The following is a 144,179-nucleotide window of genomic DNA, read 5'->3' on the forward strand; positions in this document are numbered from 1 at the left end:
ATGTGATAGAAGGGAGTAGAGTATAGTAGAGTAAAGATGAGTAGAGTTGAGTAGAGTAGAGTGGGGTGGCTTATAGTGGAGTGATGCTGAATGAAGTAAAGTGGTATGGAATACACTGCCATAGAGTAAAGTGTCAGAATGGAGTGGTGTAGAGTAGAGTAGAGTAGAGTAGAGTGGAGTTGAGTGGCATAGAGTGGTGCAGAGTGGCATTGAGTAGAGAGACATATAGCGGTCTAGCATTTAGTGGTGTGGGGTGGAGTGGCATAGAATGAAGCAGAGTTACAAAGAATGGAGTGGTATAGAGTGAAGTATTGTGACATGGAGTCATGTAGAGTGTAGTAGAGTGTCAGAGAGTGGAGTGGCATAGCGTGGAGCTGAATAGCATGTCATAGAGTGGAGTGGCATACAGTGGAGTAGATTGTTATTGTTATTGTTATTGTTATTGCTGGTTTATATAGCGCCAAGTCACCTGCAGGTCTCAGGGCGCTTATACCACATGTCATAACAACCAAGGGACTGAGAAGGGTAGAGGAAAAGACAGGAATTACACTGAGTTGTATGCTGTTCTGAAAAGGTTGGTTTTCAGGGCTTTCCTGAAACAGAGCAGATTACCCTCCTTACGGAGTGCCTCGGGCAGGGCGTTCCATAGGTTCGGTAGTACGACCGAGAAAGATCTCCCTCCCATTGTAGCCAGTTTGAAACGTGGGCAAACAAGGAGTTGGGCGTCTGAAGACCTGAGGTTTCTTTCCGGTCTATATATCTCAATCCGTTCCTTAATGTAGGCCGGGGCCTGCCCATAGATGGCTTTATGGGCTATACAGAGGCTTTTAAAGATGGACCTCTGCCCGATTGGCAGCCAGTGTAGACTCTTTAGTAATGGGGAGGCATGCGCTCTCCTCAGGAGATTAAAAATGAGCCTGGCGGCATCATTTAGGACTACTTGAAGTCTGTTAATTAGCGTCTTTGGCAGGCCTAAGTAGAGCGCATTTCCATAGTCGAGTCTTGATACTATGGTGGCAGAAACCACTGTGCGAAGCATCGGCTCGGAGAGGAGAGGGACTAGTTTGCGCAGCTGTCTTAAAAGACCAGTGCAGGTACCAACCACAGTGGAAACCTGGTTGGTCATCGAAAGAGCACTGTCTAACTTAATGCCAAGACTTTTGACTGTGGTAACTGGCTGTGGAGTTGGGTGGAGTATTGTAGAGTGGAGTATCATAGAACGGAGTAGAGTGTTGTTGAGTGGAGTAGAGTTTCAGAGTGGAGTAAGGTGTCATAGAGTGGAGTGGCATAGAGTGTAATAGAGTGGAGTGTCGTAGATTGGAGTGTCATTGAGGGTAGTGCCATTGAGTGGTGTGGAGGGATGTAGAGTAGAGTGGCATAGAATGGAGAGGTGTAGAGTGACACAGTGTGGGGTGGTGTGGAATGGCATAGAGTGTTGTGCAGTGGAGTGTCATAGAGTATCCTAGGGTGACATACAGTGGAGTGGCATGAAGTATCAGAGTGGAGTAGAGTGTCATAGAATGGAGTAGAGTGGAGTGGTGTAGAGTTGAGGGTGCAGAGTGGAGTGGCATAGAGTGTTAGAGTGGAGTAGCATGGAATGGCAGGGAGTGGCGCAGAGTGGAGTAGAGTGTTGTAATGTGGCATGGAGTGGAGTAGAGTGTCATAAAATGGAGAAGACTGTCATAGAGTTGAGTGGCGTAAAGGTGAGTGGTGCAGAGAGGAGTGGTACACAGTGTTGTAGAGTGGAGTGGCATGGAATGGCAGGGAGTGGCGCAGAGTGGAGTAGAGTGTTGTAGAGTGGCCTGGAGTGGAGTAGAGTGAAGAAGAGTGTTATAGAGTGGAGCCTTGTATAGTGGAGTAGAGTGTCAGAGAGTGGAGAAGACAATGGCAAAGTGGAGTAGGGTGCCAAAGAGCAGAGTGGTGTGGAGTGGCATAGAATAGCATAGAGTGAAGCACAGTGGAGTGGCATAAAGGGTTATATGGTGGAGTGGCATAGAGTAAAGTGCAGGGACCTAGAGTGGAGTAGAGTCTCATAGAATGTCGTAGAGTGGAGTAGTGCTGTAGAGTAGAGTTTCGTAGAGTGGCATAGAGTGTCATAGAGTAGAATGGCTTGAAGTGTCATAGAGTGGAGTGATGTATAGGAAGTGGTGTACAGTGGAGAGTCAGAGTATTTCAGAGTGGAGTGGCGTAGAGTGTCATAAAGTGGAGTGGCATGCAATGAAATTATGCAGAGTGGAGTGGCACAGAGGGTGATTGGGTAGAGTAGAGTGTTGTAGAGTTGAGTGGTATAGAGTGACATAGAGTGGAGTAGAGTGTTTTAGATTGGAGTATTGTAGAGTGGAGTAGAGCGTCATAGAGTGAAGTAGAGTGACATAGAGTGGAGTGGCGTAGAGTGTCATACAATGGAGTGTCAGAGTTTATTAGAGAGACCTTAGAGTGGAGTGTTGTGGAATGTTATAGAAGGGAGTAGAGTATAGTATAGTAAAGTTGAGTAGAGTTGAGTAGAGTAGAGTGGGGTGGCTTATAGTGGAGTGATGCTGAATGAAGTAAATTGGTGTGGAGTGGGATAGAGTGGAGTGAAATACAGTGCCATAGAGTAAAGTGTCAGAATGGAGTTGTGTAGAGAAGACTAGAGTGGAGTTGAATGGCATAGAGTGGTGCAGAGTGGCATTGAGTAGACAGGCATATAGCGGACTAGCATTTAGTGGTGTGGGGTGGAGTGGCATAGAGTGAAGCAGAGTGTCATAGAATGGAGTGGTGTAAAGTGAAATAATGTGACATGGAGTGGTGCAGAGTGAAGTAGAGTGTCAGAGAGTGGAGTGGCATAGTGTGGAGTAGAATAGCATGTCATAGAGTGGAGTGGCATAGAGTGAAGTAGATTGGGGTGGAGTATTGTGGAGTGGAATGACATACAGTGGAGTAGAGTGTCTTAGAGTGGAGTATCTTAGAACAGAGTGAGTGTTGTAGAGTGGAGTAGAGTTTCAGAGTGGAGTAGGGTGTCATAGAGTGGAGTGGCATAGAGTGGCATAGAGTGTAATAGAATGGAGCGTCGTAGATTGAGTGTCATTGAGAATAGTGTCATACAGTGGCGTGGAGTGATGTAGAGTAGAGTGGCATAGAGTGGAGAGGTGTAGAGTGACACAGTGTGGGGTGGGGTGGAATGGCATAGAGTGTTGTACAGTCGAGTGTCATAGAGTGTCCTAGGTTGACCTACAGTGGAGTGGCGTGAAGTGTCCTAGAGTGGAGTAGAGTGCCATAGAATGGAGTAGAGTGGAGTGTTGTAGACTGCCATAGTGTGTAGTGGCGTAGAGTTGAGTGGTGCAGAGTGGAGTGGTGCACAGTGGAGTGGCATGGAATGGCAGGGAGTGGCGCAGAGTGGAGTAGAGTGTTGTAGAGTGGCTTGGAGTGGAGTAGAGTGAAGTAGAGTGTCATAGAGTGGAGCCTTGTATAGTGGAGTAGAGTGTCAGAGAGTGGAGAAGACAATGGTAGAGTGGAGTAGGGTGCCAAAGAGTAGAGTGGTGTGGAGTGGCATCGAGTAGCATAGAGTGGAGTGTCATTGAGTAGAGTGGCATAGAGTAAAGTGGCATAAAGTGAAGCACAGAACGAGTGGCATAGAGTCTTATACAGTGGAGTGGCATAGAGTGGAGTACAGCGACCTAGAGTGGAGTAGAGTGTCATAGAATGTCGTAGAGTGGAATAGTTCTGTAGAGTGGAGTTTCGTAGAGTGGCGTAGAGTGTCATAGAGTAGAATGGCATTAAGTGTCATAGACTGGAGTGATGGAGAGTGCAGTGGTGTAGTGTGGAGAGTCAGAGTATCTCAGAGTTGAGTGGCGTAGAGTGTCATAAAGTGGAGTGGCATACAATGAAGTGATGCAGAGTGGAGTGGCACAGAGTGTGATTGGGTGGAGTAGAGTGTTGTAGAGTTGAGTGGCATGGAGTGACATAAAGTGGAGTACAGTGTCTTAGATTGGAGTATTGTAGAGTGGAGTAGAGCATCATAGAGTGAAGTAGAGTGTCGTAGAGTGGAGTAAGGTGTCATAGAGTGGAGTGGTGTGGAGTGATTTAGAGTGTCATAAAGTGCAGTCATAGTGTGTAGAGTGGAGTGAAAGAGGATGTCATACATTGGAGTGTCGTACAGTGGAGTAGAGTGAACTAGAGTAGAGTGTCGTGGAATGCCATAGAGTGGGTGGAGTAGAGTAGAGTAAAGTCAAGTAGAGTAGTGCTGAGTAGAGTAGAGTAGAGTAAAGTAGAGTGGCGTATAGTGGAGTGACACTGATTGAAGTAAAGTGGTGCGTAGTGGGATAGAGTGGAATGGAATACAGTGCCATAGAGTAAAGTGTCAGAATTGAGTGGTGTAGAGTAGAGTGGAATTGAGGGGGCGCAGAGTAGTGCAGAGTGGCATTGAGTAGTGAGGCTTAGAGTGGACTAGCATATAATGGTGTAGGGTGGAGTGGCATAGAGTGAAGCAGAGTGTCATAGAATGAATAGGTGTAACATGGAGTGGTGTAGAGTGAAGTAACATGACATGGAGTGGTGTACAGTGAAGTAGAGTGTCAGAGAGTGGAGTAGACTGGGGTGGAGTATTGTAGAAGGGAATGACAGACAGTGGAGTAGAGTGTCTTAAAGTCCAATATCTTAAAGTGGAGTAGAGTGTTGTAGAGTGTAGTATTGTGTCTTAGAGTGGAGTAGAGTGTCATAGAGTGGAGTGGTGTGGAGTGGCATAGAGTGGCATAGAGTGTCATAGAGAGAAGTGTCGTAGAGTTGAGTGTCTTTGAGGATAGTGCTGTAGAGTGGAGTTGAGTAGACTAGAGTGGTATAGTGTGAAGAGGTGTAGAGGTGTGTAGTGACACAGTGTGGGGTGGTGTCGAATGGCATGGAGTGTTGTAAAGTGGAGTGTCACAGAGTGTCCTAGGGTGACCTATAGTGGAGTGGCTTGAAGTGTCATAGAGTGGAGTAGAGTGTCATAGAGTGGAGTGGCGCAGAGTTGAGTGTCATTGAGGATAGAACTGTAGAGTGGAGTGGTGTAGAGTAGACTGGCATAGTATGGAGAGGTGTAGAGTGACACAGCGTGCGGGGGTGAAATGGAATAGAGTATTGTACAGTGGAGTGTCATAGAGTGTCCTAGGGTGACCTACAGTGGAGTGTCATGAAGTGTCATAGAGTGGCGTAGAGTGTCATAGAATGGAGTGGCGTAGAGTTGAGTGGCGCAGAGTGGAGTGGCGCACAGTGTTGTAGAGTAGAGTGGCATGGAATGGCAGGAAGTGGGGCAGAGTGGAGTAGAGTGTTGTAGAGTGACGTGGAGTGGAGTAGAGTGTCATTGAGTGAAGCCTTGTATAGTGGAGTAGAGTGTCATAGAGTGGAGAAGACTATGGTAGAGTGGAGTAGGGTGCCAAAGAGCAGAGTGGTGTGTAGTGGCATAAAGTGTAGTAGATTGGAGTGTCATAGAGTAGAGTGGCATAGAGTGAAGGTGCATAGAGTGATGCAGAGTGGAGTAGAGTGTTGTACAGTGGAGTGGCATAGAGTGGAGTCGAGTGACCTAGAGTGGAGTAGAGTGTCATAGAATGTCGTAGAGTGGAGTATTGTTGTAGAGTGGAGTTTTGTATAGTGGCATAGAGTGTCATAGACTGGAATGGTGGGGAGTGGCATAGAGTGAAGTACAGTGTCGTGGAGTGACGCAGAATGGAGTCGAGTGGCGTAGTGTGTCGTTTTGCAGAGTAGAGTGTTGTAGAGTGGAGTGGCATAGAGTGGCATAGAGTGTAGTAGAGTGTCTTAGATTTGAGTATCGTAGAGCGGAGTAGAGCATCAGAGAGTGAAGTAGAGTGTTGTAAAGTGGAGTAGGGTGTTGTAGGGTGGAGTGGGGTGAAGTGGTGTAGTGTGTCATAAAATCAGCCATCGAGTGGAGGTTCATAGAGTGGAGTGTCATAGAGTGGAATGGCATAGAGGTGTAGAGTGCAGTGGCATAGAGTGGAGTTGCTTGGATTGTCATACAGTGGAGTAGAGTGTTGTAGAGTGTTGTAGAGTGGAGTGGCATACAGTGGAGTGATGAAAAATGAAGTAAAGTGCTGTAGAGTGGCATAGAGCAGAATGGAGTACAGTGTCTAGAGTGAAGTGTCAGAATGGAGTGACGTAGAGTGTAGTAGAGAGTAGTGGCGTAGAGTGGCATAGAGGGTCATAGAGTAGAGTGGCGTAGAGTAAAGTAGCATACAGTGGCATAAAGTGGAGAGGTGTAGAGTGCAGTAGAGTGTTGTAGAATGGAGTGCTATAAATTGAAGTGGTGTAGAGTAGGGTGGTGTAGAGGAAGTAACGTGGAATAGAGTAGTGTAGAGTAAAGTAGAATGTCAGAGAGCAGAGTGGTGTAGAGTTTTGTAGAGTAGCATTAGTGGAGCAGCATAGTGTGCCTGTGGCATAGAGTGGGCCGGTATACAGTGGCATGGAATGGAGTGGCATACAGTGGAGTCGAGTGTTGTCATCAAACTGGAGTATAGGGCGTAGAGTGGAGTAGAGTAAAGTGTCATGACGGAAGCATATATTGTGTTGTAGAGTGGAGTGTTGTAGAGCAGAGTGTCATAGAGTGCAGTGGCGTAAAGTGGAGCAGAGTGGAGTGGTGTGAAGTGTAGTGCGTAGAGTTGAGTAGAGTTGAGTAGCGTAGACTTGAGTAGTCTTGTGGAGTGGCGTAGAATGTCATAGAGTGTAGTGTCATGGAATGGCTTAGAGTGGAGTAGTGTTGTTGAGTGGAGTGGCATAGCGCGTCGTACAGTCTTGTAGAGTAGAGTGGAGTGGTGTAGATTAGAGTAGGATATCACGGAGTGGTCTAGAGTGAAGTAGAGTGTTGTAGAGTTGAGTGGTGTGGAGTGGCGTGGCAGAGAGTGGAGCAGAGCGAGAGTATCATAGAGTGGAGTAGAGTGTCATAGAGAGGAGGGGCTTAGAGTGTCGTAGAGTGGAGTGTCATTGAGTGGATTGTTGTAGAGTGGTGTGGTAGAGTGTCATAGAGTGGAGTAGAGTGTTGTGGAGTGGAGTGGTGTAGAGTGGAGTAGAGTGCTATAGACACAAAGATAAGTCAAGTCAAGTCAAGGACACTTGTATCGCGCACAAATCACATCCGAAGAGTCTCATGGTGCTTGCAGATGGCCCTGACAGGAGGCTCAGGGTGGTTTAATTTCCAAAAAACTAGGTCTTCAGCTTCTTGCGAAAGCGGCTATGTTCAGGGATAATGCGAAGCTGAAGAGGCATTTTATTCCATGTGGCGGGAGCAAGTAAGGAAAAAGCTCGACCACCATTTCTGGAAGTATGCATTCTAAAAGGGGTCAGCAAAGTTCCGTTACTGGATCTGAGTTCTCTATGCGGCTGATACCATCTTAGCTTTTGAGACCAGTATTTCGGACCATTTCCATGCATGTGGTTGTGAACCAGGCATAGATTTTTAAAAAGGATTTGCTTTTTTACTGGGAGCCAATGCAGGTGATGGAGCAAGAATTTGCACGAGAAGCGACTTGCTTGTAATCATGAACCTCGAATAACCCTAATTATGTAATCAACACTGTTTGTCTTACTAATTTACCCCTTTTATGTCATTATTGGGTGTCCGAGTGAAGCTTGCTTATGTGTTTTCTAATCCTAATACGCTTGCAATTAAAATGGCTACTGATATGCGGGAATTTCTACTGCGCATGCGTCTGTCATAACCACGTGACATGACGTACTCGCAGCTTTGAAAGGGGAGTCTGTTACATCTGTGCATTAGTGTTAAGATGGCTCCTCAGTGTTCTCACATGCGAGAGGCTTGCACTGCTGCTTTTGCTAAGCTGTTCGTTCTGCCTAATCCTCATGCTATAGTTTATTATAAAGTAATGGGGATAGTGTAGAAATTCATGGTATACAGTGTATTCATTTATTCTGTGTTCTAAAACTGTTTCTTTTCCATTTCATGTTACACTTTGAAAATTGGCCTGTCTCGTAACGCTGTACTCCATCTGGTTGAAACTGCAACTGCGCGAGAATCGCAAATCTCCGGAGCAAGTGACCTTTGGACTATTGCCAAGGAGCTGACTGACTAGAAGATGCTCCTGAGAAAGTCACCCGATGAACTCTAAATTATATACATTGTAATCGACAATAGAACATCCATTGTTAGGTGTAAGGAGTCGGCATGAGAACCTGAACTGATGGGCGTGGACATAAATTTGAATAAGGAGACGACAAAAGTCTAAAATTTAGGTGGTGTGATGACCTGTCCTCCTCCTTTGTCCAATCGAAATTGGGAATCCTTACGCTTGCAACATTTGGGGGGTGGTACACTGACCTGGAAAACAGTCTAACTAGCGTAGGCTTAGCTAGAGAATTTGTCCGACTTGTCCGAATAGCTGACCTGTCATTGACCCAACGCACTCAATAGGTGATAAAGAGCACAGGGCTGCAGCGCACTATGTCGGGAGGTTCGAGAACCTAATCGGGGTTCTAGGAAGCTGAAGTGCTGGCGAAGCACTTTGCTGGTGAATGCTGTAACCCAATCGGGGTTTTGGCTGATTCCTTGCAGAGAGGGAGTAGCGCAGGCGTTGCAACTGAACTGCGGGTGCTGGTCTTAACCTTTGGTGGTCGGGTCCTGATCCAAATTCTGGGTTTCCTGTCCTGATTTCTGAAATGCACCTGCTGGCCTACTGGCACCGCAACCTTTGGGTTTCTACTGTCTTTTCCAACTGACCGGTGGCCAGGGTTGGTCTTCACACCATTCTAGGTATATATAAATCTGTGTGGGTAATTGTAAGTATGATTGGCATCCTTTTCTTTGCCCTCCCTAATGTGCTAAAGCTTTGATTGCATATGTTCCTTTTTTTACCCTCCCTTTGGTAAATTATAAATTCATGGTTTTGCTGTTTAATAGCGTGTTCCATTTTTTTACCTTCCTTGTAGTTGAATGCAAAACGTTTCCATGATTGCATAAATGTTCCTTTTCTTTACCCTCCCTTTGAAGTAATTAAACGTGGTTATTTGATTTATAGTATGTTCCAATTCTTACCTTCCATATAGTTATATGCTAAAATTGAGTTTCATTAGTGCACATGGTGTTCTTTCCCAAACCACTAATAATTGCAAAACTGTTGGTTTAGTATGTTCCTTTCCTTTACCCGCCTTTAGTCAAAATTGCGAAAGTCTGTATCTGAAAATAGTATTTTCCTTGTTTTACCTTCCCTTTATTCTGAACTTTGTTAAATGGTTGACATAATCTATCTTTTGCATAGCAATACACTGTTTCTGATCTTGGTTATTGATAGTTTAATTACTTTTAATCTGTGGCTCATGACTTTTGATGATGATTAGATAAAGAGTTTAAAACTTCCCTGAGTCTGTGGTTATTATATGAGTGCAAATGTTATGGTATTTTGATTGTCTGTCTTTTACAACTAACTCCTTGATCCATGTGGTCATAGGTACCAGTGAGAAGGATTGGTAAGTCAATGGTATCAGAATTAGTGGAAATAAAATAAACTGGTAGTAGAGTGTGGGTTACCTGACTGAATAAAATGTGTATTTTGAATTATGGGCCCTGGTGAGTATTTGTAAAATTTATAGTCGGGTGACCTGTGCCCTCTATCAGTATATTTCTTTGGTAGCAGTAGTATGGTTAGGGATTAGTTAAAGATAGGTAACTAGTTAATTGGTTATAGTTCATGTTTTAATGATCGATCAAATGTGATATTATTTGAAATGTTTTCTTATTGAATTTGATGCTGCTATATTGAATTTATGTATTAACCAAAATTGTTCATACCTGTTATATGTTTTGTCTGGAATCCCCGGGGGCAGAATAGCGGGTGGTAAATAGAAGCCACATCGCGGCGAGGTCACTTACCAGCAGGAAGTTAGTGCATGGTTGGGCAGAACCGGAAGCACTTTTTAGAGTTTTTCTGTATGAATCTGTGAATAAGTGATAGCAAAGAGTTCGCTGGCAAAACTTTTGTTGTGATATCACCTAGTAAGGGTCACACGGAAGGAGTAGCAGGTTCTTCTAAGCTCGATTGATAGCAAAGGGGTTCGCTGGTGAAACTTTGGTCTTAGTATATATCCTGGAGTGGATAAAGTCTAAAGGAGTAGCAGGTTCTCCAATGCTTGTCTGAAGGGTAGGCGGAAGGGATCTACTCGTAGTGTATGAAAAGTAAACGGAAGGGATTTACTTGCAGTGAAGCATATCTTTCCTTTCTAGTCACTCGGGTACAGTGGCGAATGTTTTTACATTGTTGAATAATAAAATCAGCACTTTAAAACAAAAAATTGAGTTTCGCATTTCCTTGAGAAGGAGGGAGTCAGTTGCGGAGCTGCGCTGACGTCACTCAGAGCCGCGCTGGTATTGGTCGAAACAGCGGGCTTGTAAGCTGAGATAGCATTGTAATGGAGGGGTGAGCGCAGGAGCGTGGGAACTCGTCTCACGAGGAAGGCCGCGCAATCATTGGTTGAAATTATTTGAAATCGCATTGTTGATTGGTTGGAGAAGAATAAAAGACGCACAAGTATTGGAAGCATTTAGTAAACAGAAATAAGTATTGTTGTACGATTTGAATTCTTGGAAAATATATGTGGTATCCAAGTCATTCAGAAACTCGACCTGATCCAAGATACCAAGGGTTTGCTAGGGATCAGATGATAAGAGGCAGACCTCGCAATATGTACGGAAGTAAGAGAAAATTGTCACTTGTAGACAGAGTTAAGATTTACTTTAAAAAAGACAAGCCTATTTAAACTAGAGAAGGAGTCATTATTCCACCACCGAATACTCCCGCATCATTTATGATGTTCAACAGGGGTTACCACTCTTGTGTATGGTATTGGGTGGAATACACAAAAGATGATGGGATTTTAGCATTTCCCTTAGAAGGCACATTCAATTGAAGAATTTTCTTCAATTTAAGGACTCAAATGAATGATTTACATCCTAGACCTAGATTAACGCAATATGAGGCACTAGAAGAATGGGAGATTGAGGCTTTCGAAGGAGACGGACCTGGAATTGACAAAGGACTGAATAAATTCTACCCTAAAGTTCAAAGAGATTCTAAAGATAAACAATTGAAATAATGGAGACAGAACATGTTAGTAGAAGGACTATATCCAGTACTAACTTTAGGAGAGCCCATGGGAGATAAAAGGACTGAGAAAACCAAACATTTAATGACTAGTGGTGATTCAGACGATGATTATATGGAGGATTTGTTAATGAAGAATCCACTGCCTTATAATGAGGAACCAAGTACAGTAAATCCGAATGCCCCGTTTTTAAAACCGCCTTCAATTCCACAAGTGGTACATGAGACCTCCATTGAAAGGGTATTACAAGATAGAGAAAGAGAAGCTTTAAATAAACAGAGAAGTGAATTGATCCAGAAAATTTCCCAATTAAATACAAGTCCTGAAGCTTTGACAATTCCAGTAACTATTAGCCCAGTTGTTCCTTTGTACGGAGATAAGTAAGCTAGTCCAAAAGCTCCGGTTATAACTACATCAGTAGTACAGCCAAGAAAGGAACCATTGATAATAGATGATCAGGCAAGGACATGTGAGTCCGTAATCTCCTTAATGGATTTACCAATAAGAGAACCAGAAGGTAGTTCAATGAGAAAGGCCACTCCTTCAAACTCGAGAGAAGTCCAGATAGAGACATCCTCAGGTACGAGAAGTGCTACTGTAGTAACTCCTGAAGAGATAGATAGATGGACACGAGAAATAGAAAAACCAAAGACACAGCCAAAGCCATTAGATATATATAAATTAAGAATCGAAATAGAGGAATTGATGTCTGGAAATGTGGGAATGAACAGGTTAAATACCCTTAGTGAGGATGAATTACTATTCATCTGTAAAAGTATTACTAGGAATACACAGGTGTTTCATGAGAAATTAATGGACACTGCATCTAGAATGGGAATCGACATTGGGAAATCTAAAGTATTGCAGAAACCCTATCGAGCAGAATTTTTTGACAAAGATTTAGAAAACATGAATGTATCAGGGAAAAATGTGCAGATAAGAGAACTGTTGATACTGTTGCAAAAATGGGGAGAACTAGAAAAATGGAAAGCCAGGTGGGCAAAGAAGAAGGAGGAGGTTCGATCAAGACAAATGACATCAGAATATGTTTTAAAAGAAGCAGAAAAGGTAGAAAAATTATGTCCTATGCGAGAGGTACCAGGTGGAGGCTATGTGAATGTTCCATGGTCCCGACAGGATATTTTGTCATTTACGAATGATTTCCCAAAACTACGTGAAAAACTTGTAGAATGGTACAGACAAGTCGAGAGATTTGTAAAGGTTTCAAAGTGTCCTTTGAAAGACTTAGATGGACTATTTGACATTGTAGTCCCCGTAGATTTGTAGACAGAATGCAAAATTGCTGTTGAATGGCCTAGTGATGAGTACCCTAGAGACCCAAAGACAGGGGCACCTTCTGAGGATGTCATGAAGAAATATAACCAGGTAATACTTTACCTTAAAGGGAAGGTGCCTGCAAAAGAAACAGACTGGAGGAAAATAGATAGAACCACTCAGAATAAAGACCAGTCAGTGCATTCATATTATGAACATCTATTACAGAAATTTAAACAATACAGGGAATTAGACAGCATTGATATGAAGGATATGACACATTTTATTTACCGATTTGTGTTAGGATTAAGACCAGAAATTTCACAATAGATTAAAGACAATAACATTTGTTGGCAGGCTAAGCCCATAGACGAAGTCCTTAAATATGCTAAATGTTGTGAAGATGAGCTAGAAAATAAACGAAAAGAGTTAAAGGAATAAGTCATGTGAGTGGGGTGGACGAGGAGTGCGTGCTTGCGCCTCCTTGCCGGTAGACCAGTCAGGGCCATACATTGAAGGAAAGGTTGAAGGAAATGATGTCACTTTTCTGTTGGACACTGGTGCTACCCGTTCTACTGTGAGAACAGCAGACGTTCCAAACCTACCCCTCTCGGGAGAAGCAATCCAAGTAGTGGGCGTTTTTTAATAAGCAAATTAGTACCCCAGTTACAGAACCCATGGAAGTTAGAATAGGTAATTTTAAAGAAATGCATAGATTTGTTGTCTGTGATTCAAGTCCTGTAAACCTGCTAGGACGAGATTTGTTGTGCAAAATGAATTGCACCATCTTTTGCACTCCAAATGGTGTTGAAATTCAAACCCCAGACGAAGACGGAATTTACAAATTAATGTTAGCAAGACCAGAGACAGAAATTAAAAGAATGACAATAAAGGACTTACCAGGAGAACTGCAACAGACAGTAAACCCAGAGGTATGGGACTTTACTGGAAAGGATGTAGAATTAATGACCAATTTTGACCCAATAAAAGTGACCATAAAAGAGGGTGCAATTTACCCAAATACACGACAGTATAAAATGAATGCAGAAATAAAAGCAGGTGTTGCAGTAGAAATAAAGCGTTTGGTGAAAGCAGGCATTTTGCAAGAAGTAATGAGCAGTCCATGTAACTCACCCATACTTGGTATAAAGAAACCGAGTGGTAAGTACAGAGTAGTACAAGACCTTCGAAAGGTTAATAAGATTATTGTACCTTGCTGTCTAGTCGTGCCAAATCCTGCAGTGATTTTGTATCAGATACCGTGGGAGGCTGGATGGTTTACTGTCATTGACCTATGTCACACATTTTTCTCGATTCCATTGCACCCAGATAGCAAATTTCTTTTCTCATTTGAATTCGACAGTCATGTCTATGTTTGGAATCGTGTCCCTCAGGGGTACACAGAAAGCCCCTCGATTTTTAATCAGATTTTGAAAAAGTGCCTTGAGTCAGTAGTACTACCTGGACAGTTAGTCTTGGTTCAGTATATAGACGAACTTTTGGTGGCGTCTTAAACATGTAAAGACTGTGTTGTTGATACCATTGCTTTACTGAATCATCTGGGTGAAGGAGGACATAAAGTGTTTCCAGAGAAATAGCAATTTTGTGCTACCACAGTGAAATATCTGGGGCATCAGATAGAGAGAGGTGTCAGGAAAGTTACCTCAGAAAGAATCAGAATCATTAAAAACATGAATTTGCCACAAAACAAAAAGAGATCAGAATGTTCTTGGAGTTGTAGGAAATTGTAGGCAATGGATTGGTGTTCTTTCCCAAACCACTAATAATTGCAAAACTGTTGGTTTAGTATGTTCCTTTCCTTTACTCGCCTTTAGTCAAAATTGCAAAAGTCTGTGTCTGAAAATAGTATGTTCCTTGTTTTACATTCCCTTTATTTCGAACTTTGTTAAATGGTTGGCATAATCTATCTTTTGCATAGCTATACACTGTTTCTGATCTTGGTTATTGATAGTTTAATTACTTTTAATCTGTGGCTCATGACTTTTGATGATGATTAGATAAAGAGTTTAAAACTTCCCCGAGTCTGTGGTTATTATATGAGTGCAAATGTTATGGTATTTTGATGGTCTATCTTTTACAACTAACTCCCTGATCCATGTGGTCATAGGTAAGAGTGACAAGGATTAGTAAATCAATGGTATAGGAATTAGGGGAAATAAAATAAACTGGTATTAGAGTGTGGGTTACCTGACTGAATAAAATGTGTATTTTTATTTATGGGCCCAGGTGAGAATTTGTAAAATTTATAGTCTGGTGACCTGCTCGCTCTATCACAGGCTTTTTAGACAAGGGCAGAGGAAGATCTTCGCGGGAGGTTGAGAACCAGCTGAGCTGCAGTGTTCTTAAGAACTTGGACCCTGTTCAGATGGTTTTCATTTATTGAGAGTAGCAACGTGCTCCCCTAGTCCATTCTATTTATAATTAATCCCTGCACTAGGGGTTTCCGGCCTTCCTCAAGCTGCGCATTACTCCAAAACAGGTGCCCACAATATGATTGATTTGATTTTTCATGGATAGTTGATTATCCATGTAAAAACCCAAGTTCTGGACTGATTCCTTAGGCGTTGGACAGATACCTAGATTGGGTGGCCACCATTCGTGTGTCCAGTGTTCCGCAGCTTTGCCAGAGAGCATAATCTCTGATTTGCTGCCGTTTAGCTGAAGGTGGTTTGCACTCATCCATTTCTCGACATGAGTCAAGCAATTTTTGAAATGCTGTTTGGTTTCATTCGGGTCAGGACCCAGTGTAATTAAAATCTGTGTATCGTTGGCATAGGACAGAACATCAAAGCCATAGGCTCCGATCACCCTAGCCAATGGTGTCATATATATATTAAAAAGCATAGTGTTCAGAATGGAGCCCTGCAGCACACCCATCTTAACAGGTCTCTCACATGCAATATTTTTGCCAATCTGAACAGCTGTTACACGGTCGGATAAGTAACTGGTTAGCCATTTTAGGGCATTTCCTCTGACACCAATCTCTCAAAGCCATTGTATTAAAATGCAATGGGAGATGGTGTCAAAAGCACCAGACAGGTAGAGCAGGACAAGGATGACTGATTGATGTTTGTCTAGGGCCAGTCTGATATTATCGGCCACCTCGACCAGTGCTTTCTCCGTGTTGTGTGATGCCCGAAAGCCAGATTGTGAAGAATCTAGGAGTCCATGGCTTTCAAGATGGTCCACAAGCTGTTTATTGACAAAGGATTCAAGCATTTTCCTAAAGTATGGGAGTAAAGAGATGGGCCTGTAGTTTAGAAGGATATTAGGATCGACCATAGGCTTCTTTAAGATTGGTCTAACTCTAGCTACTTTCCATGTTATGGGGAAATCTGCCTCCGAGAGCGACTTGTTAAAAAGACTGGTCAGACCCTCCACCAATACCGGAGCAAGTGTAGAAAAAAGTTTGGGGGAAATAGGGTCAGTGGGAGAACCAGACTTTATTTTCAGCCTGACTGAAACAGTCGACTTACTGTCGCATTTTATAAAATCGTTCAAGATATGTGGCGGGTCAGATGGCGAGTTTGGCAGAACTTCAAAATGTGTGGTATTTTGTGGAAAGGAATGATGGATAGCTGTAATTTTTCCTAAAAAAATTCAGAAAGAGCGTCAGTCCACTCTTGAGAAATAGGTATTACTGACTGATTACTAGAGGTGGTAAATTCCTTCAGAATTTGGTAAAGTTCTTTAGAGGAGTTTTCTGCTTTGTTTATTCGCTCTGTAAGGAATTTTTTTTTGTCGCCTTTATGTCGCTCATATAACTGGAATGCAGTATTTTATATGCTTTGCGGTCAGCTTGATCTTTGCTTTTACGCCATTTTTTCTCTGCGTTTCTACATAAGCATTTTGTAATTTTTAGTTGCTCTGTAAATCAGGGGGCTGTTCTGATCCTACGCTTAACTTTTCTCAGAGGGGCGATTTTGCCCAGTGCTGTCTCTATGGCATTATCAAGGTATTGCGCTGCTGTACTTGCACTTATAGTGGGAGTTACCAAGTCAAGATGGAAGTGTTTTGAAAAAAAGGGGTAATGTAATTTTACGCCAAGACCTACGTAATGTACATTCGCTTGTCAAGACCGCTTTGGCTGTGTTGATGGGAATAGTACATTTTAATAGGTAGTGATATGTCCAAAGTAATGGAATGGGGGGCTCCACCGTTAAGCTGGGGGAGTTGGAGAAAAGGAGGTCTAAAGTATGACCGGCCCGATGAGTAGGGCCTACAACCATCTGGACAAGGCCGAGGATGTTCATATTAGAAATCAATTTCTGTTATGTTATGGTATTAAAATCTTATAAAGCGCACACACCCAGAGGTTTCATGGCGCTGAATCTAGCAGGTACTGGGCTAACACTGATTATACATAGACCTGTGCGAATAGCCACGTTTTAAGCAGCCTCCTAAAGTATAGTAGATCGTTACAGGACCGTATCTCCAGAGGGAGGGTAGTTCCAAAGCTTGGGGGCAAGGGTCGCAAACCTGCGTCCGCCCTGGCGATGTAGCCTGAAGGATGGTATGGCCAGAAGATGGAGGTTGGCGGAACGGAGGTTGCAAGATGGAGTGTACCGGGGTAAGAGGTTATTGATGAACTGGGGACTGCGTCCATGGAGGGACTTAAAAATGATGCAGGCCGTTTTGAAGATGACCCGCTGGGGAATTGGGAGCCAATGGAGTTTTTTTAACAATTGTCTGGCTGACTGCCAACGCTGTTGTTGATGGATGAGTCTGGCAGCCTGATTTTGGACCAATTGGAGGCGTTTGCCAAGAAAGAGTGGGAGGCCTAGATAAATAGAGTTGGCATAGTCCAAGTGCGACAGTACCAAAGCCATCACCACCTGGACCAGGGCCGAGTAGGTGAGCATCCGGCTGATCTTCCTGATTTTACGAAGCTGGAAAAAACAGGAAGATACAACCGTGCCCACCTGAGTTTTGAGGGAGAGATCACCGTCAATGATCACTCCCAAGCTTCTTGCCGACAAGGTGGGTGTAGGAGGGGGGCCGAGTTCTGGAGGCCAGTAATGCGGGCCCCAGAGTGTTTGACTCTTGCCATTGAGAGCTAGCTCGGTCTTCCCGGGGTTTAATTTCAGGTGGTTGAGGTCCATCCATTGGCGAATGTGAAGCAAGGTATTTTGAGACTCTCAGCGTCTGAGTTGGATTGTATTTCAGCATGATAATTAAAATCACCAATTAGGAGAAATTTGTCGGAAGCTAGAACGTGTGGGGCTATGATCTCAAGCAGTTCGTTCATAAAATCTCCTTTGGCACCCGGGGGTCGGTATACTAGAGCTCCTCTCCAGACGTTGTTAGAGGATCCCTTGATCTTAAAGACACTGATTTTGGTATGATTAAAGACACAATTTTCCAAACTAGTAATATTTAAATAATGTGTGGTGGCAATTAGTAGTCCACCCTCTATGGTGTCCTTCCTATCGAATCAAGTTATTTTATACTCTGGAGAGAAGGCAGTATATACATCGGGAGAAGCATTCTCATTCAGCCAGGTCTCGGAAACAAAGCAAATGTCCGGAGCTACTGAATCGAGAAGGCTCCAAATTGACCGGGCATTAAAATATATGGCATTAAGTTGTTTAGAAGCCTTACATTTGCTGGACTGATTTGGACTGAGAGGTATAAAAGTATTGTTCTGGTCAAATGGTTGGACTGAATGAGAGATTTCAGGAAACCTGTCTATTTCTGCTACCAAGGCCTCCGTAGTTTCAGTCAGGGGCGTATTTTTTATTTTTTTATTTCTTCACTGGAATATCTAAGACACTTCATGTTTTCTGGTTTGCTGGATATTTTGATTGAGAAAGGATTACCAGTAAAAATAAATGCAGGGGTCCTGGCGTCTGGCGGCGATCGGGCGCGGACGGGCTTGCCATTGGCGTGCCGCTGCGCCCTAATTTACAACATCCGGTAGTGCAGCCGGAACTGAGTGATGCCTAGACCCGACCCTCCGTTCAAGCGGCACAAGCCGTGACGGACTGGGGTCGGTGGCGGTGACTAATGGCTGAACATGAAGGTAAACAACAAGTTTACACGGCACAGGGTTAACAACAGTTTAAAAGTGAGTAGAACAGAGTTTCAAGTTAATTCTATCTGTATCATGCAGGCATTTCAGTTTTTTAAAAACTGAAAACACAGCGAGGACCTCAAAATCAGAGGCGCCGCTGCGCGCGTCCGCGCCCTTCTCATGATTAAGTAGGAGATGGGTGAGAAAGACTGGAGCGCTAATTTACAAATCTGGTAGTGCAGCCGGAAGTGAGTGATGCCGGGGCCAGACCCTCCGTTCAAGCAGCACAAGCCGTGACGGACAATGGTTGTCGGTGGCGGTGACTAATGGCTGACCATGAAGGTAAACAACAAGTTTATACGGCGCAGGGTTCAAAACAGTTTAAAAGTGAGTAGAACAGAGTTTTAAATTAATTCTATCTGTATCATGCAGGCATTACCGTTTTTTAAAAACTGAAAACAGAGCAAGGACCTCAAAATCAGAGGCGCCGCTGCGCGTGTCCGCGCCCTTCTCCTTATTAAGTAGGAGATGGGCGAGAAAGACTGGAGCGCTAATTTACAACATCCGGTAGTGCAGCCGGAGTGAGTGATGCCTGGGCCCGACCCTCTGTTCAAGCGACACAAGCCGCGACGGACCGGGGTCGGTGGCGGTGACTAATGGCTGAACATGAAGGTAAACATTACAGCGCTAAGAAACTCACCATGGAAGAACCCCAACAGAGGCATGTGGGCAACCCTGGACAAATTCCTAGACCCCTAAGAACCCGCATGAAGGGAAAAAAATAAAACAGTCGGTACTAACCAGTGTCTCCACCTACAACAAGAGCGGCGATAGCAGGTCAGAGTAGTTGACTCGACAGTGGGCTGGACAGACATCAGACTTGATCACTCTCAGCAGGCAGACAGTCAACCCTAGACTAAAAGCCAGTACCTATATGATTTGTGTTAAATGTTACACCTCTTAAACCTAGAACAAGCGCCATTACCTATATGTTTTATGTTAAATATGGAAAATCAGAGAGGCAAGGAAGCTCAGGCATATGAACCTTCCCAAAGTCCTACGAAACCCAGCGGCCAAACCTAATAGGCTGGGGTCCTTGCAAGAACGTACGCAACGAAGCTTATATGTTAAATGTCATATGTGGTAAATGTGAAAAATACCAATAAAAATATATTTAAAAAAATAAATAACTTAGGAGTTTAAGCCTTGCCCTTAATTACATAGGCAACGCCTCTTTCAGAGACTCCTCCCCTTTTTACATCCTACTTAGAACCCTGCATATATACAATGTCCAAGGAAAGTACTAGACTTTAAAACAACATTCGGAATCACAGTCCGTTAACTTAAAAGAGGCATGAATCGTGGGAGTTCGTTGGCATATATAGTCTCAAAATGCCATGAACATCTTGGAAAATCATGAAAACTGCAATGAGAGTTTTGGCTGATCGTTCCAGTGGTCAGACACTCCCCTTCATACTAAGAGCGCAGGCATACTGATGAGCTCTCTATAAGAGAGGTACATGCACAGAGACAGCTGGAAAACAGTCCTTGGATTAGTCCATAAAACAAGAAAGTATCACGATGACAGGGGCACATTTTTTCTGAATGCTGCAATTAATCCTTTTATTCATAATTTGTGCAACACAGCCATCGCGTTTCAGCCTTTGAGGGCTTCTTCAGGGCTGCAAACAAAATGAGACAACACTGCCCCAAACTTTATACATAGACGACTATTTACAAAACAAACATAATCGTACACTGACACATATATAAAACATGTGAAAAACGTATAAAAAGCACACATCTTATTTGTAAAAATAGATCTCAAATCACATCAATAATTGACAAGGCATTTAATAAGTATCTGAGTATAGCAAGTCAAAGAAACTTCACATACAGACACATATAGTGCCATACCACCTAAAGTCAAGAAATGGGAAGTAAAGTACTTCCCTTGTCTTTTCTGTCGCTGTCCTCCTCTCTTTTCTCGACTTTTTCGTACCACTGGCCATTGCCAACATAGGCCTTTTGCTTCCCAAACTCAGTGTTGTCTAAGGGAGAGACGTTAAAGAGGGTGGGCTTTTGCTTATGGGTAGTGGGTAGGGTTCTGGAGGAGGCACAGGGGAAAGGAGAGACAGAGAGAATAAAAGGGAGTCCAGGGGTTACTTCATTTAATAGAGCACAAAGCTCCATCTGCCATATTGAAATAGAGTTGAAATAGAGTATCACAGTGGTGATTGTTGAAGGGATCCTCATTGCCTGGTGTGTGATTTTTAACAGCCACTGGCCTGTCTATTTCTCCCGAGGGCAAGACTGAGGAAGAGAAAGAAGAAAAGACGGGGAGAAGAGGAGCAAATATACTGCGACAGCCCCACAAGTGAAAAAGAACTCTAGAGGAGTATCAGAAGAGTAGGAAACGTGCAGTAAATGACTGAGAAAAATAAAACTCCTTTTATTCTTAAATACATGATTGCATTTCCTTCTTGTCCTATCACATTGACTTTTGGTGCAGATATATTCAGTAAAAGCCCTAGAGATATTGACACCGATGAGATTCCCACTGGCTCAATGAAGAGGTGATTTAACAAACTTGTTGCTATTAATGAAACAAAAATGTATCTTTTTGGGATAGGAATTTCCCCTGCATGGTGCACAGACATGTTTGCCTGAGCGAACTTCTCAACTGTACGTGTATCTAGAACTGTGGCATCACTCCAATCCAGCAAGTGTGCAAACTCCCACGCCTGTCCCTGACTAAGGACTTGTTCTGTGATCTGGAGGGGTAGTGTGCCCTTATCGTGGGCAGAGAACTACTGTGTCTGTCCTCGGTGTGATACATTAACTGGTAGTGGCAGAGTAACCTATTTTTAAATTCTCTCATGTAAATTTCCACTGTTATGTGAATATACATAACATTGTGCTGAAATCCTGTTTGCATAATGAGTGTGTATGGGCATAGCTTGCATGTAGTACTTGTGTAATAGTGGGACCCTATGTGTACTGGAGCTAATGGGATCCATTTGGGATGCCCTGGTTTAGCATGGCACAATATGGATGATGAGGACAACTCCCCTGACAGTGGAAGTATATTCCCTGTACTTCTGTGGCTGGAGGGCTGAGATCAAGATACTGAAATGAGAAGACGTAAAACAGGGCTATCTTTAGAAATTCCATGAAGTCTTTGTTAGCAATGAGCTGCTTATTAATTCTTCCTCAGCTCTGCCATTTGGTTGATGGTAGGGGTGAAGGATATGACTGCAGTTTCTATTGCTCAAGGTTGGAAAGTTTATTGGTCGACTCTCCTTTAGTCTACTCCTGATTACTGTTTCAGAGAGGCTGATGACAGCCAGATGCAGGAACTTCACACTTCATTGTACTCTTGTTTTTGTGCTCCAGTGTTCGGACAGTCGAAGTGCTAAGTAAAACATCTCATACACAAAGTAGCTTGAGAAGGACACTTGAAAGAGAATCGCCCCAATCTGATTCTTAAGGTTGCAACAGTGGACCCAATTCAGAGCCAGTTGGTTTAAATTCCAAGGTCTTCATGAGCAAGGCTGAGACTGATCCAAACTCTACACAAAGGACGGCTGTGTGACCAGTGCTTCTGTTTTTCTGATAGCCAGTCTCTCAGGGGAATATTGGTATATAAGGACTCCACAACCACAGTGTCAAGAATGTATTTTTAGTTGTCAAATTCTACTCTTTCAATTAGAGAGATAAATTGCTTACTATCACTCGTGTTTGATGGCATCATAGCAACATCATTTTTGGTGTAGGTATCAACAATTTGCAAAGGGGTTCTAATACTGACTCACAATTCAAGACAAAAGGATGGCAGGTGATTATCTTTAGGTTTTTGTGAACCTTGAGAATGGTATAAATCACAGGAGTTCTTGGATGTGATTCTTCCTCACTGATCCAGACAGAATGCAAACCAATCTCAGTAACCCTGCATAACTCTGCCTTGATCTCTTGTTGTGGATTACCATCAGTTTCTTGTAATGATCACTGTTGCTCTATTGTCTGATAATTTCTGCTTCATACATATTACATTAAGGGCTGTCTTTCATATTTATTCTATGTGCTTAAGACACATGACAATGTTCTGCTAATTCCTGACAAATAATCTTTCGGATCCAAAACGTTGACATTGGACTGAAAGCGTATCTATGATCTCTTATATTAACATCATTTGTTTTCTTGATTACAGGATGGGCTTTGTTTAGAAGCAGGATAGTTGCCAAGGGTGAATTTCCAGTGTTTTAATGTATTTTTGTGTAATATATCTTCAATATCCAAACACTCTATGGCGAACGAAGGCGCGCGCACTCAGGATAGTAATAAAATATGGTTCAAGTGACTTCACCAGCTCATGCAACGCTATCCTGAGTATGCATGCCTTTGTTCGTCTTGGAGCATTTGGACTCACTTATTAGGTCCCTACACTTCACTGACACCTCCTGCACCGACACATAGCCTTTTGTCATAACAATATCAGTGCTCCCGCGTAGTTCGTAGGTCGCAGCACGCCCCACCCCGTTAGAGGGACGGGAAGACCCCCATTATGAAGCATGACACTAAAGGACTTTTTAGTGTGTGAGGGGTATTTTAAAAAGCACATAGTGCTCTCGTCTTTTCAGATCTAAGAGAGAGCCTAGTATTTCACTAGACACAGAAAATATAAATCTACAAAAATAATCACTACCACACATTGATAGAATCGAATTGTTTATTAAGCATTTGGATAGTGAACATTTTTTGAGGCGGGGTACTCCGCCCAGCACCACGCAACACCTCCGCAGGATGGTGAAGCCAAAAGTAGACTCTGTTTTCATATATATATATGTATGCGAGTGTGTGTGTGTGCATATGTATATTATGTATGTGCGTGTGTGTGTGTGTGTGTGTGTTTGACTTCCCTGAGCACTGTATCATCTGCTCATAAGTTACTTTCCCCTAAACCTATTTGGGAATTCATATAAATATTGATTTCATATATATGATCTGTGGAGGCCTTGGGTGTTTAGTTGAATTGTTGTTTGTATAATTGGAAGATTACTGACATTAAGTGAACTGTGGTTTCTTTTCGCCGATATGGTCTTTCTTTAATTACCTTTTTTCTTCTGCCTGCACCATCCTTAACACTTCATGTGCACTCCACAGCTTGAGCACCTTTCACTTTACATATATTTGTGATGCTCCCTTATATTAATTGTTATACCCTCCAAGCCCTTCATTCATGTGGTGTGAGAGAGGTTACAAAGTCCCGATACCTGCTATGAAGGGACTTATGAAGCTGGAGGATGACTAATAGTCTCGAATTGCAGGTGGACCTGACTAGAAGCTGGTACTACTGACAATCTCCATACCAGTAAAAGTATGGTATTCATTTATTGTTAATATTTATTTTCGCACAACTAGAGCAGAGTGACATAGAGAATGGTCCTCAGGTATGCCAAGAACCTTTTGGTCAATGGAGGCAGAAACATGTTGAACGGATTCAAATAGGAAATATCCATAACCCTATTTTCCCTTAGCTTATTTTAACCTATCCACTGGTGGTATCACAAAAGATTAATCTTTCCCACCAGGAGATAGTTTTAACTCACACTTAGCTACATTTTGTTTTGCACTCTGCCCCTCACTCACAGCCCTAGATTGGATGACATAAAAACACCTTGTGCTTCTCTCCTACCGGGGAGTTTTAGCCCACACTAGGTACCTTGTGGGCCTAGTGTGAAGAGGGGACCCAATGATGAAGCATGTCACCCTAGGGTGAGTGAGGGTTCTTGTCTTAACACATGAGTACTTCTTCCCTCCCTCCACTTTTGGTTGTGTTTTTCACAATACACCACCCGGGTACCTGTTTGTGAGATATACCTAATTAAATTTTAAAAAATTCATTTTTTACGACAATTTTTGTCCATATCTATTCTCATCCTATTTTCATTGAGTTGTTGTGATTAACTATACGTTTTTCAGTATTGTACTATTCTTAAATTCATGTATGAATTACATTTGTAGGACATTGGTTTTTTTTTATAATTCTTTTTATTTCAGGCATCAAACAGAAAGACACAATACAGATGAATCACATTATGGTCCGCAATACAATAGAAAAATGGGAGGAAGCGAAATGTGGGGGGGAGACAAAACACAAAATATATATACATTAGGAGCATCACGGGGAAGAAGGAACATCACACACTAACTCTGTAGGTGGAGTACAAATCTCCCCCTGTACTGATTCTATTGAGTCCAGATTGCAGCCCATTTTTTAGGACGCCCTCTTGCAATAAAGACAGTTTTTTCTCTGAACATACTCCAGTCTAGATCCCTCTCCCAGTTCTCGATGGTGGGAGGAAGCTCAGAACCCCACTTTTGGGCGAAATTTCTTTTTGCAATCGTATAGCTCAGTGTGATCCACTTTATTTGCTTTTTAGTAAATTTGGTGGGATCCCATATATTGAGAAGGCACCTTCGTGCCTCCGGTAACAGTAATACACCAGTTACCTCCTGAATAATATTATGGATCCTACCCCAATACTCAGTCATATGTTGGCACTCCCAGCAAATATGTAAAAAGGTACCCATCAATCCACACTTACGTCTACATAGTCCATCCTCCAACAGTCCCATCTGTACAGGCAAGGGCCGGTGTCACATACCCTATGTAGTATTTTTAACTGTTCAAGCCGCAATCTTGCCAGAATCGGTACCACCTTTCGGGAGGAAACCGCTATTTGCCAATCTTCATCATCTAGTTCTATTCCATCTCGTGTCCATTTAACCCTAAGTTCCTCAAGCAAATTAGCCCTATTATTGATAAGTTTCTTATAAATCAGGGAGATTGTTTTATCAGGGAGATGGCCATTAAGAATCTTGTCCTCCAGTTGTGAGGCCTCCGGTAGCTCTTCATCTGCAGGCAGGGCAGCCGCCAAAGCATGTCAGATTTGCATATAGCGGAAACATTCAGAGTCCGAAAGCTCAAACTCTACTTGCATTTCTCTGAATGATTTTATCCGCCCCTTACTCCACACGTCCCCTATAGTTGATATCCCTATCAGTTCCCATTTCTAAAATCCCTTAGTGTTCCATAGCTTGCCCAATCTTTCCGCTTCAAACAGTGGGGTGGCTAGCGTCAATTTGTCTTTCCATCCCAGTGAGCTCAAGGCATCATGCCAGATTTTAACTGCATGTTTTGTTGGTCCCGTGAGGTCGTATATCAACGGTTTAGAGTACAGTGCCCTGCTGTAGACAGTCCCCGGGAGGAGCCATTTATCCATGGCATATCCGGGACCCTCGTTGGGTCCATATATTCCATTACATTTGTAAGTGCGCTACATACCCGTGAGGGTCTCAAGGCACTGGGGGGGGGGGGGAGAGGGGGTTGGGAGAGGGGGGGGCTGCTACTGATCAAAAAGCCGGGTCTTGAGAAGTTTTCTGAAGGCCAGCAGGTCCTGGGTCTGTCGTAGGCTGGGAGAGTGTTCCAGGTCTTGGCGGCGAGGTAGGAAAAGGATCTGCTGCCGGCGGTGGTTTTCCGGATACGTGGAACTGTGGTGAGGGCGAGGTTGGTAGAGCGGAAGCTGCGTGTGGGGGTGTGGAAGCTGAGTCGGTTGTTGAGGTATGCTGGTCCAGCGTTGTGTAGGGTGTTGTGTGCGTGGATGAGGAGTTTGAAGGTGTCCTGTTGTTGACGGGGAGCCAATGCAGGCCTCTCAGGTGTGGTGTGATGTGGCTTCGGGGGACGTCGAGGATCAGTCATGCCGAGGCGTTCTGGATGCGTTGGAGCCATCTCAGGAGCTTGGCTGTTGTTCCTGCGTAGAGGGCGTCTGCTGGTGACGAGGGCCTGGGTGACGGTTTTTCTCGTGTCTGAGGGGATCCATTTGAAGATCCTGTGGAGCATTCGGAGGGTGTTGAAGAAGGAAGCGGAGACGGCGTTGACCTGCTTGGTCATGGAGAGGGCAGAGTCAAGGATGACCCCCAGGTTGCGTGCGTGCTCGGTGGGTTTTGGGGCTGTTCCTAGTGATGTTGGCCACCAGGAGTTGTCCCATGCTGAGGGGTGGGGCCGAGGATGAGTACCTCCGTCTTGTCAGAATTCAGCTTCAGCCTGCTGTCCATCATTCATTCGGCGACGGCCTTCATTCCTCTGTGAAGGTTGGCTTTGGTGGTGTGGGGGTCTTTGGTGAGGGATATGATAAGCTGGGTGTCGTCGGCATAGGAGATGATGTTGAGGCTATGTTGTCGTGCGACGTGGGCGAGCGGTGCCATGTAGATATTGAACAGCGTCGGGCTGAGGGATGATCCCTGTGGAACGCCGCAGATGATCTCTGGGGTCTTGGAGCGGAAGGGTGGGAGGCGGACGCTCTGGGTTCTGCCAGAGAGGAAGGATGTGGGCCAGGCCAGATCCTTCTCCTGGATTCCGGCGTCATGGAGGCGTGGGGTTAGGGTGCGGTGGCAGACCGTGTCGAAGGCTGCTGATAGGTCCAGAAGAATGAGGGCGGCTGTTTCTCCTTTGTCCATAACGATCCTGATGTCGTCGGTGGCGGCGATGAGGGCGGTCTCGGTGCTGTGGTTGTTGCGGAAGCCGGATTGGGAAGGGTCCAGGATGTTGTAGTCTTCGAGGTAGCGGGTCAGCTGTCTGTTGACTATCTTCTCCGTGACTTTCGCCGGAAAGGGGAGCAGGGAGATAGGTCGGAAGTTCTTGAGGTTGTTGGGGTCTGCCTTGGGTTTCTTCAGTAGGGCGTTGATCTCAGCGTGCTTCCAGCTCTCTGGGAAGGTTGCTGTCTCGAAGGAGATGTTGATTGTTTTCTGGAGATGGGGTGCGATGGCTGTGCTGGCTTTGTTGAAAACATGGTGAGGGCATGGGTCAAATGGGGATCCGGAGTGGATGGAGTTCATGGTCTTGATGGTGTCTTCGTTGCTGACGTTGGACCAGGCGGTCAGGCGACTGGTGTGGGTGGTGGTTGTAGTGGTGGTGGTCTTTGCGGTGGGTATGGGGGTGGTGGTGTTGAAGCGGTCGTGGATGTCGGTGATCTTGCGGTGGAAGAAGGTGGCCAGTGAGTCGCACAGGTCTTGTGATGGTGGAATGTCGTTGGTGTTGGAGCTGGAGTTGGAGAGTTCTTTCACGATGTTGAAGAGCTCTTTGCTGTTGTGTGCGTTGCTGTCTAGGCGGTCCTTGAAGGCGGTCCTCTTGGCGGTCCTGATGAGTTGGTGGTGTCTGCGGGTGGCGTTCTTGTGGGCTGTGTAGCTGTCTGGTGTTCGGTCATGGAGCCATTTCTTCTCCAGCTTTTGACAGGTGCGCTTGGAGGTCCGAAGGTCTTCAGTGAACCATGCAGCTTTCTTGTTGGTGTGATTGGTGGTGGTCTTGAGTGGGGCGAAGGTGTCGGTGCAGTCGTTGATCCACTGTTTGAGGTTGATGGCGGCGGTGTCAGGGTTGGTGGGGTCGGGGGTGGTTCCATGATTAATAGCAGCCAGCTGAGAGGCTCAGTAATAGCGCTTAATATCTGAGAGGGCGATACCACCATCGTACCACGGGAGCGTAAGTTTAGCCAGGGCCACACGGGGTCTCCCCTACCGGAGCAGACTACGTTGCAGCCCCTCAACCTCCCGAAAATAACTGGTGGGCACTGCATCCAATGAATTCTGAAGGGCGTATAAAAACCGCGGCAAAGACATCATCTTGAATAATGCCGCCCGGCCCAACAAAGAAATCGGAAGCCTCCGCCAATGAAGCCTACTCAGAGGAAGTAAAAGAATTTCAGCATATATAGCCGACGGGTCCAAGGAGATAAAAATACCGAGATATTTAAATCCATATTCGTAGTAATCTGGATGGGACAGTTCCGCGGAGGAACCGGAGTCTCTCCACTAAGGACATATAATAACAACTTCCCCAAATTAATCGGAAGTCCTGAGTTTTTTCCAAAGGAGGCCAGGACATCACAGACCACCATATGGGACTTTCGAGGGGAGGTCAAATAGAGCAGAATGTCATCCGCGTATAGTGAAATTCAATCCTCCCACTCCGGGGACCACCGAATTCCTCGAATAGAAGGTTCCCAGCGGATCCATGCCGCCAGGGGTTCCAAAGCCAGGGAAAAAAGGAGAGGAGATAGAGGGCAGCCCTGCTGCGTGCCCCGTTCCAACTGGAACGGCACCGATACTCGTCCATTAACCACTACCTGGGCGAGCGGTTCAGTATATAATAATTTCAACCAACCAATAAACTCAGGTCCAAATCCAAATTTAGCCAGGACCGCCCATAAATAGGGTCACTCAATTGTATCAAAGGCCATGGTAGCATCAAGGGAAGTGACAACAGCTTGCTCTCGCAGAGTATGAGCTCTAGATATCACACCATGTAATCTCCTCAGATTCAAAGCAGTATTTCTGTGGGGGTAAACCCTGATTGATCCGGGTGAATCAATCCACTGATCACCTTTACCAGTCTATTTGAAAGGATATTGACCAATATTTTAGGCTCCGGATTTAATAACGAGATAGGTCTATACAAGGAACATCTATTTTTGGACTTACCCTCCTTATGGATCACTACCACCAATGCTACTCTCTGTTCTCTGTGTAAACATCCTCCCTCCCGGGCCTCAACAAACATACCCTTTAGGTAATGAGTCAATCTATCCGGTCTGAGTTTGTATAATTCAATTGGGAGTCCATTAGGCCCCAATGCCTTGCCAGAGTTCAGTGATCGGACAGCCCTAGCTATTTCGTCAACAGTTAAGGGACTATCCATAAATTCAAAATCCTCCTTATTTAAACAAAGGAGGCATATATCCCAACGTAAATGATGTGGCTGATCCAAAACCGAGGTATAAATCATTTGGAAATGCTGTGCAAAGCTATCCACAACACTCTGCGAGTCTGTGAGCACCTCTCCGTCATCTGTAAGCAGCTCTGGGACCACACGCCCAGCCCGTTCTTTTTTGTCAAGCCATGCGATTAGTTTCCCTGCCTTATCCCCAAGATCGTATAATCTTCCCTTCTGCTCCTTATCAAGAGCTCTGGCTCTATCAGTGACCAACGAGTTGTATTCAGGTTGTTTCAGGCTCAAAACATATAGGCGAGCCCGTGTCACCTCCTTCCCCAATCTACGAATCTCGGACTCTGCCTTGACTATTCCTTTGTTCTTTTCCTTTTTAGTTCCGGCTATCAACGCCAAAGCATGGCACCTAACCACCATTTTAAAAGCTTCCCAAAGTGATACCATAGAGGCCACTGATCCTTCATTTTCTACAAAATAATTATCTATAGCCTTCACAAGGTCCCCACGGGTCTTGGGATTTCGGAAATACCATGGGTTGATAGGGGCAATTCTACCTGCCGAACAGGGTGTGATTCGAAACCTAAGCCAGAGTGGAGAGTGGTCAGAGATGCCCCTATCTAAATGAACCGTCTTACAAATATAGGACACCTGACCCGCTGGAACAAGATAATAATCTAACCGGGAAAGACTACTGTGCGCCCCCGAGTTTAAGGTGTACTGCCTATCATCTGGGTGAAATATTCTCCAACCATCAACTAACCCCATCGCATCCATAAAATCAGGCAACCATCTCTGGGCAGGCCTTATATCTCATGGAGGATATCTATCCAATAATCCAGAGACTACAGCATTGAAATCACCACCTAAAAACAAAAATCCTCCTGGCAGCTCAATCAGCAACTTCCCCAAATCAAAAAAGGTAGTAGATTGCAGACCCGGGGGGACATAAACTGACAGGATGGTCAGGACTTGCCCTTCCCATCTACCTGAGATCCCAACGTATCGTCCCCTATCATCTGCCCACGTGGAATCTATTACTAAGGGAAGTGTCTTCCGAATCAGGATACCCATCCCCCTAGATCCAGACGTAAACCCCGCATGGGCGATCAACTTATATCCCATTGTGTGCATAGCCATGCATGAATTACCAACTAAATGCGTTTCCTGAAGGAGGACAACATCTGGTGCATGGCGCCTCAAGTATTGAAGGACTACGGTGCGTTTAATCTTGTCCCCCAAACCATTTACATTTCAACTTATAACCTTAAGTTCACTACCCCCCATCATCATAGGAAAAAGCAAAGTGTTCATCTGGTGTCAGTTGCATATAAATCAAAATCAACACATTGATGCCAACAACAATACAACACATACCTAAAAAACAAACAAATACTAATGGTGTGTCATACAATACTGCAAGATACTCTTCAACCCTTCTTCCACAACCCCCACGCTGCACCCCTGCATTTCGCTTACGCCCATCCCCAACTAGCAGTGTGTCTGTCGCCCCTAGCAATCAAATACTAATCTACAACTAAATAGAGGTCCACCTCACCCCGCTCCCAACTCCGGCCCCTTCGCTCCGCTTTCAAATCAATATATTCAACACTTTTTTGAACATCACGAGTCAATGAAGAATTATGTACGTCCCTCTTTTTTCCCCTCCCCCGAATCGCACTTCGTCACTGTTAAGGCATAATACTTTCGTTATACATTATTCTTGATCTCCCATCTCTCCCCGGTCCTGGCCTTCTCTTTCAGAAGCTATTACACTGTCTAACCAGTCCGTCGCCACCTCAGGATTGTTGAAAAACCAGGTCTTTCCATTAAGATCAACTCAGAGCCGGGCCGGGAACATCATTGCATATTTTAGCCCCTTATCCCTCAGTCTTTTCTTCACGGAGAGGAAGCTCTGCCATTGTCTCTGAACAAGCGGGGTAAAGTCCGGAAAAAAGGGAAGGGTCACATTCTCATACTGCAATGGGGGACCATTCCGTGCGGCCTGCAAAATCACATCTCAACTCGTGCAATCATAGGGTGAGGGGGCGCCCCCGGTCTCGGTCTCCCTCCAGGGACTCTGTGCGCACGCTCCACTGTGAACAAGTTACTAAGACCTTTAGGATTGAGATGTTTGAGAACAAGAGTTTCAACAAACAGATCCAGTGTTTGGCACTCTGATTTCTAAGGAACCCCAAGAATACGGATGTTATTGCGTCTGACTCTCCCTTCATATTCGTCCAGCTTGCGATCCATAAGAATTCTCGATTTCTTGAGGTCCTGCACCTCTTGTTGCAACTGGCTTACGTCATCCATTAGGCCGTTTGTTTTGAGTTCAAGTGATTTGACTTTCTCATTAGTCTTTGAGAGGTCTGTGCAGATTAACCCCATCTCAATGGTGACAGTGTCTAATTTGGCATCAAGAGCTTCCATCTTCTGGCCCAGGGACGCCTGTACATCATTGATAGCCGCCATAAGATCCGTTAATGTAGGTTCAGCTGGATCCGTCGATACCTCTTCTCTAATTAATGGCGTTTTTTTTATCTCCCCCGGGGGCCCCTTAGGGATAGTATATCGATCAAGTTTATTAACTTGGATTGTTTTGGACCCCTTGGAGGAGCGCGACGAGGGCTTGTCTGAATCCAGTCATGCAGCCATGTTGCCACCTATCAAGGGATCCAGTCAGAATGAACATATAACCGACACAGGGTCTTCTACCACTTTGCTTCCTTAACAATAGCCGATGACAACACTCAGGGCTGTCTCTACCTTTCACCCGTTAGGTCAGAACAGTTCTTCCATAGAGTGAAAAGGCACCCGAACAACAACAGAAGTGCTTAAATCTCTTACATAATAGTCAAATGAGGTGCTGCACCGAAGGACACAGACAGGGAACCGGGCTCTCCAGTCTACAATCCTCCTGTCCCCTTCCGCTCAATATGCACCAAGCACGCCTTCCAGTACCTCACGTTCCCCCAGAGCAACACCTCTGCAAACAGTCCCTCGACGGTGCACGGGCCAGCAGAGCAATCACTGCACGTCCTGCTCACAGTTGAATCGCAGTCAGTCCACCGCGTTCCAGTCCATCAAAGATTACCTGGTCCACAGCGGACGGCCGATCAATATTCCTGAGGCAGCTCGGCGTCATCTCAGACCACTCCAAGCGGATGCCCCATTGATTTGGATCGAAGACCGCATATAGCGAGTCCGCAGCACTCTTGCCAGTTTAACATCCCCCAGATCTCAATTCTGCTGCCTGCTACCATCTCCCTCGGGGTCCCAGGGTCATATCGCAATCCTAACGTCGCCCGATCACAGCCCTCATGAGCCGCTGTTGCGCCATCAGAGACTCATCCATCTCCATGGGTTATTGAAGCACCTTTAATTCTGCACCTGGGGGGGGGGCCTTCACCGCCTTTGTTCTATGTCGTTCCAGCCCCTCCGCCTACCCCGCTAGGCAGCAGACTAAGCAGGCGGCCAACCGTGGCGCAGCAGTCCTTCCAGAATATCAGGCAAAGGGGTTTCCTCCTCCGAGCTCCTCCACCATCCGCCGCACAGTCTCGGCAGAGGCAGTAAAACAGAGTCCCGAAAGGCACCACTACACACTCTGAGACGGGCGAAAGTTCTGTGTTAACAAAATGTTATGCCATATGCCAGAATCCACGAGGCAGGGGGCGTTAGCTCCAGCGGCTATGCCACTGAGCAAACACGGACCTCGGGTCGGGACGGCACTTCTCGCGGCCCCGTTGTTGTTAACTTTGAAGCCGGCCTCCAACGTCATGCGAGGCCCCGGCTTCCAGTCGGGACCAGGCCCCGATCTTCCAGGCGAGCTATCTCGGAATTCAGGACTCGTGGACGGATCGGGAGAACGGGCAAAGGCGTCGCTCACCAATACCGAGCAGAGGGTGGCAATTTTAAACAGGATACATTACAAGATATTAATTTTGGGAGCAGAGATCGGCGGAGCCGAGCTTTCACACGACCATCATGGTCGCAAGCTTGGCTAATCCATTGTATGACATTGTTGATGATAACAGTTATAGCCATGTCCTTTTAAGGTTTACAAGTAACGCCTGTTCTGTATACTGAAAGTCTAGGAACATGACGCAGCTTTATTGTTTTTAGGTAATTTATCGGTTCCAATTAGATACACCTCCAGATTCATCAGTGGTACCGGTCCAGTATTTTCCAAGAGGAGGTTTGTTACTCTACTCCAATACTGTTCAATGGAAGGGAACCCACTACATCTAAATAATGTCTTCAGTGTGTTCACAACATCTCGAGCATGAGGGAAGGGCGTTCGGATAGATCTTGCTAATTTTAACAGGGGTGAGATAGGTCCTGTGTATGATGCAAAATTGTAGTGTTTACATTTCAGTTTATGTGACAATTTACTCTGGTAGTGAATGATCTTTTCTCACTCAGTGACATTAAAAGTCCTACCTTTGTCATTTCCCATTGTTCTCCGAGCAGTGGTAAAGCAGAACATTTCTGTTGCAGCTGTGGCCTCTATAGCCACCCAATCAGTTTTCTTCCTTTTCTCATAGTGTGCGGGACTTATAATAAGAGTGTTTGCAGTTTGTTCTGATGTATGTACCAGTGTTCTCGAAATACGGAAATCAACTGGCCATGTCGTTGACCCTGGGGGTATCCTCTTCAGAAATCATGAGGCCAGTCGTTGCTGGTCTCGGGGTGCTTTGTGTAGCCTTCAAAGCCACCTGGGGTATTTCTTCGGTACCATTTAGTCAAAGGATTTTTTTAAAGCAATAGACTGCCCGGCATGATGAAAATTCTGACGTTAAAATCGTTTTTTGAACTAAAGAGGGAAGAAAGATAAAGAGAACATTTACTCGAATCCAGTAGGGTGCATCACAAATTTCCATGGTGTGAATGTTCAGGAATAATGAACCAGTATACATTTCGATGCCAACAATAATCACACACACATAAACTACAGTTCGAATGGAAACCACTACAAAGTTGCCAATCCAAAGAAAACGGTGAAGTGTTCCAGGAAGGATAACTTGTTCTCTCTCTAAAAAGAATGCAAATGCCTTTGATGGCTGAAACCTGTCTGCAATGTCTTGGCGCATCAGTGTAAGTGTGAGCTGTGTTGAGAATGATCTGTGTTGAGAATCAGCAGAATGCTGAATGGGCTAAGAGAAAGTGGTGAAGAACTGAGCCGTGGTATGTGCCTTCTTGGAGAAGCCAGGCAGTTACAGCTGATGGCAAAATAAAGCACTGGCAAGAGCTGTAGAGCTGATGCTTTACCTAAGGGCCAAACCTGCAATGAAGAAGTTTCTGCCTTCCACCAAAGTGAACTCTGGGGACAAGGTGGGGATGTATATATACTGGACCGCCTAATGCTCCTTATTAATGAGATGTAACTCTCTGCACTCGATGGAACCGTTTCCTGCAAACGAAAATGTAAAAATACATGTTTATGCCCATTGTCTTCATATTTGTAGGTGTGGAATAGCAGAGTGCATAATTTCCTGCAGGAAATGTAAAAAGGAAAATTAGACACATTGTTGGTGAAGGGAAGTTGTGGACTCTGGTGATGTCTAATCTATTTTTGTAAAGTATGCATTTTATTTTGATACTAATTGTGCAGAGAATTTATTAGTATGCCAGGTGGTGGTTGTGCGTACTTCTTCAGTTAGGAAATGAGTCCAATATTGTCAAATATATCACCATTTGCAGTAGATGTGCCTAGCCCCACGCTCTTCAACATCTACATGCCCCCCTCGCCACCATCGTCAAACATCACAGACTCAGCATAGTATTCTACGCCAAAGACACCCAGTTCATCCTCTCCCTCACCAAGGACCCGGTCACCACCCGACTCAACTTCCAGGAAGGAATGAAGGATGTCGCATACTGGATGAGCAGCAGCTGTCTGAAGCTCATGTCAGAGAAGATAGAGGTCATCATCCTCGTACCCTCCCCCTCTGCATGGGACAACACCTGATGGCCCACTGCCCTCGGCAGCCCTTCCACCCCCACGGACCACACCTAAAACCTCGGCATCGTCCTCGATTCCTCTTTCTCCATGATCCGAGATGTCAATGCCGTCGCCTCCAGCTATTTCAACACCCTCCGCATCCTCCGAAAGACCTTCAATTGGATCGCCCCCGAATCAAGGAAAACCATCAACCACGCACTGATAACCAGCAGACTATACTATGGAAACACTCTCTATGCCGGGATCAATAAGTCGCTGCTCCACAAACTCCAGACCCTACAAAATACTGCAGCCAGACTTCTCCTCCCTTGACACAAACACATCACACAACACCTGCGTAACCTCCACTGGCTCCCTGTTGAGAAGAAAGTCACCTTCAAGATACTCACCCACACCTACAAATGCCTCCACAACACCGGACCCCAATACCAGACCCCAATACCATGTACCTAAGAGAAACCTCTGACCCGCTGACCTCGCCCTTGACGAAACCCCATGAACCCCCATGAATCCGCAAAGCCAAAACAGGTGGAAGAGCCTTCTCCTACATTGCGGCAAAACCTGGAACGAGCTCCCGATCAGCATCAGACCAGCCCTCTCCCTGAACAGCTTCAGGAAGACACTCAAGACCTGGCTCTTCAACTGAAGGAGCTGCCTACTCCGCCCCACCCCCTAGCGCCTTAAGACCCTCACTGGTGAGTAGTGCGCTTACAGTTCCCCTGATAGATGATTGATTCATAGAGTGTTTAGGGTGCACTGGGCCTTACATGGATTTGTGAGGTCTTGTTCAATGAGGTTTGCGAGTTGCTCAGTAAGGTTATGACAGGGCTTTAAATAGACAGGTACTATCTGATACTGAGTACCTAAACCCCTTTTCTTTGAAAGGGGCAGTACCTGCACCTGTCAGCACTGATACAATACTTTTAATGGGAGAGTCCCTACACTTCTCAGAAGCAAGCAGGTAGTCTGCAGAGTGAGTATCAGCACTTCTGTATCCCACTTTAAAGCGCTGGGTTAAAGGAAGGTCAGAACCCTCTTGCATGATGTCTTTTTCTGCAGAGTGTGCATGCTTGTCTGATGATGTGAGTTTGGGGAGGGCCACTAACTTTTTTTGTAGTATGTTCATGGGACTGAGTACTGCATTGTTTAATAAGTGTAAGACTGTCTGACTTGTCAGGGGAAGGACAGTATACAATGTCTTAGTGTTGTACGTTTGTGGGGTGTGTTGTTGTTAGCATGATTGTACCTATTTGTGGAATATTCATATGAACTAAGAACACATTAATATGAAACACCTGCACTCCCATATGTTTTGTTTGTAGAAAGATAGACCCCTTTAGCATTGAGATGATGTTCAATCATGTGCTATTTATTTGTATGTACAGTTGCCCCTTGTTTTGTGAGTACTCTTTGTATTTCTGTCTGTGTGTACTAGCCACAGTCACTGGGTACCAATAAGAATGTTTGATGGTTGCGTATTCTGAGCACTAAGGACACAGGAATCGGATTTTTATGTATATGTTTCAGTCCATAGAAATGAGAGCGTTTGAGGAAGGTGTGTATGGGCTTCAGCAGGTGAAGTGCAAGATGTGGTTCACGGTTTCTTCCTTAGTCCGGCGCCTTATGGCGTCTGTTCTAGTGTGGTGACATTGCCTGGTGCTGAGTTTTTTTTTTAAGTGCTTGAGAGTGGGCTTTGCATCATATAATATTCTTGCACGGTGGGGGGGTGAAAGGACACCCATCAGGGGGCCTCACAAACTGGGTTGGCCTACATCTGGGCTGTTCGGTCGAGACCATTCCGACTCACTCTGATGACATCCAGTGTGTTCTTTTGTCTTGGCCTAACTCCAACAAATTTGCCATTGTGAATGTATATTCACGGCCAATTAGCGTTGGACATGAGTCGAAAACTATCGAAGCGCTGTCATCTATTCTTGGGTCTCTCAGTCAGGATGTACATTATCTGGTCGCCGGGGACCTAAACTGTCACTACAAGCCACTTAGTGGGTTAAATGAGGGTGTTTTGTCAGGTGAGGATGAATACTGGGGAATTCCGTGACCCCAGTCCCCACATCCGAAGTCCTGGTCTCTATTGGCTATCCAGATTACCACCTTAACTCTGAACAATTGTTTAAGGGCCTGTAACGGTCGCACGCCATCTGACACTCCATCCAAGTGCACCTTTAATAAAAGGGGCCATGAATCTAGATTAGATTATATTATGGTGGAGGTGTCCCTATGGCCAAAGGTCATTGACTTTGAATTTTATTTAGGGCGGACAGCGATCATAATGCCCTGACTCTGAAGCTAGAGTGCCCACGGCCTAGAGCAAATGGAAGGGAATCCGACTTGGATGTGCCAGAAGGGCTGGCCTTAACTAATAACAGGTGCAGAGTTAAGTGGGATAAGCTGGCTGTTTCACGGGACGCACTGCCCAAATTATATAGCGCAGTTGTACCTTTCCTTGAGAAAGCGGCACTCTTAACCTCTCAGCATATGGCTTCGGATTTTAATGATAAATTGTCTTGCGTGCATCAGGACCTAGTAACCTGTCTATTAGAATTTCTTAATCCCCGGCCTCCAAAAGAAAACGTAGGGTGCCCGTATCCACGTGGTACAACGCCCCATGCAGAAAGGCAAAAGCAGAACTAATTGGGGCCATTAAAGCTGGAAGAGATAAAACTAATATTCGCACCCTAAGGTCACACTATAAAGAAATAATGAATCATGCGAGGATGGAATGGGACTTGGACAAATGGTCGAATCTGTCGTCCTCATTAGACTCCAGAGATCCACATAGATTCTGGGCAATAGTCAGCACAGGGTCAGGAGAGCCTAGATCTGCAATTGAGCCAAATATAGCGGCAGAGGTCTGGGAGCTCCATTTTAAGACCCTACATGCTGCAGCCGCAGGTGTAGGAAGCCCGTCAATTCAAAAATCCCAGCCGGGTGAACGTGGTGAGCAGGAATTCTCTGTTGAGGAAGTTTATGCTGCTATTGGGAAGTTGGCCACGGGCAAGGCCCCTAGCCTCGACAGGCTCCCCGGTGACCTATTCAGGGACCAACCGCTGATCTGGGCCCCCTATCTCTGTGTCCTTTTTAATGTGATTCTGGCGGGCATGGAGATACCGGGCACATGGTTGGGAGCAGAGATTGTTCCAATTTTTAAGAAGGGCTCTCCTCTGCTACCGACTAATTATAGGCCCATTAGCCTTATAGATGTCCCTCAAAAAAAATTCTGTAGACTAATCCTAGATCGCCTACAGGAATGGATCGAGGAGCAGGCTGGATTTAGGAAAAAAACTTCAACTGTGGATCAGATTTTCCGTCTCATAATGTTATTCTGGAAGACGGCAATCTTGGAGGGTGGCAGCCTCTATTTGGTCTTTGTGGACCTTCGTTCTGAGTTTGACCTAGTACCTAGGGACAAACTGTGGGCGGTGCTCTTGGATATGGGTGTTCCAGACGCTCTATTGGTAGTCCTTATGAGGCTGCACACGCAAAACTACGCACAGGTTAGATGTGGAAGGGATGGGGCGCTCTCGCCCAGATTCCCAGTCTCCAGGGGGGTTAGGCAGGGGTGCGTTCTGGCACCAACGCTGTTCCTCCTTTATGTAAATGATGTTATATCACACCTGGATGCGGTTCCAAATAATGACGCACCCAGATTGGCAGGCAGGAGGGTGCCAGCGATAATGTTCGCCAACGACACCCTCCTGCTTTCCAAGTCCCCAATGGGGATACAGCGAGTGCTGGACGGCTTTACCAACTTTTGCCGTTCCCGCGGACTGGAGATCAATGTTGATAAGACCAAATTCATGATCTTCAGTCTGCCGGCACGCACCCGCCCATCACCGCTCCTGGGTATGGTCAGACTGGAGAGGGTACAGACTTTCCAATACTTGGGGGTAACGATAAATGAAAATCTTTCCTGGGGTCCCCAACAGGTGAAATCCCAACTCAAACTAACTCAATTAGCGGGCGGAATCCTCAAAATGTCTAACACATCCACATTGGGGGTAACGATAAATGAAAATCTTTCCTGGGGTCCCCAACAGGTGAAATCCCAACTCAAACTAACTCAATTAGCGGGCGGAATCCTCAAAATGTCTAACACATCCACATTCAAGCCAGTCAGCCCGGTACTGGAGATCTATAAAGGGAAGGTAAGGGTGTCGGCCCTCTACGGTGGGGAACTATGGGGCAACTTTTGCGGGCCTAAAATTGTTAATGTGGAAAATAGGTTTATGAGGCAGTTACTGGCCCTCCCTCAAAGTACCCCTCTACTCCCACTGAGATTGGATTTAGGACTGAGCCCTATCCAGGACGAGTTAGCTTTGAAACCTTTAAGGTTCTGGCGTAGGTTATGGACAACTCCAGAACTGTCCAATTACAGGTCCGAACTGAGAGATGGGAGTGCAGCAAAAATCCCCTGGCTTGCTTTTGTGAAAAATGAACTAGGGAAAATAGGACTACCAGATCTCTGGCTTGACCCAGAACAGGCATGTAGGGGGGTCCCAGGCAAAACGCTTGCTAAGTTATTTATGGACCATAAACAGAGTAGATGGTTACATGACTCCAAAGTTGGTTCCATGACAACTACTTTTTTAGCGATCAAAGATTCCTATGCTTTCAAGGAGTTTTTGAATGTTATGTATCCAGTAGGAGCAAGGAAGCTATACATCCAATGGAGGCATGGGACACTACCTCTAGGATTATTTGTAGGCAAGTGGTCGACAACCACGAGCGAATCATGCCCAGGGTGTGGGGCGACAGAGGAGGATGAATTGCACTTCCTCTTCTTTTGCCCCGCCTACAGAAAAGCCAGAAAGTACTGGCCAATACCCTTATGCAAGAACATGGGATTTGATAAATGTCTGGTTGCAATGAGAGTGTTTAAGACCGATACATCCCCTCACATAGTTTTCGCACTGTCTAAGTTCCTCCTAGCAATGTGGTCCGAAAAATGCTCCATCATTAAAGCAGCACCAAGGGGCGATTTTATACTCTGATTCTGTCTGTGATCATATATCATGTGTTGCAATTTACACTTTTTAAACCTATTTTTATGTAATGTGAATTCTATAGTGGCTTTACTCTTTTTAAACCTGTTTTTATGTAATGTGAATTTTACAGTGGCTTAACTGTTTTTACTGCAATATTTTATGACTTAAAAAAATGTCGAAATAAAGATTCAAAATAGAATAAAAATAGCTTGAGATTATGCATATACTGTTGTTTAGTGTTAACCCTAATAAAAAAGGATAGATACTTTTTTTGCCTGGAGAGGTGTTGTGCTGGAATTGCGTTGTGTATATCCTTTTTCTGGTTGTAAGCTCATGAAATGAGTGTTTGGGCGGTGTGAGAGTCTGGTGTGGGGCAGAAACTTGTACATTTGTTGTAAGGAAGGAGGTGATGTAGCACATTCCCTTTACATTGTAAATATGGGCTGCATTAGTTTGATATGTGATAGTGAATGTAGCTGTGAAAAGGTGATGCTGCATGGATGTTTGATCTGTGTGCGTTGTGAGGAACCTAAGAGTAGAGTGATCAGATGCCCCAGGTTTGCCAGAACACTTCTGGGTGTTCATGGTCTGTTCTAGCAAAATTCTGTAAATTTAGCATTTGTCCACGTTTTTAGGCGGAGTTCATTGAACAATGAGGCAAGCAAGTGTTGTGTGTCCTGGTGCAGAATTAGTTAGCAGCAGTCCCTAACAGAAAGCACTTTAGTTACCACAGATTACACTGTGTGTAAAAATATACGTATTGCCCCTTAGTATCAAATTGTCTGTGTTTTTACGTTGATGAGTGGTTTCAATAAAGTTATTCTGTTTCGTCCATGCAAAATTGTAATCCTATTTCTATATTTGTGAAATGTCCCGGTTTTTGTTTTTTGAAAATGTGCCAACCTACCTAAGGGTAACTTGGAGGGAAGAAGAAGGCCTGACCTCCGCAATAGAGCTGATGCTGTACCCAAGGGCCGAACATGCAATAAACTACTTACAACCGCCTGCCAGAGTGGCCCTTGGCTTACCTGTGTGACGATCTTAGTTCTAGCTACAGCTTCGCAGCACATTGAAATTCCAGCACGTTTGCCAGATACTTCCTTTCACACGTAGACCTTACAGACGAACACACTCTTAAAGCACGTGACACTTGTTTTTTAAGATGGCGGAGGTCATAGCGTAGGTTATGCACTCCAGACACTCCCCTGTGTGATTCTAATGTAACCCGCTGCAATGGTGTCAGTAGACGAATAACATGGGCCCATTGTCTTGCTTTCTACGGTGCTGTGCCGGTGTGAGTGGAAATTATGTCAATTTCATGAATGCATCACTATTCCCACGTTCGTTTTCAGCACTTGGTTCACCTGATGATGTTTGATGTTGGCGGCATGGTGTTCTTGTGAGTTTTTTTGGTTCCTGTAACTAAATATCTGCTGGATGAATTGATGTATTAATTCCACATCTACAGATGGTTTTCTTTTATTTACCATTTTGTGTTTTGCACTTAGCTTCGCATGTTTCAGCTACCCTCGCCTGACGCTTTTGCAGGGCAGATGTTGTCACAGTTCCGCATCTTTGGCAAAACACGTTATTTTATTTATGTACCTAATAACTCCCCGCTTCCATTCCATTTTACTCCCAATCGCATTCATGCACTCCGATCATAGCTTAATCGTCCATTCCCTATGCTATATGCAGTCCGTTTATATGCAAATACAGTGCAGCCTCGCGTCTAAGTATTGAATTGTATTTGTCTCAGTACAACTGGGATATGGAAATTGCCTCCGGCAGTTGTCCAGACCTTGTTCTATCACCTATCAAAGAGCTGATTCTTGTATTAATTTTGCTCTCAAGCTCTTTCTTCCCTTCTTTGCATACCCCCCCTCCCTCTCCTGCGAGTTATGATGATACCTTTGCAGAGCTCACAAACGTCTGCCGCGAGAAGAAAAATAACGCGCGCGCACTTTCCCGCCGCAAATTCACAGGGAAAAGGAGAAAGGGCATTTCTGAGAGACTAATTAATCTCTGACACCATATTCTCCTGGTTCTCGTCGCAGGCTCCCGAAACCCGGTCTCTGCCTTGCCTCCCCCACCCCGCCTTTATTCTCCTCCTGTACCTTGGCTTTCACCTTGGTTTCTGTGTGAAAATGAGAAAAGGACAAAAGGAGTTTAATAGGACGGGGAAGCGATGTTGAGGCAGCAGGGGCGACGCCACAGGGGGTGGAGGGAGCACCAGGACGCCGGCCCCTCTCCTATAGAGCGAGTTTCATTTTCTTCTTTCCCGAGGACGTCGCGGCTATTTTGCTCCTGTGCTCTGTTATTACCACCCGAGTGGAGTTATTTTGGCTTGGAGGCTCTTGCGTTCTGACTCCCAATTAATTTGAGTTGTGAAAAGTCGACGAATCGCTGTCCCAGAGAACCAAGGGAATAGGAAGGCAAAGGCGCTCATGGGAAATAAGAAGAGTGAAGATGGAGGTGTTGGCGCAAAGCTGCAGAACAGCACACACAAGGCCCTCATCCACACACTAAGAGCTACACGAACACCTGTAGCCAAATACAGACTTGTCAGCCAATGGTGACTGGCCCCTAAACGCACCCTGTAAAAATGTGTTCACACCTGACCCGAGTGCTGAGCGAGTGTGGCGAGTCTGACCGCCCCAGTCTCCTCCATGGGCAACCCTGCCTTGAGGTCCTTGCCGAAGTCCGGGCCGCTTCCAGCTTTTGAGCCCTCTACCCATATTCCTCGCTTTGTTAAATGCGAAATAATGAAGACATGTCTAAATCTGAGGCCGCATGGAACTTTAAGCCCAGGTCAAGTAATCCTCGTGGCCTATCCCTGGATTCATATGCACTCATTCATTCTCACTCACTCTTGCACTCACTTTTACTCTCACTCACTTGAGTTGTACAAATATGACTTATGTAATGAGTAATAAACTGCGGCCAACAACCACCACAAAAACAATGACTGTTGGCTGTGTGTAGTAATACCGATACACAGGTATGGTATGGTTCCTGGAATGGGCACAGTGAGGCTGTTATTACTCTGACTCATTCATACTTTCTCAGCTCAACTCTGTTTCACTCATTCTTATTCTCACTCCCCAATCCTCACGCCCTCATCCACACTCCCTCTCACTCATTTTGACCCACTCATTCTCACTTCCATTGACCCACTCGCTGTCAATCGTGCTCCTTCCCTCTTAAATGCTCTAACAATCCCACACACTCATTCTTATTCATTTAAGTCACCTACTCTCACTCACCTGCAACCAATCTTTCTCTCTCTCACTCATTCTCACTCTGACTCACTCACTGATTCAGTCTCACTCATTCTCACTCACTGCCTGTCACTAATTGTCGGTCACTCGCTTTCACCCAAACACAGATGCTCACACATACAGACACATGCGTACATATACCTAGGCTTTCCCTCACACAAAGACACTCTTACCCACAAGCACAACATACATTTAAGAGCATTTTTTTACTTAACTCAGCTGCCAGTGAAGGTCCCATTCCAGCTCCTGGTGAGCCATTTGATAATTTGCTTGCTTTCTTTCTCCTTTGTGCTGGCCCTCTGCAGTCTGTTGTGGGTTACAAAGCGCCGGGACACTCTTCGGAGTAGCCGAGCGCTATAAAAGACACCCATAACATTATACTTATAATGAACAATATACTGCTTGCTATTTATTGTTAGTATTATAAAAAGGGGCAGAAAATAAGGAGAGCAGAGTGTCTGGTGCCAACCCCATGTACTGAGCAGTGGTTTTACCACCTCTGAGGCCAACGTTAGTGGTAGTGGTCGCAACGGGGGAACAGGGTTCACAGCTACCTCTAATGACCCCTAAATAATGCCCATACTCCAGTTCATTTATATCAAAACCTCCTCTTGGTTGCTCTTTTCGCCTCCTGATACCTATTTTGCTGTCATATCTATTACTACCAACGACTGCTCCATCTTACAAAATATGTTTCCATTCGCAAGTCCCCTGCCATATCTAGTACTTAAGGAAGGCCATAGAGTGGCATAAAGTGCTGTACATGAAACTAATATCACATATATGGGTGACTGCATGCCAAGGGGTCTTGATGTATGGGCGCCTTTAGGTTGATGAGGTGAGTGCCTGATGATCTGATTTGTGAAATTCAAGTCAGAGAGCCACATGTGTGTTACATAATTAGCATAATTTCGGTAACATTGCATTACTCTTGCTATGTTATGCTAATTTTACATCTACTTTTTGAAAATATTGCGTAATTACACTAAAGCAAATTACACAAATTCTACACCTCACTAGTAATTAGGTTGTGCCGCTGAAACCAAGCTGTACCCGACTGATGAACCCATAACTAGGGCAAAACCGGAACTGAGTGCTTATGTTTTGGTTACAGAGAGATCCTGGCTTGGCAGTGTGGCTGAACTGTTTCTGTTGGAGCAGGGTCAAGACTGATGTGCACATAGCTGGGTCCAAACTGAGGTGGCATGGCGTGCAGAATAAAGATGGATTGGGATGCAGACAGAGTGATTACCAGTGGCTGAGACTAATTCAAGCATTCCGTTCATCACTGTTTTGAATACTTATTGTGTCGCCCTAAGTGGTGCGTGGTTTCTGTGCACAATGGGTCACTGGAACCCAGCTGTATCTGGCTGATGAGACTATTATTAGGGTGAAACCGGTCCTGGGTTGCTTGTGCTCTGGTTCAGGGAATAAAAAGGGTGTGCGAGAGACTATTAATTTCAAAGCAAGAAGTTTAGACATAGCTCTAGGATCAATTTCTGGTTAATGTGGTGGTTTGAGTGTTGGAGCAGGCGAGGGAGGTTGTATATGTGTTGTTCTTCATCTCAGATCATGAAATTGTAGAAACAGAGGTGAATCTGGGTGAGAAGCAAATGTGTAGGAGATGGACATTGGAGAGGAGACTGATTAAGCAACTTTCTCTGTCTCAGTTTTCGCAGACACAATTGCAGTTCTTTTTGAAAGAGAATTTGGCTAGTGAATAAATAGCAGTGGTCTGGGATACATATAAGGCTTACATGAGAGGGATTTCAACTTCCTGGGCGACATAGTTTGTTAGACTGGAGAGGCAAGAAGTGGCTATTGTGTAAAGAGAAATCAAGGGGTTGGGGAACAACTAACTAGCCCAGCTTATGTTCAATGTTATAGCTCCATAAGGCTGGAGCTGAAAAACAACAGTCTGAAGTTAGAGCCTTATTTGAAGGGAAGATTCAGGAGCAATGGCATGCAAGGAATATGCAGCTGCATGAATATGAGGAGAAGGCAGCAAGGAAGGTGCTAGTGTTCAAGATAAAAGCCCAGCATACTAGGAATATTGTCTCTAAAGCGTAGGATGCGCCAGAGGGTTCTGTGGGTTCCAGCAAAGGGAGTACAGGATAGGTGTTTCTGTTTTCTTTTGTTTAATCACTTTATAGGGAAGCCCTGGAACTGGATTTTGGTAAAAGTCAGACCAGGTTAGATACTGTCTAGTAGCCCTCACTTAATCTAGAAGACCAGGCCATCTTGAGTCAGTCAGTATCTGAAGATGACATTGCGGAAACTATCAGGAAGATTATTAAGAGAAAGGAAGCTGGACCTGATGGAATACCCAAGCAGGTTTGCCAACTGTTAATGTTAATGTTATTGATATTTCTAAAGCGCGAACTGCTACCCAAAGGTGTCCTGGCGCTTACCTGTTGGTAATGCACCTCCTTTTATCCTGGATGGAGCTATCTAATAACATTTTGACAAGGGGCAATGATCCACCCACTCCTAGGGTGAGGCTGATATAGGTATTTTAAAAACCACAGAAAATTCTCTTAAGTGTGACTCTCACAGGCCTATCTTGCTGCTAAATTCAGATTTTAAGGACTTTGTGGGATTATTAGTGATGAGGCTATCAATGATCATGGGTAAATTGGTCAGTAGTGACCAGAAAAGTTTTATCATGGGTAGGCAGATGGTGGAGTTGACTCGCCAGGTAATTGGGAAAATAGCCATATCTGTGTCTCACTCTTTCCCATTGGCCTTTGTGGCAATAGATCCAGCCAAAGCATTCGAACAGGTGTGCTGGGTATATTTTTTGGTCTGCTTTTGAATCCCACTTTTGTTTATTAACACCTTAAAGGATTTATTTAACACTCTCATGGGAAGAATATGAGTAAATAACTGCCTAACTCAGAGATTATTGATCAGGAGGGGAATAGAACAGGGCTGTCTCCTCTCACCTATATTCTTTGTTTTATATATAGAACTACTAGTGGAGAAACTCAGAGCTGAGGATGCAGTTCTACTGTTTGAAGGGTTAGGGATGCAGAAGGTAGCATTATATGCGGGCAATTTGTTTTTGTTTACCAAATGTCTTAAGATAGCAGTCCTGAAACTTGAAGAAAGAGCAGATAGCTTTGGGCATTTTCAGGTTACTCTATCAATAGGGATAAAACAGAAATGATGGACTGGATTGTAGATGGGAGCACTGATGCAGTAAGGACCTCTGATAAAAAAGATGCTCAGGCATTGAACTCTATCTTGATTCTATCTTAATCTCCACCGAGAACTTAGCCAGGGTGGCTGTCGAGGTTAAACAGCTCTTTGCAAAATAGAATAACTTGCCCTTGACGATATTCAGTAGAGAAAATGTAGTGAAATTGTGTAGTCTTCCTAAAATTGCTTTTGTTTTCAACAACTTACCATTAAGCGTTAATTAACCCCTCCCCTGCTGATGACGGAACCGCTCCGTCATCAGCCGCGGTGGCGCTGTGCTGATGACGGAGCGGTTCCGTCATGGCCCACCCGACGCGCCTGTGCAGCGCGGATTCCGCGCCTGCGCTGGGTGTCCTATTGAGCGGGCAGGGCCATGACGGAACCGCTCCGTCATAAGCACAGCGCAACCGACGCTGGTGACAGAGCGGTTCCGTCACCAGCATGCGCCCACCGCTCGGCTGCCCTCCGCCCTTAGCACTGCGGCGGAATAGCCGCCGCAGTGAAGGGGTTAAAGGGCGGTCAGAGGATACAATCAAGTATAAATAGCTCTGTTTGGGTTTTGAAAGGTTCTAGCATTGCACAGAAGAAATGAGGTGCAAGTTAAAGAAAGTTAGGCTCCAACTCCCAGATCTGCAAAACTATTGGTGGGCTGTCAATTCAAGTCATTCAGAATGTTTTTTGGACAACTGGAGCAGACAGACATGGGAAGATTGTCTAAGGCAATGACCTCTTCATTCTAGTGAATAGTGGGATTCTCCATAAGTTTGGCTCTAGAAAAGTAAAAAAAAAGATAAGGCTTAAGGTTTTTGAGATAGCAATCAGAGTGCGAGTGAGTGTGAGGCTCAGATATAGGATCTCTCATTATAATGAGTTAGCCTGGATCTGGGACTCACCTGGTACTCCAGAGTGCCTTTTGGATGCATTGAGCCATTCGTTTCATGATGCTAACATCAATACGCGGGAGACTCACTAAACCCTGTAACCATTGGGAATCTTTCCAGTTTCAAATAAAATCAGATCTCCTCCGGGTTCTTGGCATTAAAAGAGAGTAAGAGGTAAAAAGAGGCTCTTTTAGACCATCTTCAGTTAAGGGACCTTAATGAGGAGGTGGGAAGATGGTATGGCCACTCAGAGGACACGGAGAGGGCTGCCTTATACCATGTTTGGGATGGATGCTTGCTGGACGTAGAGCTAGAATTGCTATGGCAAATGCCTCTAAAAGCTCTTTATATCACAGTTAGCCCTGCTGCTTTAAAAAGGAACTGCCTGTTTACTCTTCACAGAGTGTATTGGACTGTGAAAAGGATGGCGAAGTGGGGGAAAGACATGGAGCCCAGCTGTAAGAAGGGTGGTGAGCCAGTTGCTGATGACGTTCACATGTTTGTCACTTGCTAAAAACTCTCTTACTTTAGGACAGCATTAAGTAAGATCATATCTGAAGTACTGTACTGTTTGGTTTGGATATGGAGAGCTTGGAGAAATTACAAGTTAAGAAGAGGAGGTTGTTGTTTTACTTAATGGTGGTTGGCGGACATAACATATGTAAAAAAGGGTTGCAGAGGCTTCACCATGCATTAAAAATTGTGGTCGACATACTAGAGGTACATTTTGAAATAAGGGTCACCAATGGGATATGAATGGCATTGGGGAAAAACTCTGGTACTGGCTTTTTGTAGGTCATTATTGGCGTAAGGGGGCACCAATGGCCCATGGGGGCATCCATGACAAAACGCTGGCCCAATGGTGGTATTTTTTTACATGAATGGACACGTTAGACCTGCCATCCTTGGCGTGGTATTTCCGCAGACTTTTTGCCTGTACCCTTATTTTTGCTGAACTCATTTTTTTCTTGGCATTAGGACTCTGTGCACTTTACTCTAGTGGTAATGTATTTATGCTCTCTGTCTTAAATATGGTAAAATTGGTCTACACCTTATTCGCACATTTAATTTACTTACAAGTCCCTATTAAATGGTACTACATGCACCGAAAGCCTGTAAATAAAATGCTATTGGAATTCTGCACTTGTTGTGCCACCCACGAAAGTAGTCCTGTAAAACATGTCTCAGTCCTGCCACTGCAGCCTGTAGTGCACTTTTAAACTGTCATTTCGACCGGGCAAAGTAATATTTTGCCAGTCCTAAACCTTCCTTTTAATACTTATAATTCGGCCCTAAAGGCTCATAGGGCATGGGACAAGGTATTCAAGTCAAAGTCAAAAGATCTTTATTCGGATTGTAAAACATCCATAAAAGTACACATAAAATCCAGCAGAAGCAAAAACACAAATAACATCCCACTTGATTACAGATTCATAGCGATACACAGCTTTATCATGTGCAAAAAGGCAATCATTAGTGCAAAATATACAATGTGCAATAAGCAATGTGCAAAATGTGCATAGTGCAAGTATTTCAGTCAATTAGCAGGGAAATCCTGTAAATAAAATGCTATTGGAATTCTGCACTTGTTGTGCCACCCACGAAAGTAGTCCTGTAAAACATGTCTCAGTCCTGCCACTGCAGCCTGTAGTGCACTTTTAAACTGTCATTTCGACCGGGCAAAGTAATATTTTGCCAGTCCTAAACCTTCCTTTTAATACTTATATTTCGACCCTAAAGGCTCATAGGGCATGGGACAAGGTATTTTAAAAGTAGGACACATGTACTCAAGTTTTAAATGTCATGGTTATGGAAAAATTCTAAAGTCGTTTTTCACAGTTGTAAGGCTATCTCTCGCTTAGTATAACATTGGGATACCTTGTTACTCTTAATAAGGGATGAATTCAGTTTAACAACAGATAGAGAAATGCTTCTTCCATTAATTTGAATTGTAAATTAAAATCCTCTTTAATGGTAAGGTCAGATTTTAAGTTACTATTCTATAAAAGCCACTTTTAGAAAGTTATCATTTTTTTGCCTAAACCAAATGTGCTTTTATGTCAGTGGTCAGAGTCAAGTGACTGTGAATGGCTCTCCTGTGCTGTTTTGTGTATTCCTTACAGACATGGGGACAGCAGAGCATTGGGTGTGGGCAAGGTTTTCTTCTCCTGAGCAGGATGTCCTGGGAGGTTGCACTCAGCCCTTTCTGAGCTTCAAGGGGTAGCCACGGGTCCATACCCACCCCATTCCTGATTTCTGATTTCTAAGAACTGTCTACCACTGTCAAATGCAGCTCACACCTAGGCCTGCATGCCCTTTGTTGTGTTAGACAGTTTGGAGTCAAACCAGGGAAATGAGGACGGTTAGACAAAAGGAAATCCTCCACACACTGGCTGGCACAGGGTATAGGAATAACACCTTTGGATCCTCTCATCAGCATGTTCCTGGACCTGTGGAAGATTCAGAAGAGATACTTGTTCAGAAAAGGAACCTCTTCATACTCCCCTGCTGTCTGAAGAGAGACATTAGACCTGCTTTCTTTGAACTCAGCCATCCCAGAAGTGACTTCAAGGGTCAGTTGGATGACCTCCTGTTTGAGCTAAATGGACACAAAAAGCTACCAGACTAATTCCTACTACTGCCCAGCTGACCAGAACCTAATGGACCTGGCTGAGCCCTGCTGATGACCCTCATTGGAGTGAGTGCTGATTCCTACAGTTTCTGGACCCTTTGTTGGCATCAATAAGTACTTCTCCTGGCTGAAAATACAAATCGTGAACTTCAGGTGGAGAGCCAGAGGTTTTTGGCCTCTCATCACTGCAAATTGGCTCATTGCCCTGGTGGGCGTTGCGGATAGGCGGCTCCTGCATAGGGACGTGGGGGTATCGCCCCACTGCTTTCTCGCAGTGCGAGAAGCAGAAACATAAAATGGTAAAACTACCATTTTATGTTTCAGCTTCTCCCACTGCGTGAAAGCAGAAGTGCCTGGAGCACCTGGTTGGGGGCGGGCGGTCCTTCTCGAGGCCAGGGGGGAGTGGCTTGCCCACTGTTGTGGGTACTGACTGGTTGGTTGGCCCCAGGGCTGACCAACTCAGTTATGTGCACTCTCCCTTTTCCTCTATGTAGGTTCCTGCATGCAGCCTACATAGAGAAAATTGCCCGGCTGGGTGCTCTCCGCTGTGCCTCACCAATCACAACGCTGGCATTGCAGCATTGTGATTGGCTTAGGGGAGGGAGGCTGCCAGGGGCTGCTTCCTGTTGGGACCCCACCACTGCCAGGAGCTGAGGCGGCGCGGGACTCAGGACCCAGTAAGGTAAGGTTTAATTTTTTTTAATTATACCCCCCGTGACCCCTACCTGCGAGTCCCCTACCCGTGACTGCCCTGTTTCACCAGCCGCAACTGGAGCTGTCTCAGAAGGAGGGCTCTGGACGCCGGGCTGTCTCAGAAGTAGGGCTCTGGATGCTGAGTCTCTGAAGCAGGGCTCTGGAGTTCTCAAACTTCAGTGTGATAGCGATGGTCTCCGATTTTGGGAATGAACCTGGGCAGCCCATCTCCAGTTATGGGTAGAAAAGCTCTAACACCCGGAGGTATACACCTGCAGCTAACACAAAGACAGATTAATACTAAAAAAAATCACTTAACTGAGGGAACCCTGGGGCAGAGGTAGACAGATATAACAAACGCCCATGGACATAGCCACTTAAGAAGTAACTAGCAAACACGGGCAGGGCAAGCACATAAATACGAACCAACAATAAAACACGCATCTGTAAACACAGGAACATCAAGCATAGATATAAGGCAGAACAAGCACCTGGATGTAGAGCAAGCGGACAGTACAGGAACAACAGGGGTCTGAGATGACCGCCAGCACAGAAGCAAAGAGCACATAGAGGGATGACAAGCACAGTCAAACCAATCACCTGAGATGGTAGCGACACAAGAAACAACAAATAGATAGGCAGACCATGCACTGAAACAGCTAATGGGCATAGAAAGCACTGAAACAGCTAACGGACATAGAAAGCACTGAACAACAAACACCTGCAGGCAAAATAGCTACAAATCGAGCACATGTGGACATAAAAGCACCCAAAGGCACAGCAAACGGGAAAAAGAGCCTGAGGACACACGTACAGAAAGAGGACACACCCGAGGCCAAGGAAACAACTAGCCCCCTAGTCCACAACAAGCACACAAACAAGTTAGACACCTGCAGATGTTGCATGAGCACATAAGGACCTGAACCCAAGAGAGCAAGCCACTTATAAGGGTGTAGCAGGAGCACAGCAACAGGAGACCCAAAAAGCACACCTAAAGGGTGAACCCCTGATTCACAGCAAGCAGGGGAAGGTGCCCTCGCAGGCTCACAACCCCCCTCAGCAGTAGCAGGGTTTCATCAGTTACTCACGCGGACAGCAGTCACCGGCACAGGCAGCACACACAAAGCTCACCACAGACAAGAGCCGGGCGCGCCGCGGGCTGCACCAACCTGCTGGAGCACAGCAAAGGGAAGGTTCCTCACCTTCCGGATTTGTTATGCTATGCCGAGTCATTTGTTACGTTAATGTGTTGTGACATGTCACATTAACCTATGTTATTTTAAGTCACAGTGTGCTATACTGGGTTGTGGTATGTTATTTTGTTGGGCTTCATTGAATTATGTTAGGATATGCTTTGCTGTGTTTTGTTAGCCCACTGTGCTATGCTTGCTAGGATGAGTTATCATATGTTGAAACTTCAAAATCCTTGAATAGATTTTGAATTACCCTCTCTTATTACACAGTGCTGGGTCAAAACCGAAGTAACCCTTTGCTTCTTAAATTTATTAACACAAACCATTGAATATCACTACGTGTACACAAGCAAGATTTGTTTTATTAACTGTTTAGCTATACGGTTTTTAATTGAGAAGTTGCACATCAAGTCTAATACTAAAGTGATAAATTAGAGACTCCTACACAACCTGTAGTATTATAATTATACACCAGAAAGACTTACACAAAGTCAAGGCTCACATTTGAGCATCAAGAAGTGTTACACAAGGTGTAATCCTACAGCTATACACCAGGAAGATTTATGCTTTATGTAATCTTATAGTTATGTGCAAGAAACCGATAGTTATTGTAGATTTATAATTAGTTACTAGTAAAGCTTACACAAAGAATAACCTTGTAGATATACAATAGGAATAGTTATTGAGTAGTCTTGTATACCAGCAAACCATATACAAATTATAAATGTAACGCATACACCTGGGAGGCGATGAACATAGAAGAGAGACATACAAGGTTGTGCTGATGTTTGACAGTGATATAGCAAGGCAATGAACATAGAAGGGAGATGTACAGGGGTGTAATGCTGCTTGACAGGGAATTAGGAAGGCAATTAACAATTGCTTTATTAGCCTTCCTGCTTTCTCAAATTTGCTTGAAAAGGCACCAAGTGCCCACTCTTTTTTCAAAACTTTCTCGGGGGGAGAACCCCCCGAATCCTCAGTAGGTTGTTCGGGCTTGCTCGCTAAACTCCCTCGCTGCAGTGCAGTACAATAATTTTTTCACGCCTCACCACTTTCAAATCTCACCAGCGGTCACTTGTGACAACCTGCTCTTTATGTCAGCTTTGAGATCCAGCGACAACGGTGGCTGTCCACATTGATCATCAACATGAAGCTTCAGCGATGACCGACTCTTCACATCAAACTGCAAACATCCGCAACACTCAACCTGCTCCTTGCTCTGACATTGGTCTCCATGCATCGCCTGCTAACACGAAGTTCCGCTGCAGCTCCACTCGTGGCCTTGGACTAAAAGAAGGTAAAACTCTACAGTGAGATGAACCAAGCCTCCTTATCCAACCTGCATCGCCTTTGCAATTGGCCTGAATTTGTGACTTTGACCCAATTTAGTGTGACCAGATAACCACAATTGGCGCTTTGTGCCTTTTGGTACTATTTTCACTAGAAAATTAAAAAAATTCATAAGTCTTGTTATACTGATTGGATTTTTGTCATTTTTATGTCGTTTTATTTGTTAAAATGTACACTATTTTTATAAATTGGTTTGGGATTTCTCTTATGTTGTGTTTTTACTTTATTACTGTATGAGAACTGCATAAATAATTAAGCCTGACTGCTTTTGTGGCAAGCTACCAGATGAATAAGCCTGGGTTTATTTAGTGAGTTTTGTGGTTCAACCTGACATGAATTGTGTTTATTATTTGAGTGGGCTTTCACTCTACTCAACCATTAACCCAGTATGTTCCTCTTTCTAACCCAATTTTCTACAATACCCATAGCACATTTTGAAAAAGTGTGTCAACTCCCGAAGGCTCATATTTCATTGGGTTTTGGGTAAGAACGAGGGGTGGGGGTCCTGATAAGGCCCATGAGGTAAGGACTACACAGAATATGTAAAAAGAATAACCCTCATTGGCCATGATTTACATAAGTTTTAATATTTACCTTATTTATTTGAAACATTTATTTTTTTGTTTAATAATTTGGATACTATTATGTCCTCCTTTGATTGCAAGTTTGCCTAGAATGTTGCTTTAGTTGCAAATGGAACGTGTTTCAAATAATTGTCCATGAAATTGAATGTAGCTGACTCAAAATTAAAGTTGTGTATGTGTTATGTGTGCTTAGACTGTTAGGAGTTATGGTCTAAAATATCCGCTGTTTGTGGGGTGAAGGCCAGACCTGCACTAGGCACACAAAGAGGCACACATCATCTTATCATTCTCCACTCTTTACAGTCAAACCCCAATAAATCTTTGGAATTGAAGTTGACCCTCAATGATATTGGACCGGTACCACAGACTTTGACAGGTGTTGGGGGATGGAAAAATTGAACATGGAAAGGGACGGCAACAGTAGCTGTCCAATATTTAGGCACCCCTGCTAAACCTTCTCACAAGAGACATCAGTCGGCTGACGTGTCCACTGTCCTTGAGGGTACTGCTGATTCTACCATACAAGGAGAACAAGCTAAAGTCAACATAGCTTGAGAGAGTCATTTGGCAGTACTGGGAGTCTAGGCATGATTACTCCGAATCAGAACCGTGCTACTTTGATTTGGTCAATGGAGCATCATGCTGATGGAAGGAGAAGGAAGAGGTTATACTGTCAAAGTTGTGCTTTACTCTATGTTGTCGCTTTACAAAACTCAATAAAGAAATGATTGAGTCATAAACATGACTGCTATGTACCATGATGTGGTTAACATTTGTTCCTCTGCTGTTTTTGAATGTCCTAAGTCTTAAAAGAGACTGGAAGTAGCTGGAGCATGCAAGTAGATTGGAATGAAACATTCCAATTTTACACGAGTCTTAATAGCTGAATGTAGAGCATGATAATCTGGCGAGGTCCTTGGCGGGTCCTCATTTTTGCCTCCTCCAGGATTTGGGCTTCTTTAGTCTAATTAATCGATTTTTGGGTGTAATGCATCTATTGGAGACCAGAAAAGGCATTTTCTAAATGTGGTGGGGTCATTGTTTGTTTATAATGTATCACAAGTGAATTTGTGCATGTCTAATACCGATGCTCCATTGATGCAATGATTCACAGGTGCAGTGGGCTCTGAAGTTACTTGGCAAGCCTGGACCTACACAACTACTCTTAGCTGTGTTTTCCTCTTTTATTTGAAACCATTTTCCTATACCACGAATCTCCACTCAAACTCTGGGCACAATATTTGGGTCACTCCTTCTATAGCGTATTTTTAACTTTCATGAGATTGTGTACACTCTCCTTAAATGTTCAAGCTATATTTTTCATGAATATTGTTTTGCATTTTAAAAATAAAAGCCATAAACTGTTGCCGAAAAGATAATGACGTGTCCTTGTATAATGTATCACAGTCGCAGAAATCGATATCCACAAAAGGTTCTTTTTTGGCAGCATTTGTGTGACAGTAACATTTATCACAAATGAAGGAAGGTGGTGAAGTGGGAGTGACATGTAAAAATCATATGGTGACAGAAAGGGGCTGAGAGAAAAGAAAAAAAAAACATTAAGAAAAATTTGATGCGTGTGACAGTTTCCGCTCCAAGAACAGTTTTTTTGAATTTTTGAATTGTGAATAATTTGTAGACCCTTTTCATATATGTTTATAAATGAGGAAATCGTGTTTTCAATCTGCATTGTGTAAGCATGCTGTTCTCTGGGGGACCACGGCAAGGTTACCTTTCATGGTTATATGGGATCCATTTAGTCAAAACATGCTAATAAATCAGAACAAATCATCTGTAAGGATTCGAGCATTCATCAGGGAAGGAAATGACAGGAACATGAAGAGATGAGGAGAAATGCAACGCATAAAAGACAGAGCTGAAACTATAGAGAGGGGAAGTGCAGGAAGGTTTTCATGCAGTCAAAGTAATTTGCACAATAATCATTTATTGGATTCTCCCTGGATCTCCAGCAATGCTCTGAAGCATTTGGTCCAACTGAACCAATGCATGTTCTCACTGACTTTTACAAAATGGCTGCCAGTATATCAGATACATTTAATCAGCTATCAGTAACTGTTTGAAAAATGTTTCTAAATAGTTACACAAAAATGCAGCCATTAGTGGTTCAAGGAGTACAATTTTAATCTAAGACTTTGAAACAATCCCTCAGATCTTCCCAGGGAAACCTTTTGTTCAAATAATCGAAGTTAAAGTTCAGAATTCTGGGGCATATTAGCAAGAACCTCGTTAAATTTATCGCCGTTTTAGCGGCAGGAAACTGCCGGTAAAACGGCGATAATGGTGTTGATAATATGCGTTATAGAATTCCAATAGAAGCCCAGTTTGGATGTCCTACACATCTAACCTGGGCTTCTATTGGAATTCTATAACGCATATTAGAAAGCCCATTATCGCCGTTTTAGCAGCAGTTTCTTGCCGCTAAAATGGCGATAATTTTAACAAGGTTTTTGCTAATATGCCCCCCTGTTCGGAGTCAAAAGGCACCAGCACATTCTCAGTCATCTCATTTTACTTTTTTTTTTTAAATGAAAGTCATCATTTTGTCACAGAAATTAAGTGTCATGTCAAGAAATGTAAGTAAATTACAAATATTTAGAAAACACGCTCCAATAAATAAAAGAACAGAGGTTAAATAAAACAAAAAAATGTCATTTCTCTTCATAAGAATTCCGAGTATTCTTAAGGATGGTTCACTAATGCCTAGCTAAAGTGATAAAACAAAATAGCCACTGATTCCTGGAATATCAGTCTCGGCTCCTACAATGCAGCCCCCCTTTGACCTCACAATCACGTGTCTTCAAAAGAATACACCACTAGACATCCTTCAGTGGGATTTCCCTTTCGATCCCATAAATCAGTGTGACTAATCTTGCTACTGCTTCCAAAGTAAAGCTCAAGCATTTATAATTTTCTGTGGGTTCTGATTTTATACCAATTAGTAACAACCAAAGTAATTAAGTACCAACGCATACTGAAACCACTAAACAATACTGCATTCAGGGCCGGACTGGGACCCAAAACCAGACCTGGCAAACTGCTCGGCCAGCACCCCTGGGGCGGCTGAGGGGATGTGGGCGAGCTGTTTGCAAGGGCCGGTTTCGGCCGATATTGTTACCGCGGGCCGAAGTTGCACTCACCCGGTAACAAAAACGGCCCCCCAGGGGCCCAAAACCGGCCTCCACCTTGGCGGCCCACCGGGGAAATGCCCAGTGCCCGCTACTGCCAGTCCGGCCCTGACTGCATTCATGGTTTCTTGGTAATGTAACATGTAATCTCGTCTATAAGATTATCTGCGACATTTTTGTGTGCAGTTTTGACAAGACCACGGTTGTGGTTGAAACGCGTTACATGTGTGTTGTAGCCACAATAAAGCCCTCTCTTGTGTGAGCCAGAGCGCGCTGGAGTCTGTTCCTATGTGTGAGCAGTCAAGTTGAGGATAAATATAACCATGTACGAATACAACATCTTTTAATTCATTTCCTGCCTGATTTACAACTATAAAGTCCTCTAAATCGACTCTTGCCCATTTTAGTGTTTCTCCACAGGCTGTGAGCAGTTTTCCACCTTGATTTAAATCAAATCAGATCAATTTGGACGAATATGGGACATATGCAGTTGCTCTTTTCAGCTCAGGTGCCACAGAAACCATGCACAAGTCTACCTAATTGATCATGCATTAATAGACCCCCAAAATAAAGATCAATTCCACCACAATATCCAGTAAAAGACTCACTGTGTAGGGATCCAATTCATCCGAAAACATAAAACATTTGCAAAGAAAGCGTTGATCTTTCTTCCTTGCATATATATCGGAATATTTCAGTCTTCAGAGTCCTAAGTACACGAGATAATCACCAGGACAATGCAAATAGCAGTGCGGACCGCATTGCGATTCGTTTCCTCCAGTGCTTTAAGTGGGATGAAAAACACTGGGGGGTTAGGGCTCTAAAAGGGGCGTGGCAATGTAATTAAGAGCATGGCATAAAAACACATAAACTGAAAATCTGTGCTCAGCGTAATGTGCCGCCTGATTGATATTTTGCTGCTTCTGTCACAGCATCGAGATATATAATACAAGTAACATTACACCTACAACAAGCCAGGGCTATTGGCTTTGTCAATGGTTGTTAGTTGCATAATATAAATGAGCAACAACTATGACTTTCTTGTACAGAATATTGAAAATGCTTCAGTTCTGAAATGATGAGACTGAAAGAACTATAACCAGCTTCTTTGAAGTTATATGAAATGCAGTGAAGGGTGGTACTGCTGCAGAGTTAAGGTTTACTTTTTTCACCGAGGGTGAGGGCAAAAATAGAGACCCCTAATGGGACCCGTCTCAGCACTCGATTTTTTAAAACTGCTGGTGCTGAGCAACGGCAGGACCCGGCCCAGGTTTCGGCTCTGAAACAACTGTAGTGTGAAGATTTGTTCAGGTCATAGCTTTGCAGGGTTGGACTGGTCTATAGATCAATCATGCAGCTTTGGAAAGGTTGCTGTGAAAAATGAATGTGTGGATTTTTTGGCTGTTGAGGGCCTCGTTTATGGTTTCCTGGGCTGGATTTTACTGTTCATTTCCATATTTAAAAAAAAAATTGCCTGCAGCAAGATAAAATCCAAGCACTCTTCCATACATTTCAAAAGATTTGTACAGGTGGTCGTTGCAAGCTCATAACTGCCCCACTTTGTGAACATGGTCCACTTTTTTAGCTATATAATTTACCAAGGAGGGCCACTTTTATTTAGGTGTCCAGGGCTATTTTCTGTCTCATTTCTACCCTGCAGCTATGTTGCTAAGTTTTGACACCCGCTATTGGGATCTAAACAGCTTTCTATGTACTTGTGAAAGAGGATGTTAGAAATGGGGGTCACTAGTTGGCATGGGCTTGCAACTTTGTCCAAGTAGGGACCCTTCTTCCTAGTCAGGATAAGGGAGTTACACTCCTAAAATAACCCCTGCTCACCCCCTTGGTAGCTTGGCACGAGAAGTCAGGCTTATCTTTGAGGCAGTGTGTAAAGCATTTGCACATAACCAACAGTAATACAGTGTAAGCACTACAAAAGGACACCACACCAGAAAATAGCCAATATTTTTATATACAAGACCAAAAACTATAAGAATCCACAATACAGTATTTAAAAACCTACAGTTATCAAAATACGCTTTAAAAACAGTTCCTTGGTGTCGATAGCTCCGTCCGGGGCTATCACGGCGTCGTGAGCAAACAAATCCAAACAGTTCAGGCTGGTTGTGGCGTCGCAGACCAGCTATGGTGTCGGGAAGACCAGCAAACAGTACCTGTAAGAGATGCAGGGCACTGAGGCCCTTGAAGTCACTCGCGTTGCAGGTCGAGCTCCTTTCTGTTGGGATCACGAGCGCTGGCGTCGGCAGGTGTCAGGTGCAGCAGTGCTAAGTGCAGCAGTGCAGCGCATGGTACCCTCAAGTCATGGTGCGAGCAGCGGCTTGGTGGCAGCGCCAGATAGCATCATCGGTGGGACCAGGGTTGCAGTGCGAGGTGAAGGCGGTGCTCGTCACGGTGCTGGCAGGTCATGGTGCAAGCAGCGTTGTCGTCGTTGCTGAAGCGCTGTTGTCGGCTGATGAACTGGAGTCGATGATGCCGGCGTCGGTAGGCCATGGCTGAGGTGCAGGGATGCTGGTGGTGTGCCGTGTAACTTTACAAGCGTTGCCCTCGAACCACAGTGCAAGCAGCTGCGTCGATTTTGGCTTGGATCGGCGGCAACGGGAAGGCCAAGGCGTCATCGTGAAGCGAGGCGGTGCGGAGTGCGGTGCCCACAGGTCGCGGTGCAAGCAACAGCTCGGTGGAGGCATCAGCAGAGGTCGTTGGTGAGATCAGGGTCACGTTGCGGCATTGCGGCGGTGCCCTCTGCGGTGCCCAGGCTTTGGCGTGAAGCCAGGCAGTGCGGAGTGCGGTGCCCACAGGTCGCGGTGCGAGCAGCGGCTCGGTGGCGGCATCAGCAGGTGTCGTCGGTGAGACCAGGGTCGCGGTGCGGTGTTGCGGCGGTGCTCTATTCGGTGCCTTCAGCAAAGGGATTCGGCGGTACAAAAGGGGGTGGTGATGGACGGAGCATCTGAATCAATCAAACACTCACACCCAGTCAAAAGATCTGGGTTTAATCCATCACCGTTCTTTAGCCCACTCTGCCACCCCAGTTCAGACATGGCTATATGCAAATCAGTCTGACCCTGTGCCTCATGGGAACAGTCCAGCCCGAACTGCCAAGCCATGTCTTCCCTGGACCGGAAACAAGCTTCCGAGGACCGGTTTCTGGCATTCCAGCCGTCTTCAGCCCGGCTTGCTTGAATCCAGTGGCAAAGTGAGCAAGGGACTCACGTCTGAGCATACCCTGCCACACTTATGGCGGCCAAAAGCGGTACAAAAGGGGGTGGTGATGGAAGGAAAGGGAGTCGGCAGCATCGTAGTAGACGTCATTGAGTTGCTTTTCTTCTGTCGCAGCACAAAACACACAGTCCCCAGTGTTGAGCGCAGAAGAGCTTGAAGTCTTTGCTGCTCCTGAGACTTCTTGTATCTGGGGCAAACTCTCCCTCAAGCCCTTGGAGAAACTCACAAAAGTAGATTTCAGACAGTTCAGTCCAGTCCTTTCACTGCCGAAGACAGAAGCAGCCACTGTAGGCCAACACAGCAAAGCACACAACAAAGTGATAGTCTTTCCTCATAGCTTCTCCAGCTCTTCTTCTTGGCAGTCTTCTTGATCCAAAAGAGTTCTAAAGTTCAGGGGTCTGGGCCCCACTACTTGTATCCAAAAATCCTTTGATCCTCTAGGCAGAGGGTGTCTGTGCCCAGCCAGAACCAGTTCTGCCATCTCTGGTGTCATTTCCTGGCAGGGGGTGGAGATGGCATTGTCCGAGGCAGACCAGGCCCTTTGAGGTACAAGGAAATCTCTTGAAAGAATCAAGCTGAACAGCCTGACCTCTGCGCACTGTGGCTCTTGCCCTTTTGGGTTAGATTTATACACATTATTGATCAATTTTCAAAAAAATCAGAACAACACCAACTGTGATTATGATTGTGTCAAATTGTATTGTCAGAACATAATCAACAATTACATTTAAATTCTCATGTAATTTATTCATTTGAAATTAGATGTTATAGTCACATCTGAATGGCTTTCATCTTACAATTTATGGCCAAAAGTTATCGTGCCCAATGCATTTCGGGCCGCAGGGCCCTTCGTCGGGGGCAGTACCTAAAAGAAACATAAATATTGTTGTTGCTTGATAAACTGGTCTAACAGCATGCAATGTTGCAGTGTGACACAACTAATTGTTAACTTATATGTTAAAAAGTCCAAATGGTTAGAGTTAATTATAACGTTTTAACTGACACCAAACAGTAAAGAGACCTGCATATGATTGTACATGATGGAAATGATACTATGCAATGTGACAATTTATGAACATTGTTAGAAAACATGGTTCAGAAAACATGAGGGTGACCGTATGAGAAATGACTCACTTATCTGGCCTAAAAAGCTGACAAGATCTGGAGTTTCTGTGGGGTATGAGGTCGTTCAAAGAAGCATTCTCCAATGTACTGTGTAAAAAAACAAACGTGGATCACTACACCAGTGTTGAGACAAGTAAAAAAATAAGCTAGTCAAGTTGAATCCAGGAGGATAAAACTCACATTGAACTTTCCAGTGATGTAAATGTTTAGTGAACCGGATAGAAGTAGCGGTAATTTCCAAGCGAGACGATTATCCAACCTATAAACACAAAGAAGACCTGGATCTTAAACGCGCTGCTCAATGCCCGTCCGTTTATAGTATACTACACAGTGGTTCGAGTTACGCAAAAAAACCCACTCTTAATTTTTTTTAAAAACACCGATGCCATGACATTGCACTTAGACTGTTCGGGAACTGACCTTAACGGCGATCCATCAATAACCTGCATTCTACTTCGGCATCGTTCTACCGGCAACTCCCTGAAACGGGAAAACGGCAAAACTATAATACGCGGACATGCTATTACGTGATAACTCCTGCCTCAGAACAAACCTCCGTGAACCATACCTGCGCGTGTCTCCTAAACGCATTCACCAAACCGGACCGTAGCCACCATTCCATCTGTCTGTTAAAGAACGCGTCATTTAAGGGCGCCGGGTTTAGTCAGTGACAGACAGATGGAATGGTGGCTACGGTCCGGTTTGGTGAATGCGTTTAGGAGACACGCGCAGGTATGGTTCACGGAGGTTTGTTCTGAGGCAGGAGTTATCGCGTAATAGCATGTCCGCGTATTATAGTTTTGCCGTTTTCCCGTTTCAGGGAGTTGCCGGTAGAACGATGCCGAAGTAGAATGCAGGTTATTGATGGATCGCCGTTAAGGTCAGTTCCCGAACAGTCTAAGTGCAATGTCATGGCATCGGTGTTTTTAAAAAAAATTAAGAGTGGTTTTTTTTGCGTAACTCGAACCACTGTGTAGTATACTATAAACGGACGGGCATTGAGCAGCGCGTTTAAGATCCAGGTCTTCTTTGTGTTTATAGGTTGGATAATCGTCTCGCTTGGAAATTACCGCTACTTCTATCCGGTTCACTAAACATTTACATCACTGGAAAGTTCAATGTGAGTTTTATCCTCCTGGATTCAACTTGACTAGCTTATTTTTTTACTTGTCTCAACACTGGTGTAGTGATCCACGTTTGTTTTTTTACACAGTACATTGGAGAATGCTTCTTTGAACTACCTCATACCCCACAGAAACTCCAGATCTTGTCAGCTTTTTAGGCCAGATAAGTGAGTCATTTCTCATACGGTCACCCTCATGTTTTCTGAACCATGTTTTCTAACAATGTTCATAAATTGTCACATTGCATGGTATCATTTCCATCATGTACAATCATATTCAGGTCTCTTTACTGTTTGGTGTCAGTTAAAACGTTATAATTAACTCTAACCATTTGGACTTTTTAACATATAAGTTAACAATTAGTTGTGTCACACTGCAACATTGCATGCTGTTAGACCAGTTTATCAAGCAACAACAATATTTATGTTTCTTTTAGGTACTGCCCCCGACGAAGGGCCGTGCGGCCGGAAATGCATTGGGCACGATAACTTTTGGCCATAAATTGTAAGATGAAAGCCATTCAGATGTGACTATAACATCTAATTTCAAATGAATAAATTACATGAGAATTTAAATGTAATTGTTGATTATGTTCTGACAATACAATTTGACACAATCATAATCACAGTTGGTGTTGTTCTGATTTTTTTGAAAATTGATCAATAATGTGTATAAATCTAACCCAAAAGGGCAAGAGCCACAGTGCGCAGAGGTCAGGCTGTTCAGCTTGATTCTTTCATGTTTGTCTTTTTGGCGCAGTATGGGCATTGCGTCCTCCTCTGCAGCACGCTTAGATAACTGGAAAAACTAAAAATTAATCACTGTATAAAATTGGAGTGCCTCTCCCATCACTAATTCTCACAAGGAAATCTCTTCCCTCTTCCCGCATTGCAGCCCAGGTCTATTCAGCCCTTTCCTGACCTACCTAGACGATCGGGAGCCAACCTTGCTTCCTAGCCATCTGCCGTCCAAAACCCAGACAGGCAATCCACATTCCAACAGAGGCATACGGGATGACGGAGCAAGAAAATACCTACTTCTTAAAAGTGGTATTTTCAAACACAGATTGTAAAAACCACCTTTACTAAAAGATGCATCATTATTTTCTGAGTTCAGGCACACTAAATTTTATTTTCCCACCTAGTTCACAGGGTCAGTTATGTTTATTAGATGTTATAAACGCACCGGCCACATGCATCATTGTAAGGTTTTGCGATTCCTTATTTGCGATTTTTAGGGAATCGCAAATAAGGAATCGCAAAATGGGATGCATGATTTTATTCGCATAATATTTGCGATTCGGTAAAAATCGCAATATTTACCGAATCGCAAATATTATGCGAATTCCTATTTGCGATTTCGCAAATCCCATTGATTCCTAAGGGCCAAAAGGCCCATAGGAGTCAATGGGAAGGCATTTACAAATTGCGAATTTGAAAATGCGATTCGCAATTTATTAATGCATTCCAAGGGTGCAGAGGGGGGTCCAAAGGACCCCCCCCTGCACCCCTGAAATGTATTTTAAAGTGCATTTTTCACACACACATGTCCTAAGGACATGTGTGTCTGTAACATGAAAGTTTAAAAAATGCAGTTTTGAGCATTTTCATAACTTTTCGCAAATTACCACGAGGTTCAACCTCGTGGTAATTTGCACCCCCTAATTGCTAATTCGCAATTTGAAAAACAATCATGCATTGCTTTTAAGGAATCGCAAATTTGCGATTCCTTAAAAGCAATCGCATTTTTGGAAATCGCTAAAAATAGCGAATATCAGAAAAATGTATGATGCATCCCAAAAACGTATTTAGGAATCGCAAACAGACAAATTTACCGATTCGCACCGTTTGCACTTCCTAAATAGGTTGATGCATGTGGCCGAAAGTTCCTATTCTGTCCTATGGGATACAGGTAGCCTTGCAATAGCGAAAAACAAAATGGGCTGCAATTCACTATCAGGACATGCCACACACACCAGGGCATGTCCTACCTTTCACATACACTGCACCCTGCCCATAGGGGTACTTTGGGCCTAACTTAGGGGTGCCTGACATGTAAGAAAAGGGAAGGTTGGAGACTGGCCAGTGTGTGCACGGGCCAAGTCGACATGATAGTTACAAACTGCGCGCAGACTCTGCAATGGCAGGTCTGATGTACTTTTTCCGGGCTACTCACGTGGGTGGCGCAATCCGTACTGCAGGCCCATGCATAGCATTTGATTACCAGGCCCTGGCAGACTCAGTGCACTTTACTAGGGGCTGACAAGAAAACCAAACAGCCAATCATGGAAACACCAATCCATAACATACTTTACCACAGGAGCACTTGCACTTTACCATTGATCAGCAGGGCAACAAGTGCGCAGAAACACTACGCCCGCAAAAACAGAGTCAAAACCGTGAGGGCAGAAAGAAAAAACTCAGGGAAAACACGCCAAAAGATGTCAAGTCTAACAGAGGACTACATATTTGTTTTGTTTACACTGATTTCTCTTCTGTTACCACTGATTGACATGGAGTGGAGCCTTATACATTTTGGTTTACCCGTGCACTCTTTGACACATTGGCCTTATGGTGGTCTCATGTACTTAGGATCAAGAAGACCGAAACATCTATGCCTAATCCACATCAAATTTGAGAATCATTGAAAGTGGTCAGTTCACATAAGTGTACAACCTTTCTGCGGGAAACTAGAGTAGATCTGAGCTGAATTCAAAACAAATATTGCACTGGCTATAACAACTGAGTCTATGATCTTTTTATTATGAGTGTATGTGTTTGTCTGCTATTGGTATACTGAGGCCTACATTGCTAAAGAAGGAAATGCATTAAGCTTGATCAACTATTCACTAATGTACTGTGGAATGTACTGTTTAATAACTTTAAGAAAGTATTTATGCCTATTGCATCGAAAATAGAGTTCTCCGGTCTACATTATTGCTGTAAGAGGTCGTGTTAAATAGCTACCTACCTTGTGAATGATTGGAATATGAATGAATGATTCTGTTGGGAGCATTTTTGTGTTCATTATTATGTTGCCAGCTACCTTTGGAAATATTGTGTTGTCCTAGTGTTCCATGATGTTTAGCTTGGCGGTGTCATTACAGTGAGGAGCCAACCAAATGCAAATACTGCTTGCCACTAACCCAAATACACTATCCCCTCTGAACGGGAACATGTGCAGCCCCTCATTAATTTCAGTCTTTCTGATGAGTAACATGCAGTTTCAGTCTTTCTGGCACAGAAAGTTCCCACACAGGAGCGCAGCTATCATTAGTGCAGCAATCTCCTTCGAGTCAGGATCAGGCGTGTGAGTGGCCAATAGAAGCCTATCTATGGTTCCTGGAGATCCTGGCTAAGTCCCTGGATCAGGACCCCCATCTGGGTGTGTTTGTGAGGCTCATGGTGGCTCACACTGACAGCAGCATTGGAATGAAATGTGGTTTCAGCGTTTATGTCAGAATAAGTTCCTACGCAAGAAAGCAACAATCATTAGTGCAACAGGTGCTGTGGCAAAAGACCAGGGGTGTTTAGGGGGCAAATAAAGCCTAGTTATTGTTCTTTATTACTAGCCAATGGGGGCATCAGGCCATTTTCCTTTTCGTGCCTTAATCCCATAGCATCCTTGCTAGGCCACTGGATCTGAACGACTGGGCTAATTTAAGGCCCAGCGGTGCCAGGGGACAACACCTTTGTGGAGATACCTGTTCCGGCGTACAAATTACTTTGGCGTCAAAGATCAGCGTTTATTTACTGCAGGGACACAGAAATCGCTAGAAGTACAACATAGTGTAAGTTCAGAGAGTCTGCTTCAAATTGCAAAAGTGGATCGCTCCTTTTATACACATTTTAGCCATTGCACAACATAACGAACAAAAGGTTACAACTCAGTTCCCACAGTAAACTTCAAAAGGATCGCATTCATGTTTTCAGAAGCCCGGAACATAATTACAGAAACATGTCGGTTCCCAACTGTAAAAGCACACTATCCCACCATTAGGCACATTCCATTCTAGTCGTAAACGACCTAAGAGAAGGGACAGAAACAGGTGCAGGAAAACAAGGACAGACAACAGATTGAAAGAAGTGTGGGGGCAATATCGGAAGCGTGATCACAGGATCAAAGGATTCGAGCCTAATGTAGGCAAAGCTGAAACAATAGACCGGCACAGCAAGATGAGCCTCGAGCGGAGCCATCTGCTTTTGCCGTGTCACTTCCCTAGTCAACAAAGCACACTCAAAGGAATATGTATCTTCCGCAAGAGCTTGGGAATCCCAGGGTCATCAAGCGGGCATTGTCCGTTCGCCGGCTACGTGAGGGCAAGAAACAAAATGGATGCCATATCTAAAATGGAACCCGAAGGTTCAGATGAAAACCCGTAAATAAGACGAACCCTTCCAAGTAGTGTAGCGAAAACACGTACATGTACTAATCTCATCATTTACGGTTCGTAGATACCAGACTCATCCATATGCGAACAAACCCAAAACGTTGTTCCGATTCTCACCGAACCTCAGACGCTCCTTTTGCCCTCATGTAGGCAAGCACTAGTCGATATCAAAATCAATATCGATATTCATCAGATCGTTTAGATGTTGCTGGAGCATTATTCTATCCATCAATGCCTCTCTGGTAACAGATGGTCTTCTTATACACGTTGTAGCACAAAGGCTACATAAGGCTGGACCACACTGTACACAAAGACAACACGTGAACAGAAATGTCACAACAACCCCAACAATCATCAGAATCTTCCAACCCCAAGTCGACATCAGACCCCAAAACCATCCTAGAAGCGTCCAATCACCTTCGTCCACGTGTATGGACTCGGAGATTTTATGCAACTTTGAGATGGCTTGATAAACAGTTTAGCATTGTCAGGTATGAAAATACAGCAGCTCGAATGGATCACTTTGCACACACCACCTCTATCTGCGAGTACAACATCTAGAACCATATGGTTCTGTAATGTCATCAGTCTATCCGCTTGTAGCTCTGCTGTCAGGTTACCAAGCGAATCAGAAGCTTCTGACTAATCATCAAGCTTCCATGATTTATTCAACCATTTCACAATGTTTTTTTGGTTAAACAGATGCGAGGTCTAAACACAAACCCGCTTTTTAAGACGCCGTCATGTTTACTGGCGATGCAGCTCCATTATTTAAATCGTCAACCTCGGGACTTTTCTCCTTAGAGCAATTTCGTTTTTTTTCCGCTACGCTTCCTGCTGTTGCTGTTGCTGTGTGTCTCGACTGAGTTGTCCGTGATTGATTTCAACGTCTTAAAAAGCGGTGCAAAGCCCCAAGATAGATGATCAAGTGAAACCGAGCTGCATCACAAGCCTTCTTTCAAGTTGAAAACCACTCTTCCCTGACATTTGAAGAAACCGAAGCGCTGGAACATAAAGGTACCCAGGAAGCCCTGAGGAAAAACCCGCAAACTCATGGACCGGGTTTGGAAACCCGTCGGCTTTCCATAAAGGATTCATCCCTTCTATTCGCCAAAGGCGTTAAATATTTGTCCCAGGTTAAAGGGACTTTAGTTTAATAAATATAAAGCCTATGGTGACTCCAGTCCTAAATAGCTAAAAGAAATTCAGCCAACAGGACTGTGTCTAAATTTCACTGGTGTACCCCACCAACTTGTTTTCCTTTACATTGTTTAAAAACAAGCATTATTGTTTACGTTGCATTTGAAATGTTTGAAATGTCGTTTGAATTGTTTTTCACTGAATGAGACAATTGTTTTTCACTGAATGACAGTAATATTTTCTGTTAAAGTTTGTGTTTAGACCTCGCATCTGTTTAACCAAAAAAACATTGTGAAATGGTTGAATAAATCATGGAAGCTTGATGATTAGTCAGAAGCTTCTGATTCGCTGTGAAATAAAAAAACAGCATTAAACCCGAGACCAGGCACATTGCATTTTTTCATAACGTATATAGTCCAGCCTGGCCCCGTAGGACAAAACCCCTCATTTGGTACAGTCAGGTTACCAAGAGCACTTGCAGTTATGTTAGCAGTTGATTCTACCACACAAGTCAACTGTCTCAGGTTCCTGCTATTAACCACAGGTCCCCAAAACGGTAGGAAACCCTTGAAGAAGTCTCCTGCTTCTTGACCGGCAGTATCCTCTTTACTAATAACGCCTCTCACAACTCTTGTTTTGTGATAGTCTGAGGCAACAGTGAAAGTCGGTGGCAAAAGATTCGCGATATAACATGTGCCCGAGAAGTCACGGGGCAACCACGTATAAGCGCGATCATAGCACACAAAATAGGTACCCTTAGCAGTCAGAAATACAGGGGAAGAGAGCATCGGTAAAACGTACGTCTCAGTACAAGCACTCTTCCCAAGCTGAGCTCTCGGATTTCGACCAAGACCTTGCAGACAAAAATGGCCAAGGTGGGGTACAATCCAGATTGGAGACGAGCTCTTAAGCTGTCTATCACCTACTGAAATACTATACTCGGCTTCACTCAGATCCTTGTAGGCTCGCACCTCCTCCTCTGGAATAAGCGATGTATCAAAAATATCTCTATCCAGATCAGCAATCGCTATCGTCAGAGACTTGTGGTACGGGCCAGAACCAAGGTCTGTGGAACGTGGCTCTCGGCGGGGGTAGGAATCTAGTGCACTACGGAACATGGTTTGGAATGCCCGAGCTGACTCCTGGGAGCTGTAGGGAAGAACTAAATACGGAATACCCTTATCCATGGTATGTGGCATTAACCCACACACCCAACAGTTGGTAGTGTTCATCACTAACTGATGTTGATGCAAAAGTTGGACAAAGGAATTGTTCATAAATTCCGCACGTCTGACCTGTTCATGTTGGGGCAGAAGATGAAAAGAATGTGGAGAGATAGCGGGAACGAGAACAGAATTCAGATCATGAGAGGGGGAAATAGGTGAAGTGGAAGGCAACAATAACTGAATCCCAAAATACACTCCACCCACCAATAACATAGACACAGTTAGGAACAACATGAAAATCTGAAACAAAAAACACTTTGTTTGTAAAATCTTATGCAACTTAGATCTTTGCGCCAACATCATCTCTATTTCTGACAGCTTAGAGAACTCCATCCTCTAAAGACCGTCCGTAACGTTCTTGACGCAGCTAATTCTGAGTAGCAATTGTCAATTCCCAGGAGTTCCCAGAAACCGACAAAAGAAACCGACCTAGTGTCAGAGACCTGCCAAACAGAAGTAGGTACCCGTACAGCCCTACGGCCAACCCAGATGGTAGGTTTAATCAATTAAGAATCCAATTTCATATAAATCTCCTAGCTGCACAGAAAAGGAATACACGTGATATGTAAAACAAAATTAAAAAACTCAAGATCAGGAAAAATGCAAATGTCCACAATGTTCATAGCAACAGGGAGGGGGTAATGTAGATTCAAAAACAAAAGGGAATTTTTATTTGTCCTTAGTCACGCGATCGAAGGAAATATCGACATTTTCCAGGTTTTGTTTGTTCTTCAAACAATGGTTCAGGTGGCAAGGCAGAGTTCGATTGTTCAGGTGACAGTTCAGAACTTGAATTCTCCAATGCTGAAGACAAAGGGACAGTTCCAGATGATTCAACAAACGTATCTGACTGAGCTGGATCTATCTCTACAGGTTGAGCATCACTAAATGGCACAAACTTCGGGATTATATCAGTTTCAGTCGGGGCAAACCCTTTCCTTATCCAATTATTTGCTGGCAATGGGAACGGCACTCTCTTCGTGTGGGTGGCGTGCACCCAATGTTTCCTGCCGTCCAACCGAACTGCAGTCCTCGTTGCCAACAAGACTTGGTAGGGTCCCACGAACCTGGGCTCGAGATTTCGTTTTCTCCCGAAATTACGAATCAGCACCCATTCTCCAGGTTGGAGTCGATGTCCAGGTCCTTCTGTTTGTGCCGGTAGAGCTTCAAAAACCTGTTGATGAATCAAACTCAATTTAGCAGTCAGATCGTAAAGATAGTCAATCAACATTGGATATTCAATTCTGCTAAATTCCTTAGGCCTTGGAACTCCCCAAACGTTCGCAGGACGGCCGAACACAATCTCATATGGGCTAAGCCCTACTCGAGAGTGCACAGTCGCCCTGGTCGACAGGAGAGCTAGAGGCAATGCATCAGGCCATGATAACCCACTCGTTGCTTGGATTTTGGCAAGTTTCAGTTTCAGAGTACCATTGTACCCTTCTACCAAACCCGCCGATTGAGGATGCTTAGCCCTATGAAATTTTTGGCGAATACCCAAACCCGCACACACACTCTTCATCACCTTTCCCACAAACTCACTACCATTATCCGACCATACGATCAGTGGCATTCCAAACCTTGGGAAATACTCTTTGAGTAGAACTTTTGCTGTGGACAGGGCAGTATTATCCTTAAGAGGGTATGCCTCAATCCATCTGGAGAACGCACAAACCACAACTAGTACATATTTTAAATTATTGCATCTCTCCATATGGATGAAGTCCAACTGGATAACTTCAAAGGGGCATGTAGGAGGAGCAAAATGACCAGGTGGAGTGGGGGTGCCCTTGCCAGGATTATGCATCAAACATACCATACAATTCCTGACCACTCTCTCAGCACACTTAGTAATCCCATCATTCTTCCATACGGGAGACAACAACTTACATATACCTTTCGTGCTAATATGTGACATGCCATGGCCATAGTAACAACAGCAAGCACATACGCATCCGGTAACATCCATCTCTGATACTCTGTAAAATCAACCCAACATCCATTCATGTCTAACTTCCCCGTGCTTTCTTTCCACTTAGCCTTTTCAGTTTCGGTGGCCTCATTCTGAATCGCTTTCACACTTTCAACTGTATCCCCACACATACCAGTCTCCGCCGGCCATCTCACTGAACCCGTAACATACATTCGGTCTGTCAGATTCTTGGCCGTTTCCTTAGCAATCTCATCTGCAAACGCGTTACCACGACCAACATCATCTGTAACCTTTCGATGCGCGCTACATTTAATGATTGCCACTTGCCTAGGCAACGTAAGTGCATCTAAAAGATCATTCACGAGCTGTCCGTGTTGAATCTTCGTGCCATGAGACGTCATGAATCCTCTCTCTTTCCACAATCGACCAAAACTATGTGCTACGCCAAACGCATACTGACTATCAGTAAACACATTCATTTGCTTTCCTTTAGACAAAACACACGCTCTCGTTAAAGCAATCAACTCTGCAGCTTGTGCCGAATTCTGACTCAATCTCGCGGTTTCCACAACCGTACTCAACGTCACTACAGCATACGCAGTCGTCACATCACCATTCGGCAACTTGAAGCATGAACCATCTACATACAAAGTACCATCAGGATCTACCAATGGAGTGTTTTTCAGGTCAATACGACCCTTCGTTTCTTCTTCAGTTCTTAAGTAACAGTCATGTGGTGCTACATCACCTGATTCCATATGAATCGGCAACAATGTCGCTGGATTCAACACACTACAACGTTTTATCTGTATATGACTTGCCAAAAGTGTCAACTCATAGCCGGACAACCTTGCACTCGTCAAGTGTTGAGTCTTCGTTCGATTCAAGAGAGTGTCAACTGCATGCGGAACCATCACTGTAAGCATATTATCCATGACCAGACCTACAGACTGTCGAATGGACACCGCAGCTGCCGCTGTCGCCCTTAGACAACTCGGCAACGCTCTAGCTACTGGGTCTAAAGTCGAAGAAAAATATGCACATGGACGCTGTTTGCCGCCAAATTGTTGCGTCAAAACACTTAACGCACAACCTTCTCTCTCGTGAACATATAGTGTAAACGGCTTACTGTAATCAGGAGTACCTAACACAGGAGCCGAACACAACGCATCACGCAATTCAGAAAAACTTTTCTGACATTCTTCAGTCCATGGCAAAGGAGTCGGAACATCCTTGCACGTGAGAGCTAACAATGGCTTCGCTAACAATGAGAAGTTTGGAATCCATTGTCTGCAGTATGACGTGATACCTAGAAAGGCACGTACTTCTCTCTGAGTTGTTGGCACAGTCATTCGAGCAATCGCTGCAATTCTTTCTGGGGTCAACCTTCTTTCCTCCTTTGACAATAAGTGACCTAAATAGGTTACTTCTTGACAACAATACTGTAACTTAGAAGGTGACACCTTGTGATGTAAGTCACATAAATGCTGTAACAATGATACTGTAGCAGTTTTACAAATTTGCTCGGTGTCAACAGCCACTAACAGATCATCGACATACTGAATCAATGCCGCACCAGCAGGTAACACAAATGCATCAAGTTGACTCTTAAGGGCCTGACTGTAGATCGATGGACTCTCACAGTAGCCCTGTGGTGCGCGTTTAAACCTAAAACTGCGACCACCTAATGAGAAGCAGAATAGATCTCTGCTTTCCTCAGAAATCGGAATACTAAAGAAAGCATTCTTTAGGTCTATCACCGAAAACCAGGAGGCAGAGGCTGGAATAAGGGTCAGCAAAGCTGTAATGTCAGGAACCACTGGAAACTGTGGAATCATGACTTTATTCACTTCTCTCAAATCAATTACAAAACGGTACACAGGAGGCTTGGATGGGTCAGTTCGTTTCAAAATGGGTAACACAGGACTATTACACACATTTCCCTGAGTTTCTTCAATAACACCCTTTTCCATCAAGTCATAAATGATCGCTAATAGCGCTCGCTCACCATCAAGAGAGATACGATACTGGGGGATACGTGGTAATCTCACATTTGATTTTAACTGGACTACATAAGGTGGTATTTCCAGTAGGCCCACATCATTGGGACCTGTTGCCCATAAAGACTCAGGAAGGGAACTCAATTCCGGTGGGAGCTTATCAGTTGACAAGTACATAGGAGAGATCACTCTCTGACCTAATGTAAGCTCCACTCCCGTAGGAGAGCAATACAGAGTCGCATATAACTGCTTTAACAAATCCAGACCCAAGAGATTCTCACCACAACCAGTAGTTAAAATCAAAGGAGCCTCTAGCTCACGTGTCCCGATCGTAAGGGACAAAGGGCTTGAAACTGGATTGCTAACCGGGGCGCCAGAGAATCCAACAGAAACATTCGTTAAGCCAGACAAAGGTGCGCCAGGGAGTTTCGAATGCATGATGGAACTTTTTGCTGCACCAGTGTCCAACAGAAAAGGCTCAACTACGCCCGATGTGGTAACTGCGACGTAAGGCCCTCTCTGATCAACCGGAACTGATACTACTCCCTCTCTTTGTCCATGGCTGTCCTAATAATCGCTGTCTGCACCAATCTCATGCTCAACATAATAGTCATCCACATGATACTGTGCAGATCTACCAGACGACGCATTCCGCTGGTCAAAACAATTGTTCGTGTTCGATGGAGGAGCAGAACGCTCATTTTGATTTTGAGAGGTGCCACGACCTCTACCTCGAGAGACTTGCTGATAACCACCACGACCTCCTCGAACCGAGACACCATTCGTTCGGTCACGTAAAACAGGACAATTAAACTTATAATGGCCCTCACCCTTACAATATGCACACTGATTATTCCCAAGCATAGATCTGGATGCAGAGTATTCAGAGCGCGACTGCATCCTAGAATACAGGGCCTGTGGTCGATACTGCACATGCTGCTGTTGCGAGTCATTCTGATTCGAGCGCGGAGGATACGCTTGCTGCAATAAGACCTTAGTTTTTAGCTCCTTCGTTTTCTTTTCTGCACGATCATTCTCCTCTTTTTCCCTATTCTCATAATATTGAGCCGTTGCTAATATCTGAGCTGTGGTTGAAACAGCCCAAGCACTTTCAGAGTTTTTCAGTTTGTTGCATAACTCAGGCAACAGATTGAACACGAACTTATCCACGAACAATCGCTGACCTCCCTCAGTGCTCATATCCTGACCACTATGATCAATAAATGCCTCCTCAAACCTAGTAAAGAAATCGGAGACACTCTCGTCTTTCTTTTGTTTGCAAGCAGACAATTTGTCCCAATTCACCTTCATCGCTGGCATGAGTGTTTTCATGAGCGCAATGATTCTTTTGGGCAAATCCGTAATTAACTGATCAGGCTTGGACCCACCATCTTGCTGTCCATCGGCCGCTACAATTGCAGCCCAATCACCACCTAACTCAACTGTATGATTCTCGTTACGAAACTTCGCCCAAATCGGTTGCGGTACTACATTACCAAACAACATGTCGATATCAGCAAGGTTCATAATAGAAGCATCTACGAATTGGGATAACTCCTTGTAATAACCTGCCGGATTCTTCCGTGGGTCAGGCAAAGACTGTTTCACCTGTAAGACTTCTAATCGCTTCCATGGGAGGTGTATCCAAACTCTCTGAAGGAACGGCAGCAGCATCACCTGGCCTCCACACTGGGGGGACCTCTCGCATGGGATACTGACCAGATTTCATTTTTAGGTCACCAGAGTCGTCGTCAAATGACACTCGCGAAGGCACTGTGGACCTAAAAGCTAACAAACGCTCTAATGCACGCCGTACATCACTACCTACAATCATACCGTTTGAAAACTGACTCTGAAGTTCAGTCATATCAGGCGGTACGATATCTAGCTCATCATTATCCCACTCTTCTCTCAATGACTTGCACATCTCTTCGAACACGAATCTCTGTGTGGGCTCATTAAACTGACAGAACGTATCGAAAACTATGCGTGAAGTGTACTTAGTAGGGTGTCTAATCCACCTACGCGCCATAGATTCTAACACCTCACCTTCCTTTACACCAGGCATTTGACTTCGTCTCTGAGAGATTTCAGAGACATCGGATTCAAATAACGATCCGAAAAGTGGAGAATAGAAATTAGCAATAGAATGAGGTATACGTTTATGAACAGAAGGAGAAGAGGAAAGAAGAACAGGAGCAACAATATTAGGACTAAACGTAGGAGCAGTGGAAGTAGCCAAGATAACAGGAGTAGTAGTAGCAGTAGACTGAGAGATTACGGGCAGAGGAGCAGTAGGAAGAAGAGGTGGTAAAGGAGCAGGGCCCACTTGAAGAACAAGGGGATTTGGAGGAACAGGGCCAACTACAGGCTGACCAGCAGCCACTGGAACGACAGGCGGAAGAACAGGAGGAACTATAGGGGCTATAGCACGCTGTGCATAAGGAGGTGGTGACTTTAGTAAATAAGATAACAAAGGATCCTCTTTCGATTCTTCTCCCTTCTTATCAGAACTCGACGGTAAAACCGGATAACATCTATCCACCGCCATGCTATGCTGTCTGATAGAAACTTCCCTTTCCTTCTCTGCCGTGTCTCGCTGATGCTGTTCTGCACCTTGCATTATCGAAAGGACACTCTCTTTCTTATTTTTCTTAGTCAGCTTGATTTCTTTCTGTCTGGCCTCTTTGCGCCATAACCTAAAGGAATCAAACATTGCTGGCCTAGCTTTCTTTTTAAACAATTTTGCTTCGAGATTATCTAAAATCTCAGTTTCAAAGCTACCATGGGGTGGCCAACTAAGGACACCATCTTTTCTCGTATAACGAATCCAAAATGCATTATATATAATGGGGCCCACTCCATGTTTACTATAGAGCTCATAAATCGGAGTTCCAACTGGAGGTATCGGACACGAGTCCTCCAACCGGGAATCCGTGTTGCAACATCTAAGGAAACCAAACAAGATACTACGGCCAGGCATCATGCACACTAACCGAGTTTCAAACTTCAAGGGTTATCAAATTACGATATCCTCGCAAAAATACGAGACCCTCGGTTTTTGGCAATTGGAATTGTCAAAGAACCCAAACTAAAAAACCAACAACTAAGGACCAAAATGCAATGGAACCATGCAATCAACCAAGTTTCAACAACAACAACCAAGTTTCAAAGTACTAAGCAAATGTTAAGCAAATGCCAAGTTTTCAATTTTGAAACAAATGTTCCAAAAAAGGAACCAAAGAGCTAACCTAAGAGCTGGGAGCGACCCACAAATACTTAACTGAAAGAACAATGGCGTCACCAGGAAGGCCCGTCTATCGTCTCGCCGTACAAAGGACTACGTCAGGCGCCAAAACAGGTCGACAGTCAGGGCATCAGTCTGTCGCAGCAGTCGGGAAGCGGGAATCTTCGCGGGAAAAATCTCCAGACCACTTATTTCGACAACAGGATCGATGAAGCGGGGTGCACCTTCCCTCGGAGATTTCACACGAAGTTCCTCACGATCGTCAGGCTTTGGACCGGTACCACATGATGTTGCCCCACGTTGGGCGCCAACTGAAGGACTGGGCTAATTTAAGGCCCAGCGGTGCCAGGGGACAACACCTGAAACCTTTGTGGAGATACCTGTTCCGGCGTACAAATTACAGAGACAAGGGACACTTCCTTCGGCGTCAAAGATCAGCGTTTATTTACTGCAGGGACACAGAAATCGCTAGAAGTACAACATAGTGTATGTTCAGAGAGTCTGCTTCAAATTGCAAAAGTGGATCGCTCCTTTTATACACATGTTAGCCATTGCACAACATAACGAACAAAAGGTTACAACTCAGTTCCCACAGTAAACTTCAAAAGGATCGCATTCATGTTTTCAGAAGCCCGGAACCTAATTACAGAAACATGTCGGTTCCCAACTGTAAAAGCACACTATCCCACCATTAGGCACATTCCATTCTAGTCGTAAACGACCTAAGAGAAGGGACAGAAACAGGTGCAGGAAAACAAGGACAGACAACAGATTGAAAGAAGTGTGGGGGCAATATCGGAAGCGTGATCACAGGATCAAAGGATTCGAGCCTAATGTAGGCAAAGCTGAAACAATAGACCGGCACGGCAAGATGAGCCTCGAGCGGAGCCATCTGCTTTTGCCGTGTCACTTCCCTAGTCATAAAAGCATACTCAAAGGAATATGCATCTTCCGCAAGAGCTTGGGAATCCCAGAGTCATCAAGCGGGCATTGTCCGTTCGCCGGCTACGTGAGGGCAAGAAACAAAATGGATGCCATATCTAAAATGGAACCCGAAGGTTCAGATGAAAACCCGTAAATAAGACGAACCCTTCCAAGTAGTGTAGCGAAAACACGTACATGTACTAATCTCATCATTTACGGTTCGTAGATACCAGACTCATCCATATGCGAACAAACCCAAAACGTCGTTCCGATTCTCACCGAACCTCAGATCAGAACTCCTAGCTGCATGTACCTGTGATATTTACATGTTTGTGTGTCCCATTAAGAACAGCAGGTGGAATGGAATGCTTTACCCTTTGTTAACCAACAGCAATCACTCCAGAGTTATGCCACTCCGCGGTCTTTGAGCTCATCAGCAGCCATTAGAAACAGAGACCAACCATTTCCAAATCCTTCTTGGCCCTTCCCCAAAAGGGGCAGCCTAAAACTGGTGTTAGACCATGTTTCAACTCGTTTACCACAAATTCAAGCAACTTTAGAAAGCAGTGTTCTTCTGGCCATAACTATCGCAATTTATCTTGAGTTACTATGAGACAAGGAAATTGAGCCTCCTTTCTAAACACACCAATTCTCCTTTGGGTGACTCACTCCGATTGAAAATGAGGGTATTTCATGCTTAAATCAATCTGAACCAGTGGTAGCACCATGAGCACATTCCATTTAATTTATTTAGATGGTATGTGCAAATCCAGTCAGGAATGAATTACATGAAAATGGATTGTGTCCTCTCTCCAAAATAGACATCACAGAGTTGAATCCCTTTCTCACCCGTAGCCTGCCAACATCCTCTATTTGCTTTATGGGAAACAAGTGGAAATTGTAGAAATCAAACAGTCCTCCTAGGGCCAGATGCATCAAGCTTTTTTCCCATTGGCCCGTTGGCCCGTTCGCGAACGAGAAAAAGCCTTTTGGGATGTGTCATTCTAAAAGGCATTCGCAAAATAGGGAATCACCAAAAATCTGATTCCCTATTTTGCTAATGCATTTAAGGAATCACAATTTGCTATTCCTTAAATGAAATGGAGGAAGCCAAAAAAAGCTGCAACCTGCGGTAAGGAATCGCAAATCACCACCAACTTCAAGTTGGTGGTAATATGCGAATTCCATGAAAAATTCACTTTTTTGCATTTTTCAATGTGCCATGTGCATACATACATGCCCTTAGGGCATGTATGTGTGCCACATGTGCACACTTACCTTTTAGGGGGTGCAAGAGGGTGGCCCTTGAAATTGCATTCGCAATTTGTGAGTGCCTATTTGGTACTCGCAAATTACCAATGTCTTCCCATTCATTCCTATGGGCCTCTAGGCCCGTAGGAATGAATGGGAAGATATTCCTTAATAGCGAATTACAATTTGCGATTCGCAATCAAGGAATATGTAGGAATCGCAATTATTATTGCAAAACCTACATACATTTCATTTTGCGATTCCATAACAGCAAATCGGTAAAATTCTCTATTATGGGATCACTAACTCCAATATTGATACATCTGGCCCTAAGATCCCTATTTCTTTCTTTTCCTCCACTTGTCTTTATTTCGCCTTAATACCAGGTGTAGCAAGGACGGTGTCAGAGGCACCAAAGTGCAAGTCAGGCATAGTAACTATTATCATGACAGTCTCTAATTGACATTCATGATTAACAATGATGAAATTGGAGGATGTTTGGCAGAGTCTTTCAGATAATAGAAACCTTAAAATTCAAAAGTTTCATATTCAGTTCATCCAAAACCAGCCAGGTCTAAAGTTTAAAATAACCAGAGTGTACTGCTAAACTTGTGCAATGTATTGAAGGTATGCATTACAGGAAAATCCAAACCCCATACCTCTGACTAGATATAAGGCGCATACTGGTGCATAAACAAAAACATTTGATCTTACTCTTCTCAAAGGTCTCAAAATGTCTTAATTCTTGTAATCCCTCTCAAAAACCGTGCAATCCATATGTTTTACATTGAAAATGACACAGACACCACACGGTATTCAAATAGTGAAAATTTATAATTTCGAACTTATTTTCTCAATACAAAAATATCTTCTGTTAGCTGACCACCTATGACTGGCTATACATGCTTTGGTTATCTCATGCTTAGACTTTTGAAGCACAATTGTGGCAGATGTCCTTCAGTCTTTGTTTCCCTCACTCAGTGCCATAGTGCGCTCCAGCACCTGTCAAAGTGCCTTGTTTAAAAACCCATATTATGCATCTAAATAAACGTGATTATCTAACAATATATCCTCACTATACCAGGTGGGCCAAAAGGACTCAGAAGCAGCAAATCTGTACTTGGAGGAATCAAGATTCAGAAGTGCTCAGGCTCAAATCCATTTTTTCACATAAACCATTGCTTATTTCTTGAAATCTCTTTCTGTTGACATAAGAATCAAACCCTCTTTCTTATTTATCAGAGGACATGTTAAGTCAGACCTAGTCTAACTGTTAATGGAATAGGAATGTTCCACTTGACGTTGGGATATTTCAGCTTTAACCTTCGTTCCTCCATTAGAACTGATTCCCTGCTGCAGTTTTCAATGAATCTTGCTTCATCTTCCTATCCCCTAGGTAGGAGTGAGGTCTGCAAAGATATACCACAGACCACTCATGGTTCCCCTAGAAATGTTGGCTGCTAAAAGTGGAAACATCCTTTAGGACAAAGCCAGAATCATGCTGTGCCTTCACAATGTCGGCAACAGAACTGATGCATCTTTAGCAGGCATTTGTTCTGCACACAAGTCGCTACAACGACTTGCTTTAGGGGGGGCACAATGGTGGAGTGGTGTTGGAATTAAAGTCAAACACCTTCTTTACTGATGCGCAGACTGGAGTTGGATAATAAATTAAACAATTCCAATATCCAGCGCCCCCCTAAGGCAGAACAATTGCGTGCTAAAGACGCATTCGTTCAAACGACGGAGTTCCGAAGACGTATGAAAAACGCATTTGGAATTCAGTCATACATTCGCTAAAAGCAGCCGAAATCCGACCTGGGATTATGTTATTCCACCAGTTATTCCTCTTTGCTAAGGTGATTTTCGAGTTCGACCTGGAATTCTGCACCCCAGGGCACTAATATCTATGGGTGTGATGGGACATGCCTAATAAGACCTTAAGTGGCCTAATACTAATTTTTTATTTTTTGGTAGAGGTGCGCCACCAAAGACTGTTCAATAACTAAATCCGAATATTTCCACAAATTAATCTTCTTAGCCCCACTATTACTAGCTCTAGTGGTATTCGGACACTGTGCTTCTGAAATATTGTGTATGTGGGGCCTTCCAGCGTCCAGGTAAGGGGTCATTTAACCACGACCTCTGTATTCGAACACCACTCCACACAGGAAGGTACAGGCCAAGCCCAGTGAAAGGAACAAGTTTTTTTATTTTTTTATTTAAGAGGGTGCTTCTTTTTCTTCCGCGCCTTCTCGATACTGAGGTGTTTACCACTCACATGTCGCTATCATTTATCACAAACAGTCCCCTGACGCTGCACGCTGCTGCTGTGTGAAAAAGGCAGGTATAGCCTTGACGTAGGGAGCCCAGAACGGCTCCAAATCCGGGACACCAAAGGAGCCGGTGAGTAAAGTTCAGTCTTCTGATCTGAATACTTCCGGGACCCTTGACCCCGGACAATGGCTCGTCACCAGATTCTGCAGCACAATGGATGTTTCCTGCTCTGAGGTGCACGTGCACAATCCCCTCCTAGCAGGGCCAGCACGTGCCGCATTTATCACAGCGGTTGTCTGTCAGGAGCCGAGGATGCAAGGTGGGGGATATCTCCCCCACGAGACTGCGAGAAAGCCTGCTTGCTCCAGTGCTGCTGGAACCAAGAGATAGCCTTATGGTCTTTAGAACGTAAATGTGTTTTTCAGTGTTTGATAACGTTTACTTGGAAGTACACCTGGGAGCGAAGGCTATATGTGCTCTGCCCTCGGAATCATCTGCCAAGTCAAGAACACATTTCAACGTCAGACGTAGCTGCATTTGTGGTAGAAACATGTCTGAAGCGGAAGTGACTGCAGAATGGATAACATGTGGCTATATATTAAAGTCACACATTATAAACATGCATGTAATGGAAACATTGACACGTTATTTTGTAACTAAAACGTTTAGAGTGCAAACCAGAAAATAGACTGAATTTCTTTTTTTTTTTTTTTTTTTAGTTCAGTAATTTTTTTATTGAAAAAAGACATATATACAAGGTACAGAGTAAAACACATGAGGAAGGGAAAATCTGTCGCAGCCGCCAAAGAAACAGGATTTCCAACCAAATAAGTATTATCAGTTATGCAAAGAATGGGCTCCTCCGATATTATTTCTGGACACACACAGCACACTGAAAACCCGTTGGAATATATTTGAGGAAGAGGTGAGAAACTTGCATAAAATGGCGCACAAACGTTTTCAGGTGGTAATTCCCCATTTCAAAGGTGAAAACATGTAGACCCTCATTTATGGGGTTTTGGCGTAGGACAGCACAGCAAGTCACCTTGCTGTGCTATCCTAAGTCAAAGTGAAAGGATAGGAATGCACCATATTTATCGAATACAGTGCATTCCTGTCCTTTTGTCCTGTGCTGGTGCTAATTTGGCAGCCTAGTGCCACCGCAAGATCTCTTGCACCATGCTGCAAGGGTGCGTGTGTTCTCTGCAGCATTGTTTTTGTGCAGGAAGGGACATCTTCATGCACAAACACAATCTTGAGAGGCTTTTTCCACTTGCTATGTGTGGGGAAAAACAAGAAATATAGTTATTTCTCCTCGGGAGGTGTAAGGTTGTGGCGCAACCTCAGGTTAACAAGGCTTTGTAAGTCTAGTGAAATCCATGGGTGTTGCGTGGTAACACCAATCACAATCACAACGCCCATGGAAAGCTTTCCGAGCGCAGAAGATGGCGAAGCAGCGATTTGCTCTGCCTGCCTTACTCCATATCTATGAGACGATCCAAAGCCCCGCAAAGTGGCTTTGCCTGGCCTCAAAGATATGATTTCAACGTTTATGCTGCTGGAGCGACACAAAAAGTGACGCTCCGACAGCACAAGGGGCTCAGAAATATGCCCTGTAGTGGTGTAATAATAATGCACCTAGTAAGTTCTGAACTTCATGGTACTGGTCATGTTGTATATGGTATACTGTATCGGTTTATACACAAAACAAATAAGGAGGACCTTGATGAGCATATTCCATGCAGGTCATACAATATGCATGTATAGTGTAAGAACAAAAGGTCAAATGTACTAAGGGGCATATTTATTAAACAGTTGCATCACCCTTGCACTGCGCAATGGAGTGCAAGAGCGACGCAACTCTTAAGCTAGATTTATCAAACCATGCAACCTTGCGTTGCCCTAAGTGGCTTGATAAATCTAGAGCAGGGGTCTTCAAACTGTGGGGCGCGACCCCCAGGGGGGCCGTGGAGCGATGCAAAGGGGGTCGCGCCTTCACAGTGTCACTTCTGCCCTGGCCTCCAGGGCTTCAGCCCCCCTCCTCCCACATCCTGTGTCTCAGCCCGGGCTGCTGCAGTGCAGCTCGCGCTCCTGGGGCCTCTGCTGGGTAGTGTCTGGAGTCTTATCTCCGGCCGAGTTTTTCACAGGTCTTTAAAGACCATTAGCATATTTACATGCCTTTTGTTAACTGATTACCAAAGCTTAGTTTTTGTATGGTTCCAGTACCCCCTGGGCCCCACTCTGCCTATTCCTTACATTTGTATTTTTACACTTACTGCTGTAGTGTGACAATGCATTTAATTAAAAGAAATATAAAGATGGGTTGCATAAAGAAACATGCCTTCTATGTGTTTAAAGATCCTGCAGAGACCTACTCTTGACACTAAATTTAGTTATAAATAAAAAAAGTATGTATTAATTAGTTATGTGACTTTTCTGTCTTTATTCTCTTTAATTATTAGTCATGGATCATTGAGGCATCCCTAGAACACAATTAAAAGTGCTTTCTATTTATATTTGCTGTTCTAAGTATTCACAGATAAGTGCAAAATATACAGCTGTAGGTGACTGCTTATTACTGGGCCATCAAAATAATGAGCTGGTAACCCTAATCATTAGACTAGAAGTTTGTTGCAGGATCAGCACATTATTTATTTCCTCCACCCTCAAACCCTGATTAATGCCATTATAGCTATAGTTTAACTTATATCCGAAACCCTATGCTTTAATTTTCTGGGAATGCACCATGCTTTCATACTACTCACTTCTCATTCTCGCCTTCACTTTCATGCTCACCGTGCACTCCCAGCGATCACAATGCACTCACACTGATCACCATGCACTCACACTGATCACCATGCACTCACACGGATCGCCATGCACTCACACGGATCACCATGCACTCACACGGATCACCATGCACTCACACTGATCACCATGCACTCACACTGATCACCCTGCACTCACACTGATCACCCTGCACTCACACTGATCACCCTGCACTCACACTGATCACCATGCACTCCCACTGATCACCATGCACTCCCACTGATCACCATGCACTCCCACTGATCACCATGCACTCACACCGATCACCATGCACTCACATCGATCACCATGCACTCACACCGATCACCATGCACTCACACCAATCACCATGCACTCACACCAATCACCAGGCACTCACACCAATCACCATGCACTCACACCAATCACCATGCACTCATCCGTTCACCCGCTCACCCTGCACTCACAGTGATCACAATGCACTCACAACATTCACCCGCTCACCCTGCTCTCACAGTGATCACTCTGCACTAAAAATTCGCTTGCATTGTTCACTCTGTACCTCACCCTGCAGTCACACGAGCACACTTTTCACCCTGCACTCATGTGACACTTCACTCACCTGTACCCCCTTAGCTCACTCAAACAAGGCCATCACTAACCATCCACTAATTCGTCCCACTCTGCACTTACAGCCGAACCTAAATTCATATGGTCACCTCACTCACCCTGAAGTCACTCCTTTTACCCTACTCTCACACTGTTGCATTGCTCACCGTGCAGTATCATGGGCACTCTTGTCACCCACACAGTGCAGAAGGTTAAAGTGCCTGGTACAAAGAAGATGTACCATGCACATCACAGAACTGAGAGTGAGTAAACTAAGAGTAGCGCTATAAAAAATGAAATGTTTGTCAGACAGGTGCTATAGAGAGACGAGGTGTATTGTTGGTGAGTGGTAGTGAGGAAATTCATGGAGAAGGTGGAAAGACTGTTGCACCGTGTGCGACCAGTGCATGGACAAGCCCTGGCTGGGAGTGTTAACCCCCTTCACCCCCCCCCCCCACCGAAGTTCGGGTCTAGTGGATCCCCTGCTTCTGCCTCTTATTTACATTTGTAGTGCGCTACTGTTACCAAAAGGTGTCCTGGGGCTAATAACCATCTGCCTGCAATGTGAGAGAGGGATCCGGGGTTGGGAGAGAAGAGAGGGATGGAAGGAAGAGGGTGAGAGGAAAGGGGCATGGGTAAACTGATTAACTCTGCACAAGACTACCACGGTTTGAATGCACCCTTGCTGCTCCCGGCCATGGCCAGGTGAGCTTCTAATGTGGCAGCACGTATTCCTGCGGATTGGGAGGACCTTCACAGAGGTTGACTACACATCTTTCTGATGTTAATTGCTGTATTTTGGTTATAAACTGGTACTGATGGTGTGAAATCTTTCCTCAGTATTACTGTGTTTAAAGAAATTCTAAATAATAAAGCAATACTACCTCAAAATACGCAGCATCACAGAACATTATTTACATTTTCTACTCACACAATTTAGTCAAGCCTGTCGCAAAATGTGGTTCTCACCTTCCTCATAACCTTGAGGTTGAGAAATTTTTGTCAGGAGGGGGTCCTTACGCTTAAAAATGTTGACAGGGGGGTCTCGGCAGCCAAAAGTTTGAAGACCTCTGATCTAGAGTAATGCAACACAGCGCAAATCGCTGCGTTGCTTTACGCTGCCCCAGGGAGGCGTTACATGGGTAGAGAGTGGGTGGTGCGTGGGTGTCCCCACACATACACACATGGATTTTGGCATATTCTCAAATTTACCATTACTAGTGGACCTGGGAATGCGTCAAAATGCTATGCAAACCCAGGGAAGGAGCAACAAGGAGAAATATCTTTATTTCTCATCGTTTTTTCCTCTTTCTATGAGTGCTGCACTGCATTCTGCAGCACACATAGAAAGAGGAAAAGACCTCAGGGGGTTGTTTTTGTGCAGGAATGTGCCCCTTCCTGCACAAAAACAATCCTGTTTACAACCCATGCATCCTTGCACCATGGTGCAAGTGTGCCGGCTTTGGCACCAGGCAGCACATTGTGTGCCAGCACAGGAAAAAGACAGGAATGCGCTGTATAAGTTTAAATACGGTGCATTCTTACCCTTTCACTGCGATTTTTTCATAAATATGCCCCTAAATGTTTTTTTTCATGCTAACACTCCAATTTAAGAATTTAAGTGTCCAAACACATTTTAGACAATGTACAAAACCCATTCTTGGAATTGATGAAGTTTTAATGACACCTTAAATGGGTTTGCAAATTGATACCAATTTGGTATGTTACAGTAGGTATTCTGGGCATCTCTTCCAAATAGCTCTTTATAATGAGGTGCATCAATGATTTGCAATTCACCTTACAGTGGCAAATCATTGAAAAGTTACCTGCCTACATGTAGGGGTGATAACTCATTAAAAAAAGGTAAGTGGTTTCCTTTGGACCAGTGCTTAATTTGAGCTGGTGGTCTCCTGTGCTCAGCACTGGCCCTTAATTGTCAATACTGGTGCTTATGATAGTCTGCCCCATTGGTGGCACTCTCTGTCTAATATACAGATGAGCTAAACAACAGCAGTTTATTAATTTAATATTCTTTAAAAAAATGGCTAATACCTGTCACCCAAGCCATTCCTTTAGCTTTGGAGAACTGGAATGATCTGAATTGTCACACTTGAAGGAGTGTGATGCTTAGTAGTTCTGTTGATGCTGGCATTGGTGGAGATGGCAGGGACAATGGGTAGTGCAAGTTGCCAAGGGCTCCTGACGAGGGCCCTGGCACTTTGTTTTTTAAACAGTAAGCACTGGCTCTTCCTCTTTGTGAACTTCTCAAACAGTTTCTGGGGAAGGAAACTGTGATCCAGCGACCACTGCCAGCGACCACTGCCAACTCTGCAGGAAGCTTCTTAAAAAGAACCTTAAAACACAACTGTTCCATTTGCTCTAAGAAAAAAGGTGGAATTTTAAAAAGTACTTTATTTAAAAGCACAAATCACAGGGATGGTGTTTTGCTGACCCTTACAGGCCACCGTGGCTGCTATTTTGACCAAACTGATTAAGTAACAACTGGCGTCTGTCTAATGAATATTTACCAGGCAGATGGCATTGCCGCTCAATCCAAATATTTGTTTTGCAAGCCAACCTACTAGTAACTAGGTCGGTTTACAAAATAAGTTTCTGGTCACAATAGAACTAGACCACAATTGCAGCAAGTTAGTATATATGGCCCTAAGACTATTAGGTATCAATAGACTGGCCCATAGACACAAATATGTAAAACCCTTTGCTACATCAGGTCCAAATTTCAGTTTAGTAATTTCGGTCTCACCTGGGCGTGGCAGGGCAGAGCCCTGCTCCGCCTCTGCGAGAGTTCTTGTAAATACAAAATTTGTGAAAGGGACTCAAAGCCCGCCCCTCTTTTCCATTGGGTAGCATCAGCGTTTATGGTAAATGCTGGCTTCCCAATGGAAAGAATTGTTTTTGGGTGCCACCCTGTTCGTTTTTCGGACAGCCCCTCCGGACACCATGGCCTGGTTTGCGGCTGTCTTGAAGACTTTTCTTATCTGCTTGTTTATTTTAACAAGAAGATAAGAAAATTCTTCAGTGCAGCCCTGAAGCAGGCACGGAACTGGGAGGCGCACAGGGTCACGGGGAGGACAGGGGGATCCCGGCAGAGTCGTGGTGTATTCTGATGTACAATAAGCCCATATTTCCTCCCTGTTAACTTCGTGTGATCTTAGACAAGTTTCCCAGAGCCTTGCTTGCTCGCTTCCAAAACTAGCACTCTTGAAAATAGTTTTAAGGGTTAAATAAGAGACAAGGTATTTACTTTTGCTCTTCTGGTGCTTTGTGGTCTTCTATAAAAGAACTAGGAGCTACACATAATGCTCATTATGCATAATTGTTACCCAAGATCCTTGCATGCAAACAATATGAGGCACCAGCATGTTCTTTCTGCACAGAACACCCAGCAGGGTCTCTTTCTACATTTGCCGCACTTCAGAATATCTTTAAATAAGAATACATAGCAAGGAGACAGCCCATCCACCCAAGTCTCACTGCAAGCAAGGGCTATTATGGAGGAGATACACTGAAAATACACTAATATTTCGACTTTCTGCAAAGCCTATGGCAACAATCTAATGATCTTTATTTCCGTACCAGCACTGAGCCTGCAACTAATGTCTAGCAATAAAGGCAGACAAGAAAACTGAAGAATGGATGATCTGCCCAAGATCATATCATTTGGGCGAAGTGAATAAGCTAGGATTAATACTGAAGTTTACCAGATCCAGGGCAATAACTTTACAGCTATTCCACATCACCGCACTCTGCTGTCTATTTTTTTTTTATAAATGAAGGATTGTTTTAGCTTGGATGTAGGCGCAGGACAGATAACAGTGTTATGCTAACTCATTTTAACGACAATAATAACATAATTTACTACGAACAACAATTATGCAATAACAATAAGGCCACATCCCTCGCTAGTACTCCTATTAATTAGATGAATAATAGCAACATTGTTATTAATTGGAACAACATATAATTAAGGCTACCAGTTTACCATTTTTACAGATTTTTACAGATACAGACAGAAAACAATGTGTTTTCTGTCTGCATTTATTTTTAAAAGTGGATTAAAACGGAAAAATGGGCTTCTTTTTAGTGACTCTGTGCTGTTTTTCTTGAATTATCGATCAACACCTGAGCAGTCAGACAGCATAGGAAATTAGAAAAACATGATGCAATTTCATTAAATAATGATATGTGTCAACATACATTTGTGGTATAATGCTAATATTTACCAGTGGATGTTTTGTTATATAATATTTGGCAGCTTGAATACCTAAAACAGACAGACATCGAAGTATGAGTGCGGTCTATTGGTTAATAAATATGAAAATGTGCAGTTTTACTACTTAATTTATCCACAAAACACAAAATGAATATGGATATATACAGATAAAGTGGGCAAAAAATAAATATGGATAAATACAGACGGAAATGCAAAAAAAAAAAATACCATAAAACCGGGAGCTCTACATATAATTCTTATATTCAGCTCTCTGACACAGCTCCACATGTCAAGCGCTGTGAGCACCATGTTTTGTCACCGAATGCATTCACGCAAGGATTGTCTGTACAACCAATCAGCCAGCTATAGAGATCTCAATCCGGTGGGACTGGCCAGACTTTTCATCCCTCTGAGGTCGTTAAAACACTTCCTCCATTCAACGGGCTACTGATGAGGGTGTCTAATGTGCTTCTGTGTGGCAGCAAGTCTGTGGCAGGAAGTGTCACATAGGACCGTGATTTTAAAATTGTCATTGAGGAGCGCGCTTCCAGGAGCCCGCTGTGCCAGTAGCAAATCCCCAGCACACAAATGCTGCCTACACTTGTCACTACGAAGAGCAGTAACAACAAGGCTAGCACGCTCCTGAACACAAATGCAAATCCTGCACTCTCACTCTTGGCGCTTTAAATAGTGTTCCATTGCATTAGCTCGTCACAACCTATGCAGGGGACAAAAGCTCTCTCCCCAGGGCCGTGCTGGCCGTAGCGGGCACCAGGTGTTTCCCAGGTGGGCTGCTAGGGTGAGGCTGGTTTCGGGTCCCTGGGGGACAGTTTTTTAGGTCTCGCCTGGACATGAGCGGAAAAGGCCTGGCAATGCCTATGTTGCTCCTTTCCCTTGTTGCGTTTACCACAGTGAACCTTTGAATTTAGAAATCGTGACTAATTTATGCTGACAGTATTACGGCATAGCAAAGATAGCCCCCTCTCCCTATAAACAATTTTCTTTAAAAACATCTATCCCCCAGATGCATGAAGCACCCACTCTGCGAATCCTAAATAGCGAAAAATACTGAATCACTATTCAGAATTCGCAGAATGGGAGGCATCACCAAAATCGGCAAGTATCTGCGATTCACAACCGGCCGCAATCGCCATATGCGAATTTGCCAAAATTGCTATAAAATCGCAGAATCGGCTGTTTCCCAACCCCAAATTGCGATTTCGCAAATACCGAAACAGATTGCGAGATCGCAAAAATGGGAAGTCGCATTTTGAGCACAATGATGACATCACTACCAGGAAGTAGCCTGCTCCATGCTTCATTTGGATCACAGAGCTGGATAGAGGAGGAGTCAGAGCAATGAGCTCCAAGAGACACACCCTGCTGTCCCAATACAGGATACATATTGACATCACAATGTCCCAGGAAGCTGCAGGACCCAGTGAAACAGCCAGGAAGCGCAAAATCAAGTTTCCTGAAAAAGAACTGGAGTACTTGATAGAGGGAGTCAGCAGGGACCATGACCAGCTGTTTGGGAAGCTGTCCCGGAAGGTGCCTGAGGCTACCATCAGGATTCAAGCAAGCCGGGCCGAAGACGGCTGAAATGCCAGAAACCGGTCCCCGGAAGCTTGTTTCCTTCCCAGTATAAGAATTGGCTTGGTAGTTTGGTCTGCCCTGTTCCCATGATGCACTGGGCCAGGGTCAGACTAATTTGCATGTAGCCAGGTTCTGAGCTGGGATGGTGCAGTGAGCTAAAAAACGGTGATGGATCAAGCCCTGATCTTTGGACTGGGTAAGAGTGGTCTGCTTAATTCAGACACTCTGTTCATCACCACCCCCTTTTCTGAATCGTTTGAGGCTACCAAAAGGCGCATCTGGCTGCCCATCAAGTCCAAGGTCAACGCAGTGGGAGTCACGCACAGGTCCATTGATGACCTTAAAAAGAGGTGGTACGACCTCAGAGACCGTGCCAAGGAGCGCATTGCGGAGAGACTGGGGGAGAGACTGGCCACGGGAGGAGGAGACTCCACAGTCCCCGAGAACACACCAATGGAGGACCTAGTGGAGGACACCATCAACCCTGCAGCCTGTGTGGGGGTCACTCAACTGGACACCTCTCGCGCCACACACCAATCACAAGGTAAGAGCTATGCAACTGCGACCCCGTCCCCTAACAATGCCTATGCCCCCAGAGCAAGCCATATTTGTAACCCCAGTAATCCAGTCCCTGCCCCTCCCAAACACCCAAATGCATTGTGGGACCTGCAGTGTGACAATGTGCCCTGATAGCCACACACAGTCAGAACAGTCAAGTGAAACATACCCCTAAAGCTAGTCAGGGAATGCCAGCCTGCATGCATATTGCTACATCCCAGGTGCCTGAATCATATCATTAATCATGCACTCATTCACATCACAGGTGCTGCAGATGCTGAGACGTCTGACAGCGAGGCACTCCACATTGTGGAGACACCTGATGAGACGGAGGGAGAGAGCCATCCAGAACCAGCACCTGGACCAGCACCTTCCCCAAGACACAGGGCCACCCCTGCAGCCATAGGAGGAGCACAACCTCACCAGTCGGCACTCATGGCTGTGGAGCAGACCCCACCACCACCCAGGAGGCAGACACGACGCACAGCAACTGTGAGGTCCCAAGCAAGCAGCAGGTTGAGGCAGCAGCGCTCTGTGGCCACCCCAGCAGACATGTAGCAACAGGCCCATAACCTAGGCCTTGGTATTGAGGCTCGGATTCTTGAAGTGCACTGCAAGCAGGCACAGCACATGGCAGCAATGCAGCTGCAGCTCTACAAAACGGCACGCAACATTAATCAGCTAACTGAGAATGTGCAGGAGCTAACCGCAGCATTCAAGGAGAGCAACCAATTGATGGTGGCGCAGCAGGACATCACAGGCAGACGCCACAGACAGATGCTGGCATGGCTATCAGCCTACACACGCTCAAACCACCTGATTGGGAAAGCCACCTCCCAGCTGTCGCACAGGGCACTGGCCATGCAGATACAGATGATACAATGCTGCGCAGATGTTGCAAGGGCCCTGGAGCAGGTCACCACCTCTGTGGAGAAACAACAGGCGGCCGGCCATGGCCATGCAAGGGGGGATGATGCCAGTGAGGGGACATCTAGCATCAGCAGCCTGTCTGTGCCGGTGCAACCAGAAAGGCACCGCAGTTCCCGGCTCAACACTGCATCACGGCAGGACACTCCCAACGTGGAGGTTGAGAGGTGACAGGGTGTGTCCGGCAGGAGGCGCCAGTGACTGTACATTTCCGGCAGTGCCATGGTGAGGTAACCACGCACGCCTGCTCAGGATACAAGAGCCTGTATGTCTCAATACAGTAGCACAAATGTTTGCTGATTTAAAGCACATCGAAAGCTTGTTAATTAAACAAATGATTTATTTTGAACACAAATCTTCCTCATGTCAATCATTCATGTGGCATGCATGAGTGCAGTGTTGTATGAGGGGTATGGGTGCACTAGAAATAGTTCAGTGTGATGTTGGCGCGACGCCTGTGTCCTTCAACAGGATTCTCCCCGTGTGCATGATACACATGTGCAGGTGGCAGGTTGTCCCCCTCCGACTCACTACCAGACACCTCCACAGGTATCCTCCGCTTGGTTGCAATATTGTGGTGTATGGCACACACGGCCACGATGCGGCAGCAGACCTCAGACCGGTATTTGAGGGCCCCGCTAGTCTTGTGGAGGATGCGGAATCGACTTTTTAACATGCCAAATGTCCGCTCTATCACATTTCTGGTGTGTATATGCACAGCATTGTATCGTCGTTCCTGTGGTATAGCAGGGTTGAGGTATGGGGTGAGGAGGTATTCACGGAGGCCGTAGGTGCTGTCACCTGAAGGGAGGAGCAGAGGGTCAGTGCCTGTGATGCGCAGCAACATGGTCTTAACATACTGTATGTGTGCATGTGTACTTACCTAGGAGATGTCCCTCGCCAAATTCACCCCTGGCCAAGCGGGTGTGTATGCCGCTATGCTGGAAGATGAATGAATCATGCGTGCTCCCCGGGTATTGTGCCACAATGTCTGTGATGATGGTCTTCACATTGCAGACCATCTGGATGTTGAGGGAGTGGTATGACCCGCTGTTCCGGTACATGTATTCGGTCTCTGCGGGTGGACAGATGTGAATGTGGGTGCAGTCGATACAGCCAATCACCTGGGGCAATTGGGAGGTGTGATAGAAGTCCAGTTTTGTTTGCATTAAGTCCTATTGAGTAGTTGGGAAGGTGATGTAGGGGTGTATCCGGCTCAGCATGGCGTCCAGGAAAGTCTGTAGGCAGCGTGACAGTGTGGTCTGTGATATACCCCCTGCATATGCGACTATCCCCTGGAAGCTGACAAAGGCCAGGAGGTGCAGGCAGCACAGGACCTGGACATGGGTGGGCACGGCATTTGTCCTCCGTGTTGGGTGCTGCATCAGGGGGTCAAGGTCTCTGATGAGCTTCGTAATCATTGCCCCATTGAGCCTGTATTTGGAGTAGATCTCCTCTTCAGTCTGGCCCGGGAGTGTAATCCGCAGCCGGAAGATGCTCTCTTGGATCCTGCGTCAGTTCTGGGTTGCAGACGTGAGTCCCTTGCTCACTTTGCCACTGGATTCAAGCAAGCCGGGCTGAAGACGGCTGGAATGCCAGAAACCGGTCCTCAGAAGCTTGTTTCCTGTCCAGGGAAGACATGGCTTGGCAGTTCGGGCTGGACTGTTCCCATGAGGCACAGGGTCAGACTGATTTGCATATAGCCATGTCTGAACTGGGGTGGCAGAGTGGGCTAAAGAACGGTGATGTAATAAACCTAGATCTTTTGACTGGGTGTGAGTGTTTGATTGATTCAGATGCTCCGTCCATCACCACCCCTTTTTGTACCGCTTTTGGCCGCCATAAGTGTGGCAGGGTATGCTCAGACGTGAGTCCCTTGCTCACTTTGCCACTGGATTCAAGCAAGCCGGGCTGAAGACGGCTAGAATGCCAGAAACCAGTCCTCGGAAGCTTGTTTTCGGTCCAGGGAAGACATGGCTTGGCAGTTCGGGCAGGACTGTTCCCATGAGGCACAGGGTCAGACTGATTTGCATAATGCCATGTCTGAACAGGGGTGGCAGAGTGGGCTAAAGAACGGTGATGGAATAAACCCAGATCTTTTGACTGGGTGTGAGTGTTTGATTGATTCAGATGCTCCATCCATCACCACCCCCTTTTGTACCGCTTTTGGCCGCCATAAGTGTGGCAGGGTATGCTCAGACGTTGAGTCCCTTGCTCACTTTGCCACTGGATTCAAGCAAGCCGGGCTGAAGACGGCTGGAATGCCAGAAACCGAACCTCGGAAGCTTGTTTCCAGTCCAGGGAAGACATGGCTTGGCAGTTCGGGCTGGACTGTTCCCATGAGGCACAAGGTCAGACTGATTTGCATATAGCCATGTCTGAACTGGGGTGGCAGAGTGGGCTAAAGAACGGTGATGGAATAAACCCAGATCTTTTGACTGGGTGTGAGTGTTTGATTGATTCAGAAGCTCCGTCCATCACCACCCCCTTTTGTACCGCAGCCTGGAGCCTCAGCCGCCTTGCCACGATGTAGAGACCTATTATGTCCAAGAAACAAGGGAACCCACTAGGTAAGCAAGGACCTGGGGTATCAATCTAAGTAAACAACAGTGGTCCTTGACAAAAGAAGATAAACATTTGAATATTTACAGGCTACAATCTGCGCTATAATGAACATGAAGTCCAGCCGGACCTCGAAATTTATTTGATACTGAAATAAGTAAAAATGACCAAACAACAGTAATGCAGTGGGACACAGTCCTGTATCCACAAGGCTAGACAAACAATTCACAGTACAGATAACTAGGGTTTTTCAGGCAATTGAAAGGTGAAGAGCAAAAAATTAGAATATATTTGCTTCACATATGTAGAAAAAACATGATTTGGCACAAAGTTGTGAACTGGTGTTTAGACTACATAAACTGTCGACGGCGTTTCGATCCAGTTACCATTATGGATCATCATCATGACATTCAATGCTTTGCCTGAATTTAAAAGCCTGTATTTACAAGGAGAAACAAGGGGACACATAGAACGATGATTAGCAAGCTGCGTTACTCACAGAACAAAAGCAGTCAGGTGACCATACCATGCTTAAGGTGGTACCAGCCATTCGTGTAAATAAGTGTCAGGCAATCAGTGCCAGGCGAACACGGCGCATGTGCAAAAAACCTTTCCGTGCCTAAAAACGCGTTGGACAGAAAACAACCAAACGTGTGTGATCGTATCAACCAAGTGTCAGTCATATTCAATTTATACAAGTGTCAAACGTAATCGGGTTACACTATTAGAAACCGGAGCAGTAACATATTTACATCCGGGGCGGTATGGGTGGTTAACCGGGGCGTGTGAGGAATCAAGGATGGTAGGCTGCCGGATAATGGAGCCTAAGAGGGTTAAGCCCGGAATTAATGAAAGCCAAATAACACGGACAAGGATGGAGAGGATCTGAGTGATGAGGCTTACCTCGGGGTGAGTAGTAGACTCCCTGGATGAGTGATTAGTGATTGGAGATGTTAAAACCAGGAGCGAATCCTAAGGGAGTCAAAGCCGGAATTAATGCAGGACCCAGTCGCAAGGGCACTGAGACAATGAGGTCTGAGGGATGGGGCTTACCTCGAGGTGAGTTGTAAGTTCCCTCGATGCACGAATAGTTGTAGGAATGTTAATTCCAGAGGCGCAGCTAAGGAGGTGAGGTGACAAGGACCCGCTTACCATGGATTCCAAGGATCTAGGATGGGAAGCCGATTAGACGTTAAGGCACCTGCAGGGAAAGGATTGATGGGTGAGGCATCTGCTAACATGCGGGACAATACAGGGATACGGTCATGCCAGCCAGTCAAGGTAGCGGGGGCTGCTTACCGGGTAAGGTGCAGGTCTCGAGGGCGGCTGCACCCGATGGAGACCTATAATAAGGTTCCTGTGGGAAAATAATTATAGATATACAAAACCGTGTTGCAAGTAGCGCCGCAGAGATTGAACACGGATGAGGGCGCCGCTTACCTCAAGTTCACGGTGGAACTTCCAAAAGCGTCAACGGAGCACGATCGCACCGACAGACGCAAGGGTTTAGGCGTGCTGAAGGAAATAGGCATTTCGGCCATATTGGAAGGGGAAAATGGCCTGCAATGGCGGCCATTTTGGAAGGGGCAGCCGAGTTGATTGTGGCGGACATATTGGAACGGTGACCTCGGTGCAGTGGAGGGGGTGCATTCCAAATTAGACACGAAGGTGGTGATGATTTGAGTGCTCCAGAACATGCAAGTGGCTTAAAATCAAAATTTCATTATAAAAACAGTTACATTGAGCGATTCAGATTAGGCAGGCACTAATTGATCAAAGGCTGGAAATACATTCTCAAAGAAGTGAGGTCCAGTCCTCATTGCGATTGAGTCCACTCCTTATGCTGTCCATAAGTAGAATCATTTTTAGTTCCCCTCTGTTCATTAGGAGTCTAATATCACCTCCATGTGGTGGTAGCTTCACAGATTTCAGGACAGTCCATCTCAAATCATTGTCTGTGTGTCCTTTTTCGGTGAAGTGATCCACCAATGGGGCGTTGGGGGTCTTGCAGCGAATTCGACTGCGGTGCTGACAAATCCTTGTCTTGATTTTTTGCCTAGTTTGTCCAACATATATCAATTTACAAGGGCAATGGGTCAGGTAAATTACATCACTGCTATTACAGTTGGTAAAACTCTTACAATGGACAGTCACTTTATTGAATACAAAAGACTTGCCTTCAATGGTAAAATCACAAACGTTGTATAAAGGTGTGGGAGAGACCCCTTACAACCAAGGGATTAGGGTACTAGTTACTAGTCAACAAAGAGGACATCCCTTGGAGAAACCTATCAATATCCTAGGATGTATACATTTACATCACTACAGCCCAAGTATAAGAAGTAGATATTATCACATAATACATTTTTCTTTCGGTTATCTTTTTATTAAAAAAAAAGTATTTTTTTAGAAAAGTTCTTATACAGTCTGTATACAAGGTTAAAAACAAAGCATCATCAAATACATCAAAAAACAATTACAGTGTCATTACTTTGTGTTAAAATCAATCCTTTTGTGAGAAAGGATCTCCTAATTAAAAAGAAAATATTAAAAAAGAGGAAAAATGAATCAAGAAAGAGTGTTTAGGAGAGAGCAAAACAGACAGTATTTTTTGTCATTTAGATACACATCAGGGAGCCTGATTTTTAGAAGCCACTCCAGGATATAAACTTATCTTAATTATTAATAAGGTTTTCTTGAAAACGGCAACCACCCAGTGCCTGTTAACAGGAGAGGCCTATCGAATTTGGTCTTGAAAAAGATGGTCAATTAAAAATAATACCATCGAAACGCGTCGACGCCGAATGCAAACACAATCAAGGGATTGAGCTTACTCCATAGATAACAAAATAAGTTTATATCCTGGAGTGGCTTCTGAAAATCAGGCTCCCTGATGTGTATCTAAATGACAAAAAATACTGTCTGTTTTGCTCTCTCCTAAACACTCTTTCTTGATTCACTTTTTCCTCTTTTTTAATATTTTCTTTTTAATTAGGAGATCCTTTCTCACAAAAGGATTGATTTTAACACAAAGTAATGGCATTGTAATTGTTTTTTGATGTATTTGATGATGCTTAGTTTTTAACCTTGTATACAGACTGTATAAGAACTTTTCTAAAAAAATAAAAAAAATTTAATAAAAAGATAACCGAAAGAAAAATGTATGATGTGATAATATCTACTTCTTATACTTGGGCTGTAGTGATGTAAATGTATACATCCTAGGATATTGATAGGTTTCTCCAAGGGATGTCCTCTTTGTTGACTGAAAAATCACAAACGTTACATGATCCACACTTGGCATGTCCCACTAATGGTGTTTGGGTCTACAAGGAGTCTATTGTGCCCAAAGTTGGGGGGTTGGATAAAGCAGCTCTGACCAAATGGTCGTTAAGATTGGAACTTTTCTTGAAGGCAAACAAGGGACGGTCAAAATGCAAGGCACCTACGTTTAGGGTTGGCCAATGTTTGATTATGCTTTTTTTAATCGCATTTAAAGCAGGTGAGAACGTAGTTACACAAGCTATTCTAGAGTTAGATTATTTTTCTTTAGGGCAGAGGAGGACCTCCCTCGGGCAATACCAAGCCCGTTTAACAGCTGTTCTAACCAACCTATTAGGGTAGCCCCTATTTTTGAGCTTCTCTGATAAGACTGCACTTTAAAGAGGCTGCAGTCTTATCAGACAATAGCTTGTGTAACCACGCTCTCTCCTGCTTCAAATGCGATGAAAAAAAAGCATAATCAAACATTGGCCAACCCTAAACGTAGGTGCCTTCCAATCTTAAGGACAATTTGGTCAGAGCTGCTTTACCTGTCGATCGGCGGCAGGGAGAGATAGAGGAGGTTTGATGCCTTTGATGTCGGTAAATATAGCAGGCTCAGCGAAAAATGTTAGATTCTACCTCCCCTAACTACCAGATAGTGGAAGTTAGTCTGACCAATAACACCATTCTATTACTAATCAATTTTTATAACTCCATGGTAGGTGAGTGCCCAAATCTCCTTTCACTGGCAACATTTTTTAAATCATAAATAGAAAGTCAAATCACTTTTGTCTACTATATTTTGATGGGTGATTTTAATGTCCACTTGTGTTACCTTAACTGTCAGTACGAAGATAACGAAGGTCCTCTTAATTCATCCCCCCAACATTTCGAACATACTTCAAAGGGGGAAGCGCTGGAGGATCTCCTTTCGTTCACTGATATGTATGAACCTGGGTTCTTTAATAGGAATGACCGGGTGGTGACATGCAGAGCCAGGGAGAGCGAATCAATTATAGACTATATATTCATATCCCCGGGCCTTTTAGGTTATGTAACTTTTTATAATGCCGTACCCTCTATGTTCAGCGACCATAATCCAGTGGTATTGGAGCTGGACTATGGTATTTCCTTTTTTAACAAAATGACCACCACAAAAGCTGTAATTGAGGTTAAACCTAAAGACCAAGGGAGGAGGTTAAAGTGGAATAAAGTAATTCCCGATGAATTTTTTAATACTATTAGTATGAAAGTGGGTGCAGAACTTAATATATGCTCTGACCCCCAAAAACAGAGGGGGGACGTAATAGCTTCTTATGAAGGAATCTGTCTCCAAGTGGCAAAAGAACTCACAGTTAAAAAACGGACCAATTTAACTCCTGTAAAGGGCTGGTTCGACCGAAACTGCTCTAGAGCTCATAACCTGCTTATGCGGGCCCTCAAAAAGATTCCCCGGGACAAACTACAAGTTATGAATGTCTGACATAATATCGACAGACAGAATATCGATATGCAAAAATATCGGAGCAAAAATATCGAAAGCAAAAACATCGGAATCCTATCTTCATTAAGGTAAGTACAAAAATATCGAAAAAATAATATCGTAGTACAAAAATATCGGAATCAAAAGTATCGTTTTTTAAAATATATTAATAATAATGTAAAAATAATATTAAAATACATATAATTTTACAACTATTAAATAAAAATATTAAAACAAAATTAAAACTAATACATATACATTTAAAATAAATAAAACACTTAATAATTTAATGTAATTTTAATTTTTTTCATGTAATTTATTTGATTTAATGTAATATTTTTTTGTTTTTATCCTGTACGCCTGTACCCCAAAAACCCAAAACTGACCCTGAACCCTAAAAATATCCCTGTACCCCAAAAACCCAAAACTGACCCTAAACCCTAAAAATACCCCTTTACCCAAAAACTGAAAACTGACCCTGAACCCTAAAAATACCCCTTTACCCAAAAACTGAAAACTGACCCTAAACCCTAAAAATACCCCTTTACCCAAAACTGAAAACTGACCCTGAACCCTAAAAATACCCCTTTACCCATGAACTGAAAACTGACCCAGAACCCTAAAAATACCCCTTTACCCAAAAACTGAAAACTGACCCAGAACCCTAAAAATACCCCTTTACCCAAAAACTGAAAACTGACCCTGAACCCTAAAAATACCCCTTTACCCAAAAACTGAAAACTGACCCTGAACCCTAAAAATACCCCTTTACCCATGAACTGAAAACTGACCCTGAACCCTAAAAATACCCCTTTACCCAAAAACTGAAAACTGACCCTGAACCCTAAAAATACCCCTTTACCCAAAAACTGAAAACTGACCCTGAACCCTAAAAATACTCCTTTACCCAAAATTAATTAATATTATTTAATTACCAATTAATTATTAATTAACAATAACAATAAAGTAAATATATTAGCACATTTGCTGTAATTAATTTAATTTAATAATGAATAATATTTTTCCCAATTAATTAATTAAGAATAACAATAAATTATATATAAAAGAATTACTATAATTAATGTAATTAAATAATTAATATTAATTAATTACCAACTAATTAATCATTATAAATATGTAAAAAATTATATTAATTAATTAACGAATTAATAGAAATTAATTACCAATTAATTATTAATTAAAATATGTACACACATATATCAATTAATTAATTATTATTAAATTACTTCCCACCCTATTCCCCTATAAACCCATAACCCGCTACAGAACATATTTCTCAATTAATCAATTAATCAAAAATAATTAAAAATTATTTCTCAATTAATTAATTAATAATTCCTACTAATTAATAATTAATTTAACATAATTAAATTACTTCCCACCCTATTCCCCTATAAACCCACAACCCGCTACAGTAGTAAAAGACAATATTTAATTAAATTACATTAAAAATAAATAATAAAACATAATAAATACAATATAATATACACTAAATGTATTTAAAAATTGATATTAGTAACATCGAAGTTATTAATTTCGATATTATTGACATCGATATTTACAACTTCGATATTACTGATATCATACCAATATCGATATTAAGACTGTCGATATTACTTACCTTCCATATTTTGTCCCATCGATATTTAAACTTCGATATTTTTGTATATCGATATTTAAAAATCGATATTTTGTCTGTGTACCACAAGTTATACAGTTAAGGAAAGCTTACAAATCCACAGTACAGGCTCGTAAAAATGAATTAAAAAAAGGAGGCCTGGGCAGCGCTGATGGACAAGGCTACAATGCAGGACAGTTCCAAATTTTGGGCCATAGTTAATAACCCGCTATTCTCTGGCGCTGAGAATGGCATACTAGAAATCAATATCTCAGAAAAGGACTGGTTAAACAATTTTGAGACAATCTATGGTAGTAATTTGGAGCTTGAAACCTTTGAGGGCCCTCCCATTAACTCGACTTGGCTGCCACTGTCATTCTCTAATGAGGAGGTCGAGAAGGCGATAGTGGGTACAGGTGGCCATAAGGCCCCTGGCCCCGATGGTGTGCCCTCCGACCTGTATAAGGCCAATCCCAAATATTGGTCCAAAATATTAACAAACGTTTTTAACACATCAACAGTAACTGGGTTCCCAGCAACATGGCCTTGCTCAACTATCATCCCTGTTTTTAAAAAGGGCCAAAGGGGGGACCCCAGATGCTACAGGCCCATATCCCTACTAGATTCTTCTATCAAAATCCTAGGGAAAGTCTTCTTAGCGAAAATAACAGACTGGGTTTTAAAGAATGATATTCTGTCTAACGCCCAATATGGCTTTAGAGCTGGAAGAGGCAGGGAGGACCAGTGCCTCAACTTACACTAATTATAAACAAATACACGGTGGCAGCCAAAGGTTCAATCTACCTAGGCTTCATGGATTTGTCCACGGCCTTTGACCTAGTTAATAGGTCAAAGCTGTGGACCATACTCCTGGACCTAGGCTTGGACTGTCCACTGGGGTAGCTTCCTGGCTGAGCTTCACATGGATCTGTATGCGACTATAAGAATGACACATGAGGGGAAATGCACGGCTGGGTTTAAATCAGGCAGAGGGGTGCGCCAAGGGTGCATCCTGGCCCCTATGCTATTTTCCTTATATATTAATTCCCTGGAAGACTCACTGGTAAAGGCATCCCCGGACATTCCGCGTATGGGAGGAACGCCCATCCCAGTACTCCTATACGCGGATGATGCCGTCTTACTGGCACGGACACAGCTAGGGCTACAAAGACTATTAAATTCCTTTGGCGAATTTATGAAACCCCTGGATCTAGTAATTAACAATGGAAAATCACATGTTATGTCTTTGGGGTCTAATAAATACAGCACCAAAACCTTTTATTGTAATGACTGTGTGATCTCCAGAGTGAAAGTGTTTACGTACCTGGGAGTTGTGTTTGACGACAGAGGTACCTGGGTCCCACAACTTACCACCAAAGTTAATGCGGTGAGAAGATCCTCTGCTGCAATTTTAGGTTTTGCTAAGCGGTTAGGGGGGAAACCGTGTGAAGCAATCCTATCCATTTACATAGCAAAGTCCATCTCAATTGCAAGATATGAGGCTGGCAAATGGGGGTACAAACAACCTGAGCTTATCCAGAAAGAGGAAAATAAATTCCTTTGTGCCCTCTTAGCTCTCCCCCAATCCACAGCTACCTTTGCAGTCCATCAAGAGCTAGGGATGGGCTATATCTCGGACACTATAAGCATAGCTCATATTCTACTATGGATAAAAACATGGTTGAACCCTAAACTCACTGTGAATCATTCGATTATAAGGGACTGCATGAAACTAGAAAAAGCAAAGGAAATTCAGTGGCTGTCTTTTATTAAAACAACTACCAGGGAACTGGGGCGGGCGGAGATCTTTACAAACCCTGAAGGGTCTGTTTAAAGCTGATATAAACTGGATTAAAATTAATTTTACTAAGCTTAGAGAGCAGGACCGGGAATATGTGCAACTAAATAAACCGACGGTTAGGGCACATTGCCTACTAATCTCGACTCTATCTATTCAACCATACCTTAGTACTATAATGGTTCCTTTTCATCGTTGGTTGATAACGAAATTCCGATTCAATCAAATTCATTTGTTTTTATCTGATCCTAAAGGGTGGTGTAGGCCTGAGGATGCGTTCCCTTGTAAATGTGATGGCCATTCACCCCAAGACACGATGCACTTTACTTTCTTTTGTTCCTTTTACAATGTAGGTAGGAAAAAGTTTATTCTCCCACTTTTAAAAGATAAGGGTTTTTTACAAACTAAGCCAGGTCTACTTTACCTGCAATTAATGGAACTCTCTGTGATCATGTTTGGTGTTGCAAATTTCCTTGTGGTATCTATTCGCTGCAGGAAAGCTAGACTGGCGAATACGATATAATAGTGCCATAGTTTATGATTTTTTAAGTAATAATGAATTGATGATTTTAATGTGGTATTCATTTTTTTAACTTGTTTTTATTATAAACTGAAACTGATGTAAATTTGGCATTATTTATTATTGTATAGTATACTTTTATGATTTTTATTATTCGAATAAAGTGCTTTTGACTTGACTTGACTTGACTTGCTATCGCAATCGCTATTTCGCAGCGATTGCGATCACAATATCACTTGATGCGTCTATGCCTATATGCCTTTTTGGATGCTATAGATTAAATGTTTTTCATTGGAATTTCAAAGCACCCATGCTTTGCAGGTGACATTATGCCTGTGCTGTGCAGCAAAACTTGATTCATGCCCTTGAGATGATCCGTGAACACAAACAGTTCATGTATTTAGCTCCGCCATGTTCCTTGGCATCTGCACACAGGCCTAGCAGACGTGTGGTCTTGTTTCAATGTCTTTGTGTCATGAGACTATTGCCTGAAATCAAAAACTATTTGGTGTGCTATAGGTCTCACATTTGCGAAAGTTTGAGCTATTGGCATTGTAAATTACAATACCTTTTATTTAACACCTTCAGCGCGGTGCAAATTTTCGCGCTGTGCTGAAGGTTCTAAATAACGGGCGTGGTCGTGACGGAACGGTTCCGTCATGAGCACAGCCCAACCGACGCTCATGACGGAACCGCTCCTTCATGAGCGTCAAAGGGGTTAAGTGTTGGTTTTTAAAACATAAATAAAAGGCATTGCCATTTACAATGCCAATAGCTTAAACTAACGCAAATGCTTGTTTTGTGATAGGATTTTCTCCTTCCATAAGATTTATTTACGTGTTGGACGCCCCTCCTCTTTCTCAAAAGCAGTTAAAATTTTATTGGTTTTCCTTTCCAGATCTTCTGAACCATTTACAACTGGTCGATTCAGGTGTGTGCTAGATATGCACATTACGCTATGGCGAAATTTCGGTTAATCCTGCATAATTGCGAGTAATTTCAGGAATTTTGTGTTATGCTGTTAATTGAAATTCCCAAAATGACTCCATTACACCACAAGGCATTTGTAGTATGGAGGAACAGAAACAATGAAAATGATTGGAACGCAAGTGGCTGTTGTACTCTGCAGTTTAGTTCTAAATTCTGAAAGTCAGATCAGCATTTCGTGCAATTCTGCATAATTTCTGCAAAATTTTGCATAATTATGCAAAAGTAAATTAAGCGAATTTCGCATACCGACCTGTGTGGGCATAGAGGAAAAGGCTTGTAGAAAGTTTGTGAAGACACACACGGTTGCTACTACTGTGTGGGTGTACACAGTGCTTTAAATGGGTAAAAAAAAGTGCAGGTACTCATTAAAATAGAGGTGTGACAAGTGGGCGGGGCCAGGGGCGGGGCTAACGGCAAAATATGATCATACATAATTACTTCTGTACCAGTTGCAGCACATATTAAACACAGAGGAGTGTGTTTCTGTAAAAAAAAAAAAAATGAACTCCTTACACAAGATGAAAGTCATGATGGCACTTTCACCCGAATGGTCGCTCGCACCTGATTCACAGTGCAGGGTCTGTCTAGAGACCCTGTCCTTTTAACACAGCGTGACACAAGCCCTCTCAACCCCCTGCAGTTTGGCCCATTCAAATGGGCTTTTTATTCTACACAAGGGGTGAAGGGGGAATAGGACAGTAGGGCAGCCCCCCACTCAATCGTCTTTCACAAAAAAAAAAAAAAAAGCCCTACTACGTCCACTAGCATCAAAAGATTGACTACTTAGGACATCTGGGTTTAAATGTAAATAATTAATACCCCTATTATAATTTTAATGATTCAAGTCCTAAAGTCAAGATGCTTAACCCGACACGGAATGCACAGGTCATCTCACATACAGAACAGAAAGTAAAAAATGTGAGAAAACAGAGAGAGTGCCTCACGGACGTAACACCCGAGGGGGTTCCCAGCTAGTGATTGCCGTATACCCACTTCTCATCATAGGCAACTCTCTCTGTGTATGTGAAGAATAGACAAACCACAGTAAAGAATGTCAAAGTGGTGTGTGAGAATAAAGTTAACACAAGACAGACAGTGTACGTGAATAAACTAATCCTGATGTGTAAATTCGGGTGTGTAAATTCACCATCAAACCCCAACAAAAAAAAAAACAACATACAAAAGATGAGAAGTCGTGCTGGCTATCTGACTTTATTCCTTGCTGCAGGACTTCCCGATTAAAAATGGTTAGACTTTACCATGTTAATTTCTTTGGACATAGACCGACATGTTTCATTGCTCCTGTGTGAGCAATTTCTTCAGGGTGAAATATGGGGTCATTATTCTCACTCTTCACTTAATACAGGACCTTAAGCTTGCCCAGTCTGAGCATACCAGCCAGCCACTTGACTACGCGTCTTCCGATCACGAGTCTGCTTGGCTCTACTATTCACGAGCCAATCTCTGCCGCGTCCCTCCGGCGCTTCCGATGGTCCTCCATTCAAATGGGCGCCAGTGGAATTGTCGCCAGCAAATTTGCAAAAGGCTACTTCAGCTGTGTTAATTACCAGCTCCTCGGAAGCAGAGTGTCCTCTGCCCTGGAGGAGAAATCTAACATAAGCCTGTTGTGCTGTCGATCAGAGTACCGGTACTCTCCCTGGCTCCAGAGAACTGCCGGTAATGACGTCAAAAAAATTCGGAAGTGCTGGTACTCAGTACCGGCGAGTACCGGCCCATTTAAAGCACTGGGTGTACACCTCATTTCCACTGTTTTTCTCTTGCCACCCCTCTGACACTGAATTGGGAATACACTCTGGTCAGGGCCGACTGACCGTAGCAGCATTGGGCATTTCCCCAAGAGGCTGGAGGGGTGGGGACCGGTTTTGCAGCGGTAGGGGGCAGTTTTGTTACTAGGGGCCGGTTTTACAGTGGTGATGCAGCTGCAATATCGGCCCCCAGTAACAAAAGCTGCCATACTTCACAATTCACACTTCACCTCTCTCTCACCACCCGCTGGGGGCTAGTCTGGCGAAATTGCCAGGGCTGCTATATGTTCCCAGTCTGGACCTGACTCTAGTAGCTTCAAAGTACACAACCGCATGTGTAAAGTAAAGAATTGAAACATACCACACGCCATTCTACATGTAATATGCTTTTGAGAGTCACTCTGAAATTATTATGTTTTCCAGGCATTAGTCAGGCTTGCAAGTGTAACAATGTTTGTGAGACTGCTCGGGTGTGGAGTGAAACAAGATTTACAATATGCAGGTGTTATCATGTTCATACACTCGGAAGGATGTTTTTCTAGTTTGCATATTTCTTCTGAAATTCATGGATTTGTATATTCCTTGAAGAGGTTAAAGTCACATGTATAGCCTTATTTAGAAGCGCATAGTCACTGGACTTCTGCAAAAAAAATCATATTTATTGTCTGTGCCTCCCGTAGGACATACGCTCTAGTTCATGTCTCTTAAATGTGGGGAGCTCCTGACAGCTGTATCTCCTCCGGCTCCTAATTGCGCGCGACCAGGTGTGGAGATAATGCCTCCAGAAATGATGGTGAATCAGCCTTTTGATTCTGAGGGTTGCCATGTTTTTTAGACATACCTTTTCAAGCACTACCATGAAAAGTACCAGACTGGCCTATAGAGCAAAAAGAACAATTGATGGACAGAATGCATTACAATGCCATACATTCAGCCAAGTACAGACAGGCCGTGGCACGTAACTGGGTACATGCTGCTGGGCACAGTGAGCCACTATGAAGATTACTTCTCTCTTCATTACTGGCTCCTACTAAGGACCTTAATCATGTTTTAAAAATACATTGGCGCATGTATCCCACTGAGGGGAATGAATTGTCAGTGCTCTTGGGACTACATATCCCGGAATGCAGCCGGCGCTTTGCCTATTAAATAAAGTTGCACTAAACCAATGAAAAACGTGCTGCTTGATTTGAAAAGCGGAAGAGCACTTCACGCGCCATGTAGACATAAATAGCCTTTGAGGAAGAGGCTCATTAGCCTCGAAACGCGTCGGGCATTATTGTTTGCTGGTATGCTGAGAGAAGCTGAAATGAAAGACCCCACTGGGAGGCAAACTATCGAGTGCATTTCCTAAGATCTGGACATTTGGTGGAAGAATCAATCTATATATCTATCTCTCTCTCTCTCTCTCTCTCTCTCTCTCTCTTCTCTATAAATATATATATATATATATATATATATATATATATATATATATATATATATATATATATATATATATATATATATATCCTACTGGCGGTCGCCAGTAGGTAGTTATAGTTAGGATTATTTGAATAGGGAAATCGCAACATTCTATTGGGAATAACTTTGGTGCCGGTTGAGGAATCTGCCTGAAAACTTCCTCAAATTTGCCTCGCGGCGCTCCGGTCCTTTCCTGAAAGTTTGGGGGGGGATTCGTCAAGCGGGGGCCGAGATAAAAGGGGGGTCCTAAAACGTGTTTTCCCCATGTTAATTTCCATAGCGCGGTCGACCTCACTTTTAGCCCGAACGGCTGAATGGATTTCCACCAAAGTTGGCAAAATTGTAGGGACTGGTAGCCCGATGTGCCTTTGCTATGTCTCAAGATATGTACTCCAGTGGATTTTGAGTAATTTAGGTTAAAAATATATATATATATCTATAAGTGCGCCCCGGTACGCGCACCGGGGCGCACACCAGCCCGCTACGCGAGTTCGCGCGCGGAAACCTGATTGGCTCTCGGGTGTATGTCAACATTCCAAACAGTCCAGAGCGGCCGCCATCTTGTGTCTCGATCCTACAGAGACACAAGAGGTGGCAAAAACAAAGGGGGAAATGACCAAAAGGGGGCAGAGTAGACCCCTCCTGACCCCCTAGGTTTGATGTGGGGGCCATAAAAAGGCTCCGCGGGGCAAAAAAAAAGTATTTTTTTTTTGATTTGCGCTGGGGGAGCGCCCGGTACGCGCACCGGGGAGCGTACCGGGGAGCGTACAATGGGGAAAAAAGAATGACAGAGTTTTTAAAAAATGTATCCTTTTTTTATAAATTGACGGTAGTTCTAAAAAGAACTGTTTTTTTCTTCTTTTTGTTGTTTTATATTTTTTTTAATGTTTTTTGAACATTTTGTACTTTTTTTGGCTTTTATGAACAATTTTATATTTTTTTGTTATTTATATGGGGAGAAACAAAAAAAAGGGAATTGTAAACGGCTCAACTGGAGCAAAAAAAACAGGAAAAAATTATTGTTTTTTGGGGCAATTGTGGTTGTCACCAGCACGGTTGATGAGCTTTATGCTTTGCTCACCATAGGTGATGGTCTTACCACAAAATATACAAGTGATCTTGTATTGCCCAAACTGGGGTTGTATGTTTGGGACCATCTCCCTTGTCTCTGGTCCCGATGGAGTGGGTTGCTTTCTTTTGGAGGTGCTGGGTGAAGATTGGGGAGGGTTTGTGGCCAGTTCTCGGACCTCTGCCGCAGCATAGTTGTTGGGATGCCTACGCTGCATGTGGCGAATCATGGTGTTATTGCCAAATGAGTATTTCTTGTTAGGGTTCCCCCTTGAAAGTTCAATTTTACAGATTAGGCAAGTCACCTTTGGCGCATTAACCTTTTTGAGGCCACTTGGGATGGAAAAAAACTCCCATACAATGTGCTGCTTTGGCCTATATGGGGTATTGTCTTCTGGTAGGAATGTCCTCCTCCCCTCCTCCTCCTCTTCTTCATTTCCACCACTGTGGTGTTGTGGTGGTCCTCTTGGTGGTGGTGGTGGTGGTGGTGGTGGTGGTAGCTGAGATGCTCCTGCTGCTGCTGCTACTGAAGCAATTTTTCAGTCCAAAAAAGTACAGAGAGGTCTTTAAACAGGTCTTCTTCACTCAAAGTACAAAGTGAGAATGAGGAAAAAAGGTGGAAGCTTTCATCATTAGGAAAAAAAACTGTCCTGAACCAATGAAAAGTGTTAATTTCAGGTCACATGACCAGGGCTTTCATCATTTGGAAACCAAAACTGTCCTGCACCAATAAAAAGTGTTATTTTTAGGTCACATGACCCGACGCGCTTACGCTACATATAACATTACGCTACATATAACATACGTTATATATATATATATATATATATATATATATATATATATATATATATATATATATATATATATATATATATATATATATTCACTGAAAAAACCATAGGTTATAGACCATATATAGTTAGGAATTAGCATTCACAAAACCTTGAAAATTCACTGAAAAAAACATGGGTTATAGACCATATATAGTTAGGAATTAGCATTTACAAAACCTTATTTTACTCACACAAAACCATTGAAGTTTCATATATAGTTAGTTGCACTAACTATATATCGCCCACCCGCAATCCACTGCTGATGATGTCACATATTACATCATTCATGACATGGTCAGTGACATCACTGATGACATCACTGATGACATCTCAAATGACATCACTGATGACATCTCAAATGACATCACTGATGACATCTCAAATTACATCTCATTTGACATCATTGATCACATCACTGATGACATCATTTTTGTGCTAATACGATGAACCTCTTCAGACTCTAATATAACCTTAGATACACTCAGTGTATACAGACACTCACACACTGTCACTCATCCATGGAGTTACTCACACACCTAGTCAGTCATGCAAAGAAACAATCTCACCTCCATTTCCTCAATTATACAGTTATACACACCTTACTTATTCAAACATATAGTAACACATATTTACTCTCTTATACAATCCCTGATACAAGTTCACAATGATCCTTACAGTCACTCACACATTCACTGGCTCTCATGCACAGTTATTTATATATGCCAACTCTCACATGTACTGTGTTTTACATATGTACTTACTATGACATGTAGCATTCAGATATCCATTCACTCATCAATACACTCATGCACACAGTCAACCGCCCATGCAGCTGTTTCCACATGCACTCTTGAACTCATACACCTAGTGAATCAACTGCTCACACATCTCTGCACAGAGTCACACACCTCCCAGCCACCCCCACACACACTCAATGTCCCATACAAATACTTGAGCAACCAATCAATAACACATATAGCCTCTCGTATAGCTAATGATCAACACATGCAGCAGTTTACACACAACAGACATACTGATGCACACATTCAGACAGTTTAGTCACTAACCCATGCATTTAGTACGACACATTTATTCACTCACTCATACAGTCAGTCACGCACCTACTAAATCCTTCATCCAGACACTTATACATCCACTCATTCTTCAATATGTAAAACATATTTAAACTTTACAGAAACACACAGTCACTGGATGATGTCATCAGTGATGTCATCAGTGATGTCACTGACCATGTCATGAATGATGTAATATGTGACATCATCAGCAGTGGATTGCGGGTGCGCGATATATAGTTAGTGCAACTAACTATATATGAAATTTCAATGGTTTTGTGTGAGTAAAATAAGGTTTTGTAAATGCTAATTCCTAACTATATATGGTCTATAACCCATGGTTTTTTCAGTGAATTTTCAAGGTTTTGTGAATGCTAATTCCTAACTATATATGGTCTATAACCTATGGTTTTTTCAGTGAATTTCAATGTTTTTTTAATAGCAAATATCAAAAGCTGTAAAATGTGAAGTACGTGGTAGGTAAAAACATTTTCGTGTTTATGCACGCTGATGTGCTTTGAACGCTGCCCCCCCCTCCTCTTTTCTTTTAGGAGTATTCTCTCTTTGCAGATAGTGAAGGGTATGTAACACAGGCCTTTGCCCCCGTTGTAGTCCGTCGTGCCTGCTTCCCTCTCCATTTGATTGATTGTTATCCTAGCATTTATTGTTTTGGAATTGGTTCTCTTTGGTTTATTCTCTATTTACAAACAAGCACAGAGTCGCAATACTCTGTTTAGTCTTTGCAGATAGTGAAAAATCGTTAAAAAAACAAAAGGAATCAAGCAAAATCAGTAGGCCACTAATGGGATCTCTTTTTGACCTCGCTAAAATAGAAACATTAGGAACAACCCCTCATGAGAAATACGAAACTAGTGAGAGGAACTGAGCTCGACGCCATGATGGCTGCAAGACAGCTCGGCTCCGTCGCCCACCCCGCCCAAAACAACGACAAACCCTATGCAAATATTATAAATATATACAACACACCAGCAAAGTAACAGGGTAAAACGTTTTATTAAATAACTATTTACATGGCAGCCTGCTGCAACATCCATCACTGTTCCTGTCGAGGTAGCATAGCTGGCGGCCTAGGGGTGGAGGACCGTTGTGCAAAATGCCCGGGGACGACACCATGCGCCACGGCTCGTCCCCAGTACATCCAGAGGTGATGTCCGACAAGTTGTGTGGGGGGATGCCTTGCTGATGCCGCCACCCCCACCACCACCTTCTTGTTGCCTGATCCGGCTAGCTCAATCGATCGAGCATGAGACTCATGCACTCTGATCTCCTTGGCCTCAGTCAAGCATCAATAGTAAGATTTTCATAAGTGAGTGTAGGTTCATGGTTTTCCATCCACAGACTAAAAGCCTAGAGTGGGAGTGAAAGAACAATAACTAGGTAAGAAGGAAGGCAGAGGTTGTGGGAAGGACTCTGGATATGGTATGTTACTTGGTCCCTCAGATGCTTCGATGTCACTGCCTTGCACAAATCGCATAAGTCCTGGATGTTGGGTTCCATAGTTGAGGGTTCCGAGCAGCGCTTGTAACACTGTCTGAAGCTTATTTGCACCTGCTGCAGCTTCACTATTCTCAAAGTAAGTGGGGGCTGTTTGTGGACCTGACTGTATTGGAAAACAATGTGATGCGGTGCCTCCCTGAACCGCTTGACGGAGGCCCCCGAGATAATTGCGTCTGCTCCACACCTTGTCCCACAATCCGTTTGACCTGAAGACACGTCCTGCGGTGCCCTGGTCCGACCATCACATATACCTGCCCCAGGAGACGACGTGGGGTGCACTAGAAGGGAGAGGCAGCGCGAACGAGCCTCCCCCACCTCCCCAGGTGGAGGTTTCTCAGCTACACCCCAGCGCTTCACTCGACCAGCTGACTTGCGCCCGCTCTTGCGACACAGTGCCTCGCTCGGCCACCTGAATTGCGCCTGCTCTTGCTATTACAACGTCTCACCTGCCATCCAACGGAATTGCACGCAATCTTGCGGTACAGCGACAGGCGGCTGCCACGGAGCTCACGAAATGGCGGTCGGCTCCACAGACTTGGGCCTGGCCTGCAAGGATGGCTCTGGGCAACCGTGGAACTAGGACGCTTGACTGCTAGGGCATGGGCCCCATTCCCAAAAGAGTCCCCTCAGACTTGAAGATTCTACTACAGTCACCGGGACCCCCGACTCCCGCAGGCTTCCGGTGGGGAGCGGCTGCCATGATTGCTCGCGGAATGGCCACGACGTAGCCACGAGATGGTGGTGCTCTCATGCTGACGCCAGCTTCAGTCTGAAACATCCAGAAACACTGTAGACTACCAATTCGATCAGTTCCGGTGGAGCCCCAACGTGACCCGGTAGAGAAGAACTTGCCCTCCCCTCTTTGACTGATGGTTCTTGTTGCCTATCCCTTCTGTTGTCATTTAACAGAACTTTTTGGACTGCTGAAAGGGGTTGTGTTCCGACCGCTGGTTGGTGGAGACATTTTGACTATATTCTGGACCTGCGTTGTCACGTAATGCGTCATATGACGCGCCGCGTTAGCGCACCCGGAAGCGCTCCGGTGCGCGAGGCGCAGCTTCCCGGAAGCGATCCAGGGCGCGGCGCGCAGCGCATAACGTAAGCATAACAGGTCATGTGACTTGTTAATAAAACTTTTCATTGGTTCATTTTACTTTTGTTTTTCTAATGATGGAAGTCTTGGTCATATGACCTAAAAATAACACTTTTCATTGCTTTCGAACATTTTTTTTTCCCAAATGATGAAAGCCCCACCTTTTTTTTTCTCACTCTGACTTGTAAAGCAAATGACCCAGATGCATTTACAATTTATCACTAACAATGTTCCAGGCTAATGTATTTTCCCGGGAAATTTACAACTGTCCTGCAAGTAAAATATTCCTATTTCGAGAAAAAGGGCGTTTCTTCGTCCCATGAGGGAGCCGTTGAACAAAAGAGGCTCGACCTGTTGTCTTAGTCGCTGATAGGCATGAATATCGGATTCTTATCGATCACTTTATGTTGCAGGAGTGGAAAACACAACAGCCCTTGACCATTTATCTTTACTGCGTTCCTGCGTATTATACCTTTTAACCGTCATATAATCGGGCTGCTTTATTTCACTTGCCTTTTACTGATTCGAAAACAGTGGCTATTATTCAAAACTTTACCAATCTAGGTACTACTACCATGTTTTGTTTTAAAAACCTTTATTTTGAAAATGTCAGTATACAAATACGGGCCTATAACCACGTGGGCCGGCCACGGAGCAAACTGTAATCGTATATGATGAGGGGACATTTACACTGTAGAAGAACGTAACAGGCGGGCCATTAGGTTGCAAGAACTAAGGTGTCTAACAGTTGCGGAATCGGTGGACGTACATTTTATAATTAAAGTACGACAGGGCCAGTTACAATAAAATTATCTAGATATACATTTGCGGGCAAGTACCATGGGTGACGTTCATTTGAATTTTCAATAGTACAGTAATCAATAACACATCAGAACTTAATATCTATAGGGATGTCCAAATGTTCAATCAGTACTCGTCCCCGCCCGCCATGTGCTTCAAAACTGCATATGTATCTTGTGATATCAAGGTTGGGCAACCAGTACACAACAAGGAGTTATGAGTCCCATTTATACCGGCGCCATTTTGGGCGAGGCCGGGCAGGTCCAGGATATAGTCAAAATGTCTCCACCAACCAGCGGTCGGACCAGAACCCCTTTCGGCAGTCCAAAAAGGTTCTGTTAAATGACAACAGAAGAGATAGGCAACAAGAACAATCAGTCAAAAGAGGGGACGCTTTCGGGAATGGGGCCCATGCCCTAGCAGGCAAGCGTCCGAGTTCCAAGGTGTCCCAGGGCCATTTTAGTTGACCAGGCCCAAATCCAAAGAGCCGGCCGCCATTTTGAGAGTCCTGTTGCAGCCGCCTATCGCTGCAGCCGCAAGAGCGGGCGAAACTCAGCTGGACGGCGAGTGAAACGCTAAGAGGCGCCCCACTGCAGATGAGGTGCCTCCACCTGGGGAGGCGGGAGAGGCCCGTTTGCGCCGCCTCCCCCCCCCCCGGGCACCCCACGCCGACTTTCGGCGCAGCATTGTAGGATGTCCACACCAGTACAACAACTTGCTGGACACCACCTCGGTGCCATCCGGATCTCGGCGCGTTGTGCTGCCTTCGGCCTACTGTAGCAGCAAGTGCGGGCGCAACTCAGCTGGACGGCGAGTGAAACGCTAAGGGGCGCCCCACTGCAGATGAGGTGCCTCCACCTGGGGAGGCGGGAGAGGCCCGTTTGCGCCGCCTCCCGCCCCCCGGGCACCCCACGCCGACTTTCGGCGCAGCATTGTAGGATGGCCACACCAGTACAACAACTTGCTGGACACCACCTCGGTGCCATCCGTATCTCGGCGCGTTGTGCTGCCTTCCGCCTACTGTAGCAGCAAGTGCGGGCCCAACTCAGCTGGACGGCGAGTGAAACGCTAAGGGGCGCCCCACTGCAGCTGAGGAGCCTCCACCTGGGGAGGCGGGAGAGGCCCGTTCACGCCGCCTCCCCCCGGGCACCCCACGCCGTCTTTCGGCGCAGCATTGTAGGATGGCCACACCAGTGCAACTTGCTGGACACCACCTCGGTGCCATCCGGATCTCGGCGCGTTGTGCTGCCTTCGGCCTATTCGCATATCGGTCCGCTACTGACGCCGCCTCACAGGCCAACGGATTTTGTAGGCTTTTTATAGCCCAAAGCCGCATAACAGGTCATGTGACTTGTTTATAAGACTTTTCATTGGTTCATTTTACTTTTGGTTTCCTAATGATGGAAGGCTTGATCATATGACCTAAAAATAACACTTTTCATTGGATTGAAACAATTTTTTTTCCCAAATGATGAAAGCCCCACCTTTTTTTTTCTCACTCGGCAATACAAAAAGGTTCCGTTAGATAACAACAGAGGGGACAGGCAACAAGAACCATCAGTCAAAAGAGGGGAGGGCAAGTTCTTCCCTACCGGGTCACGTTGGGGCTCCACCGGAAGTCATCGAATTGGTAGTCTACAGTGTTTCTGGATGTTTCAGACTGAAGCTGGCGTCAGCATCAGAGCACCACCATCTCGTGGCTCCGTCGTGGCCATTCCGCAAGCAATCATGGCAGCCGCTCCCCACCGGAAGCCTGTGGGAGTCGGGGCCCGATGACTTTTGTAGAATCTTCAAGGCTGAGGGGACGCTTTCGAGAATTGGGCCCAAGCCGTAGCAGGCAAATGTCCGAGTTCAAATGTGTCCCAGGGCCATTTTAGTTGACCAGGCCCAAATCCGAAGAGCCGGTCGCCATTTTAAGAGTCCTTTGGCAGCCGCCTATCGCTGCACCGCAAGAGTGGGCGCAACTCAGCTGAATGGCGGATGAGGCACAGTGCCGCAAAAGTGGGCGCTAAACAACTGGATGGCGACTGAAACGGTAAAGGGCGCCCCACTCCAGCAGAGGAGCCTCCACCTGGGGAGGCGGGGGAGGCCCGTTCGTTCCGCCTCCCCCCCTCGGGGCGCCCCACGCCGTTTTTCAGCGCAGCATTGTAGGATGGCCAGACCAGTGCGACAACTTACTGGACACCACCTGGGTGCTGTCCAACTGGATGGCGACTGAAACGCTAAAGGGCGCCCCACTGCAGCAGAGGAGCCTCCACCTGGGGAGGCGGGGGAGGCCCGTTCGTTCCACCTCCCCCCCCGGGGCGCCCCACGCCGTTTTTCGGCGCAGCATTGTAGGATGGCCAGACCAGTGCGACAACTTACTGGACACCACCTGGGTGCCGTACGGATCTCGGCGCGTTGTGCTGCCTTCGGCCTATTCGCACAACGGACCGCTACTGACTAAAAGACAAACCAAAGCAGCCCATTGTTGCTTTGTGATGGATGTTGCAGCAGGCTGCCATGTAAATAGTTGTTTAAATTTTTTTTTTAACGTGTTTACTTTGTTGGAGCGTTGTATATATTTATAAGTTATTAAAGTGTTATAATCCTACTACTTTGTTGGAGTGCTATATATTTTTAATGTGACACATAATTGTGAAGACATTGATGTACAAAAAGGCATCCCTGGAATCTTCCGCTTCAGGCTCGGTCCCACACACCCTTACAGTGAGAATCCCCTCCCCAATCACAATACAGGATCATTATCAGATAGTAGGAACGCGTGTGGTGTGACGGATCTCATGAGGTGGGGGCTTTGATCTACTGTAACTCCTTTGAAGAGGGGTGATTCTTTAAAGTTGGGGCCATAAACTACATCCGCACGGCTAGGTGAAAGCCTGGGACCGGCCTGGACAATCAGACAGAGAGGAAGAGGAGTGTCAGAGGGTGCGGTAGTGAATAAGGTGAAAGGGAGGTGTCGGGCGGGCACAGGGTGTGATTCTCAGGGAAAAGCAGCGCAGATGGGGGGAGGTTTATGGCCCATGCATGAGAGAGAGAGCGGGGGTGACCAGTGCGTGGGGGAGATGCTTGCGAGGGTGGGGAGCCATGCTGAGGATCGGCGGCCTGCAGAGAGTGGGTCTGGTCAAGGCATCTAAAATGGCTGCCGTGCACGACAAAAGTGTGGCATTGGAAAAAAGGCAAGATGGTGCAGACAATGTTTATCAATACGGATTAATTTATAACAATTATTTTTAACAAAATATTTACTCGCAGTGACAAAATGGCGGTCAACACTTCCTGATTTCCTTCGAATCGAACGTTAACAGACGTCACGCAGCAAAAAAAAAAAATGCTCACGCGCAGCTGCTGGAAGACATGTATCAACATATATGAGCATCCTCAGCCACCCTCAGAAAACATAGGGGGTCAGGATACATCTCCCGTACCCCCTTATACCCATTTCTCACATTGTTTTTCCTCCACCTTGTAATTTAATTAAAACGAAACACAAAATGGCGAATTCCCGTTTCGCGACCTGGTTCGCGAACCGGGAAGCGCTTCTACCGCAAAAAATCTATTTTTTTTTTATTTGCCCCACGGGACCCTTTAATAACCCCAACATCATTCCTAGGGGGTCAAGAGGGGTCTACCTTGCCCCCTTTCATTAAATTCCCCCTTCGTTTTTCTCCTCCTCTTGTCGATCCTACCGAGAGACAAGATGGCGGCCGTTCCGGACTGTTTAGAATGTTGACAGACACCGGAGAGCCAATCAGCTTCAATTCGCAAAGTTCCGTAACGCGAAAAGTACGCGAACCGGAGCGCTACCCGGGACGCTGTCACAGATATATCTGTTTTTTAAAACGTTAATTTCTCAAAATCCACTGGAGCACATATATTGAGACCCAGCAAAGGCACATCGGGCTAACAGTCCCTACAATTTTGCCAAGTTTCGTGCAAATCCATTCAGCCGTTCGAGCTAAAAGTGAGGCCAAACGCCCTATGGAAAACTCAATGTTAAAAACGCGTTTTGGGACCCCCCTTTTTTCTCAGCCCCCCCTTGATGAAACACCCCCAAATTTTCAGGGGCTGCTCAGAAACAAAATGTGCCATTTTCCTGACAATTTCAGCCGATTCCGTCCACAAACGCCAAAGTTATTAGACATAGAATTTTCAAAAGTCCCATAGAGAAAAAATCCTAACTATATATACCTACTGGCGACCGCCAGTAGGTAATATATATATATATATATATATATATATATATATATATATATATATATATATATATATATATATATCCATCACAGGCTTCCATTCAGTAGAACAGACGTCTCCGACACTCACAAGTTGCAGTGCACGTAGTTATTTTAATCAGCAGGAAAACAACGCGTTTCACAATGTAGCTTGATCACGTTTACACATTCCAGCCAAACATGTGTCCTTTTACTCTTTCCCAAAAGACGTAAACATCAAAAGTGGACATTCACCCAAGTGTAAAGGTACTGGTTTTGGCAGACATTTTGAAATGGTCAAACATTATGGATATTATAGACAACTTTCGTAATTCGTTACAGTTATAACAAATTGCCTTACATTTCATATCTGTTTGGAAACCATTTTCAATTAATTCATGTTTATACAAAAATTCATTATTGACATTGCGACTATGTCATTCTAATGTTTTACAAATGAGGGAAGTTTGCCCAAGTGGGCACTCGATTGTATATTCCGACCTCTGGTTCGATATGAATCTCAGTATAATATTGAAATTCTAACTGCAGGAATTTAGGCACACGGGGGCAAGTGATCCTTCGAGCCCTATGTTTGTTCTTTTCAACTCCGCCCAAGTGGGCAATAACTCAATTAGTTACAGTCCGTTCTTATCACTGATTCAAATTATAGAAAAGAAACAAAGAAAGAATCGTCCATTATAGTCCAAGCCCCAGTAGGCATGCTTCTCAGATTAGCCGAACCCAAGAATTCTGTAGACAGATCACAATGTCAAAATTAGAGAAATGGCAACCAAATAATCTTTCAGTAGTCACATGTGTTTGACTTCATGTTCATGGTCACAGATATTCGTCACAGTACCTATAAGATAAAATAAACGTTTTTTTAAAAGAAAGACCATAAAGGGTCCTACAGCAGATACTTTATATAATTACATTCTACTTAGGTTTTTCATTATGCTAAGTGTATTGCCAGCTCCTCATTAATATTCAATCCCTTTGGGTTCATGCATTCGAAATCGATTATATATCTCGACTCCATCTGTCGCAGTGCTAGTTTTTTATTTCCACCTCGGATACCCAGATTAACCTTGTCTATGACAACCATTCTCAATAGATTTTTGTTCTGAAAATGATGGTCAAAGAAATGGCGAGCCACTGGATATTGCTCGTTGTGATTTTTTATGGCCCTGCGATGCTGTAAAACTCTTTCCTTAGCTTTTAGGTGGTGCTTCCAACGTACCATATTTCACACGGGCAAATCAGTATGTATACACAGTACATCGTGTGACAGGAAAGGGATTTTTTGATTTTGAACACCCTTCCTGTGGTAGGAACAATGAGTTCTTTACAATTAGTGCTGTGCCGGCAGGCTTTACATGAGCCACAGCATTTAAAACCTGGATTGCCTTTAGGTTCTACTTTAGTCGTTACAGCATTGGGGCTTAGATTATCTTTAAGTGATCTACACTTTCTGAAGGTAATCTGGGGATTAGGGTTCAGATGGGATTTCAGATGGTTATCAGTCAAGAGAACATGCCAGTGTTTTTGAAAAATCCTTCTAATCTCATATGACTGACCTGAGAAGGTTGTGATGAACCTGACCTTATTCTCATCTTCTTTTATTTTGTTGGGGTTAAGTAACTCATTTCTAGATGTTGTATCCACCTTTTTACATGCTTCTACAATAGTTTTGTTCTTATACCCCCTTTCCCTGAAACGATCACTCATGACTGTCTTTTCTGCCTCATACGCCTCATTAGTACTGCAGTTTCTTCTAGCTCTTAACAGTTCCCCATAGGGTATACTGTTCACGAGGCTTCTTGGGTGTGCACTCTTTGCATTGAGGAGGCTGTTTCCAGAAGTTTTTTTGCGAAACAGACTCGTAGTCATGGCTGTCCCTTGTATTTTTACCTGTATATCTAGGAACGCAATTTCAGTTTTATGTACATGTTCAGAGAATGTCAGGTTAACATTGTTTTTGTTCAGTAAGTCAACAAACGTTCTTGCACTGTCAACACATCCGTCCCAAATCATAAAAATGTCATCGATGTACCTAAGCCACAGGACAACATTGTAATTAAATTCGGCTAATTGATTGGACACCTGCTCCTCCCACCAACCCATGAAGAGGTTGGCATAACTGGGGGCGAAGCAGGTGCCCATAGCCGTGCCCTGTAGCTGTCGGTACATCTTGTCGTTAAACACAAAAAAATTGTTTGTCAAGCAAAATTCAATTAGCTTGAGCAGCATTTTAGAATGGTCCAAATATGAGACTGATCTAGATTTAAAAAATGTTCTATGGCTGCTAGACCTAGGTCATGACGTATGCTGGTATATAGACTGCTCACGTCTAATGTGACCAATGTGAAAGAAGGTTCCCAGATGATGCCTTCAATAGCATTCAGAAAGTGGGTGGTGTCTTTAAGATATGACGGAAGAGGGGTTACAAACGGTCTTAAGTAATGATCAATATATTGGGATGTGTTCTCTAGTAGTGAATCTATAGATGACACAATTGGCCTTCCCGGTGGATCTACAGCATCCTTGTGTAATTTAGGAAGGAGATACAAAATCGGTGTTTTCGGATGATCACATCGCAAAAATTTGTATTCATCCCATTCCAATAATCCTCTCTCCCTGCAATCTTGTAACAGGTCATCAAAGATACTCTTCACATTTTTTATATCAGACTGGGTGCACATTTGATAACATATTGTGTCATTTAGTTGTCTCATACCCTCAGCCAGATATTTTTCTTTCTCTAGCACAACCACATTACCCCCTTTGTCCGCATTGCGGATAACAATCTCATTGTCCTCCTTCAGATTTTGGATGGCTTGTATTTGTTCAGGGGTCAAGTTTTTCATGTTGTGTCCTAGTCGAGTTTTTCTGAGTTTTTTAATGTCATTGAGTACACCCTTTTCAAATACACCAACCGCTTCACAGGAAACGTGGGGAATAAATTGTGATTTAGTTTTAAAATTACTTCCAGGATTCACATTGGTGACCTCATCTAGCAGAAAATCATCACTTTCAATTTCTCCTGATGATATTAACTCCAAAAGTTCCACATCGTTTGAATTAAAATTCCTAGGATTGGCCACTACACCATCTACAGAAGATCTGGACCCATGCAATTCAAACCACTTTTTAAGTTTCAATTTTCGTGAGAAATAGAATAAATCAATCCTGGTCTGAGCATAATTAAAGTTGGTAGACGGACAAAACGATAACCCCAATGACAATACATCATTTTCATGTACAGTTAGAGGTCTGTTAGAAAGGTTAATTACCGTCATACTTTGGCCTTGCTGCCCCTTGTCATAACTCCCATGGGCGATTTTTCTGCGCTTCTGTCTTGCTTTGGCTTGTTTGTTCCTCTTGGCCTTCCCCGGTTTCCTCTTCCTCTTCCCCTTTGGGCTCCTTGATCTTGTTGTGGATCCGTTCGTCCCTGGTTCAGGACTTGGAATTGCAATAAAAAATTCCTATTTCTTTTTTGTTGGTCATCTGAAATAACTTGATTTAATCTTGCCGGGGATACATCGGGGAGACTTCCATCAGAGGCATCACTTTCCACAGCTGCTGCTTGCATCTGTGTATCAAGATTGATACTTTTCCCCGCCAGTGGTTTTTCAAAGAGATGGTCATATTTTCTTTGAAAGGTTAATGTGCGACCTGATTGATAGTCTTTATAATCTCTTAGGAATTTGCGTTGTTTTTTAGTGGTGATCTCATCTTCTAGTTTCAACATCTTTGTTTCCAGATTTTTTAGGTAGTCTGCAAGCGCCTCTTTTGACATCAGTGTATCGATTTCACTCATCAATTTTTCAATTTCTTCAAGAAGCTTACTTCGGTCTTTTAAAGCGTATTTCACTAATATACGCAGCATTGTGGTGGAGCAAGAAGCTGAATTGTTGGCCCATTCTTCCAGCATGTCGTGGTCGGGATCTTCAAAAGTTAGAATTGTGAAGATCCGAAGGCCACGAGGTACCCTCCCGACTTCGATGTACCGTTGGAATCTTGAAGTGGATATATATATATATATATATATATATATATATATATATATATATATATATATATATATATATATATATATATATATATATATATATATATTATCCCAAGGTTGCCTCTGATTCAAGGACGCCACTCCAACACGAGGTAAGTATCAAACTTCTTTATTTGGGAAACCACATATGGCGGCTGCATATTAATCCCCGACGCGTTTCGGAGCCACAGGCTCCTTCCTCATGGGGCGGTGCTTTAGGCAATGGGCAGTGTCACTGCAGGTGTCTTTATCCCATACAACGCATGCACTCTCCAATGAGGCATGCTGGGACCTGTAGTGCGATTCTTCTCCTCTGGTGGAGTCTGTCCGTTATGCCTCCGATAAACTAAGCATTTCAAAAGTCATTTTCATAGCCCTCCAGTGGGCACCCGGCGCTATGTGTGGTTTCCATTCTGTGACCTCGTGTGCCGCTTGTCAGCTCGTATGATACCAGCTCGCAGTCCTGTTACCATATTCCAAACAGGCGGTGCATCCTCCGCGGCTGAGCCCGCCGCGCATACATTATCCCAAGGTTGCCTCTGATTCAAGGACGCCACTCCAACACGAGGTAAGTATCAAACTTCTTTATTTGGGAAACCACATATGGCGGCTGCATATTAATCCCCGACGCGTTTCGGAGCCACAGGCTCCTGCCTCATGGGGCGGTGCTTTAGGCAATGGGCAGTGTCACTGCAGGTGTCTTTATCCCATACAACGCACGCACTCTCCAATAAGGCATGCTGGGACCTGTAGTGCGATTCTTCTCCTCTGGTGGAGTCTGTCCGTTATGCCTCCGATAAACTAAGCATTTCAAAAGTCATTTTCATAGCCCTCCAGTGGGCCCCAGGCGCTATGTGTGGTTTCCATTCTGTGACCTCGTGTGCCGCTTGTCAGCTCGTATGATACCAGCTCGCAGTCCTGTTACCATATTCCAAACAGGCGGTGCATCCTCCGCGGCTGAGGCCGCCGCGCATACATTATCCCAAGGTTGCCTCTGATTCAAGGACGCCACTCCAACACGAGGTAAGTATCAAACTTCTTTATTTGGGAAACCACATATGGCGGCTGCATATTAATCCCCGACGCGTTTCGGAGCCACAGGCTCCTTCCTCATGGGGCGGTGCTTTAGGCAATGGGCAGTGTCACTGCAGGTGTCTTTATCCCATACAACGCACGCACTCTCCAATGAGGCATGCTGGGACCTGTAGTGCGATTCTTCTCCTCTGGTGGAGTCTGTCCATTATGCCTCCGATAAACTAAGCATTTCAAAAGTCATTTTCACAGCCCTCCAGTGGGCCCCAGGCGCTATGTGTGGTTTCCATTCTGTGACCTTGTGTGCCGCTTGTCAGCTCGTATGATACCAGCTCGCAGTCCTGTTACCATATTCCAAACAGGCAGTGCATCCTCCGCGGCTGAGGCCGCCACGCATACATTATCCCAAGGTTGCCTCTGATTCAAGGACGCCACTCCAACACGAGGTAAGTATCAAACTTCTTTATTTGGGAAACCACATATGGCGGCTGCATATTAATCCCCGACGCGTTTCGGAGCCACAGGCTCCTTCCTCATGGGGCGGTGCTTTAGGCAATGGGCAGTGTCACTGCAGGTGTCTTTATCCCATACAACGCACGCACTCTCCAATGAGGCATGCTGGGACCTGTAGTGCGATTCTTCTCCTCTGGTGGAGTCTGTCCGTTATGCCTCCGATAAACTAAGCATTTCAAAAGTCATTTTCATAGCCCTCCAGTGGGCCCCAGGCGCTATGTGTGGTTTCCATTCTGTGATCTCGTGTGCCGCTTGTCAGCTCGTATGATACCAGCTCGCAGTCCTGTTACCATATTCCAAACAGGCGGTGCATCCTCCGCGGCTGAGGCCGCCGCGCATACATTATCTCAAGGTTGCCTCTGATTCAAGGACGCCACTCCAACACGAGGTAAGTATCAAACTTCTTTATTTGGGAAACCACATATGGCGGCTGCATATTAATCCCCGACGCGTTTCGGAGCCACAGGCTCCTTCCTCATGGGGCGGTGCTTTAGGCAATGGGCAGTGTCACTGCAGGTGTCTTTATCCCATACAATGCACGCACTCTCCAATGAGGCATGCTGGGACCTGTAGTGCGATTCTTCTCCTCTGGTGGAGTCTGTCCGTTATGCCTCCGATAAACTAAGCATTTCAAAAGTCATTTTCATAGCCCTCCAGTGGGCCCCAGGCGCTATGTGTGGTTTCCATTCTGTGACCTCGTGTGCCGCTTGTCAGCTCATATGATACCAGCTCGCAGTCCTGTTACCATATTCCAAACAGGCGGTGCATCCTCCGCGGCTGAGGCCGCCGCGCATACATTATCCCAAGGTTGCCTCTGATTCAAGGACGCCACTCCAATACGAGTTAAGAATCAATCTTCTTTATTTGGGAAACCACATATGGCGGCTGCATATTAATCCCCGACGCGTTTCGGAGCCACAGGCTCCTTCCTCATGGGACGGTGCATTAGGCAATGGGCAGTGTCACTGCAGGTGTCTTTATCCCATACAACGCACGCACTCTCCAATGAGGCATGCTGGGACCTGTAGTGCGATTCTTCTCCTCTGGTGGAGTCTGTCCGTTATGCCTCCGATAAACTAAGCATTTCAAAAGTCATTTTCATAGCCCTCCAGTGGGCCCCAGGCGCTATGTGTGGTTTCCATTCTGTGACCTCGTGTGCCGCTTGTCAGCTCGTATGATACCAGCTCGCAGTCCTGTCACCATATTCCAAACAGGCGGTGCATCCTCCGCGGCTGAGGCCGCCGCGCATACATTATCCCAAGGTTGCCTCTGATTCAAGGACGCCACTCAAACACGAGGTAAGTATCAAACTTCTTTATTTGTGAAACCACATATAGCGGCTGCATATTAATCCCCGACGCGTTTGGGAGCCACAGGCTCCTTCCTCATGGGGCGGTGCTTTAGGCAATGGGCAGTGTCACTGCAGGTGTCTTTATCCCATACAACGCACGCACTCTCCAATGAGGCATGCTGGGACCTGTAGTGCGATTCTTCTCCTCTGGTGGAGTCTGTCCGTTATGCCTCCGATAAACTAAGCATTTCAAAAGTCATTTTCATAGCCCTCCAGTGGGCCCCAGGCGCTATGTGTGGTTTCCATTCTGTGACCTCGTGTGCCGCTTGTCAGCTCGTATGATACCAGCTCGCAGTCCTGTTACCATATTCCAAACAGGCGGTGCATCCTCCGCGGCTGAGGCCGCCGCGCATACATTATCCCAAGGTTGCCTCTGATTCAAGGACGCCACTCCAACACGAGGTAAGTATCAAACTTCTTTATTTGGGAAACCACATATGGCGGCTGCATATTAATCCCCGACGCGTTTCGGAGCCACAGGCTCCTTCCTCATGGGGCGGTGCTTTAGGCAATGGGCAGTGTCACTGCAGGTGTCTTTATCCCATACAACGCACGCACTCTCCAATGAGGCATGCTGGGACTTGTAGTGCGATTCTTCTCCTCTGGTGGAGTCTGTCCGTTATGCCTCCGATAAAGTAAGCATTTCAAAAGTCATTTTCATATCCCTCCAGTGGGCCCCAGGCGCTATGTGTGGTTTCCATTCTGTGACCTCGTGTGCCGCTTGTCAGCTCGTATGATACCAGCTCGCAGTCCTGTTACCATATTCCAAACAGGCGGTGCATCCTCCGCGGCTGAGGCCGCCGCGCATACATTATCCCAAGGTTGCCTCTGATTCAAGGACGCCACTCCAACACGAGGTAAGTATCAAACTTCTTTATTTGGGAAACCACATATGGCGGCTGCATATTAATCCCCAACGCGTTTCGGAGCCACAGGCTCCTTCCTCATGGGGCGGTGCTTTAGGCAATGGGCAGTGTCACTGCAGGTGTCTTTATCCCATACAACGCACGCACTCTCCAATGAGGCATGCTGGGACCTGTAGTGCGATTCTTCTCCTCTGGTGGAGTCTGTCCGTTATGCCTCCGATAAACTAAGCATTTCAAAAGTCATTTTCATAGCTCCGAAACGCGTCGGGGATTAATATGCAGCCGCCATATGTGGTTTCCCAAATAAAGAAGTTTGATACTTACCTCGTGTTGGAGTGGCGTCCTTGAATCAGAGGCAACCTTGGGATAATGTATGCGCGGCGGCCTCAGCCGCGGAGGATGCACCGCCTGTTTGGAATATGGTAACAGGACTGCGAGCTGGTATCATACGAGCTGACAAGCGGCACACGAGGTCACAGAATGGAAACCACACATAGCGCCTGGGGCCCACTGGAGGGCTATGAAAATGACTTTTGAAATGCTTAGTTTATCGGAGGCATAACGGACAGACTCCACCAGAGGAGAAGAATCGCACTACAGGTCCCAGCATGCCTCATTGGAGAGTGCGTGCGTTGTATGGGATAAAGACACCTGCAGTGACACTGCCCATTGCCTAAAGCACCGCCCCATGAGGAAGGAGCCTGTGGCTCCGAAACGCGTCGGGGATTAATATGCAGCCGCCATATGTGGTTTCCCAAATAAAGAAGTTTGATACTTACCTCGTGTTGGAGTGGCGTCCTTGAATCAGAGGCAACCTTGGGATAATGTATGCGCGGCGGCCTCAGCCGCGGAGGATGCACCGCCTGTTTGGAATATGGTAACAGGACTGCGAGCTGGTATCATACGAGCTGACAAGCGGCACACGAGGTCACAGAATGGAAACCACACATAGCGCCTGGGGCCCACTGGAGGGCTATGAAAATGACTTTTGAAATGCTTAGTTTATCGGAGGCATAACGGACAGACTCCACCAGAGGAGAAGAATCGCACTACAGGTCCCAGCATGCCTCATTGGAGAGTGCGTGCGTTGTATGGGATAAAGACACCTGCAGTGACACTGCCCATTGCCTAAAGCACCGCCCCATGAGGAAGGAGCCTGTGGCTCCGAAACGCGTCGGGGATTAATATGCAGCCGCCATATGTGGTTTCCCAAATAAAGAAGCTTGATACTTACCTCGTGTTGGAGTGGCGTCCTTGAATCAGAGGCAACCTTGGGATAATGTATGCGCGGCGGCCTCAGCCACGGAGGATGCGCCGCCTGTTTGGAATATGGTAACAGGACTGCGAGCTGGTATCATACGAGCTGACAAGCGGCACACGAGGTCACAGAATGGAAACCACACATAGCGCCTGGGGCCCACTGGAGGGCTATGAAAATGACTTTTGAAATGCTTAGTTTATCGGAGGCATAACGGACAGACTCCACCAGAGGAGAAGAATCGCACTACAGGTCCCAGCATGCCTCATTGGAGAGTGCGTGCGTTGTATGGGATAAAGACACCTGCAGTGACACTGCCCATTGCCTAAAGCACCGCCCCATGAGGAAGGAGCCTGTGGCTCCGAAACGCGTCGGGGATTAATATGCAGCCGCCATATGTGGTTTCCCAAATAAAGAAGTTTGATACTTACCTCGTGTTGGAGTGGCGTCCTTGAATCAGAGGCAACCTTGGGATAATGTATGCGCGGCGGCCTCAGCCGCGGAGGATGCACCGCCTGTTTGGAATATGGTAACATGACTGCGAGCTGGTATCATACGAGCTGACAAGCGGCACACGAGGTCACAGAATGGAAACCACACATAGCGCCTGGGGCCCACTGGAGGGCTATGAAAATGACTTTTGAAATGCTTAGTTTATCGGAGGCATAACGGACAGACTCCACCAGAGGAGAAGAATCGCACTACAGGTCCCAGCATGCCTCAATGGAGAGTGCGTGCGTTGTATGGGATAAAGACACCTGCAGTGACACTGCCCATTGCCTAAAGCACCGCCCCATGAGGAAGGAGCCTGTGGCTCCGAAACGCGTCGGGGATTAATATGCAGCCGCCATATGTGGTTTCCCAAATAAAGAAGTTTGATACTTACCTCGTGTTGGAGTGGCGTCCTTGAATCAGAGGCAACCTTGGGATAATATATATATATATTCACTGAAAAAACCATAGGTTTCACACCAGTTATAGTTAGGAATTAGCATTTAAAAAACCTATTAAATTCACTGAAAAAACCATAGGTTTCACACCAGTTATAGTTAGCTGGAAATTTTACTGATATAAAACCATTGAAATTCCCACGTTATAGTTAGATGGACTCACTATAACTTGCGCGTGCAATGCACTGCTGATGACATCACATATTACATCACTCATGACATGGTCAGTGACATCACTCATGACATCACTGATGACACCATCCAGTGAATGTGTGTCTTTCTGAAAAATAAATATATTTTATATATGTATATGTAAAAGTTGATGGAAGAATAAATGTTTAAATAAGTGTCTAAATGGATGGTTTTTAAAAATTGATTGGTTAACTGGCTTAATAAGACATCATCAGCAGTGCATTGCACGCGCAAGTTATAGTGAGTCCATCTAACTATAACGTGGGAATTTCAATGGTTTTATATCAGTAAAATTTCCAGCTAACTATAACTGGTGTGAAACCTATGTTTTTTTCAGTGAATTTAATAGGTTTTTTAAATGCTAATTCCTAACTATAACTGGTGTGAAACCTATGGTTTTTTCAGTGAATTTCATAGGTTTTTTAAATGCTAATTCCTTTGTATATCGAGTTTCTAACCTTTTTTTTTTTTTTACAATTTGCTGTTTTTTTTAAAGTATTCATGTTTTTTTTATATAATTTTTTTCTTTTGCGCTCTGTGTGCGCGCTCCGGGAAGCTTTCAGCTAAGCTCTCCGGTAAGCTTTTCCGTGAGCTCATCTGAAAGCGCACCCAGAGCGCAACTGTCGTTCGTGAAAAAAAATATGAATGAAAAGTTAATAATAATGCAAAACATTTCGTACCATACAAATAAAATTAGTTTTTTTTAATAAGGAAAATGATTATGCATTTCTGTAAAAGTTTGATGACGTCACTTCGGCGCGCAACGTAAGTGCCCTCGGAAGCGCCTACGTTCGCGGCGCATAAACGCACGCAAAAGCGCCTACGATCGCGCCACGTTTGCGCCCCGGAAGCGCCTACGATCGCGCTGCGTAAACGCACCGGAAGTGCACCGGAGCGCGCAGCGTAAACGCGTCGGGTCATGTGACCCTAAAATAACACTTATCATTGGTTGCTAACTGTTTTTTTTTACAATGAATGAAATCCCCACCCATTTCCTTCACTTCTTCTTTCACTTTTGTGACTGAAAGACCTGCCTTTTTTGCTGTTGCATATTTCTTGGATAATCATGGCTGCCAGACCATCCAGCAGTGAAGATGACTCCAATGATTTCATTGATGAAGAGCCTCCTCAGCCGAAGGTCAAAGAGCATTTCATCTGGAAATTTTTTAAGTTTCCAGCAGACCAGAAAAAGGTGAATGCACCAAAAGTAGAGTGCAGGATCTGCAAACAGGTCCTGTCACGGGGTAACCCCCCAAAAAAGTATTCTTTTGGCAACTTCACCATGATTCGCCATGTGGAGAGGAGACACCCCCAGAATTTTGCCCGGGAAAGTGTCAGGGCTCTGGCACAAGAGGTTCCCAGAGATGGGGCCTCTACATCAACAGGAGGAGCAACTTCTTCTGGGAGAGAGCAATCGCAGGAGCAGGTGGCAAACATACAACCTGCATTTAACCATGGGGTCGTCAAATGCAGATACTGCAATCAACTCCTCACCTATGGGGAGCAAAGTGTCCTGCTCATGGTTCGAGCATTGGAGAACCATCGCTGCCCTTCCCACCCCTAATTTTTTTCTTTTCTTTTTGCTCCTGTTGAGCAGTTTCCATTCCCTGTTTTTGTTCCTGTTCAGTTAAAAGAAGAAAACCAAAAGTTCTTTTCAGAACTACCTCCAATTCTCATCAAAGAGCTATATTCTTAAAAAAATGAAGAGTAAGTGAAATATAGTGCATTGATAATTGAAAGGAGAATGAGTAAGAAAGAACAGAAAGGTATGAGAGGTGAAAGGAAGTGAAGTAGGAGGAATGAAAGAAGGTGAGTGTTAGAAAAGAAAGTTATGACACAGTGAATAAACTGGAGGCCTCATTTCTGAAAAGTGACGCATCGCTACGTGAAAACAGCGATGCGTCACTTTTCTGGACGCACTCCTTATGACATTCCAGATATGTCATATTTAATATATGACTAATCAATTCGCAAGGAGTTACAGATATGTCAGTATTTCTGACGTATCTGTAAACACAAAAGTAACGCATTGCTGGAGTGCGTCACAAAAGTGACGCAACTCCAGTAATGTGTCCTTTCACATGGAAAAAGCGCCATGTGAAAGGTTTGCTGTGAAGCAGGCGCAAGATTTTGGCGCAACAGCATCCTAAAAAAGACGCACTGCGTCATTATTACCAAGCTTTTTGCAGGGGAACACCCCCTCTGCATGCATTATACCTGACACTATTTTTAAAAAGTGACGCATCTAGGTACATGGGTCACTTTTTAAAACTCTGCGCCACATTATATCTGCATCAGGTATAATGTATGCAGAGGGGGCAATACCTCGCAAAAAGCTTGGTAATAACGACGTACTGAAATCTATGAGATTTCTCTGCGTCACTTTTAGGATGCTGTTGCGTCAAAATCTTGCGCCTGCCTCGCGTCACTTTCATGTTTACAGATATGTGAGAAATACTGACGTATCTGTAACTCCTTGCAACATGATTCGTCATACATTAAATATGACACATCTGGAATGTCATAAGGAGTGGGCACAGAAAAGTGACGCATCACACCAGCAGTGTAATAAAATGTGCCTCGTTGCACTATATTTAAAGGATGCAACAGCATCCTAAAAGTGACGCAGTGAAATCTCAAACATTTCACTGCGTCGCTATTACAAAGCTTTTTGCGGGGGAACACCCCCTCTGCATGCATTATACCTCACGCAGATATAATGTGGCGCTTGATTTTAAAAAGTGACCCATCTACCTAGATACGTCACTTTTTAAATATAACGCAACGAGGCACATTTTTTTACACCACTGGTGCGATGCGTCACTTTTCTGTGCGCACTCCTTATGACATTCCAAGTAACGCATTGCTGGAGTGCGTCACAAAAGTGACGCAACTCCAGTAATGTGTCCTTTCACATGGAAAAAGCACCATGTGAAAGGGCTTGCGTCAGTCTAACACCTGCTGTAAAGCAGGCACAAGATTTTGACGCAACAGCATCCTAAAAGTGACGCAGTGAAATCTCAAAGATTTCACTGCGTCGCTATTACAAAGCTTTTTGCGGGAGAACACCCCCTCTGCATGCATTATACCTGACGCTATTTTTAAAAAGTGACGCATCTAGGTACATGGGTCACTTTTTAAAACTCTGCGCCACATTATATCTGCGTCAGGTATAATGTATGCAAAGGGGGCATTCCCCCGCAAAAAGCTTGGTAATAACGACGTACTGAAATCTATAAGATTTCTCTGCGTCACTTTTAGGATGCTGTTGCGTCAAAATCTTGCACCTGCCTCGCATCACTTTTATGTTTACGGATATGTCAGAAATACTGATGTATCTGTAACTCCTTGCAACATGATTCGTCATACATTAAATATGACACATCTGGAATGTCATAAGGAGTGCGCACAGAAAAGTGACGCATCACAACAGCAGTGTAAAAAAATGTGCCTCGTTGCACTATATTTAAAAAGTGACGCATCTAGATAGATGCGTCACTTTTTAAATATTGCATAACAATGCGCATTTTTTTACACCGCTGGTGCGTCACAAAAATTGACGCACAGGAGGCGCAAAACTAGCTGCGCAAGGCCTTCATAAATATGGTCCTGGATTTTCCCCGTGCTTCGCCGGTGCGCGTACCATGCGCTTCCCCCGCGCAAAATGAAAAAAAAATAAAAAATGTAATGCCCTGCAGGACCCTATTTTAGCCCCTACATCAAACCTAGGGGGTCAGAGGGGGTCTACTCTTCCCCCTTATGGTCATTTGCCCCTTTTTTTTTCAAACCCCTTGTGTCTCGATTTTACCGAGACACAAGATGGCGGCCGCTCCAGACTGTTTAGAATGTTTACAGACACCCAAGAGCCAATCAGCTTCCTGCGCGCAAGTCGCGTGTCGCGCCTGGAGCGCACTCCGGTGCGCGCACCGGAGAGCGCCTATAGATATATATATTTTTTTGAACCTAAATTACTCAAAATCCACTGCAGCACATATCTTGAGACATAGCAAAGGCACATCGGGCTACCAGTCCCTTCAATTTTGCCAAGTTTGCTGGAAATCCATTCAGCCGTTCGGGCTAAAAGTGAAATCAACCGCCCTATGGAAATTAACATGGGGAAAACGCGTTTTGGGACCCCCCTTTTATCTCGGCCCCCGCTTGACGTATCCCCCCCCAAACTTTCAAGGAAGGACCCGAGCTCGACGAGGCCATTTTCAGGAAATTTTCAGGCAGATTCATCAACCGGTGCCAAAGTTATTCCAAATAGAATTTTGAGATTTAACATTGAAAAAAATCCTAACTATAACTACCTACTGGCGACCGCCAGTAGGTAATATATATATATATATATATATATATATATATATATATATATATATATATATATATATATATATATATATATATATATATATATATATATATATATATATATATATATATATATATATATATATATATTCACTGAAAAAACCATAGGTTATAGACCATATATAGTTAGGAATTCGCATTTACAAAACCTTATTTTACTCACACAAAACCATTGAAATTCCATATATAGTTAGTTGCACTAACTATATATCGCGCACCCGCAATCCACTGCTGATGATGTCACATATTACATCATTCATGACATGGTCAGTGACATCACTGATGACATCACTGATGACATCTCAAATGGCATCACTGATGACATCTCAAATGACATCACTGATGAAATCACTGATGACATCTCATTTGACATTACTGATCACATCACTGATGATATCATTCATGTTACGTTACGTTACGTTAAAAGTATTTATACAGCGCACGTACACCAACGGTTTCATGGCGCTATTGACGTAACGCCAGCTAGGGTGGAGGAGTTACTCGGGGATTGACTGGAAGAGAAAGGTCTTCAGGAGTTTTCGGAAGTGATCATAAGTGGGACAGAGGCGGAGTGTATTAGGGAGAGAGTTCCAGGTGGTGGGTGCCATGGCTGAGAAGCTGAGGCCTCCGTGCTTTTTGAGCCTGGTTTTAGGGATTACCAGGAGGTTGTGAGTAGCAGAACGGAGATCTCTATGAGGGACGTACCGTGTCAGGCAGGACGAAATGAATGCTGGGGCTGAGTCTGAGAGGGCTTTGAAAGTGACACAGCCAAGTTTAAAAATGCAGCGTTTAGTGATGGGGAGCCAATGGAGACTACGCAGAAGAGGAGTGACATGCTGGTATTTCGGCTGGCGAAAAATCAGGCGGGCTGCCTGATTTTGAACAAGTTGTAGCCGGTGAAGATGGATAGATGGTATTCCGACATACAACGTGTTCGCATAATCGAGCCTGGAAGTGATCAGAGCTAGGATGGCCAAGATCAGAGCATCTCTAGTGAGGAACCTGCTGATCTTACGGATCCGCCTAAGGTGGAAAAAGCAGGATGAGGTAACTGCATTAATTTGAGGCCTCATGGAGAGGTCCTCGGAAATGATCACCCCCAAGCTCTTCACCGTACTGACTGGGTTAGGTGGAGTCCCCAGAGAGGTGGGCCAGAAGGTGGAATTCCACGGGTTGGTGGAGCCTCCAACTAGTACCGGCTCAGTTTTTGTAGGATTCAGTTTTAGCTGACTGTGGAGCATCCACTCAGCAATGTGAAGCATAATGGATTGAAAGTTAGAACGGGAGGAAGGGAGGGGGTCAATGGGAAAAATTAACTGAAGATCATCTGCGTAGTTAAAAATAGTGACCGGAGTATTGCGGAGGGAAACAAGAAGGGGCTGAAGGTACAAATTAAATGTGTAGGCATTTATATAGCGCACTGCTACCCGTAGGCGTCCTGGCGCTTAGACCGCTGCGAAACCCTTCCTGGCTTCCCTGAGAGATGGTCCCTTACTGGGTATCTCCAGGGTGAGACCAGGCATCCCCGGCGGTCTGGTGGGGCCGTTAGTGAAGATGAGGCAAGCTAATGCCCAGAGTTGCCGAGTGTGATCGCTGCTCAGAGTGGGCACCGAGGCGAGAGAATTATCGAGTCCGCTGACCCTGGTCCAGAAACCTGCCGCGCCGGGAATCGAACCCTGGTCCCGGGCCGTCCTCTGCTCTCGGGTCTGCCGCCTCTAACCAGTGAGCCACACTACTTCACTAAACAATAAAGGTGAGAGCGCGGAGCCCTGAGGGACCCCGCAAGTGAGAGGTGAGTAGTGTGCGGAAAAGGTAGATAAGTGGACTGCTTGAGTACGGTGGCTCAGAAAGGATCTGAGCCACTCGAGGGCCACCCCCTGGATGCCGGCATTGTGGACACGGTCGATCAGGATGGTGTGATCGACCGTGTCGAATGCAGCCGACAGGTCCAAGAGGACAAGGGCCTGGGAGATGTTGTTGTCGGCACCTTTCCTCAAGGCATCCATGACGGCTACTATGACCGCCTCAGTGGAGTGGAGGGGTCGGAAGCCAGCTTGTTGGTTATCCAGGAAGGAGGAGTTCTCTATAAAGGTACTCAGGCAGCGAGTGACATAAGTCTCAAGGATTTTGCCCAAATAGGGAAGGAGGGAAATAGGGCGAAAATTACTCAAAACTGTGGGGTCAGCGTTGGTTTTCTTTAGGATAGGAAGAACAGCTGCCTGTTTGAAGGAGCGGGGGACCTCTCCAGTAGCGAGAGAGTTGTTGAGCAAGGCTAATGGGGGGCCAGGGCATGACAGAAAGGCTTCTCTGAGGATCTGAGGGGGGCAGCAGTCATTAGGGGAGCCTGAGCTAACTTTGCGGAGAAGAACAAAGAATTCATCTTGAGAGATTGGTGGAAGCTGAGTCAGGAGGGTGGAATTCATAGGAGGGAGGGGTAAAGGAAGGGGAGATGAGGGGAGGGGAATGTTATCCTTGATGGCAGAAATTTTGTCTATAAAATAGGAGTTCAGCGAGTCGCATAAGCTTTGGGTAGGTTGAGGTTGGGGGGTAATCCTATCCGGTAGGGAAAGCTCATTAACAATAGAAAAGATATCTTTGGCTTTGGTGTTCGAATTAAGAATCTTTTGAGAGAAGTAGGCTGTTTTTGCAGATAGTATAGTTTTTTTTATTAGTGTTCATGTGATAATACGATGAACCTCTTCAGACTCTAATATAACCTTAGATACAATCAGTGTAAACAGACACTCACAGACTGTCACTCATCCATGGAGTTACTCACACACCTAGTCAGTCATGCAAAGAATCAATCACACCTCCATTTCCTCAACTATACAGTTATACAAACTTTACTTATTCAAACATATACTAACACATATTTACTCTCTTATACAATCCCTGATACAAGTTCAAAATGATCCATACAGCCACTCACACATTCACTGGCTCTTATGCACAGTTATTTATATATGTCAACTCTCACATGTACTGTGTTTTACATATGTACTTACTTTGACATGTAGCACTGAGATATCCATTCACTCACCAATACACTCATGCACACAGTCAACCGCCCATACAGCTGTTTCCACATGCACTTTTGAAACCATACATCTAGTGAATCAACTGCTCACACATCTATGCACAGAGTCATACACCTCCCAGCCACCCACACACACACACAGTCTCCCATACAAATACTTGGGCAACCAATCAATAACCCATATAGTTACTCATATAGCTACTTATCAACACATGCAACAGTTTACAGAACAACAGACATAATGATGCACAAATTAAGACAGTTTAGTCACTAACCCATGCACTCAGTGAGACACATTTAATCACTCACTCATACAGTCAGTCATGCACCTACTAAATCCTTCATCCAGACACTTATACATCCACTCATTCTTCAATATGTAAGACATATTTTAACTTTACAGAAACATACAGTCACTGGATGTTGTCATCAGTGATGTCATCAGTGATGTCATTTGAGATGTCATCAGTGATGTCATCAGTGATGTCACTGACCATGTCATGAATGATGTAATATGTGACATCATCAGCAGTGGATTGCGGGTGCGCGATATATAGTTAGTGCAACTAACTATATATGGAATTTCAATGGTTTTGTGTGAGTAAAATAAGGTTTTGTAAATGCGAATTCCTAACTATATATGGTCTATAACCTATGGTTTTTTCAGTGAATTTTCAAGGTTTTGTAAATGCTAATTCCTAACTATATATGGTCTATAACCTATAGTTTTTTCAGTGAATTTTCAAGGTTTTGTAAATGCTAATTCCTAACTATATATGGTCTATAGCCTATGGTTTTTTCAGTGAATATATATATATACATACATATATAAACATATATCATCTGTATATCTATATAAATACAAACATAAATGCATGCATACATATACTTATATGCATACAGATGCATGTTATTTACATGAAAGTTGAAAAAACACTAATAAAAGCAAAGCTAAAAAGCCACCTCATTACAAACAGAATGGCTTTAACTTAAACGAGGGCGAGATCTATTGCATTTTCAATGCTTGTTTACTTTGGTTCCATCAAGAAAGCATTCAGATGTGTCACACATTTGCCATAAATTCTGAATGTTAGCACTCTAGTTGTACATTAGATCACTGTAGTAAAGCTACTGCTCACCAGGGACGTCTGCTGCTGGTATTCAAAGTGCATGTTTCAGTCTGCATGTCAGAATTTTTTTAATGAAATAGAAGAGGATTTGAGAAGTCACTCAAAATGATCCCTAATTTTTCTTTCTGAAGCACTAATCATACTTTCTATGGCAAAATTAACCCCCTCATGTTGTTCCTTTTTAAATTGAGTGTTTTCAGACTTACCACTTCATTCCAATCAAGATGGCTTCTGGTGTGCCATACTTTTGTCATAAGTAAGACTGTTAGCGCTCTAGTTGTTTTTTAGAACACTCTGGGACATTCTGTCATTGGGCTATACTTGGGGGTACATCTGGGTGATATTTGGGCTACATTTAGGCTCTTTTGTCTCTGGTGGCCATCTTGGGAGACTGTATGTCAGAATTTTTTAATGAAATTGAAGAGGGTTTGAGAAGTCACTCAAAATGTGCCCTAATTTTTCTTTCTGCAGCACTAATCATAATTCATATGGCAAAATATACCCCCTCATTTTGTTCCTTTTTTAATTAAATGTTTTAAGAGTTACCACTTTATTCCAATCAAGTTGGCTTCAGGTGTGCCATACCTTTGTAATAAGTAGGACTGTTAGCGCTCTAGTTGTTCTTTAGAACACTCTGGGACATTCTGTCATTGGGCTATACTTGGGCTACATCTGGGTGATATTTGGGCTACATTTGGGCTCCTTTGTCTCTGGTGGCCATTTTGGGAGACTGCATGTCAGAATTTTTTAATGAAATAGAAGAGGATTTGAAAAGTCACTCAAAATGTGCCCTAATTTTTCTTTCTGCAGCACTAATATTACCTTCTATTGCATAATATACCCCCTCATTTTGTTCCTTTTTAAATTAAATGTTTTAAGAGTTACCACTTTATTCCCATTACGATGGCTCCAGGTGTGCTATACCTTTGTAATAAGTAGGACTGTTAGCGCTCTAGTTGTTCTTTAGAACACTCTGGGACATTCTGTCATTGGGCTATACTTGGGCTACATCTGGGTGATATTTGGGCTACATTTGGGCTCTTTTGTCTCTGGTGGCCATTTTGGGAGACTGCATGTCAGAATGTTTTAATGAAATAGAAAAGGATTTGAGAAGTCACTCAAAATGTGCCCTAATTTTTCATTCTGCAGCACTAATCATACTTTCTATGGCAAAATATACCCCCTCATGTTGTTTCTTTTTAAATTAAATGTTTTAAGAGTTACCACTTTATTCCAATCAAGATGGCTTCAGGTGTGCCATACCTTTGTAATAAGTAGGACTGTTAGCGCTCTAGTTGTTCTTTAGAACACTCTGGGACATTCTGTCATTGGGCTATACTTGGGCTACATCTGGGTGATATTTGGGCTACATTTGGGCTCTTTTGTCTCTGGTGGCCATTTTGGGAGACTGCATGTCAGAATGTTTTAATGAAATAGAAAAGGATTTGAGAAGTCACTCAAAATGTGCCCTAATTTTTCATTCTGCAGCACTAATCATACTTTCTATGGCAAAATATACCCCCTCATGTTGTTTCTTTTTAAATTAAATGTTTTAAGAGTTACCACTTTATTCCAATCAAGATGGCTTCAGGTGTGCCATACCTTTGTAATAAGTAGGACTGTTAGCGCTCTAGTTGTTCTTTAGAACACTCTGGGACATTCTGTCATTGGGCTATACTTGGGCTACATCTGGGTGATATTTGGGCTACATTTGGGCTCTTTTGTCTCTGGTGGCCATTTTGGAAGACTGCATGTCAGAATGTTTTAATGAAATAGAAAAGGATTTGAGAAGTCACTCAAAATGTGCCCTAATTTTTCATTCTGCAGCACTAATCATACTTTCTATGGCAAAATATACCCCCTCATGTTGTTTCTTTTTAAATTAAATGTTTTAAGAGTTACCACTTTATTCCAATCAAGATGGCTTCAGGTGTGCCATACCTTTGTAATAAGTAGGACTGTTAGCGCTCTAGTTGTTCTTTAGAACACTCTAGGAGGCTGCAGTAGAACACAAAGGAATCAACTGACAGTCTCTGTCCTTGTTGGATGTACATGTTTTACTGAGAATGTCAGACTTCATTTTCACATGACTGAGAAAGATAATGTGAATTTACAGAAAATATGCTTTCAGTTTAGCTTATAGATCCCCTTCCAAACCACTGTGGGAAAATCATGAGATATTAGTTTTCTTTCAACCAATATTCATGATATCACAGCAGAAGGTTTTTTCACATGGTCCAATGACCTTAGAACCCACCACAATTCCTAAAACGAGTATGGTACCATCAACAAATGATTTATAATATAACTAAAGTCCTAAAACCCTCTATTAACTACAATGCTTTTTAATGAGGTGCTATCATGTATATTGGTCCCAAGATGGCTGCCAACACTTCTTGGATGAAGTGCTGACAGCCAATCAGATCAGATGTGTGGTTAGGCTCCGCCCAGATATATATCTTTTTTTGAACCTAAATTACTCAAAATCCACTGGAGCACATATATTGAGACCTAGCAAAGGCACATCGGGCTAACAGTCCCTACAATTTTGCCAAGTTTCGTGCAAATCCATTCAGCCGTTCGAGCTAAAAGTGAGGCCAACCGCCCTATGGAAATTAACATGGGAAAAACGCGTTTTGGGACCCCCCTTTTTTCTCGGCCCCCCCTTTATGAAACCCCCCCAAATTGTCAGGGGCTGCTCAGAAACAAAATGTTCCATTTTCCTGAAAATTTCAGCCAATTCCGTCCACAAACGCCAAAGTTATTAGACATAGAATTTTCAAAAATCCCATAGAAAAAAAATCCTAACTATATATACCTACTGGCGACCGCCAGTAGGTAATATATACATATATATATATATATATATATATATATATATGCAAAGAACCTTCTTCAAAACAAAGAAGAACAGAGACCCTCGGGGAAACGGTTGGAGGCTTTTAATGTACACACATGTGGCGGATGCATTTCTGGCCGATGTTTCGCCGTCTTCAGCGCCCAAAGCCTCCACAGGTAAGTATGCACTTTTCACCCAAGTTCCACCTCTCTTTAAACCTGTTGTTTCAAGTCCGCACCGCCCCCAGTATATATATATTACCTACTGGCGGTCGCCAGTACGTATATATAGTTAGGATTTTTTCTCTATGGGATTTTTGAAAATTCTATGTCTAATAACTTTGCAGTTTTTGGACTGAATTGGCTGAAATTTTCGGGAAAATGGAACATTTTGTTTCTGAGCAGCCCCTGACAATTTGGGGGGGTTTCATCAAGGGGGGGCGAGAAAAAAGGGGGGTCCCAAAACGCGTTTTTCCCATGTTAATTTCCATAGGGCGGTTGGCCTCACTTTTAGCTCGAACGGCAAAATGGATTTGCACGAAACTTGGCAAAATTGTAGGGACTGTTAGCCCGATGTGCCTTTGCTAGGTCTCAATATATGTGCTCCAGTGGATTTTGAGTAATTTAGGTTCAAAAAAAGATATATATCTGGGCGGAGCCTAACCACACATCTGATCTGATTGGCTGTCAGCACTTCATCCAAGAAGTGTTGGCAGCCATCTTGGGACCAATATACATGATAGCACCTCATTAAAAAGCATTGTAGTTAATAGAGGGTTTTAGGACTTTAGTTACATTATAAATCATTTGTTGATGGTACCATACTCGTTTTAGGAATTGTGGTGGGTTCTAAGGTGATTTTACCATGTGAAAAAACCTTCTGCTGTGATATCATGAATATTGTTTGAAAGAAAACTAATATCTCATGATTTTCCCATAGTGGTTTGGAAGGGGATCTATAAGCTAAACTGAAAGGATATTTTCTGTAAATTCACATTATCTTTCTCAGTCATGTGAAAATGAAGTCTGACATTCTCAGTAAAACATGTACATCCAACAAGGACAGAGACTGTCAGTTGATTCCTTTGTGTTCTACTGCAGCCTCCTAGAGTGTTCTAAAGAACAAGTAGAGCGCTAACAGTCCTACTTATTACAAAGGTATGGCACACCTGAAGCCATCTTGATTGGAATAAAGTGGTAACTCTTAAAACATTTAATTTAAAAAGAAACAACATAAGGGGGTATATTTTGCCATAGAAAGTATGATTACTGCTGCAGAATGAAAAATTAGGGCACATTTTGAGTGACTTCTCAAATCCTTTTCTATTTCATTAAAACATTCTGACATGCAGTCTCCCAAAATGGCCACCAGAGACAAAAGAGCCCAAATGTAGCCCAAATATCACCCAGATGTAGCCCAAGTATAGCCCAATGACAGAATGTCCCAGAGTGTTCTAAAGAACAACTAGAGCGCTAACAGTCCTACTTATTACAAAGGTATGGCACACCTGAAGCCATCTTGATTGGAATAAAGTGGTAACTCTTAAAACATGTAATTTAAAAAGAAACAACATGAGGGGATATATTTTGCCATAGAAAGTATGATTAGTGCTGCCGAATGAAAAATTAGGGCACATTTTGAGTGACTTCTCAAATCCTTTTCTATTTCATTAAAACATTCTGACATGCAGTCTCCCAAAATGGCCACCAGAGACAAAAGAGCCCAAATGTAGCCCAAATATCACCCAGATGTAGCCCAAGTATAGCCCAATGACAGAATGTCCCAGAGTGTTCTAAAAAACAACTAGAGCGCTAACAGTCCTACTTATTACAAAGGTATAGCACACCTGGAGCCATCGTGATGGGAATAAAGTGGTAACTCTTAAAACATTTAATTTAAAAAGGAACAAAATGAGGGGGTATATTATGCAATAGAAGGTATTATTAGTGCTGCAGAAAGAAAAATTAGGGCACATTTTGAGTGACTTTTTAAATCCTCTTCTATTTCATTAAAAAATTCTGACATGCAGTCTCCCAAAATGGCCACCAGAGACAAAAGAGCCCAAATGCAGCCCAAATATCACCCAGATGTAGCCCAAGTATAGCCCAATGACAGAATGTCCCAGAGTGTTCTAAAGAACAACTAGAGCGCTAACAGTCCTACTTATTACAAAGGTATGGCACACCTGAAGCCATCTTGATTGGAATAAAGTGGTAACTCTTAAAACATTTAATTTAAAAAGGAACAAAATGAGGGGGTATATTTTGCCATATGAATTATGATTAGTGCTGCAGAAAGAAAAATTAGGGCACATTTTGAGTGACTTCTCAAACCCTCTTCAATTTCATTAAAAAATTCTGACATACAGTCTCCCAAGATGGCCACCAGAGACAAAAGAGCCTAAATGTAGCCCAAATATCACCCAGATGTACCCCAAGTATAGCCCAATGACAGAATGTCCCAGAGTGTTCTAAAGAACAACTAGAGCGCTAACAGTCTTACTTATGACAAAAGTATGGCACACCAGAAGCCATCTTGATTGGAATGAAGTGGTAAGTCTGAAAACACTCAATTTAAAAAGGAACAACATGAGGGGGTTAATTTTGCCATAGAAAGTATGATTAGTGCTTCAGAAAGAAAAATTAGGGATCATTTTGAGTGACTTCTCAAATCCTCTTCTATTTCATTAAAAAAATTCTGACATGCAGACTGAAACATGCACTTTGAATACCAGCAGCAGACGTCCCTGGTGAGCAGTAGCTTTACTACAGTGATCTAATGTGCAACTAGAGTGCTAACATTCAGAATTTATGGCAAATGTGTGACATATCTGAATGCCTTCTTGATGGAACCAAAGTAAACAAGCATTGAAAATGCAATAGATCTCGCCCTCGTTTAAGTTAAAGCCATTCTGTTTGTAATGAGGTGGCTTTTTAGATTTGCTTTTATTAGTGTTTTTTCAACTTTCATGTAAATAACATGCATCTGTATGCATATAAGTATATGTATGCCTGCATTTATGTTTGTATTTATATAGATATACAGATGATATATGTTTATATATGTATGTATATATATATATTCACTGAAAAAACCATAGGCTATAGACCATATATAGTTAGGAATTAGCATTTACAAAACCTTGAAAATTCACTGAAAAATCCATAGGTTATAGACCATATATAGTTAGGAATTAGCATTTACAAAACCTTGAAAATTCACTGAAAAAAACCATAGGTTATAGACCATATATAGTTAGGAATTCGCATTTACAAAACCTTATTTTACTCACACAAAACCATTGAAATTCCATATATAGTTAGTTGCACTAACTATATATCGCGCACCCGCAATCCACTGCTGATGATGTCACATATTACATCATTCATGACATGGTCAGTGACATCACTGATGACATCACTGATGACATCTCAAATGACATCACTGATGACATCACTGATGACAACATCCAGTGACTGTATGTTTCTGTAAAGTTAAAATATGTCTTACATATTGAAGAGTGAGTGGATGTATAAGTGTCTGGATGAAGGATTTAGTAGGTGCATGACTGACTGTATGAGTGAGTGATTAAATGTGTCTCACTGAGTGCATGGGTTAGTGACTAAACTGTCTTAATTTGCGCATCATTATGTCTGTTGTTCTGTAAACTGTTGCATGTGTTGATAAGTAGCTATATGAGTAACTATATGGGTTATTGATTGGTTGCCCAAGTATTTGTAGGGGAGACTGAGTGTGTGTGTGGGTGGCTGGGAGGTGTATGACTCTGTGCATAGATGTGTGAGCAGTTGATTCACTAGATGTATGGTTTCAAAAGTGCATGTGGAAACAGCTGTATGGGCGGTTGACTGTGTGCATGAGTGTATTGGTGAGTGAATGGATATCTCAGTGCTACATGTCAAAGTAAGTACATATGTAAAACACAGTACATGTGAGAGTTGACATATATAAATACCTGTGCATAAGAGCCAGTGAATGTGTGAGTGGCTGTATGGATCATTGTGAACTTGTATCAGGGATTGTATAAGAGAGTAAATATGTGTTAGTATATGTTTGAATAAGTAAAGTTTGTATAACTGTATAGTTGAGGAAATGGAGGTGTGATTGATTCTTTGCATGACTGACTAGGTTTTGTAGTAACTCCATGGATGAGTGACAGTCTGTGAGTGTCTGTTTACACTGATTGTATCTAAGGTTATATTAGAGTCTGAAGAGGTTCATCGTATTATCACATGAATGATATCATCAGAGATGTGATCAGTAATGTCAAATGAGATGTCATCAGTGATGTCATCAGTGATGTCATTTGAGATGTCATCAGTGATGTCATTTGAGATGTCATCAGTGATGTCATCAGTGATGTCACTGACCATGTCATGAATGATGTAATATGTGACATCATCAGCAGTGGATTGCGGGTGCGCGATATATAGTTAGTGCAACTAACTATATATGGAATTTCAATGGTTTTGTGTGAGTAAAATAAGGTTTTGTAAATGCGAATTCCTAACTATATATGGTCTATAACCTATGGTTTTTTTCAGTGAATATATATATATATATATATATATATATATATATATATATATATATATATATATATATATATATATATATATATATATATATATATATATATATATATATATATATATATATATATATATATATATATATATATATATATATATATATATATATATATATCAGTCCCAAATATTATTCCATGAGAGACCACCTGACCAGGTGTGGTCTCTCTATTAAAATCACACAGCCCAACCCCCAGCAAGAACA

The sequence above is a fragment of the Lissotriton vulgaris genome, chromosome 11, assembly GCF_964263255.1.
Source record: "Lissotriton vulgaris chromosome 11, aLisVul1.2, whole genome shotgun sequence".
Taxonomy (NCBI): Eukaryota; Metazoa; Chordata; class Amphibia; order Caudata; family Salamandridae; genus Lissotriton; species Lissotriton vulgaris.